The 141,912-nt window shown below is 37.3% G+C and overlaps 5 protein-coding genes across 10 annotated transcripts in view; 2 read left to right on the plus strand and 3 right to left on the minus strand.

Moving 5' to 3' along the window:
- Nucleotides 1-1,237: 1,237 nt before the first annotated feature.
- On the minus strand, nt 1,238-8,259 carry LOC125257074 (flocculation protein FLO11). Its single transcript, XM_048173506.1, has 10 exons — nt 8,064-8,259; nt 5,759-7,815; nt 5,282-5,403; nt 4,985-5,049; nt 4,688-4,890; nt 4,288-4,459; nt 2,951-3,109; nt 2,797-2,864; nt 2,589-2,685; nt 1,238-2,291 (listed from the first exon to the last, which is right to left on the minus strand). Coding segments are annotated over exons 2-10 (2,889 nt in total). The 5' UTR covers nt 7,761-7,815; nt 8,064-8,259; the 3' UTR covers nt 1,238-2,290.
- On the minus strand, nt 8,259-12,905 carry LOC125256416 (serine-rich adhesin for platelets). Its single transcript, XM_048172402.1, has one exon. The coding sequence runs from the start codon at nt 12,903-12,905 to the stop codon at nt 8,259-8,261; it is 4,647 nt and encodes a 1,548-aa protein (XP_048028359.1).
- Nucleotides 12,906-21,680: 8,775 nt separating this feature from the next.
- mrps16 (mitochondrial ribosomal protein S16) lies at nt 21,681-23,206 on the minus strand. The gene is made up of 4 exons (XM_048173515.1): nt 23,010-23,206; nt 22,803-22,821; nt 22,379-22,639; nt 21,681-22,267 (listed from the first exon to the last, which is right to left on the minus strand). The coding sequence occupies exons 2-4, from the start codon at nt 22,813-22,815 to the stop codon at nt 22,152-22,154; spliced, it is 390 nt and encodes a 129-aa protein (XP_048029472.1). The 5' UTR covers nt 22,816-22,821; nt 23,010-23,206; the 3' UTR covers nt 21,681-22,151.
- A 7,410-nt stretch (nt 23,207-30,616) lies between these two features.
- Nucleotides 30,617-95,627, plus strand: pax7a (paired box 7a). 6 transcript variants are annotated; one of them, XM_048172737.1, is made up of 13 exons: nt 30,618-31,040; nt 31,170-31,280; nt 32,878-32,946; nt 33,072-33,127; nt 33,526-34,186; nt 35,120-35,355; nt 35,486-35,630; nt 35,843-35,971; nt 59,375-59,574; nt 68,898-69,063; nt 70,386-70,582; nt 91,020-91,269; nt 94,507-95,627. In XM_048172737.1, exons 5-13 carry the CDS (start codon nt 34,102-34,104, stop codon nt 94,620-94,622), a joined length of 1,524 nt encoding a protein of 507 aa, XP_048028694.1. In that variant the 5' UTR covers nt 30,618-31,040; nt 31,170-31,280; nt 32,878-32,946; nt 33,072-33,127; nt 33,526-34,101; the 3' UTR covers nt 94,623-95,627. The 6 variants fall into 6 exon arrangements, with proteins under 6 accessions (XP_048028697.1, XP_048028694.1, XP_048028695.1 ...); XM_048172738.1 differs by having other exon boundaries at nt 33,081-33,127; XM_048172735.1 differs by having other exon boundaries at nt 32,228-33,127.
- A 42,055-nt stretch (nt 95,628-137,682) lies between these two features.
- Nucleotides 137,683-141,912, plus strand: part of park7 (parkinson protein 7) — a 5,271-nt gene continuing 1,041 nt past the window's right edge. Inside the window, exons 1-4 of the mRNA XM_048173397.1 lie at nt 137,683-137,850; nt 139,269-139,370; nt 139,744-139,803; nt 140,045-140,114. Coding sequence (XP_048029354.1) covers nt 137,761-137,850; nt 139,269-139,370; nt 139,744-139,803; nt 140,045-140,114 — 322 coding nt within the window. The 5' untranslated portion in view covers nt 137,683-137,760. The remainder of the gene's footprint in view (nt 137,851-139,268; nt 139,371-139,743; nt 139,804-140,044; nt 140,115-141,912) is intronic.

The raw sequence follows: 141,912 nt of genomic DNA on the forward strand, positions 1-141,912 counted from the left end.
TAACTATGCACCGATATATATGTTGCGGCCCCTTTAAATCTCGTACTCCCCGCCCCCGGAGCTCGCGCTTGCCTTAAACAGCAAACACAAAGTTCACACAGCTAATATAACCCTCAAAATGGATCTTCACAAGATGTTCATCATGCATGCTGCGTGCATGGATCGGATCATGTGAGTATAGTATTTATTTGGATGTATTACATTTGGTTCTGAATGAGTTTGAGGCTATGCTGCATGGCTAAAGCTTACATTACACACTGTTTGAGAGATTTATAAAGAATGAAGTTGTGTTTATGAATTATACAGACTGCAAGTGTTTAAAAATGAAAATAGCGACGGCTCTCTTGTCTCCGTGAATACAGTAATAAACGATGGTAACATTAACCACATTTAACAGTACATTAGCAACATGCTAACGCAACATTTAGAAAGACAATTCACAAATATCACTGAAAATATCATGTTATCATGGATCATGTCAGTTATTATTGCTCCATCTGCCATTTTTTGCTATTGTCCTTGCTTGCTTACCTAGTCTGATGATTCAGCTGTGCACATCCAGACATTCTGCCCTTGTGTAATGCCTCGATCATGGGCTGGCATATGCAAATATTGGGGGCGAACACCCCGACTGTTAAGTAACAGTCGGTGTTATGTTGAGATTCGCCTGTTCTTCAGAGGTCTTTTAAACAAATGAGATTTACATAAGAAGGAGGAAACAATGGTGTTTGAGACTCACTGTATGTCATTTCCATGTTCTGAACTCTTGTTATTCAACTATGCCAATATAAATTCAATATTTAATTCTAGGGCACCTTTAAAGTGATGATCAGTTACACCCATTTTAACAGCACACACCTTACAAATCTATAGCCAGTGACCCAAACGCTTGCACTCTTGAGATTATAATGTATATAAGTTTGTGTATGTTATTGAAATGATTGATTGGGAGAATCATCACAAAGTTAATGTTATAGGTTTTACAAGAATGATTAACTTCCTAGTCAGCGCTGAGGAAAATTCACTAAATGTGAATTCTTTTAATTTTTGTATTCTGAACATGTTGCCATATATAGTACATAGACTTTCATTCATGTCTTTGTTGTCTTCTGCTATCATGCAGGTGTGGCACGCTGACAATGAACTGCCCATTTGCCAAATGACAGGTGAGGACTGGCTGCCGTGTAATTTAGTCTGCAGCGCCTCCTAGTGACCTTAGAATGACATTACACCTGCATATGTTGCACATAGCTATTCTTTATTTGAAAAAAAATCAGTTGCAAACATATATTCAGCAGTTATTTTCTTTATAAATATTAATTTAAAAATATATTAATGTGCTTCTCAATGTAAACATAAGCAATTCCCTGCTGTCATATCAAAATGCATAAATATGTAAATGTACTGTCAACAACAACAAAAAATAATTTAAAAAACATCAACGTAACTGATTGTACTACAGCTGAGTAATGTGGTAGCATTGTAAATAGATTAGAAATTAGAAATAAAAAATATTATTAGGATCAGTGTACTAGCTACTGATTACATCTTCAACTAGTGTAACTGGATTACTGTACTAATTAAAAAGGCTATTGCATTACTTATTGCTAATTACTTTCTAAATCCCATACCAACCTCGACCAGTTGAACAATACAAATATAATTCTTTCAAATAAATAATATAAAATATAATATAACAACTGAATATAATTGTATTTATGTGGCGTTGAGCAGGAAGCCCCGCCCACATCACACCTGATTGGACCGATGTGCTGCTGATGTATATTAATTACCAAACATGGAGAGAGATTGCGTAAAGTTTACAAGAGGATATGACAAATCATAAACCATAAAAATCACGCCATCTAGTGAAGCGTCACAGAAGTCATAAACATACAAGGTATGTGTGTTTAGTTTTTACAGTGATACAGAGAGGATTGTTCTGATTGGCTGTGTTTTGTGATTGATTGTGTCGGTTTGGACAGACAATTTGCATGGTGATCAGTTGATGTAACGTAGAGGACAGTCCTCGTGTTACTGTTGGCATTTCAACTCCATTTTACAAACCACCACCAGTTTCATTTGTTGATTTATGTGTGTTCATGTGTATTAACAGTAAGACCATTTATAATAATTTGAAATAGGCCTACTCTAAATAACCTAAAACTAACCCAGTAAATGCATGTAATATTATGTTGGCTCCCTGAGATTATAGTGTCCAAATTCTTTTAAATAATATCTGTCATCTCTTTTCATCAGACATCCATCACTTCAGTTGCTTTAGTCTTTATCTGTTGCAGAGAGGGAAAAAAAAAATTAGAATATTGCGATTAAATAATCAAACAAACTAACAACCACAAATACAGCAAGACAAAAGTATATTATTTAGGGTAAGTAATAATTTTTTTTTTTTTATACTATATCCTAGTTTATTTTGACAGCTGATTTTAGGTTTTGCTACGTTTCTTATTTCCGTTTCTCATATATATATATATATATATATATATATATATATATATATATATATATATATATATATATATATATATATATATATATGAAATGATAGGCACTATTGCTCATCCTACCATGCAGATGTATATTCATCGGATGGTCTGTAAGACCCATATTCTGAAGCTTCTGTGAATGAAAGGTTTTGATGCCCATAGCTTCTCTCTGAGGATCCTGCAATAATATAGTTAATATTTTAAATTATCATATTGTCACATAATTTCTTGTACTTCTGCTGGTGTATATCTTCTAAAGCATGCATATAGCAACAAATTGACATCATACCTCCGCTTGATGAAAAATCAAAGAAGGCATCATCAAAAAACGATGACTTCCTCATTCCTGATGTTTTGCTGAAATTAGATAATTGAGTTTTTAATTTTTTAATTTTTTGTATGACGTTTTTGAATATTTAAGTCACAGAAATTGTTATACAGACCTCTTGGCCCTGTTGAGCACCACAATCATCACAACTGCCACAATGACAAGTAGAGCAAAAGCTGCTAAACTGCCGAAGAGAACTGCGTAGAAACCAGCCCCTCTGCTGTAAAGCTCACAGTGATCTCCATAGTAGTTCTCAAAGTAAGAACTGTCACAGCTAGACAATTTGCAAAATGAGTAGGAGAGGATTAGTCATTAATAAATGATTTCATAGGGTATGTTTACACAACAATAACGTACTAAGGGGCCATTTACATGACGCCACTTTCAACTAAAAACTGAAAACTTTTTTTGTGTTTTGGCTGTTCGTTTTTGGGAACCTGATAATGCAAATTTTGAAAACAAGACCATTATTATCTCTGTGTAAACTACAAAAATTTGTGAACATGGTGACATTGTGTGCATAATGCAAAGGCATGCTTGAGTACTTGGCAATCAAAACAACAATTGAGATCTGTTTGTGTTGCTCAAGATACTGAGTTTAATAACGCTTCTCCAGCAAAGTGTAGATTTACTGCATCACTACTATGACCAATGGAGACGCATTATTTACATTCGCCAAATTCTAACAACACCAACTAATTCTAATTCTGACCTTGTGAACTACTGGCCTGTGATGCATAATACAGCATTTTTAGTCGTTTTCTTGGATCCGTTTGAACGGGGATCGTTTTGACAACGTTGTCGACTGTATGCAAATCTTTTCAAAAACGTAAAGTTTTTACGCACCGTAAACGTACCCTAAAAGCTGAAACGTTTTTCCTTTGGCTTTTGAAAAGTTTGCGTACAGAAGACAACATTGTCAATGAGACCCCCGTTCACACGGATACACGAAAATGACTAAAAACACTGTATTCTGCTGCCAGACCAGTAGTTGGCGATGTCACTTTGTAAAGAAACACTACATGCCTATAGACTGAACATGTAATACGCATGCGCATGATGTCACTGTTTTCACAAATTCACTTTTTTGTAGTTTTTGTAGAGACGAAAATGGTATAATTTTCAAAGACCTGCAATTTGAAACTTTTTTTCAAAAGTTTGCGTTTTCAGGCTCCAAAACGCCGTTATTGTATCAGTGAATAGCCAAAACGCATAAAAAGTTAGTGTAAATACCCTCTAAATTCCTGAAGACATTGCCTTTTGTAGACATTTCATTTTTGCCAATCAAATTAAAATATGTGATATTTTTAAATTGCTTAATTAAATATGAGATAAATAAGTAATATGCTTTTTTTAATCTCAGGGCAACTACTTTGCTTAAAGGTACACTATGTAACTTTTTTTTTTACTCTAGCGGTTAATAAACAAAACTGCATGTGTTGAAGCACTTACTCGCACTTTGGTCCATTCATTTCATTTATGCATCGACCATGTTGATTGCAGAAGTTGAGATTTTTTTTGCATGGTCCCACACATACCCATGATCCATTTTCAATATCCTCCGTAAAGTTAGCAAAATTCACAAATGCAGTGCAGTTCACATATGGTTTTATATCTGTAATATCTACACATGACAAAGATAAAAAAGGTGAAATGCAATTTAAAAATCTCTATAAATTAATACAGCATACGTCTGGAGCCACATTATAGAAACATTAGAAATAACAGTAGAACAGAAGTCCATGTGTCCCTTAAATGAAGTCTACCCCCCCCCCCCCCCCCCCAAAAAAAACCCTAAATTTTGTTAAATGATTATATGTTATCTGTTTCCAAAATAAAAAAAGTAACTTACTATATATTTCAACTGTCTCCATGGTAATTTGGCCTCTTTCGATGGAAACATTACCGAGAGCTACGCTGAGATTTTTGAATGAATTTGAGTCATTAAAAATTTTTTCCAGGGTGGGTCCCAGATCATTATTTAGAAACATTATTTGTGAGTTGTTGTTTGGATAGTTATATTCTGCAACACTTTCAGCAATGACACTTCCTTCCCTAGATGGAAAAAGTACATGCCACATATCAATATGATTTTGCTTCGCAAATATTTGTTTTGTAAATGTATGAAATTCAAGTTAAATCAACTTACCTTAGCCTTAGAATGCGCACATCTTTAAAGTTTTGTCCATCTGCTCTTTTACAAAGGATTAAAAGCTGCCAAAAAAAAAAAAAAAATTCTGCATATAAATATTTATACAATATATTTTGCAAATATGCAAATAATACATATAAATGATTACAAAATCTTTATCTAATTTGATTTTAGACCTGTTCTTTTTTTTATATGCATATAACATTCATATTCATATAACATCACATATGAAACAATTGTGAATAATTTTTGTGAGCTTTAAAGTACTTTGTGAAAAGGAACTTGAAAATGTACCTCGCGTTTTAAGATGGAAATTAAATTTTTTGATTTCGGAGAGCTCAAGTCTTCATAGTCTTTATGATAGTCCATCATAATTCTAAGAGACATATTTGCTTTCCTTGTGGGTATTCTTTCAGCTGCAATTAAATAATAGATTTAGAAAGATTAGAAAGACTTCAGCATTTGAACATAAGGGACATAAGTGAGCTGCAAATTATGACAACTATTGTGTAAAGTCTTTTGTAATGAAAGAGCTTTCAAGTATGCATGTGGGTTCTGTGACATTTTAGCTTTAAAACATTTATGCAGGAACTAAGTTTACTGTCACATGAACAACTTATTCTCTACAAGTAGCTTGGGGGCTAATTTTCTATTGATTCAATACCCACAGTACAGTGAAATAATTATTTACAGTGAATGTGGAGAATTAGAAAGGAAATAGAGAACACCAAGTGCAATGATTATCATATAAGAATAGTATGATAAACTTACGCAAAATAACTGTGATAGAGTCATTTGCAAAATTGCAAAACTCTCCAAAAGTATTGGGATTGCAATCGCATTCACATTTGTCAGATATTACATTGAAGATGCATGGGGATCCATTACACTGACATTGCTCCAGACAGCTTTGAGTTGTTGAAACTGAACTAAAAGTTGTGGATAAAGGAGGTTCTGTTGAAGCTGATGTTGATGTTGAAGTTTTCTGGGTACTCGTTTGAGCAGAGGATAGCGTTTCAAGTGTGGGGCTTGACTGAGATGAAGTAGAAATGCTAAACGTTTGGGCTGTAACAGTTTGGGTTATTGTTTGATTTGAAGTAGGATTAGGGGAAGTTGCAGTGGGTGAATCAGGTGAGTCTGAAGAAACTGTTCTAATGGTTTCCATTGTTGAAAATGTTGAATCATTTGGCTTTGTTGAATGTACTTCTGTGCTTGAAGTTGAAATAGTGGTTTGTGTCTGCTGGCTAGTTTTTTCTGCAGGGCTTGAAGATGGAATTGATGGGGTTAATGCTGAAGCACTAAGACCTTCTGTGGTAGAATATGCAGAAGATAGAGAGGTAAATGTACTTGATATCATATTTGTCAATGTTGGGCCATTTTCAGTTGAGGATAATGTAGTTTCCAGTGTTGAACCACTTTTACTTGTAGATGACTCTAATGTGGTCGTGCTCATGAGAGGCACAGCTGTTGTAAATGTTGATTGAGCTGTTGTTGTAGATTCTGTGTCTGTGGTAAAAGTAAAAAGAGTATTTTGTGTCTGCTGACTTGTTTTTTCTATGCCAGCTGAAGTGATTTGTGTTGTAGATGAAAGGAATTGTGAAGTACTCTGTGCCTCTGTTGTGGAGAATAGTGAAGATGGAGAGGTACCAGTTTTGGATACTGTAGTCTCCAGTGTTGAAACACTGTCACTTGTAGATGATTCTAATGTGGTTGTGCTCATCAGGGACATAGCCGTTGTAAATGTTGATTGAGCTGTCATTGTAGATTCTGCTTCTGTGCTAGATGTAACTACAGTGGTTTGTGTTTGCTGGCTTGTTGATTGTTCTACAGTAGCTGAAGATATTTCTGTTCTAGGTGAAGTCAATTCAGATGTACTTTCTGTTGTAGAGGATGGTGAAGATGGAGAGGTACCAGTTGTGGGTAATGTAGTCTGCAGTGCTGAACCACTGTCAGTTGTAGATGATTCTAATGTGGTTGTGCTCATAGGGGACATAGCTGTTGTAAATGTTGATTGAAATGATGCTGTAGATTCTGATTCTGTGGTAGAAGTAAAAAGGGTGTTTTGTGTCTGCTGACTTGTTTGTTCTATGCCAGCTGAAGCAATTTTTGTTGTAGATGAAAGAAATTGTGATGTACTCTGTGCATCTGTTGTGGAGAATAGTGAAGATGGAGAGGTACCAGTTGTGGATACTGTAGTCTCCAGTGTTGAAGCACTGTCACTTGTAGATGATTCTAATGTGGTTGTGCTCATTGGGGACATAGCTGTTGTAAATGTTGATTGAGCTGTCATTATAGATTCTGCTTCTGTGCTAGAAGTAATTGGAGTGTTTTGTGTTTGCTGGCTTGTTGTTTGTTCTACACTAGTTGAAGATATTTCTGTTGTGGGTGAAGTCAATTCTGATGTACTTTCTGTTGTAGAGGATGGTGAAGATGGAGAGGTACCAGTTGTGGTTAGTGTAGTCTCCAGTGTTGAAGCACTGTCACTTGTAGATGATTCTAATGTGGTTGTGCTCATCGGGGACATAGCTGTTGTAAATGTTGATTGAGCTGCTTCTGTGCTAGAAGTAACTGGAGTGGTTTGTGTTTGCTGGCTTGTTGTTTGTTCTACACTGGCTGACGATATTTCTGTTGTGGGTGCAGTCAATTCTGATGTACTTTCTGTTGTAGAGGATGGTGAAGATGGAGAGGTACCAGTTGTGGGTAATGTAGTCTCCAGTGTTGAAGCACTGTCACTTGTAGATGATTCTAATGTGGTTGTGCTCATCGGGGACATAGCTGTTGTAAATGTTGATTGAGCTGTGATTGTAGATTCTGCTTCTGTGCTAGAAGTAACTGGAGTGGTTTGTGTTTGCTGGCTTGTTGTTTGTTCTACACTAGCTGAAGATATTTCTGTTGTGGGTGAAGTCAATTCTGATGTACTTTCTGTTGTAGAGGATGGTGAAGATGGAGAGGTACCAGTTGTGGGTAATGTAGTCTCCAGTGTTGAAGCACTGTCACTTGTAGATGATTCTAATGTGGTTGTGCTCATTGGGACATAGCTGTTGTAAATGTTGATTTTGCTGCTTCTGTGCTAGAAGTAACTGGAGTGGTTTGTGTTTGCTGGCTTGTTGTTTGTTCTACACTAGCTGAAGATATTTCTGTTGTGGGTGAAGTCAATTCTGATGTACTTTCTGTTGTAGAGGATGGTGAAGATGGAGAGGTACCAGTTGTGGGTAATGTAGTCTCCAGTGTTGAAGCACTGTCACTTGTAGATGATTCTAATGTGGTTGTGTCATCGGGACATAGCTGTTGTAAATGTTGATTGAGCTGTCATTGTAGATTCTGCTTCTGTGCTAGAAGTAACTGGAGTGGTTTGTGTTTGCTGGCTTGTTGTTTGTTCTACACTAGCTGAAGATATTTCTGTTGTGGGTGAAGTCAATTCTGATGTACTTTCTGTTGTAGAGGATGGTGAAGATGGAGAGGTACCAGTTGTGGGTAATGTAGTCTCCAGTGTTGAAGCACTGTCACTTGTAGATGATTCTAATGTGGTTGTGCTCATCGTGGACATAGCTGTTGTAAATGTTGATTGAGCTGCTTCTGTGCTAGAAGTAACTGGAGTGGTTTGTGTTTGCTGGCTTGTTGTTTGTTCTACACTGGCTGAAGATATTTCTGTTGTGGGTGCAGTCAATTCTGATGTACTTTCTGTTGTAGAGGATGGTGAAGATGGAGAGGTACCAGTTGTGGGTAATGTAGTCTCCAGTGTTGAAGCACTGTCACTTGTAGATGATTCTAATGTGGTTGTGCTCATCGGGGACATAGCTGTTGTAAATGTTGATTGAGCTGTGATTGTAGATTCTGCTTCTGTGCTAGAAGTAACTGGAGTGGTTTGTGTTTGCTGGCTTGTTGTTTGTTCTACACTAGCTGAAGATATTTCTGTTGTGGGTGAAGTCAATTCTGATGTACTTTCTGTTGTAGAGGATGGTGAAGATGGAGAGGTACCAGTTGAGGGTAATGTAGTCTCCAGTGTTGAAGCACTGTCACTTGTAGATGATTCTAATGTGGTTGTGCTCATCGGGGACATAGCTGTTGTAAATGTTGATTGAGCTGCTTCTGTGCTAGAAGTAACTGGAGTGGTTTGTGTTTGCTGGCTTGTTGTTTGTTCTACACTGGCTGAAGATATTTCTGTTGTGGGTGCAGTCAATTCTGATGTACTTTCTGTTGTAGAGGATGGTGAAGATGGAGAGGTACCAGTTGTGGTTAGTGTAGTCTCCAGTGTTGAAGCACTGTCACTTGTAGATGAGTCTAATGTGGTTGTGCTCAACGGGGAAATAGCTGTTGTAAATGTTGATTGAGCTGTCATTGTAGATTCTGCTTTTGTGCTATAAGTAACTGGAGTTTGCTGGCTTGTTGTTTGTTCTACACTAGCTGAAGATATTTCTGTTGTGGGTGAAGTCAATTCTGATGTACTTTCTGTTGTAGAGGATGGTGAAGATGGAGAGGTACCAGTTGTAGGTAATGTAGTCTCCAGTGTTGAAGCACTGTCACTTGTAGATGATTCTAATGTGGCTGTGCTCATTGGAGACATAGCTGTTGTAAATGTTGATTTAGCTGCTTCTGTGCTAGAAGTAATGGGAGTGGTTTGTGTTTGCTGGCTTGTTGTTTGTTCTACACTAGCTGAAGATATTTCTGTTGTGGGTGAAGTCAATTCTGATGTACTTTCTGTTGTAGAGGATGGTGAAGATGGAGAGGTAATAGTTGTGGGTAATGTAGTCTCCAGTGTTGAAGCACTGTCACTTGTAGATGATTCTAATGTGGTTGTGGTCATCGGGGACATAGCTGTTGTAAATGTTGATTGAGCTGTCATTGTAGATTCTGCTTCTGTGCTAGAAGTAACTGGAGTGGTTTGTGTTTGCTGGCTTGTTGTTTGTTCTACACTAGCTGAAGATATTTCTGTTGTGGGTGAAGTCAATTCTGATGTACTTTCTGTTGTAGAGGATGGTGAAGATGGAGAGGTACCAGTTGAGGGTAATGTAGTCTCCAGTGTTGAAGCACTGTCACTTGTAGATGATTCTAATGTGGTTGTGCTCATCGGGGACATAGCTGTTGTAAATGTTGATTGAGCTGCTTCTGTGCTAGAAGTAACTGGAGTGGTTTGTTTTTGCTGGCTTGTTGTTTGTTCTACACTGGCTGACGATATTTCTGTTGTGGGTGCAGTCAATTCTGATGTACTTTCTGTTGTAGAGGATGGTGAAGATGGAGAGGTACCAGTTGTGGTTAGTGTAGTCTCCAGTGTTGAAGCACTGTCACTTGTAGATGATTCTAATGTGGTTGTGCTCATCAGAGACATAGCTGTTGTAAATGTTGATTGAGCTGTGATTGTAGATTCTGCTTCTGTGCTAGATGTAACGGAAGTGGTTTGTGTTTGCTGGCTTGTTGTTTGTTCTACACTAGCTGAAGATATTTCTGTTGTGGGTGAAGTCAATTCTGATGTACTTTCTGTTGTAGAGGATGGTGAAGATGGAGAGGTACCAGTTGTGGGTAATGTAGTCTTCAGTGTTGAAGCACTGTCACTTGTAGATGATTCTAATGTGGTCGTGCTCATCGGGGACATAGCTGTTGTAAATGCTGATTGAGCTGTCATTGTAGATTCTGCTTCTGTGCTAGAAGTAACGGGAGTGGTTTGTGTTTGCTGGCTTGTTGTTTGGACCACACTAGCTGAAGATATTTCTGTTGTGGGTGAAGTCAATTCTGATGTACTTTCTGTTGTAGAGGATGGTGAAGATGGAGAGGTACCAGTTGTGGGTAATGTAGTCTCCAGTGTTGAAGCACTGTCACTTGTAGATGATTCTAATGTGGCTGTGCTCATCGGGGACATAGCTGTTGTAAATGTTGATTGAGCTGTGATTGTAGATTCTGCTTCTGTGCTAGATGTAACGGAAGTGGTTTGTGTTTGCTGGCTTGTTGTTTGTTCTACACTAGCTGAAGATATTTCTGTTGTGGGTGAAGTCAATTCTGATGTACTTTCTGTTGTAGAGGATGGTGAAGATGGAGAGGTACCAGTTGTGGGTAATGTAGTCTCCAGTGTTGAAGCACTGTCACTTGTAGATGATTCTAATGTGGTTGTGCTCATCTGGGACATAGCTGTTGTAAATGTTGATTGAGCTGTCATTGTAGATTCTGCTTCTGTGCTAGAAGTAACTGGAGTTTGCTGGCTTGTTGTTTGTTCTACACTAGCTGAAGATATTTCTGTTGTGGGTGAAGTCAATTCTGATGTACTTTCTGTTGTAGAGGATGGTGAAGATGGAGAGGTACCAGTTGTGGTTAGTGTAGTCTCCAGTGTTGAAGCACTGTCACTTGTAGATGATTCTAATGTGGCTGTGCTCATTGGAGACATAGCTGTTGTAAATGTTGATTGAGCTGCTTCTGTGCTAGAAGTAACTGGAGTGGTTTGTGTTTGCTGGCTTGTTGTTTGTTCTACACTAGCTGAAGATATTTCTGTTGTGGGTGAAGTCAATTCTGATGTACTTTCTGTTGTAGAGGATGGTGAAGTTTGAGAGGTACCAGTTGTGGGTAATGTAGTCTCCAGTGTTGAAGCACTGTCACTTGTAGATGATTCTAATGTGGTTGTGCTCATCGTGGACATAGCTGTTGTAAATGTTGATTGAGCTGCTTCTGTGCTAGAAGTAACTGGAGTGGTTTGTGTTTGCTGGCTTGTTGTTTGTTCTACACTGGCTGAAGATATTTCTGTTGTGGGTGCAGTCAATTCTGATGTACTTTCTGTTGTAGAGGATGGTGAAGATGGAGAGGTACCAGTTGTGCGTAATGTAGTCTCCAGTGTTGAAGCACTGTCACTTGTAGATGATTCTAATGTGGTTGTGCTCATCGGGGACATAGCTGTTGTAAATGTTGATTGAGCTTTGATTGTAGATTCTGCTTCTGTGCTAGATGTAAGAGGAGTGGTTTGTGTTTGCTGGCTTGTTGTTTGTTCTACAGTAGCTGAAGATATTTCTGTTGTGGGTGAAGTCAATTCTGATGTACTTTCTGTTGTAGAGGATGGTGAAGATGGAGAGGTACCAGTTGTGCGTAATGTAGTCTCCAGTGTTGAAGCACTGTCACTTGTAGATGATTCTAATGTGGTTGTGCTCATCGGGGACATAGCTGTTGTAAATGTTGATTGAGCTGTGATTGTAGATTCTGCTTCTGTGCTAGAAGTAACTGGAGTGGTTTGTGTTTGCTGGCTTGTTGTTTGTTCTACACTGGCTGACGATATTTCTGTTGTGGGTGCAGTCAATTCTGATGTACTTTCTGTTGTAGAGGATGGTGAAGATGGAGAGGTACCAGTTGTGGGTAATGTAGTCTCCAGTGTTGAAGCACTGTCACTTGTAGATGATTCTAATGTGGTTGTGCTCATCGTGGACATAGCTGTTGTAAATGTTGATTGAGCTGTGATTGTAGATTCTGCTTCTGTGCTAGAAGTAACTGGAGTGGTTTGTGTTTGCTGGCTTGTTGTTTGTTCTACACTAGCTGAAGATATTTCTGTTGTGGGTGAAGTCAATTCTGATGTTCTTTCTGTTGTAGAGGATGGTGAAGATGGAGAGGTACCAGTTGTGGTTAGTGTAGTCTCCAATGTTGAAGCACTGTCACTTGTAGATGATTCTAATGTGGTTGTGCTCATCGGGGACATAGCTGTTGTAAATGTTGATTGAGCTGTGATTGTAGATTCTGCTTCTGTGCTAGAAGTAACTGGAGTGGTTTGTGTTTGCTGGCTTGTTGTTTGTTCTACACTAGCTGAAGATATTTCTGTTGTGGGTGAAGTCAATTCTGATGTTCTTTCTGTTGTAGAGGATGGTGAAGATGGAGAGGTACCAGTTGTGGATTCGGTAGTCTCCAATGTTGAAGCTCTGTCACTTGTAGATGATTCTAATGTGGTTGTGCTCATCGGGGACATTGATGTTGTAAATGTTGTTTTAGCTGGAAAATGTGGAAAATGTATTTTTCTTTATTAGTTATTTTTCTTAGTTATACTTTTTTCACATCAAGAGAAGATAATTATTTGACATAATCCTTTCCTTTTTTTCTGGAAGATGTTTCAGTTTAGGATGTTCCTTTTGTCATTGAATTTATTAAACTGAACATGTTTTAGTTTAAAGTGGTTATATCAAAGTTGAATTCATGAAAAACTTATTCATACTTTAATTATTATCTTTATATTTGTATTATTAATACTAAAGTGAGAATCAGATAGAAAGTGAAATTCAACTTCTCTGTTAAAAAGGGTCTTTAATGTTTAAAGTGCCCCTGTAATGCTATTTTAAAGATTTTTAAGATTTTAAAGTTTTTATTTTTTTTAATTTTTTGAGGTCTCAAAGGTTTACCTACATCAAAGGTAAAAAAAAAAAAAAAATTACGTAACATATACATTGCATATCTTCATATTTCTCGAAGAACCGAATTTGACTCATCCTAAGATTCAGCCTCTCTAAATCCCGTCTTTCCGCAAGCCTGCTCTGCTCTTATTGGTAATACAGCCCATTCTGTTGAGATTGGTCTTCCGTTTACAGTGCGTGTGATGAAGGAAATGCCCATTACAATAACTAAACTTCAGCTCAGAAGGCTTTCTAAATCTTCAGCGATTGTACACTATCTAACAATGGCACTGATTTTACCTGTTTAAATCAAGCGCAATTCCGATGATGAAACATTGAAAAAAATAGATATTCAACCTGAACCTCAATCACAATGACAACTTGAGCAGGCCGTTTCTCATTGATAAGTTTTTACTTAATGTGTTGTAAATTATGAGATGTTGCAACTGTAATTCATCTACATCAGTATCAATAAGAATATGTTCATTAACAAGCAGATATGTACATTTCTAATTTATTGTGGTGCACATGTGGGAACTGTCAATAACTGTGTGCATAATGCTTTAATGGATAAGCGTTTTGTAAATCCCATTGAAACCTCACAGAGTTTTGAGAAGCAGTTATCAAAAGGTTATACTGCTGTTTTATCGCAGTGGTAATTTTAACCACTGTCTCTTCAAATACTTTAGAAGTGCTTACAAGTGTTTACAAAGAGAATTTGCTTTTGCAGCACAGAAAACAGCATCTTCTCAACATGAACGCGACATGAACCAGCTACACTATTTGAGGGCGGGTCAAATTAGACATTGTTCGCCGGCAGCCAATGAAAACCATAGGTCAGCATTATGCAAATTTGTTACAATGTTATGTATGAATGTTACGGAAGTAAGACTGGAGTTACTGATGACTCGTTTTGGCAGTTCAGTTCTTCTGGGAGACAATAACTTTATTTATTGTGCATTAGTTTACATTCACAAACAGCTATATTACACGCTGCATGAAAGGTATTATGTGAAAAAGCATAACGGGGCACTTTAAATTCGATATTTAAATATTATTTTCCATAACTTTTTGTCTTGCATGTAATTTTTTATTACATACAGTATTTGTCACTATTGTCTTTCATATTCTTAGTGTTTTAATATGTTTTTTGTATTGACTAACATTACTATATATATTATAGAGCTTTGTCAATAAGTAAATTCATTACATATCACTGTGTAAAATAGCATGGGTGTCATGAATATTCATTTACATCAACCTTTGCATCCAACTTGATTAAAATATAAATTTAACAAATGACTGCTAATTTGTGAAAGATGTTTGAGGTAAACCTTCCAAACCTTCTCCTGGAGGGCCACTTTCCTGCAGAGTTTAGCTCCAACCTTAATGAAACAAATCTACTCAAGGTCTTCAGACTCACTAAACTTCCAGGCAAGTGTATTGGAGTTGGTTGGAGCTAAACTGTCCCTCCAGGAGCAGGATTGGACACCCCTGATTTAGACTAAAAAAGTGTTGAATAAATCAGAATAATTTGTTATTTTATCACTACATTTCTGTCAAAGATACTTTTATTTCAGTGTAATTTGGAGACATGGGAGAATTTGTTGTGAACTACTACTCATACAACCTGTATTTGTGATAAATGGACTACATCATTCAAACAAATGACATATAATCAGAGCTGGGTAGTAACGGATTACATGCAATCTGGATTACGTAATCAGATTCCAAAAATCAAGTACTTGTAATTAGAGTAAACTACTTTTTAAAATACTCATAATCAGACTACAGTTACTTTTTTATGGATTACATGATTACATATTATTTACACAATGGCAGTAAGTTGTTCACAATTCATTGATTCTCTTAATTTTTCATTTTTTTAACGTTTATATTTTTTTCGTAATAAACCTGCCGCTTATATACGTTCGTGATTCTTAGAGTTTTTCCGGCGGTGAGGGGAAATATTGGCTAGATGAAATATAGATGAATATATATGAAATATATAAATGAAATCATAATGATAGAATAATAATAATAATAATATATGAAATATTTGATGTAGTAGTGATATTGCTGTGATTGCGTTTTCTAAATTTACTTAATTTTAGTTTTAAAATCATAAGATGTGATTTTGTTTTATTCGGTGTTACTATCAGCAAATGCTAACAGGTGCATTAGTGTTAGTGTTTTGAAGTATTAACTGTCCAAACATTGCACTTTAAAAAGAATCTGTTGAGGCTCTTGTTGGTGAATAGAATATACTTTTTGGAATATATTTTTTCTTTGTATCTGTCAAAATATTGCAAGATTATCCTACAATATATGTGACATCAAATAAGGGTTAGCACAAAAGTAATCTAAATGTAGTCAGATTACGTTACCAAAAATGTAGTCTAATGTAATCTAAGAGATTATATTAGTGATTACAAATTTTGAATACAAAATTTTGTCATGTAATTTGTAATAAGTAACTGATTACAATTCATAAGTAATCTACCCAGCTCTGTATATAATACAAATTCACGAAATAACTATACGTTCTTCAACTATGAAATGTGAAGATGTAGTCAGATGTTTTACTGCAATTACTTAGCTGTGTCTTTTTCTCTATTTTCCACCAGCTATTGACATTCTTTTTTTTCCCCCACCAAAATGACATTATGGTTTTTAATTAATCAATTTAGTTAAATAAATAAATAATGAGAGGTTTTTAAAACTTACCTGATGTTACCAGCAGGATTGAGGCAATAAATAAAGTATTTGTCCAGAAATTCATGTTGAGATTGTTTCTGTTAGATGGTTGTTTGTTTAAAATGAATAAATAGTTATAAAATGTCTGCTTTGATGTTTGCTATTTCCAGCAAAATTCATGTAACGACAGTCAGCCAAATGCACCTGCCATCAGTGTTTCTCCTCAGTTAAATTTCAACATCAGTCTTATGAAGATGATGTGCGCGTGTTCCCTGCAAGCAATAAATGTCATCAGGTATGGCCACTTTTGTGTTAAAAAAGTTAAGTTCACGCCTTCTGTAAACCACACTGGGTGGAAGTGCGTGTTCTTTTGAAATGCCCGAACAGTTACGTGACCTTCACCTGTTAAGCCTTTTCCAAGGAGTTCTCAGTATGACGTGCAGTACTGCAATAAACCCGGGAGAGAGAAACGAAACTTTCTTCTTTTCATCACATATTGTATTTTGCTCTCAGTTTTACTTGTTCCCCTTTATATGTACTTACAGACAAGAGAAACTGCAAAAAAAAAAAAAAAAAAAGAAAGAAAGAAACTGGTAAGATTGTACATTCAATGAATCATCATAGTTTCATGGTCATTAACTATCCCAGTTAATACATTGCACTTCAATTTAAAGCAACCTTTATTTGTACTTTTGTCTAACATTTTGTAGGTCATGATAAATCCTTTAAGGTTAATAATAAAGTTTATCTCTCAAAACAAAGCCAAAGATTACCTGAAAGTTTGGCATTGTTAGATCCAAATGAATTGTTTTCTAAAACTAAAAAGACAGGAGATTTAGTTGACTGCATTTTAAGTTGATGCTTTGCTTTACATTCAACAATTTTTTGTTATAGCCTAATAGACAACAATGTGTTAAATGACTGTTTCACACTATCATATTACACTCTTCAGAAACTCATCAGTTTAACCGTTAACTTGAGAAGTTGACAAGTTGATATGAGGTTGCTAGGTTTTGCATAAATACAGTATGGCTTGCGTCATTCCTTCATTGTATAGGTCTATGAGATTTTTCCACCAATTTTATTATCTGCTAGAAAAAAAAGTCATAAAAAAAGTCAGATCTCACCTCAACAAGCCACATGATTTGAGATATTCATGTCTATCACAAAAAAAAAAAAAAAAAAACGAGTTATGTGTGAAATGTGATACTTGAGGTTAGTAACACTGGTTCCTTCCTCCTCCTTGTGACACTCTATAAATAGTGACATTCACTTTGTGTTAATCAATTTCATATGGCAACCACAGGAAAACAATGACTACAAAAGGCGTAGAAAATGTTCTTGACCTATGGTCGTGTCTTCCACACCTATGTGCTATCTAAAAAGGTTTTCGAGTCATAGAGAATGTTAGTCAGATGGATTGCTTAAAACCAAAGGGCACTTCAATGGAAATGGGAAGCATACCATCTAAATTTGAGTGCTATAATTGATGTATTAAAGACACTGCATTGTTTATCCATCACAGAAGTTCAGCTCAAAGTGTTCTGTATTATCAGTAAATTTGACCAATAAGCATACCCTGGTTAAAAAAACCCTGCTTAAACCAGTCTATGGATTGCTGGTCTTAGCTGTTTTTTTCCCAGCCTGGCCAACAGACCAGTCTGAGAGACTAGCTAAGGCCAGCTTGGGCTAGTTTAAGATGTTTTTTTTTTTTTTTTTTTCAGCAGAGTATACACTAACTTTGCCATAACAAGTTTTGTTATTGAAACGTCTAATGTTACACCATACAGCATCCTGAATTGTTTGCCTTTAACTTGCTTGCTTGCAATAGTTGCAACAAAATGTTTTGAGAATGGGACCATTCTTTTCCAGCATGACAATGCACCTTTGCAGAAACAATTTAAGTCAAGTCACCTGTATTTATATAGCTCTTTATGCAATACAGGACTGCGTTTCTCAAAAGCATAGTGAGCTAATTTGATCGTAGAGACCATTACAGTGCTTTTGGGAAATGCATCCCAGATAGTTTCAAAGCAGCCTTACAGTGAAAATAATGATGCAAACAGAATTCAAATCTGGTGTAAAGCAGCTCTGTAAAGACAATAAAAGTAAACAGTCATTCAGTTGAAATCAGTTCTGTCATGACAACTCTCTGAGTGTTTGGCATTGTAATGGATATGACAACGTTGATATGTTTAGTTTTGGCGGAACAGATCTGATTAGATTGGAATGGACAGACGTCTTAAGCTAAGAGACAGGGCGGGGTTGACCTTGTTGCTATGGATGGGTTTTAAAATAAAAATGTTTCCATATTCAATTAAAAAGATTTTTTAATAAAAATGTTGCCATATTCAAATAAAGGTTTTAAAATTAATTAAACTATTATGTTCAGCTCATTGTCAGCCTCTTACATGTCTGTGTCTCGAGAGATTGCAAAATTCAAGCCACAAATTATGTTTTATAAACAAAGTTTTGGAGTAGCGTGTTCGAACGGTCTATCAGCTCGAGTGGAGGTATATCTACACCTTCACGGTTTTCTGCATCCCTTCGCCACCCCATTCCTCACTCTTGGCTGGGGATGCGGGGAGAGCTCTGGGTTTGGGCTAAATTCCAAGCTTGGAGTCCTCGATCCCCTTGGACAGCACGCCAAATACACTTATATATAATTACTCTATTCGATCATTTGTAAGTGTGACCTCATGAAAGCAACTGCCGCAGGTAATCAGACATTATTTATTTATTTATTAAACATTTATTTTTGGCGTCTTAACTTCAATTCAAATCTATAAATCAAAATATGTATTGCATTTGAAGAAAAGTTTCAGCTCCTAAGGCTCTATCGCTATTGCCTCAATAGTGTACCATGTCTTTAGGTGGATTAGGATTGTTTGTGATTTGGTTTTAGTGACTTAGGAGTCTTCTTGACTAACTAATTTTTCACAGATTTTCTAAAAAGAACATTCTGATTCATTTGTGTAATCTGATGTTATATAACACTATTCACATGTTGGCAAGCCAGAATGCACAGCCCATCTATAAAACGTTCACCACACCATTGGTAAATTGAAATAAGCTATACGTAACATTTAAACCCTCATAAAAGATAAGATTCTTATCTTTCAAACAGCAATCAGATTCACTACATTTACAATGTAACATTATAGTATTATATATACTTTTTTATTTAATTCGATCATATCGATCAAGTGTGAACTCATGAAAACAACTGCCACAGGTAATTGGACATTATTTATTTATTTATTAAAGATTTATTTTTGGCGTCTTATCTTCGATTCAAATCTATAAATCAAAATATGTATTGCATTTGAAGAAGGTTCAGCACCTAAGGCTATTGATGCTGTTGCCTCTTCAGTTGCCTCTTGTTTGTGATTTGGTTTTAGTGACTTGGGAGTCCTCTTGACTACTCCTAATGTTTCACAGACTTTAGGAGCTAGTTTTAGTGCTAAAATGCTTTGTGAAATACTCTTAGAGCAAAAATGTAGGAGTCCTACGATAAGGACTGACATTCATTATTTTTAAGAATTTCTCCTAAATCGGCAAGTTAGGGGCTACTTTTAGTCTTAAGATGTTTTGTGAATATGGCCCCAGATCTATACAGGTGGAGCTGGGGAAGATGGAGGGTTTCTGAAAAGCTAACTGCAACTGCTACAACAAATACTGACCAAGTAGTTGAGCAGCGAGCTCATTGGCTACTGTTACAGCAGGAACCAGTCAGCTGTACCATAGAGAACAATGTGATGGCAATATCGGCCTGCGTCGTCGAGAGTTTTATGACGGAACTTTGTATTTCAGTATTGATTCACTTTGGTTAAATAACTGTGTGAAGTTCATCAAATATGGAATATGATGTCATCATCCAGCTCAGTTCAGTTTTCATCAATAGTGGCAGTGCATTCAAGTCAATAATATTGCTGAATATTAATTGTCCCCAGCTAAGCAAGCCAAAAGGCGACAGTGGCAAGAAAAATGTGGTCTGGTATGGAAGAACTGGCCTGAGCAAAGCCCAGAGACTGATGTTCTTGTGTAAGTTTCAGTACTGTGCTTATTTTTGATTCTGAATTGTGGATTTCAATTTATAAGAGTTTGTAGAAATTGTATTGTCTCCCGAAAGGTAGCATATTGTGACAAAAATAGTTGGAAAAAGGTTTTCTAGACATTTGTCTACCTCCAGGTTATGATTGTAAACAATTTTTTTTATACACTAGTATTTATTGGTTTTAATTTCACATTTCATGTGAAGTCAAGCTTTGCTTATATCTTCCAATAATTCCCATACAAAACCATGTTTTTAAGGTCTTTTTTGAAGTTGTTTAATTTGTCGCTTGCATCTGTGTCGCAGATAAATTGAGAACTGTTATTACTTTCAATTGTATTTATGAGATATTTATATTTTAGACTGTAGCAATAAGTAACAAAACTGTATAAATATTGAGTAAGACTAGCTGACATCAATGGCTTTATAAAACGACTTGTTGACACAACTAAATCTGATTCATGTTTCCTCGTTCCATGTGGACATCTATGTGGTCTTTTTTGGGGTGTGGAATGACCTTAAATTAATGTTTCTTTTCTTTTTGTTGAAGACCAACTCTTAAGAGTATTTTGTATCGCTTTAAAAGGGGTTCTCATCACTTTGCATGCATGGCCAATATCAGTGATATTTTAGAATAATCTTTTATTTTTAAATTTTTATTTTAGTTAAAGTAATTGTATCTGCTTTTGTTATTTTTATTAGTTTTTAAAAAATATATATTTTTATCAGTTTTCTTTGTAGTAATTTTAGTACTTCAACTTTATTTGCATCTTTTTTAATTTTAAGATTTCCATCTAATATTTAATTTCAGCTTTATTTCAATAATAATAAAAAAAAAAAAATAGTTTTACTTAACAGCAACAATGCTCTAATAGCGAAGTCTGAGAAATCTTTTACTTGATAGATTTCATATATGAACCTCCTGCCCTATAGGCAACACTAATGTAAAAAATAAATTCATTAAAAAATGAATGCCTTCTTGTGATTTTCTAAAAGGAACATTCTGATTCATTTGTGTAATCTGATGTTACATAACACTATTCACATGTCGGCAAGCCAGAATACACAGCCCATCTATAAAACCTTCGACACACCATTGGTAAATTGAAATAAGCTTATACATAACATTTAAACCCTCATAAAAATCATTCTTGCATACTCAAACGGTATTGCATCTTATCTTTCAAACAGCAATCAAGTTCACTACACACTGTAAAAAAATCAAAAGTTGAGAAAACTTAAGCAGACTTTCGAGTTTTCTCAACTTCTTGTATTCAGTTTATACAACAAAAAGTTGAGAACTCAAATCTCCTATAAAAACTCAAATCTGCTGAAGTTTGTTGCCTTAAACTTTTAAGTTCTCAACTTTTTGATTTTTTTTTTTCAGTGCATTTACATTGTAACATTATAGTCTCAACAGTATGTACATACTTAAAAATATAGCAGCAATTACAGAGCCAAGCAAAATCAATAATTTTCACTAACAGTATGACAAAAGAATAAGCACTACTTCAGATGAAAACATATACAATGCATATAGCTCATATTTATTACTTTTGTATTTCATAAGCTGACCTCAGAAAGAATTTGGGCCCTCTGACAAATTATAAAAATGATTTAATATGAGAACATGGGTGTATACAGTTAGATACATCAGTACACTGTTTGCTGATATGGAGTTACACAATTGTATAAACATTAGGTTCAGATCAATTTGCCTGAAATTAAACAAGGAAGAATGTTCATTTCAACTCTCAGTGTAGGTTCCCCAGGCCAGATCATTCATTAATTTTTTTGTTAGCCGATCGTTGCTGCTCAATGTTGTTTAATGATTACAGAATTCACTTTCAGTGTCTAAGTCCCTCATTTATCTTTCAAACGGTTTCCATTTCCAGGGAATTTGAATCATGTCTGGAGTTTAAACCTGCACTGAAGCTTGTTGCCAAAACCCTTAAAATATGATAAATCATATCAGTGAAACGAAAGCTCAGTGCAAGGTTATTATCACTATTAAAATGCAATGTAATCATTAACACTTTATTTTACGTTTACAGCGCCTCTTTTGATTTTACTGCTCCACGTGGTCTTGACTTTCTGTTTTAACAACTTCTGTCGAAGCGGCTTTTCGTTTCCGCTCTGCTTCTGTTATTGTCATTGGATGCAGTGGGAAAAATCCAGCCAATCCTACTCGGAGAAAAAAAGGATTAGTGTCAGTGCCTTTTGCTGTAATCACTAAGCATTGTTTTTAAATAATAATAAAAAAAAAGAAAAGTAAGAATTCACAATCATTTTTACCTAGAAGTTTGGCCACTGGTTTTGTCGTATGGGCACCGCATCCAATCCAGTACTTGATCCTTTCATAATTGAAGGCGACAAGTTTTTCATTGTGAATGTTCGGGAGAGGGTCATATGATCCCACCTGCTCGATATATTTACCGTCTCTCGCCCGTTTATTATAAGCAGCCACAATGCGATAGAAAGGTCTGTTAGTGACACCTCCTAATGCCAGCCTGATGACCACATGCCCACCATGATATTTCTTGAGCAGGAAAGATGCTAAGACAAAAGACATAATGCATAATGTTTTATGCTTTAATTCTGAAATCTTAATAATGGTCCTGAAAACCACATTTTACAGGGAAACATCCAAAATGTGCATTACTTAGGAGTCTCCAGGACCAAAACAGAGTATTAGCATTGGGGCTTTAAGAGTACTTACATAAATGAACCATGATTCTCTGTTGAAAACAAACGATAATAGGTAAATATAACTGTGCAATACCATATTACCAACTTGCCATACAAATAAGATCTTACATTAAAATAAATGAGCATGCGTTAGCCTATATGAACCATATTTCGCATTAAAAAAACGAGCATGCGTTAGCCTATATGAACCATATTTCGCATTAAAAAAAACACATACCTTATAAATCCGATATCTGCATGCAGAAACGTCTGTAATATTATTAAATATAAGCTTAACGTGTTTGTGGTAGCGTTTGAACACACATACTACATAAAGACAGTTAACAACATGACATTCGCAAGGGCGCCGCCATGTTTTTCTCCCGGACCGGAAGAGTGTTTCTCGATCCTACTATGGTGAAGGCTTTGCTTATGAATATTAAGTACGTTACGTGTGTACGTTCTAGGAACCGCAGCGTAACGTCATTCATATTCATGCTTCTACACTGCGTAGATGGAATATGATAAGTTCGGCCACTAGGTGGCGGTTTTGTTCTACGAAGATCTGTTTTGTGTTTTGATTTTTGAAAACACGAATTAACAAATAGTTTATTTATTCAGACGTAGGCTATATTGTTTTCACGCTTTTCTGGTTGTCAAACAATTAAAGTAGCATCATGGAAAAGATCAGCTCTAATGGAGCACTGCCACCTTGTAAAGTTTATCATCATTAAACTTGCCTAGTAAAATTGAAGTATTTAAATGAATAAATAGTGAATGAACAGATACAGATGCAGGGCAAACCAAATGCATCTTTTATGGTGGATCAGCAGAGAAAGTTGAGCTGAAAACTCCCATTCTTTTCACTTTTGGCTGATACTCTTGTGAAGATCTCATGCTCCTGGACCACAAGACAAGCTTTTACGGCCATAATCATCCGTGACTGTCCTTTCCAGCTTGTTCGGATGACCAGATAACGCACCAGAAAAAAGAGAATTCCTCACTTAAGGACAAGGTCTGTTTAAAACAACAAGCAGGAAACAAGATTTTGATATTCCCTCTGTAGTATGTTTATACATGACAAGGATATAAGTGGTTGAGCCAGTGTCAAATCATTTGGATTTTTTGTAATTAGGGGTAAATGATTTATTTATGATGATAATCTTAAACATTTATTCACTAGTGAGATGCAAGCAGAGATGCAAACCATACATGCATCATAAATCTGCTGATATTGTATATAAATAAGCTGAACTACACCTTTAATCCACTGTTTCTGGACCAAATATCAATGTAATTATTTTTTAAGTGGAAAAATCCCCCAGAATGAATAGAAAATAACCAAATCCACCTAATGTATTATGCCTATCAGTCACTAATACAAACTAAACTGAAGATGAGTGACTTATTATATGCCACTATTTCACCATAATGGTTTTAATCTGCCTTTTTTTTAACTGGTTATGGACTATATTTCAGTAACTATAAGATTTTGACTCAAGCATCTAAATGCACAGATGTTTTTGTTGTTTTAGTAGTGGTTTTATATGTTTGGATTCAAACACCTAAGTCAAAAATTACAGTATCATCATGTTATAGTTAATGTTAGTTTAACAAAATAGCTGTAAAAAAAAAAACGAAAATACCGTTTTCCATTTAAACAGTAATTAAAAAACAATGTAATGTGGGTAATATTTGTCATTTTCGAGAATATAACCTCTAGGCTACTTTCTCGAAAATGACAAATAATCTTACCCAGAATGCATTATTTTTTACAGTATATTGCTGTTTCAATGGAAAACGGTATTTTACTGTGTAAATTTGTTTAATTTTTTACAGCTATTTTTTAGAGTGAATTGTTTTGTTCAATTGAATTGAACACAGTAAAACCATTTTGACATGCATTAAATCGATATATTGTATATAACAGTATATGCATATACAATATATAATAAGGATAGATATTAAACAAATGATTGAACTAGCAAGGTGTGGTTGGGGCAAGTTGTCACATGCATTTTTCTTGTAATTTTATACAATTGATTACTTACAAAATCTGTTGGATTAAACATTTTGTATGGAACGTTTTTGATTTTTGCTGTCTGCGTTTCATAATTGTGTTCTAATAATTTAATAGATCCTACTGTGGCAAGATACCAGGTACTGGGGCAAGTTGTCACTAACAGAACAACATGTTCAGTAGCTTGATTTTGAAGGAACTTTGCTTTGATGATTCAATCCTGGAACAAGAATATCCAGTTAAGAGAACTGATAAACATAACTGATAATATATACCTGCGTTCACTGCACTTACCTGTCTGTTTCACAGATTTGACTGTTTTAAGCGTGTGAGCATGTGATTTGTTATCTCATAGGGTGAAGAGTGTTTGGCTTCACGTGTCGTGGATCAAATGATCTGTTTCATCTGTCATGGGCTTGTGGACGGATTCACTGAAACTAATTCGGACTGCATGCAAAATGGATCCTGCCACTTTCATCATGGGTAAACAGAGAGTTTCCTTCATTCTGCTGATAAGAGGGATGTGTTAACTGATTGAGACATGTCGGTATGTTTATCACATGTCATTAAGGTTTGTAAGAGTCTCATGACTCTTTTATTGAAGAGCAAAACATAAGCTTATACATTAATGTTTGTAACCTTTTTAGTTTTACATGCATCACAAAGTATCTATCAGAGGGTGCAAACAGAAAACTATGTTACACTAGCATTGTCAAAACTCTTGATTAGGTAAGTCAATATTAAATATGCATTAATGACATGTAAACCAAGCATCAGCATCAACTAAACCAAAGTGCTCATGATTTTACATTTTATAGCACAGCAAGTTTATTTAACCTACCATTTTGATTAATCCATCAATAATGGCAACAATCTGAGAGTTGTAACATTGCAACTTTAAATTCATTTTGTTTCTTGATGTAATCTTACATTTATAAAGTTTAGTAAATGGCCTTCATTAAGCAATTTGCATGTGAATGTGACATCCGTAAATTTTACAAAACCACAAAAATCCAGAGACGCCACGATCAGATCACATTGAGTGGCTTTATATACGTAGATTTGTCCTGGAGGATGATGGAAACAAATCATTCCCATTGACTTTAAAGGGCTTTATGGATGTAAAAGCCTTTTATTTTTTGAGTTGGGCAGATTAGATGAGCTCTCCGCTCCTCCTCATAACGTGCCTTTAGCTGAGAGGGCGGTCAGGCCAGACAGTGGCAGCATAGGATAGTCACACTTCATTAAAGATAAGAGCTCTCACCCCTACGTTTAAGAAGGATACTTAACTCACTGTGACCTCCCTGCTGGGTCGTGACCTGATCACACTCTGGAGTGTCCAGACCCTGTTTGAGCGCGCAAGTTCAAGAGGTCAGACTTCAGTTCGCAGGACGCAAGAGGATATGGCCCTATAGCCTGTCTGTTCGTCTGAAGTTTCCATCAGATCACAAAGACATTTTTGTAGAAAACCAAGGTCGTATTCTTCAAAAACATACATAAATCTAGTGCAATACATCTGAGGCATTCTTCACATTTAAATGACAAATAAACTAAAAAGCTGAAAAGAGCATCTGTATGTATATGCATGAGTGTGCATTCAAAAATCTGCTTGTGAAATGTTCATATTTATCTTCTTTGTAATTTCACAAATAGAAATACTTTTCTAACTTGATTATTTCGTACTCATTTTATACTATAACATTTCTTATTTAAAAATCATAAAACTGTTTGTTTTGATTTTTAAATCAGAAACTGAATAGAATGGGTTCATTTTTAAGAAAATTGCAATTTTATCCCACCACAAGGATGTCAAAAGGGGTAATCAGGAACCCAGCAGGATCTTAATATGGGTCAATAGATCTTCATATCAGTTTAATTTCCATGGTGTTCTGGGCAGAGCAACGACTCCTCTACTGAGGATTTGCCTGCTATAGTATATTTTTATAACCCTAAAAACCAACATTAGGTCAACAATTTGCATATATATATATATATATATATATATATATATATATATATATATATATATATATATATATATATATATATGACCCTGGACCACAAAACCAGTCATAAGTCGCACGGGTATATTTGTAGCAATAGCCAACAATACATTGTATGGGTCAAAATTATCGATTTTTCCTTTATGCCAAAAATCATTAGGATATTAAGTAAAGATCATGTTCGATGAAGATATTTTGTAAATTTCCTACCATAAATAAACCAAAAAATGTATTTTTGTGAGTGGATATGCATTGCTAAAGACTTCATTTGGACAACTTTAAAACTTTTTGCACCCTCAGATTCCAGATTTTCAAATAGTTGTATCTCGACTAAATATTGTCATATCCTAACAAACCATACACCAATGGAAAGCTTATTTATTAAATCTTAATTTAAAAAAAATTGACCATCCATATTAGGGTCATTAGGGTAATGACCATCCATATTAATTTTTTAGTCTCTTTATTACGATACAAACAGAAAATACAGGAAATATGTACACAAAATGTAAAAAAAAATTCTGAACAAAATTGTTTCTTTAAGCAAAAATCAGTATTTAGTGTGACCTCATGTCACATGTCTCCTGGACTTCCATTTTCTCAAAGAAGAAACTCAGATTTCGAGTTTTCTTGGCCTTCCAGTACTTTTCCATTCCATTTCCAGGTTCCTATTGTAAATGTAAGGAGAGATCACTAAATACTTGCCACTTTAGCCTATAAAAGCTGTTTTTTTCCTTAATACAGCATACAAATATACTGTATTTTCCAGTTATGTTCTAATAAAGAGAATGAGAAATAATTATATATGGTCATTATATCATTGCTAATCTAATGGTGGCCTAAGACTTTTGCACAGTACTGAATACACACACACACACACATACATATATATATATATATATATATATATAACATGCAAACTCGAACTGGGGATCTCCTTCACTCTCAGAAAAAAAGGTACAAAAGCTGTCACTGGGGCAGTACTCTTTCACCTTTGTATATAAATAGTGCATATTGGTACCACCAAATGTGTACATATTACAACCTTGCATGTTCTCCCTGTGTCTGCATGCATTTCCTCAGACACAATCCAAAAACATGCAGTATAGGTGATGCTAAACTGTCCGTGTGTGTGTGTGTGAGTGTGAATCCCAAGCCATGTAAAGGGGAGGGTTGTGGAAAGACCTGGCGACCTACCGCGGGAATATCATCACCAAGAAAATTCATGGACAGTCTCTCACGTATGGTGCGAGATGGCCCATAGAATCACCAAGAGTAAGATTTGACTGAAATGGTTAAAGAATGAATGAAACTGAATTAAATGTTTCATGCATTTCATATTGTTAGTTTCTTTCTGCCACTGGAATGTGTGTTTGACAGAATTCATAATTGCCACTTCATTTGCAAGGTAAAATGTAATTAAAATATTCATGAGCATGTTGTAATGGAAACATGCACTTGGGTTGATCTCAGGTCATTTTAGTGTAAATATTATTTAAAAAAAAACCCTGATGAATGATATTACTAAAATAAGAAAGCTACCAGACAAAGCTAAATTGTTCTTCTGTTGGGCACTTCTGGTAATGGAAGTTGCTTCCGATAGAGTTTAATGTTGCTGTGGGCCAATAGGTCAATATCTGCGCTTCATGTCTCTGCACATTTTGAGGATTATTAGTGCAGGGCATTGCCTTCTTGACTTTTTAAAGCTATATTGGATTCTGCGGGTGAATTTCTACAATCACTTACGTGCTACACTTTTTCATTGCTCACTCTAATCATGGTCTAAAGAAGCGCCCTGACATTCCATTTAGATTTATACATATTAAAGCAAGATTCGTTTGTATTTAAATGACAAAGACAGGTGACACGTCTGCTTTTAGATGATAAGGCATTTTGGCAATGCAGAGGACTATCTTTTCAACTGCTGTTTACCAATAAGTGTCTAAGGCGTCTGCAGCTCGCCTTGATCGGCCCCCACATTCCTGTGTTCCTTAAGGAGTCCCCTCAAACACGAGGGGTTCTTCTCCTCTACTCCAATCCATCTCTGCAATCCAGCAGGCCTCCTACTGCGCCTCCTCTAAAGCCTGTCAGAGGGGGGAGTCTCCAGCTAGCTGCATGTGCTTCCAGGCATGTAAGTATATACTTGTGCCTTCCCTATAAACTCTGCTTGCTTAGGAATTGCAACATCTACTTTTTAAAACTGCACTTGGGAAAAAGTGAAACTTTAAAACGATGTGAACATGAGATGTGATGCTTTCTGCATGTTGCAACACAAATGGCTTCACTTTTGTTTTCACCTTTCACCAAGAAGTGAGCAAACTTGTGGTGGATGAAAACATGGGATTGAAGGAGGGACTTATCAAGAGACCATGGCTGCATCTGAAATACCACATATTTCCCTACTATATAGATGGCAATTTCAAAAGCGTAAGCAAAAGGCTCCCTGATGACCTATTACTTCTGCAAAGATTCTGGGATGCGTCCAAAATCGAAAAAATTTGAATAAGTAATTACTTTGCGACTGTTAAAAAAGTATGTCCTATATAGTATGAAAGTAATCCGGACGTCCTGCATCCGCCATGTTGTCATTATCATGTGACCTGCAGCATCAGTTGCGACGCTTCACTGCCATTCACAAATCCTCTCCCATGGTTTCATGGGATGTTAAAGTGTCTTCAGAATCTCACAGGAAGTAGTAAGTCATTCAGTTAATGTTTGCCTATGAGTACTGTGAATTCAGACATACTTCTTTTGTCGCATACTATTTTTCGCCTATTATGTAGTAGGGAAGTATGCGATTTCGATGCAGCACTGAAGTGCGCGTGCGATGGACACTTCACTATCCCATGAGGCCACTGGAGAGGATTTGTGAAAGGCAGTGAAGTGACGCTGGTAGGTCACATGACAATGATAAAATGGTGAGTGGCATTACGTTCATACTACACACACTCATACTATATAGATCGGCCATGAAGTAACTATTGGGTGAATTCTGGTTGATTGGGGCACTTTTTGCCATTGAGATGACTGGGAAAAAGTGTCCCAATCAACCAGAATTCACTCTACTTATTTCAAATAAGTACATACTCATGAGAGTATGCAATTTCAGCCAATATCTGCCATAAATTAGCATGGTTTTGCATGAACAACCACACTAATTTCGACAGAAAATTAAAATTGTATTTTGAAAAATCTATTAGTTTGTTTTTTTAGGTTATGCATTATCAACTAAAGCAAATGTTTAGTGTTTAAATTGTTGTTTAACATACATTTTTGGTCCACTCTCTCACTTTGCTTTTTAGTAAAAGTGGAGTTTTTTAAAGTCAACATTGGTATCACTCTAAAAAATGCTTGGATTTGTCAATTTTTGACCCAAATTTGTTTTTTTTTTAAAGTGTACTATCTGTAAATTTACAATATGGAATTCAAAGTATAATCAGTAGAAATAGCTGTTTTTGAAACATTGGAGTGGGGTGGCTATCAAAAGTTTATATATATATATATATATATATATATATATATATATAATGTCTGGCTTAAAATTAACCCAAAATAGGTTGGAGACTAAAAATCAGACACATAATTACTAGATCAACAATAATAATCAAAAGGTGAACATTTATTAATAAGCGATTAAATAAATGTTTATTGTTCAATTATTATTCATTAAACTTATTAATAAATGTTCATTTACAACATATTTTGAGTTCATTTTAAACAAGCAATACAGTAATTTTTAAACAATAGTTGAGTTAAATAAAACTACCCAGCAGGCTGGGTCAAGCATTTAACCCAATCGCTGGGTTTGTCCATTTTCAACCCAACTTGGGTTGTTTTTAACCCAGCATTTTTTAGAGTGTAGTTATCTGCTCCATCTTGCTTCTGTAAGATTTGAATATTTCCTCGTGTGTGATTTCTGTGCATGTCACGTGTCATTTCTCAACACGAGAGAAACTGTGAAGTTAAACAAGCAGCGACCCTGTTCACACACAACTCAACACACTTTCACTCTCTTCATCTGATAAAATAATTCTGCTTGGGAAGCAATAACACATTGTGATAATTCTCAGCAGATGTGAGCATGCCTTAGCAAGTTAACAAGAGTCCGTGGGGAGCGTGGACAGCGTGAAGGAGAGAGGAAGAGGCCTACTAGCCTGCGGTTTGTGTACAGGGTTCCCCAGTGTTTCTCAAACCTGGCAGCAAAGTCTGGAGCTCGTCCAGTGTCTATATACACACACCAGCACAGGTTACACAACTTTAACATAGATAGACCAAAGATTCCTGGAGATGAAAAAATGACCACAAAGCAGTTTACACACTTATAGTAATGCTAAAGAAGTACTTTGATAATAATTCTGCTCTGGTTTGATTTCAGGGCTCGAAGATGCAAGTGGAAGAAGAAATTAAATATCAGGAAATTTCCCCATTTCTTTTGCCTTTAAGAAAGGAGCTTCATGTTAAAGCCAAGTCTAATGCAAGTAACCAGGTGAACAAATAGTATCATGCTTCATGTGCTGTTCTTATAAAATGTTTCAATTGCAAGAATGATATAAAAACCGATTTGCACATCTTATGTGACATATATAGTTAACCTATATCGCCTGCTAGTGGACACACATTCATTTACACATGAGTGAATTCCTCTTCAGTCCAATAATGTTGTCAAGGGCTGTTGTGCAGGTGTTTTTCCTTTATTTCAGGTTTTGGATAATTAAATAATTAATGCACAATTCATCCATATTCTTTAAGCTGTATTTAGTGGCGATACTCTCCATTCAATTATATGTGCTGGATAAATGAATATATTTTATTTTTCATTCCCTATTGTTTTTTTTTCTTTAAATTAACATTCTTTGGACTTATTTGCAATGATGTTTCCACATTAATTGATTTTTAAACCCTAGATAACTCTGTTTTTTAAATCTTCAGATAGACAAAAATATTTTCTGTACACTTTTAACGAACAATTTCAGACAATATTCCAGGCTGGTAGTTAGACAAATATGTTTAAATAAAAAGCAGACATATATTCTCTATAAATAATCGACTCACAGGTTACCTGTAAATTATCCACGCTCAAGTCAACCGGATATTAACTTTAAAGTTTCATGTTTTCATAACATTATCCATGACATCACTTTTGAGTGTCTGTGGAAAGAAATCTGGGCATTTTTTTTACTGGCATATCGTTTCTTTTACTTATTCCAAAATTGAACAGTGTAAAATTACAATAATATTTTATGATCATTTTTCCTTATATGATCTCAAAACGGGACGTATGCACTTTGGAGAGTCAAATAACCTATAATATTTTAACAAAAAAATGGTGTAGTGAGAGAGAAAGGCTAGGGTGCAGTTGTTTAATTTTTGAAAAGTATATCTTTTTTTTTTTTGACTAAATCCTAAAGTTCTGTGTTTTATTGTAATTGATAGTTATCGATATGCTGCACCTATCACCGGTGCGTCTCTGACCCGCGCGCAGCACACCACACCCGGACACTGAGGGTCAGAGCTCCGCTGCCGGGCGCCAGGTCCTTCCCTACCGGAACATCTGCATGTGAAATCGCCATTTCACCCCGCCACACTCCCTAATTGTTGTAAAAATTATTTGTGAAATTGCTTTCCACCAGGAGTGTTCGCCACGGCAATTTCCACACAATCTCAGCGCGCGGCGGTCCCACAGAGCTGAGCACGCGCACAGCCATTCAACCTAAAGATTCTGGAGGGTTTTTATCATATGTGCATAAGTGACTCACAGATCTCGCGGAAAAACGGTAAAGCGACTTACACTCTTAAAATGAAGTTTCAGCAAGAGTCACAAGGGTTTTTCGACCATTTTCTAGTTGTTCAGAAAAAAGCATCCACTGTAAAACATGATTTTCATGATTTATCACAACATGTTTTCTTTTGTTAAATCAACTTAGATAATTAATGTGGTTCGGATAACATAATATTTTTAGTTTCTGGTGATCGCCTTCATTGTATCAAATTAAATTTTTAATTTTAATGTACTCAAAATTTTAAGGCAACCAGCTAACATACTATTTTAAGTTAAACCAACATTATTATTATTTTTTTCACAGTGTTTCAAAACTAAAACACTGAGCTGAAGAACCACAACTTTTCAATCTCTGAAGAACAACTCTATCCAGGTAAGATTCTTGTTAAGAAGAGGGTTTCAGAATTGAAAAAGCTTTATTTTTGTTGTATATCAGATGCATTATTATTAGTATCGTCAATGCTATATGAAGTATTCTATCTATATTGAATATGTCAGTTGTTTCAGGCCATTTCTTCATCAGTTCTTGTACATCATCATCACCTCAATCTCAAGTAAGTGTGCTGAAGTTTGTTTTCGATGCACTCTTGTTCCTTCTGTTCTTTATTTACATAAAAATAGCATTAGAATCAGATTTTTCATGATACAACACTGCAAATTTATGGATATTTTTCTTTTTTTTCTGTATACTCTAAATCACTTTTTCTTATTTAATAATGAAAATAAACGTAATTCCACCAAATGAACCTATTAATAAAATACAGTAAAAGTTATGTTATGTGCACAAATGTCAAGTACATAATGCATTATGGATCACACTTATTTTCCCACTACAATGGAACAAAAATGTGTTTGTTTTTTATTTCTAGAGTAGCTTTATATGATGATAATAATATATATATTTGTGTGTGTGTGTGTGTGTGTGTGTGTGTGTGTTTGTCTCCCTATACAGAGTCCAACGCATTAAACTGGCGTTTCAGTTCAAATGAGAGATGAATGAAAACTCATTGTAACATTTCCTGTGTTGATTTAGAGAGAGAGTGGGAGGGTATGTTGTGCGTGTGTGTTTTCTGCAAAGTTCCACCCGATTGGACGGCAGGTCTTGGGCATTACCCTTTCTCTCCATGCCGAATAAAAGAGTGCTGAAGAGCCTATCGCAGCGCGCGCTTCCTCCTCCCACTATGTGCACCAAAGTTGGCCACTTAAACTCCTCTCAGGCAGCAAACAGGAGCTGTAATCAAAACTAGCAGATCATCTCACTAATATTTGCTTCAGAGCACTTTTCATGCTTTACTCTGCTCTTGTTTTGGGGTATTCACTGTAAGAACAAATCTTGAGTTTTTCTTCTGCACACTGGGCATTGTCCACTGGTGTGTGTGTGTGAGAGAGAGAGTGTGTGTGTTTGGATTGCTCTTTAAATTCTTTGGATCCGTTACTGTTTCCACGGCGCAAACAACACTGGAGCTTTCTGTGTGATTGATTTCTTTAATTTATTAGTGAGAGTTTAAATTGTTTGGGAGTAGCTGGAATGGCTACTTTACCAGGAACAGTTCCTCGAATGATGCGGCCAGCGCCAGGCCAGAACTACCCCAGAACCGGATTCCCATTAGAAGGTAACTTCTTATTCTTATTCTTAAAAACATTATTTTTTAATCAAATATACTGACAGAATGTTTTATAATTAAAAACATATAGATAATCTTTTATTTTGAATGAGCTAAGTTTGTCTAACACTCTTTTACGCGCCAGTGATGGCTAAAAAAAGAACGAAATTATCGACTTAAATCGAATTTGATCATTTACATGACCGAACAAGAGTTTTAAAAAACGGCAAGCTCATACTTCAACCAAAGATTTATTAATTTTTGCAGCATTATAAGTAAAATGTTCCAGTCCTGACGTATTATTCGCGCATTAAATGGAACGTCTTTCCCAGATCGAGTGAATTCGTGCTTAAGAGCAGTTTGACTAAAGCCTTCCAACCCACGTCTCCTGCAATCTGTGGGATTTGCAGAAGTATCTCGCAGCAGTGAAGGGAAATAAAACACAAAGCTGAGAGCTGGCTCAAAGCATCACACTAATATTTGTGTTGCATGACTGGGAATAATCGAGGTTTAAAGTGCCTCTTGAATGGCAATTAGTGTCTTCAAGTGTTACATCCTCTCGTAACACATCAGATAGGCTGATAGTAGAGAGGGATTCTTCAGGAAAGAAAATGTGTGAGGAGGATGAGATTTTTTGGATTGAATCTGCAGGCTCTGATTAATCATTATTCGCATCTTCCGATAAACAGACATTAAGCACGAATAGCTTCTTGATATTAGCTGATTAATCAGAATGACAGCATGTGATAAATTCTGCCCCTCGAGACTCTGAGATCAAATGATCCACATGGAAAGAGTGCAACACTAAAACTAAAGCTGTTCAAAAAATGTACATGTAGGTAATTCATATCTGAAAGTAGGCTACTTATACAAACATGTCACTTTTTTATCTTACAGAGTATGATATTGTTTCCTTTTTTGGGCCTGAATGTTTTTCCGCAGTCTCAACGCCTCTGGGTCAAGGTCGCGTGAACCAGCTCGGTGGAGTTTTCATCAACGGAAGGCCACTGCCAAATCACATTCGACACAAAATAGTGGAAATGGCCCATCACGGCATTCGCCCCTGCGTGATCTCCAGACAACTGCGAGTCTCACACGGATGCGTGTCCAAAATCCTCTGTCGGTACCAGGAGACCGGTTCCATTCGTCCGGGAGCAATAGGTGGAAGTAAACCCAGGGTGAGTGACCGATTTCGTAACGGAGAGTTTAGTTCTTAAATCTGTGTGGAATTCGAATGGTTTATAGTAAACAGAACGCGCGTTTCTTTCTTTCCCCCCCTCGACATTTTGTTTTTGTTCTACACTAAAGCAAGTTGCAACACCCGACGTTGAAAAGAGAATTGAGGAATACAAACGCGAGAATCCAGGGATGTTCAGCTGGGAAATCCGGGATAAGTTGCTGAAGGACGGGGTGTGTGACAGAGGCACGGTTCCTTCAGGTGAGGCCTCTTCCGGTAAGCACCATTTCTTTCTTACTGACAATTTAGAGGACGAACATTCTAATTCTAATATTCGATTTGGAATTTGGAATTTTAGTGCGCTTTGACACCTATATAGCCTACTAAATGAAAATTGTGATCGCTATAAAATATTCTCAATCACATTATTAGTGTTGTGATTTTTCCAGCCTGCTGGGCGTTACAGTGGTTATCATCTCTCTTTATAGTTAGCTCCATTAGTCGGGTTTTGAGAGCTCGTTTTGGCAAGAAAGATGACGATGACGACTGTGATAAAAAAGATGAAGACGGAGAAAAGAAAACCAAGCACAGCATCGATGGGATTCTCGGGGACAAAGGTCAGAGGCCTTTACATTTCTCACTGTGTGCGAACAGATGCGAAAAAGTTGTGTATTAAAACTGTGGTGTGGATCGGTACTGACAGATCGTGATGGACTGGTGTTATAATTGGTGCTGTTGTTGCAATTGATATTTCATTAAGTAGGTATTTGAAAGGGACAGATGCTGCAGTCCTTCATTCTCGCCAGGGGGAATCTGTGCGCCCCCTTGGAAAAGAAATGGCACAAATAGCTCTCATTATTCATGCTGCTAGCTGTTCGGTACTTACTCAATTATTTATGTGAGCCCTGACGTCAGGTATTTAGCCTGGTAAATTAATTTGTGTGGCACATTCCATTTCCCTCGCGTTTTAACGACCCCCTAAACGACAACTGACAGTTTGACCCATTTGAGAATCGATGTCAGTTTAAGCAACTACATTACGCGAGACATGTGGACGCGGTGCGGTGACTTGTTTTGGCAACATTTTGCATTATTATATTATATTATATTATATTATATTATATTATATTATATTATATTATATTATATTATATTATATTATATTGTGAGCTGAAAATAATTTTATTTAGCAACCGCAAGGCTTCATATATTGGAGAAAATGTAATTTTATAAATTTTTAGGACATATATATAATTGAACATTCTATCTTACTATTTTATTTAGAAATATAATAATTCTAAAATGTCATATTTGTATTATTTTTATTATATATTTATTTATAACAGGTCACAATACGTTTTTGCCCTTTTTACTAAAAGTGGTTATGAACAATCTCGTTTTAAGCCTTTGTAACCTTTAGACTGAGATACAAAAAGAGAAAAAGCACTGGAGCCGGTCAGCAAAAAGAGTAACCGGACCGGTGACCCCCCATTCAAAGAGCCCAGAAAAGAGGGGAAAACTTTGTACAAAGGGTAGTAAGAAAAGAAAGGCAGATAAATTATTCAGTGCTCCCTGCTGCTAGATAGTTTTGTAATATGAAGGAGCGTTTAGAATTGTAAGCTCAACATTTCATGGTGCAAAACGGCGTCTTTTGTGCGCGTTTAGTTGTGCGTAACTGCGCAGTTGGTTTAAGACAACGTGAAACTTTTACGTTTACGCATAGCCTATCTGACGCATTGAGTTTCTTTAATTGCTATAAAATGATAGTGATAAATCAATTAATTTGTTAAATAAAAATATCTATTGTATTATTTCTATAGAAATATATTTAGTATTATTTATTGTATGACCTAAATTATGCCAAAGTTATACGCTCATTCATAAATAATTTTAGATGCATTTACACACGGGGCAAAGTGGATATTCGTTATTAAACAAATGCATGAAAAATAAGTCTCTGTTGCTCTCCTCTGGTTGTGGATGCTAATTTGTTGGGAATGTTTATGAGTGCGTCATCTCTGGGTTAATGATTCCATAAATCTGTCATTTTTAGTGTCTCATCTTCGGCACAACACTGAATTCTCTGTTAAATTCTTTGAAGGGATTCTTTAAGTTTACCATCCGGATAACATTTAATAATGTTAAGACTTATTAGAGCTGCCGTGTGTTGAATGGGCGTCTGTGTCGCTGAGGAGTGTAATAGCTCGGAGGCACCGGTGAGAAACACACTGATCCTCCAGCAGCTCCTCTCGCCGGGGTTTCGCGCGCAAACCTAATGTAGAAGAGCTTTTAAGCCCTGATTAAACTGAGCCCCTTTATTTCTTTTCACTTTCATCTCTAAACGGCTCACAGTGACTCGCCCAGGGCGTAAATTCATGAGATTTGCTGTTTATTTTATATGATCTGTTATTTATTTATTTATTTATGTATGTATTTATTTATTTATTTTTGTTTACATTGATGGATTCGTGTAAACTTTTTTGCATGTGCTTATAAGGTGTTTAAAAAAGTCAGACCTCACATTTTCCATTTTTGTTGACATTTTTGGCATACAAAATACATGCAAACATTTATTGAATTAATTATTTATTTATTACATTGTTTATTACATTGATAATTCTCGTAAACGTGTTGTTGTATACAAAATGCATTATTTATTTATTTATTGCATGTAAGGTATTAGATTAATTAATCAGTGGACAATCTAGTTAATAAAAAAAGCCATAAAACACATGCAAACATTTTATTTATTTATTTATTTATTTATTTATTTAATGCATGTGTTTATAAGGTTTAATTTGATTACACAGTAGACTAAATAAAAAAAAAGCAATCACAAAAACATGCAATCATTTATTTATTCATTCATTTATTTATTACATTGATAGAATTTCGTAAACGTGTTGGTATGCAAAATGCATTATTTGTTTATTTATTTATGTGTTTATTTAATGCATGTGTTTGTGAGGCTTTAATTGAATTGAACAGTGGACAATCTAGTTAATAAAAAGGTCAGACCTCACAATTTTTGTTGACTTTTTGGGGCATATAAAATACATGTAAACATTTTATTTATTCATTTAATGCATGTGTTTATAAGGTATTCATTTGTTCACAAAGTAGACTAAATAAAAAAGTCAGACCTCATATTTTCATTTTTGTTTAAATTTTTGGCATACAAAATACATGCAAACATTTATTTATTTATTTATTCTCGTAATCTCGTAAATGTGTTGGCATATTTAACATGCATTATTTATTAATTTACTTATTGCATGTGTTTGTAATGTCTTAAATTAATTACAAAGTGGACAATCTAGTTATTAAAAAAAAGTCAGACCTTACACTTCTTGACTTTTTGTGGCATATAAAATCCATGCTAACATTTGATTGATTTATTTAGTGGCATGTGTTTATTAGGCGTTACTCTGGTTAAAAATCTTGTAGATTTTTTTTTTTTTTGGCATACGACATACATTTTTTTTAAATAAAAACAAACGACATAAATGCTATATTGCCTCCACCCTGAGCAGATCTCCTAACCTTAATAGCCTTAACTATGACTTCCACATTTAGTTTAGTGGCCATTACAATAATAATAATCTTGTGCACCTGCCATCCTCGTTACGGAAATAAAAAAATATGATGAGCGACAGCAGAGTTAGCGCAAACCTGCCAAACTTAATTAGTCTTTAATGGGCTCCTGCAGCCCCGCGTCTGACAGCTCACCTGGTGCTCTTTTTGTCTGGAGGAGCATCAGTTAAACGCGACCACGCGTCCATCTGTGAGAGTGGCACTGGACACTTCAGCAAATCTATGGATTACCTGAGGTTTCCAGACTAATCAAACAGACTTCAGTCAGGGGTTTAGGAGTGTTGTTATGGGATAATGCTGATCAAAAACCTGTAGGCGAGATGGCTGTGAGCGTTGCGCAGTCTGATGCCTATTATTGTACGCACTGTTCACGAACTCAGCGATAAATAGAAATATATATTTTTAAAACGCAATATTTTCCTATGATATATCACGGCGAGAGTATTCTGGAAAAGTAGAGTTTCGGTTAGACGCGCACCAGCAGCGCATTTTCTCTCTCTCTGAAAATAAAGCAGATACTTTCGAGCCTAAAGCCGCACTGAAAGAGAAGCATAGGGAGACATTTTAAACAAATCCATCTGGAATAGAATATGTTACAGGGACACAGAGAGAGAGAGAGAGAGAGAGAGAGAGAGAGAGAGAGAGAGGAAGATTAAGTGAAAGTAAGGGAAGTTATTTAGCTATTAATATTTTTTCTCCTCAGGCGTCGAGAGTGACTCCATCTGCACTTTCTTGCAGCTATTTTGGCTGGGCTGAAATTGTAGGAGACCCAAATGTTGGGCAGAGATAACATAACCATCAGAGTGTGGACCATCACTGCATTAAACACGGATTAACCTCTTCTCTCCCGTCACCCTGTCTCAACACAGCGCTACGATTTGACTGGCGAGGGATTTTCTTTAGTGTATAGACTACAGGGTTTCATGCGTAAAGGAACACTATATATATATATATATATATATATATATATATATATATATATGTGTGTATGTGTGTGTGTGTGTGTGTATATATATATATATATATATATATATATATATATATATATATATATATATATATATATATATATATATATATTATACTCTAGTATTAACCATTTTTTGTTGACAGGCGTATTAAAAGAACAGATATAAGCTCATAATAATATTACACTGCAGCTGCTGATTATGACGCTTGCTTCCATTTCGCCATTACACTGCTGATTATACTTAAAATCCAGATAAAGGCAGTTCTAATTCCCAGAACCAATCAAATTTACCGAACCAGATGCAATTGGCCATGATTTGGATTCAAGCATTGTTGATGGTGACTTTTTTTTTTTCAAAGCCAGAACAACTTACAAGTTTTTTGTCCTAGGGTATTAGATGTTTAAATTTTTTTGCTACTATTTTTTTTAAATACTACTACTACTAATTTACATACTGTTAAATAACATGATTATTGTATATAGCCTATGTTTCTTTATATATATATATATATATATATATATATATATATATATATATATTAGTATAATAATGTTTCTATTTGTGTTTTGACGCTTTGATAGGACAGTATTTGGGAAGGTAACAGTTTACAAGCCCATGTAACAATTCACAACACTGACCTTATCACTCCTTTGCACGACTATAAATTTAATGATATGTGAGGAAATGAACAATATCAGTGCTTAATAATTCTTGCTAGTGATCCAGCCTATGATGAATGCAAAAATGTCAAACATGGCTGGTATTTTAATGTGTCTTGTATTGACTCCGCTGTAATCAGGGATTATAGTCCAGTTAACAATGTCGTTTTTAGTCTGCGGATGACCTGTGAACTCGAGGCAGGGCCTGAATGTGAGTTTTGATGTGTTGCAGAGATGTTTAAAAATAAACGGGTAGAGATGATGTGAATGAGGGCTCAGGCTCAGTTAAGGGAAATTGAGAAGCTTATGATCTTTGATCCGTGGATGTCTTTTGCTTATCAGAAACACTTGAGACTACTGCAGTACAAAGCGACTTCATATTAGCTTGACAAGTCTGCCTGACTGTTCATTAAATGCGGTTTGCCATCTGGGACGGTGCAAATCTCTGCACAGATGTTATGGGAGAATATCACTGTCTTATATCTGAGAGAATTCGTGTAATGGTGCGGTTTTCACAATTCTGGAGTGCGCAGAAGACTTTTTTACGCACATAAACGCTATTATCTGCTCCTGCTAATAACCAGAGAGGATTTCATTTTTCAACTTTTTAAGTGCTTTGAAGAACCCCGAATGTAATACATGAATCACACATAATACTGTATATCTGCTTGGATCTTTGTGCGTAATTCCCTCTCCGTTCGAGCAGTTCTAATGGATATTGTATTTGCTGCGTTCGTATCTGGTTAATGTTTGTAATGGGGGCTTAAATACACAATTGATTCTGACATGTAAATTGTCATTTCCGTTTTAGCCATTTGATTTGCGAGGGCGGGTCACACTTGACACACACAAGCTGCGATACGGATGAGCACAGGCATCATTAAAGTGTGTGTGTGTGTGTGTGTGTGTGTGTGTGTGAGGAAGGGGTCTGAAAAATGCATCCAAATACACATATATAGTGCGCAGTCGTGTTAATTTTACTGTCGTTTTAACACATTAAGATTCATACGTTTTATTTGCTAAAATATTTCACAGAGATATTTTATGTCTTTGCAGTTGTATTGTAGTCAATAGCACATGGATATTATATGGATTGTGCTTCAGAACACACAATAGTTTTGTGTTCCAGAATCAGAGCTCAACATTCTTATGTGCAGTGTAAAAATTCTTATTTATGTGATAAAAACGAGGTATTTATGCCAAATGGTGTGTCAGAAGACATGCCTGCTGAGCATATAAATTAAGAATATGCCCACATCGATGAAAGGCTGGTTAGTTTTAGGATTATCATCAAAACATTTGTTGTTGATGCTTTTTGAGAACAGTGCTATAATTGTTCAATAGTCTGGATCGTTGATATTGCAGAATTGTATTTGCTGTTCCGTTGTATTTTACGCATTTGTCTTAGCAATCATTTACGCACTCTTTTCCAGCGCGGGCGTGTGGATTTAACTAATTGAGCGTTTCAGTCCCGTTGGTCGGTGTTTTAGAGATCCGTTCAAGTGGCTTTTAGGAACAATAGAGGATCCCGGGATGCGGTAAATGGCAGTGACCGGTAACCTCTCTCACACTCGGGCAGGTCATCGCGCTTCAGTAGGCGCAGCTTATAGAGTCAGAATCACCTCTGAGAAAGTCATCTCAGCAACAAGTGATGCGCTGAAATTATAGAATTATATATAGCCTATCAAAAAGTGAAATCGCACTAATAAGAAATATGAATAAAACGAAAACAAAATAAAGAAACCAAAAAAATGATCTGTATTGCAATAAAATTATTTATTGATTAGGTAGCATGTTTTTTCCTTACATGTTCATTATTAATAATATATTGCTTCATTAGCTATTATTATTATAATATTTATGTTTTGAGTTCCGTGTTTGAGTCGGAACTCATACTTGACCAGGCTTTCAGAGACCGAAACGAACGCGTTGAACTTGTCAAATCTAATTAAACGCTTCTTTCACAAACAGACACGAACGATTATGTATTAAAGTATTTTCTTTTCTCTCCTGTATTATTAGTCATTGTTTATATATTTAAATATAATAATTACAATTGTTTATATGCATTTTATTAATCACATTTTTATTAATAATTATTATTATTTTTATTTTACTACCGGAGCACGGTCGGAAGGCGGAGTTTTGCGCCTTACATTTCATGGGTGTTCGCCCTGTTAATTTAGCAAGTTTGTGAATTTTTTGGAGTCGTTCCGGACCCCACAGGCGAAAAGGCGAGACGCAACTTGGACTCTGGCGATCCGTTCTAATTGGGGATGAAATTCATTAGAGAAGACACCCGTTTAAGACCTTTAAGTTTTCCACACATTTTAAAGGTATGAGAATGGATTAATGGCTTATAGCCAATACTGAAATTTATTGCCTCTTTGAAATTTGTCCTGCCTGTCTAACGGGTGTCACAGGAAGCACTTAGAAAAACGAACAAATAAATAGAGATTTAGAATGGTGATGGTTTATGCATCCTATTTTTTTTATAGGCTAATGATATTTGCAATGATCGTGTAGGTCGATTTGAAGTCTGCTCTTTGTGCATTGTCAACATATTTACTCTCACACTTTGTGTGCATTTGAATGTGTGTTTTTCTCCTTTGGAATAAGATATGAAGTGATGCTCGGATCATCCTCTCACTTTTGAATGGAGGAAAAAATCAATTGTCTCCTTCCCCTTTATGGAAAGCATTTTGTTCTTTTAATTGAATGCTGCCTTTTTTTCTTGTGTTGGGCCTAAGACTCCTCTGATGTCTAACAGCCTTCTCTCTCCATTGTCAGAGAAACTGCTCCTAAAAAGGAAAAAAAGAAAGAAAAGAGCAGAAGAAAAAAGATCTCTGTTATTTTCTGTCTTGAGATTCAGTGCACAGGCTATTCAAGCCAGTTGATGAACTCCTTCAAAAAGTTTATTAAGGGTATGAAAACAATGTGGACTAAAGCCTTTGGGCTCGCAGGCAGACAGTTTATAAACTAGCGGCCATTGTGCCTCCAAGGCAGATGCATGAATACTTTTGAATGGGGGCTTCAAACTGACACGATGGGGCTGGACAGCAGCCTGTTTGGTGAAGAGGGCTTGTGGAAGAGACGGGCTCAGTGTGTTGTCTGCATTAATGTACATCTGTAGGGACTGGGGGTGAATCCCCACTCCAGCACGCTGAGATGGAAGCGATGAAGAGCTGTTTTCCCTTCCAGTCCTTTGGGAATGTTTTGCTGCGATATACCTTTACGTTTATTTGAGAGTACCAAGTCAGTGTGAGTGAAGACAGCTGCCTTAAATGTCACAGACATTTGTTGTACTGATAAACTCTGGTTCATCACAATAGTAAATTTGAATGAACAGAAATAGATTTTAGTTTTATGACGCATAAACGTTTGTCATGATGACAATACAAAGACAGTTTTGCATGAGGTGGGGTCCGAAAGTCTGAGACTACTACACTATTTTCTTTTACAAGTTATACTTAGTGTTTTCTGCACTCTAAAAAGTAATTCATGGGACCACAACTTAAATAAATGCATGGTTGCAAGTTAAAAATTCAAATTTATTGTTTTAATTAAACATTTTAAGTTCTGTTGACATAATAATGTTTATCATTACATCAACTTAATATTGTTTGTAATTTAAACTCAAATTTCTGTGTTAATTGGCTTTTTAAAAAAAATCAAGTTGTAGTAACGTAATGAAATTGTTTCGATAGCTTCAGAAATTAGGCAGTGGATTTCTTGTTCCCAGCTTTGCATAGGACTGGATAAGGAGCTTGCACCAGCGCAAACCCTGTTTTGGCGTTAAAAAACTACTGTCGGGATTTACTAAAGACTGCAAAATTAGCGCTGAAAAGGCATGGACTGAGTTGTTTTTGCAGCTGACCTTATTGCATATGTATTTGTAGGAGTTTCCCTTTCAGACGCAAAATTTATGGGAGGAGAGTTTTTAAATGAATCACGCAACGCGATTTACTAATGTTTGCGCTAGTCAGTTTACTGGTATTTGCGACATTAAAAAAGCATGTCTTAACCCATTTTGCGACATGGCTGCAATTGTTGCTGCTAGGAGGAGACGCCACAGAGGACAGAGAGCACGTGGTAGAAGGGTGAAAATATTTTCCACTCATATTCATTTCTTTGGAATGCCAGAAGAAGACATTATCTGTATATTACATGTAACAAGTTGCGCCTGTGTCAACTCGCACCTGATGAGCATCAGCTCTACTTATTTGTGACCCAACGTTACTTTGTGCTGCTCTTGTTAGATTGCGTTGGTCATTATATAAATGATTTGACTGTGTCTGTGTTCTTTATTTTGCACGTGCAAAACTTACCACTCCCATCAGCGCATTTGTGGAATTGTACTCTCACGCGAATTTGCCCCGTTTAATCAATCTGTAAATGTTGAAATTAAGTGTTTTTTTATTGGAGCGACTTTTTTTTTTTTTTTTGAGTAATCAACTTAAAAATGTGTGTTTAAGCTACTTTTAAGTTATTAACTCAATGTAGCTTGTTGGTTGAATGTAAATTAACTCAAAGTTGTCATAAAATTGATGCAAACTGTTGCGTTAATTTTTTTTGTTGAGCCAACACATTATTTTTTAGTGTGTGGCTGCATTCACAACGTGAGAAAACCTGATGATCATGTTCTCCGGTATGATTTGAGATGTTTCAAAGAGCGTCTTGTGCTTTATAAGAAGCAAGAAAATTTGACCATACATACAGTCACATGTAACTAATTTGCTTATTTGATTAAAGACATATAAATAGCGCACAATGTTAAACATTCTTTATTTTATGTAATTTTTTCCCCCGTCTTTTGTACCCCATGCATATTGATGTCAGATAACTTTTTATTCACATTTAGTGATCTGTCCATCCAAACTCTTTCTGTCTCTTTCTTTCAACTTTTCTTGCCCTGTCTTCTTTCTCTGTCCGACTGTAGAATGAAGCATGTGGTTGATGATCATAAAGCACTCGTAATCTTGCTGAAGAGATCCCAGTTTAGAGATGATCTGCATCAGACTGCAGCGAAGCACAAACAACCCTCGCTCTGCTCCGCTCTGGCAGGTGTCAACATTAGCAACACAATTGGCTCTCGGAGCCTCACCGCAGCGAGGCGGCTAACTTTAACTGTGTGAGATGCCATGAAAAGAGGACCGTGAAGAGGTTATGGAGGGGAGGAGGGAGATTATGCTTTGAGACAGCTATTAGTGGGGATGAGGCTTTTCTAAACAAACAGAGGAGAGAAAGAAACCCAAGAAAAGATCAATAATGTGTTAGTTTTCTAGGCTAAGCCATGATGGATCTCAAGTACCCATTTTTTCTTTTTTTATTACTATTATTTTTTTTTTTCATTCTCCTTAGAGACAATGCTCTTGATATTATAGATATTGGCAATCCAATTTGGGCGCAAATCATAAGAGGCGTATTTGATATATTCAGCTGATTATTTGGATTCACATTTATGACACTTGTAGGGCGAATACATTTAAAGATTTATTTTGCAGAGTTTCATAGCTTAGAAACATTTTCAGCTAACTTTGTTTCCCTAAAATACACACGGAAGTCAATTGTTGATAAACAGTTGAGAGCCATAAAATAAATGTGAATAGAAACTCATATCATTTGTGACCCTGGACCACAAAACCAGTCATAACCGGTCAGTCTTTTGAAATTGAGATTTATACATCATCTGAAAGAATAAATAAGCTGGAATCTGAGGATGCAACAAAATCTAAATATTGAGAAAATCGCCTTTAAAGTTGTCCAAATGAAGTCATTAGCAATGCATATCCACTCACAAAAATACATTTTTGATATATTTACTGTAGGAAATTAACAATGAACATTGATCATGGAACATGATCTTTACTTAATATCCTAATGATTTTTGGCATAAAAGAAAAATCGATAATTTTGATCCATACAGTGTATTGTTGGCTATTGCTACAAATAAGTGTGACTACCAGGGTCACACTTATTCTTTAAAAACATGTGATGAGAAATGAGTTCATGATAAAACTTCCATTAGCTTTCCATGTAATCTCATTGCCATATTAAAGAGATCTCATATTTTACCTATTCCTGTTGTGTATTTGCCCTACTGCAATGACTTTTTCTACAGCACAGGACTTTTTGAAAACTTTAAGATTGGACAAATTCTGTAATCATAGGGCTAATCGGTCTTGGTCGGTGTCAAGAAAGTGTTCTTTCATTTTACAAAGGTTTTACTCAAAAGTGGAAGGAGATATTGGTAAAGCAATGAGTTGACATCAGGGTTGCATTCTCATGAAAGTGCTTGTGTTGACAAGAAAAACAAGGTTTCCAAAAGTCATTTATCTATCTTTCTATCTGTGCTCGTCTGGTCGATCTTGACCGTGCCATTGGAAAGGACAAGAGCGCTCAGTGCTCTATAGTAGTTCCCATGGGGTTTTGACTCAATGTTTTTCCTGGAGTGAAGGCAATTTTGCTTTAATTGGTTGTTTTAGACTCCTTTCTTGTCACACACTCAGGATAGCTCTCCGAAAACAAATAGAAAGGAAAAGTGTCTCTTGCTTTCTCCAGGGTTTTATGTGAAGCACATTGTGAGGATTTTGATTGAATTGTCTGGCTTAAAAATAACGCTTCTTGCTGGATATGATGATACTGAACGCAAAGCTTTAAATATTCATTACAACACAGATAAAACGGATGATCCTGATGGGCTTTGTTTTCGCAGGATTAGAAAAAGAGACATTTTCTCTTTCTTTGGTCATTTATTGGCATAGTCTGTTTGTCATTTGGTGTGATTTGAAAGCATGACACATGATTGACCTTCTGATTTAACTCATTGCATCATGTTTCAGTGCAGTAAAAGTCTTGAAATTTGCTGCATTCAAAACAGAGAAGCATCGGTGAAAGTTTGCTCCATTTTACTCATACTATAAAGCAGAATTAGGGCTGTAAATAAGTCTGTAAAAGTCGCTGTATAAAATATAAATGTATCAGTGTTATAAACATCCAAAGATCTTTTCACCCATCCTCCATCTGTCAACATCAGATCGTTTTTACCCTTATAAACAAAGCAGCGTATTTAAAAATGTGGCTTTGTTTTGATTGGATCTGGTGTCTCTTAAGATCTGTGTGGTCTATTATATTTGTGGTATATTTATATTCAACCACTGCTTAAGAAAACATTCGGCACGTTGTGATTTCTTGACTGATATATCAGAGGGGATTCGCTTGAAATGTGTGCCACGTTCAGTGACAGACATAACATTGGGGGAGAAATTGTTATTCTGTTTTCTTCACTGCCCATGTTAGAAGAAAACACAGGATCATAATAGAGCTAAATGTCTAAAAAAATGTCTAAATTCCCCCCCCCCCCGCGTTTCTCCCCGTCTGCCATAGATGTCAAAGTTTTTGACAGTTGGCACAGACACCGGCGGATTATTGTCATCCCCCGTTACAGCAAGGCGTGTTAGAAAGTACAGCAAGCATTCTCTCTAATTTTATTACAATGGAGAAAATGCCCCACATAATGTGCAACACTAATTAAGTTTGGAGCCGTGTGCCCAGTCGCAGAGCTGATGAATTAGAGCCATTCACACCATGCTCGACTGCTTTAAAATCACCATTAGCCCATGCTACTTACGGCCATATCATCGCCCATTTTATGCTTTTGACCTGCTTTGCAAATGGATTCTTCATTATTTTCATGTAACGTGTGGCCGCTCATTTTTAAGGCTGTGCAGAAAGACAATAAACACGTTCCTAGAGTGTTGCAAATCAGAAATGTGTTTCTTCTTTCCACCAAGTTAAAAAATACGCAAGCGTTGACCGGTGAGCTTAGAGACAGCGAGAGGCGAAGAGCGAGCAATCCCTGTAACTTCAAAGGAAAAAGCCAAGCCTTCCATTTTTAACTAATGGGTTTATTTAAGGCGTCTCCTGTCGGACCCTCCCTAGGGGAATGTACGCTCTCATTTTGAAATGCCCTTACGGTCTGAAGACACAATATAGAGCGCTGATCTCTGACTTTACCGTCAGCTGCTGCGAATGTTCGCTGATGTAAACTCCAAAAACAGGAAATATTAAAGACCTCCTTATGTCCTGAAGAATGTCTTGGGAATTTCATGTAGTATCCACTGAATCAAAAGCAGAAAAAGGAAAAAGTGGGACTTTGGGATTGATTTTGGGCTTCCATCACATGTCCTATTTCAGGTTACTGGAAGGAAAACATTCAAAATACACATTTCAGTGTTTATTTTGTATCACATTATCTATTTGCGTCTGTAGATTTCAATTACAACACTTTAAAGGCTGTCAGATATCTCCACTTCACTTTACAGTATATATATATCAGTTTTAGTTTATAGTTTTATTCCTTCATGCTAAAAAATGCTGGGTTAAAAACAACCCAAGTTGGGTTGAAAAAGGACAAACCCAGCGATTGGGTTAGTGGTTGGGTTAAATGTTTGCCCAACCTGCTGAGTAGTTTTATTAAACCCAACTATTGTTTAAAAATGACTATATATGGCTGGATTAAAATGAACCAAAATAGGTTAGAAATTAAAAATCAGACACATAATTAGTAGAGGCAACAGTAAAAATCAAAAGGTGAACATTTATTAAGAAGCAATTTAACTTATTGATAAATGTTCATTTATTAAACATATTAATACTTGTTAACTTCGGAGAAACTTTGTGTTCATTTTAAGCAAGCAATGCAGTAATTTTTAAACATTAGTTGAGTTAAATAAAACTACCCAGCACATTGGGCAAACATTTAACCCAACCACTAGGTTAAAACAACCCAATTGCTGGGTTTGTCTATTTTTAACCCAACTTGGGTTGTTTTTAACCCAGTGTATCTATATTCTGAAGGTTTTTTACAGACGGTTTATGTGTTGATTTATATATTATATATACATTTTTATATCTGGAAAATATGTTTAAAATTGACTTTTTTTCTGGAGATTTCTAAGAGAAATTTTAGCATACGTTGATGAAACGTAACAGAGTTCTCTTTAGCTTTGAAAAAGCAACCTATGGGTCATCCATGCAAGTTTTGTACCTTCCAGGAATAGCATCTTTTGATAGATTAACAATTGGTTTGGAAATGAGTTTTTCCCCCCCGTAATATCTTTTGGGAGGAAAAGTATGGCGATATCCTCCTCCAGAGTGAACTCACACTGAGTTTTGACTGTACTATATAACCACTTTATGATGAAAGAATTATATGCCTTGACTCCGAAGCTGTCCTTCAGGCACATATCTCAACCCTTGAGTGCATTCTGTCTCCTACCTAAACTCCATCCTTTTACATTCTGGATAAAATAAACATGCGCTTCTCAGAGCTCAGAGTTAGTATTTGATTTCCTGCATTGCTTTTTCCTTTCACAGCCCTCTGAAGGGGCTTCTGCACTGTTGGCACGGACCCCTTGGGTTCCCTTTTTTGCTTTGTGGTCCTTCTTAATTTCATTACTTTAGCTGTGACCTTAATTAGCAGGGACCTAACCCCAGGAAACAAAATCCCATTTTGGCAAAAAGGAAGGATGTAGAGAAAACTAAGCCTCGCTCCCTCGGAACAGAGGTAGGTAGGGTGACCCTCAAGAAAACGGCTCAGGGAAGCATCCTCCATTTCTCGCTCCCTGTGGTGACAGGAATTCAAAAGGATTCTGTTCAAAATATTCCTGCTCGGACTGTGCAAAAAAGGAATCGTCGTGAAAATTCTATGCAACTTTAAGATTTTTAAGTTCTCTCAACTAATGATTTAAAAATTGTAACACTACTTTTTGTCCGTTTGAATTTGTTCATCCGCTGAATGCAGAATGCCTCATTCAGCCAATAAATTCATCAAGGCAACTAGAGATTTCCTGTTCAGCAAATTTTCAACACTTTATTTTAGGGTCTTTTAACTAGTTGCTTATAGCTTGCATATTACTAGAATATTTCTAAAGCACATATCAATGCCTAAACTTAACAACTACCTTACTAACTATTAATAAGCAGTAAATTAGGAGTTTATTGAGGGAAAAGTCATACTTAATAATAAATGTGTTCTCCATACTAAAGTGTTACCAATTTTCATTTAGTAACGCCATAAATTGATTGTTCATTTTTGAAAAGTCAATAAAAAGCAAAACAATAATCATATATTTTTTTGTAATTCATAGATTTATTCATGCTGCAATGCATGCTGGGAACTCACAAACTCTTAACATTTGAGCAATATTGTTCAGTATACTTTTAAAGAGGCACTGAAATTTAAGATGTTAAAGAAAAAGTTGTTTTAAAGGAAATGTTCTGCACTACACTAAAAAAAATGGTGTAGGATGAACTTTGGAACAGTTTTCACTCAGAAATTGCTAGTAAATTTCACAAATAATTACCAAAAAAAAAAATCTGCAGTTGAATTAAATGTGAAAATTTAAGCTAGAAAGACTCAAAGAGGTCACTAATCGAATATTCAAAAGATGATGTGACTCCTCACTGAAATGGTTATGCTGATAATATGATGTTGCAGTGAAAAAAAAACTGTTTCTTTATCGGTCTCAGACTTTTGGACCCCACTGTATATTTGTGTCGATGTTTATGTATAAAATCCCGCCATTCAAGTCCTTCACGCTCATATTTCGGCACGCCTGTCCCCTGGCACTGGAGCATAGGGAGTCAATATGTCAGCATTTATCGATACCCCACTGAGCTACGCGGGGTTGCCAGGGCCCTATTCAGGCTCTAATGGCCCCCTGAGGTGCAGCGTCTATGCAGGCTGAAAGCGCGAAGGGGCCCAGGGCCCAGCCTGTTGTTGGACGTTAGGCGTGTGTTCCTATGGCCGCCCTGCGCCTTCACCCACATGACAAGAGCTATAAAAGACCAACGCCTTAGCTGCTTCTTCTGCGCCTCTCTTAAACCTCTTTTTTTTTTCAACGTCTCTGAAAGAAAAAAAGGTCTAATTGTTTGTTGTGGGAGCCAAAGATTATAGACCCTCCCCTCCTTTTGCTCTTTTTCCCTTTCGTCTATTTTCTTTGGGCTCGTCTTTCTCTCCGCCGCTCTCGTCATTTCTAAAGGATGTGATTTTTATCCCGAATGTTGTGAAAGGGGAAGCAAAAGAGGAACGTTCCTGTGAGACTGCTTTTGACAATGGCAATGAGACTCAAGAGACTGTTCAACTAAAGCTCAAAGTGGAATTGTTGACTTTTATAGGCTACCTTGCATCAATATTAACTTTTAACTCCAATAGCAGGTTTCGACTGCCTGAAAAAGTATAAATTCTCTTTAGCATTAGAAACAGGGCTGTATATGTAATTGAAAGTTGGATCGTTAACAAGAGAATTTGAGTTAAAATTTCCTGATAATTTACTCACCCCCATGTCATCCAAGATGATTATGTCTTTCTTCAGTCGAAAAGAAATTAAGGTTTTTGAGGAAAACATTTCAGGATTTTTCTCCATATAGTGGACTTCAGCGGGTTTCAATGCAGCTCCAAAGGGCTCTACATGATCCCAGCCGAGGAATAAGGGTCTTATCTAGAGAAATGATTGGCCATTATCTAAAAAAAAATAAAAATGTATATACTTTTTAACCACAAATGCTCATCTTCCACTGCTCTGCGATGCGCCACGCATTACGTAATCACGTTGGAAAGGTCATGCGTGACGTAGGCGGAAGTACCACGGTCTCCTCCAACTTCAAAAATGGCTGACATTGTTGTTTTACCTTTTTTTGTAAAGGCCGCTTTATAAACATTTGCTCGGTACCTCCACCTACATCACATGTGACCTTTCCAACATGATTACGTAATGCGTGGCGGATCGCAGAGCAGTGCAAGATGAGCATTTGTGGTTAAAAAGTATATAAATTGTACTTTTTTTTTTAGAAAATGACTGATCGTTCCGCTAGATAAGACCCTTATTCCTCGGGTGGGATCATGTAGAGACCTTTGAAGCTGCAATTTGGACCTTCAACCAGCTGAAGTCCACTATATGAAAAAAAATCCTGGGATTTTTTTTCCTTAAAAACCTTAATTTCATTTCGACTGAAGAAAGAAAGACATAAACATCTTGGACGACATGGGGGTGAGTAAATTATCAGCAAATTTTAATTCTGAAGTGAACTAATCCTTTAATGCAATAGAGCAACTCAGTATATTTACACGTTTTTGAGTAGTCAAATAGTTTCATTTGTATTTTAAAAGCAAGTGTATAATGTCAAAGTACATATATGAGGCAGATCGACATTATCTAGGTCCGTCAGTCTGACTTGCACTCTACTGTACATGACATTTTAAAATACTTTGTTTTATTCCAACTAAAATGCATGTAAACGCCCTTGATGACACTGGCATTGTTTCTTTCCAGTACTGTCTGTAAGAAAGCAAACTCATATATGTCTGTAGTATCAGAATTGTATTTTTCAGACAAAGATGAGATTCATTGGAGAGCAATTCTCCTGCTTCTCAAACAGTTCTCCTGAAAAAAAGTCTCATGTAATTGCCATTTCAGAAGAAATTTCAACAATGCTGTTAAGATTTTACAACATGCAAAAGCCTGCAATCAAGGTCAGAGATATCAATATAAACATTTCTCACTTTTCCAAGGCTAAATGCTCTATACACATAATGTATGTGAAAAATTCTCTCATTTGCAATGATTTTTTAAAGACATTTTGGGAGAAACTTGATTGATAACTGAACTAAGAATGAGCAACCTTCCTTTAGGGATTCTCTTGCATGCAGTATTGCATCATAGTGTATATATAAGGATATGTATTTGTTAATCCAAGTCTTTTCATGGACTTTTTTTTAAAAATGTTGCTGTTTGAACATTTCGTCATATTGCCATAACCCTGTGGGGGCAGGACCGGAAAAGTACGTTCCAGCTCCGTCTTCAACAATGCAAATTTTTCTGTCAGTTATTTGATCTCGCTGCGAACCCCCCAATTCTCCACCTCCCTCTCCCACCGTAGGCACACCAGTATCAAAGGTTCAATCCCTAAACAGACCTGAGGAAACACGCAGAGTTTTATATTCAGGCCGCGAGCCAGAGAGATTGCAAAGAGAGGCAGATGGATGTCAGAGATATCAAATCAGATCGCACGGGCGAAAACTCGGCTCATTACGGGCTGTGCGGCATTACGATTCCCCTCTCCTCCTCTCAGAGTGACAAAAAGTATAATTGCTCCAGTGACTCTTACAAAGGCATGTACAAAATAAACATGTAAACAAAAATTAAGCAGGGACGCTGTTATTTTTGTCCTGTGGGAATGTGGGGGGGTTTAGGAAGATGCCGAAGGAAAAAAAGGGGAAGATCTGTTGTCAGTTACACTCAACTGGTGTCATTTGCAGCTCCGAGGCTGGTCCTATTGAATGCCTGTAAAATAGCAAGCGTAAGACTTGATTGTAATTATGCTGGAACTAATATGCTTTTCAAAATGAGCCATTATGAGCTAATGCTGCACTGCAAAAAGCCCTGTCTGTTTTTGTCACTCTGTCTTGGGTAGTTTGCAAGGTACAGCTGATATTGAGGACATTGGTTACGGTATAAAAAAAAAAGGCTGCATAGAATTTTGCCGTAATGTTGAGCTAATACTGATTCAAAGGCAATCTTAGCAGATGAGGTTGGAGACGCCTCTACCTCCTTCTCACTGTGTCATGGAGGCTTTTTATTATCCGCCATCCCTGACTAATTCCTGGGATTCTGATGATGTCAAAAGCTGCACTTTGAATTCTGGCTCAATCGTGCTTTTCAATTGTCTTTTTTCCCCCCTATAAGGATCTTTGACATCCTTTTAGGATCTTAGGTTTGGTAATGATATATCGTACTCTATTTTCAGATGAGCTGCGCAAATCACTTTTGATGCTGTTGGGTGATATAATTAAAACGATATAGATAGATCATGCGGACAAAGAGACTGTTTTTAGCTTGGGATTTTAAGCAGTTAGTAATCCATGAATGCGTTTCGCTCACAAAAAGGTACTATATAGCATGGTACAGTGATGTATCAGACCATGCTACTAAATGAGTACACTCTGGGTTAAAAACAACCCAAGTTGGGTTGAAAATGGACAAACCCAGCGATTGGCTTAAATGTTTCCCTAACGTGCTGGGCAGTTTTATTTAACCCATCTATTGTTTAAAAATTACTGTATGTCTGGCTTAAAATGAACCCAAAATAGGCTGGAAATGAAAAATCAGACATATAATTACTAGAGGCAACAATAATAATCAATTTAATGAATGTTTATTGTTTAATTATTATTCATTAAACTTATTAATAAATGTTAATTTATTAAAGATATTAATAAATGTTAATTTACAACATATTTTGGATTCATTTTAAGCAAGCAATACAGTCATTTTTAAACAATAGTTGAGTTAAATAAAACTACCCAGTGGTTGGGCAAACATTTAACCCGACCGCTGGGTTAATGTCCATTTTCAACCCAACTTGGGTTGTTTTTAACCCAGTTTGTGTCATCTCTCTTTTTAGCAGACCAAATCATTTTGTTCATATTTTTTTTATTTAGCCAATTACCATATGAACTGTTTTCTCTTTGCAATCTCACTGTTGGTCAAGCCTCTTTGTGCAGTTGGAGTTTGTTGTATTAACTCACTGATTCCTTCTTTAAATGCCCTTAGAGAAGAGAAGGAATGTCTTATTTAACACTCAGGTTCTTAATTGGAATCAGAGGAGAGAAAGAACATTTTAACATTCATGGAATCTTTCCATTGGACAAAAGGTTCTTTGTAGTGGAAAATGGTTCCTTAGATTATTAAAATTGTTCTATTTAAGAGCTGTTCACTGTAAGATTCTTTGATGAACCCAAAATGGTTCTTCTATGGCATTGCTGCGAAAACGTCCTTTTGGTACTTTTATTTAAAAGTGTATGTAAGCTCCTTAAAAATGTGAAATATAAGCACAAAAAAATAATATACAAGATCATTTCATTCAGTAGTCTTTAATTCAACAGTTAAATCTGTTAACATTTCTGTTAAAGGGAAACCTGTCTGCATTTCTTTTTTCTATCAAACACAAATCTATCTATCTTTTCCCAATATAATGAAGGGTCCAGTGTTGTTTAAAATATCTTTTGTGTTCCTCAGAAGAAAGAGAAGCATACTGGTTTGGAACATGAGGGTGGTAAATGATGACAGTATTTTCATTTCTGGGAGAACTATCCCTTTAAGCCAATGTAAGCTAACGTAAACGATTGAGCTAAATGTGTATGTTGGCTTAACTGTTGCAGATAATGGGCCCTAAATGGATAAGATTTGGCTTTAGTGATTCATGCATCCAAGAAGCAGAGAACCTACCCGTAACGGTTTATCTGCCTCTAGCCCTCAGCTCCATAAGGGTTCGCTTTTTAAATGAAATATGATCTAAAATTCACCAGAGCAATCTGTACGCACCTGATTTTGTTGCAAATTAAATACTCGGCACAAAGTCAACATTTCGTTAAAGATCACGTTGGGCCCTGGAGGAAAAACATTCAGGCTGCAGCACAGAATGAATGGAACATAATTAGGCTTTAATTGGCTGATAAATGAGCAGAGGACTTTATCAATATCCCCAGAACCCTCAAATAGAATTACAGCTCGGTTATTGTTTGGCGGATTAGTCAGGATGTACCGTATTGTTTTAAAACAGGGAAGAGTTCTTGTGAATTGACCTCACATCTTCTTGGGCTTAAAGTGCAAATTAACTGCTGCTTTTTTTGTCCCCCCTTATTACAGTGATTAAATGTAGTGCATTTTAAATAAGGAATGAAAGCCATATATATATACATTCTGAAATAATGGCGATAATTTAGTTTATAATAGCTACACAAGAGTTACTTTCAGCCATCTAACTTTGCACGTAAACCGTCAGCCTTCACGCTCACATTAGCAGCTAGCAGAGACCGTATGCTACATTACATGACTGCCACAACCTATCTGAACCCATTTGGGGCTTCTGTTCCCTTGATAAAAGCTAGCATCCCAATCAGTGGATCTCTTCGGGACAGAGATGAGGCCTGTATCATGCCCCTCTCGCTGCTCTATCTCTGCCAGCATCTGTTTCATTACCATAATCCTTTGCTGTTGTCAGGGGGCCTGTTGACCTTCAGTCTTGGGCTCGCAAGACGGCTGAGCCAGAGCTTGTGAGACGGCGACAACAACCTGAGTTTTGTTTCTGAGTTTTGCCCATTGATTACATGTGTTTTGCAAAAATATTTCAATACAAAAGACGTGCGGTGGGATTCGATACGGTTACAGTACGTTTGTAAGTAAAAGCAAAAAGTCTTTGATGTGTCCAACGTGTGGACAGAAAGACAACAAAGAGACGCGAGGGCAGGGTACGCTGACAGAATCTTGCCTCATGAATCATGTGGCGAAACTGTGCAATGAAACAAAAATCACAGCGGCACGTCTCTCCCTCCCCCTCAGGATGCCGAGGTGACTTTGGAAAGTGATCCGTAGACCACTGCGCCAGTCTCAAGTGTTGTCATGGTGTGTTAGCAACAAATCGCTCTGGCGCATCCTCATGAAAACCAACAAAGGGATATCCAGGATATGTACATATTCAACTTTGTATATTCAAGATTTTTTTTCATGTGCTGGAGTGCCGGGCAGTGTTGTAAAAAAAAAAAAAAAAAAAATCAATCTTTATTAAATGGGGGAAGATGGAGGAATTGATTTAATGAATGCGGACTCATGTCCTGCGGTCGCATGTAATCCATTGAGAATCATTGAGCCAGAGCTTGGGGAGACAAAAAGACATTCTGTGAAGACTGCTCGAGTGGTCTGTAATGATAGTCTCCATATAATCCGCTAATTCCTTGTTTAATTAAACTCCAGAGCCGGTCTGGAGACTGCAGCAGTTTGGTTCGTCTTGAAGCGGATGCATTGCGGAAGGGTTTTTTTCTTCTATTGTTGATGTAGTTGCACCAAATACTTGCACATGCACCAAGAAGAACGCACGTGTAAATAAATACACAAAACCCTAGTTTGTTTTGTCTTTTATGTTTATAATTTCCATGTCCATCCACAAGTACCAGGAAGAAGGCATTTCTTGGTATGCACCTACAGAGTTTGGTTCTTTTTATTGATAATTTGCAATTTTGCTTCTTCTATGTGGTGCACCTACACTAACATGCACCAAGAAGAATGCATGCACGGGTATACAAGCATGCACAAAATTACTATGGTTGCATTGCTTTAGGGGGTTGTTTTTCCTCTATTGACAATTTCAAGTGCACCCAGTACTTGCGCATGCACCAAGAAGAATGCACGTGCACTAGTTTATTTTGTCTTTTATATTTATAATTTCCATGTACATCCACATGTACCAGGATGAATGTATTTCTTGATACTCAAGTATGCACTAACATTTCTTTTTAATGATGATTTGCAATTTGGCTGCTTCTGTTGTGCAAGTATTTGGTACACCTAAAATGACATGCACCAAGAAGAATGCATGCACAAAATTACTCGTACGCCTGCAGTATTATTGTTATTGCATTGCGTTAGGGGGTTGTTTTTCCTCTATTGTCAGCTTCAAGTGCACCCAGTACTTGCACATGCACCGAGAAGACTGCATTCAGCGATACGCACGGACATACTCGCACGCCCATGCACATACTAATATACACACACTCTCGCACTCCCACAGGCCTTTTTGTAACCTCTTTTCCTGGCAGCCTATCAGCCATAGAAGAGGCCTGGCAGATGGGAGTTTGAGAGAGATGATCAGGCTCTGGTCTGGCAGAAGGAAATGGAGATGCAGGAAAACTCGTGTGAAGTGGTCCAGGGTGCAGGAACCTGCTGATCAGCAGTGGGCAGAGAGCGCGCACGATGGCTCAAAGGAGATTTGTCTCCGCCGTGGCAGCTGTGGCGTTGCGGGGGAAGGAGCTCGGAGCCCTTCTTTCTATCTTTCCCCCGTGGATGATGCAAGACCAAAGGGCCTGGAGCAAGACTCACGCTACGCTGCTTGTTAGCACTCATGCGTTTTAAGAAAGCAAATGTAAAAGTGTGATTTTTGTGACAGGACCTTTCACGAGCTTTCTGCTGCCATGAATAGATATACAGAGGTGGCTCACAAATAAAGTATGATGCAATTTTAGAATCAATTATCATGGTAATGTATTTCAGTAATATATCTTAACACACTCCATATCTCTCCTTACAAACGCTTCTCTTGGCTCGGTCATAGTAGTGTTCGTCTTTGTGCCGGGGAAATACTCCTCTGGCTAAAATGCAAACTGCCAACTGCGATCTGCACTTGTCTTTGACTGCATGCCTGAAAAAAAAAAAAAAGTAATGTAAAATATGTTGTAATATATTTTGAACACTAGCTCGAAACACAAAGGGAGGGATTCAATGGCCCAGAAGTCTCATACATTCTTATTTCAAACACTTGCTCTTAGGAGCTAGCCCCGGGCCGCTACAGAGAGAATAAGGCGGACGTGCTAGAGCAAGGTGTCTGGTGTAGATTACCCTAACCCTCACAGTTACGTCCCCCAGGCCTCTCCAGGGCTCAGTGGCAGGATTATGTGTCTGAAGACTTCTCACATATGAATAAGACCCAATGAAACGGTATCTAGGGCTCCATTGACACGTCGAGATAACGGAAGCATTAATATCGTCGTGATAGCCGGTCTTTGGCTTTCAGGATCGTTTTCCGTTGACAAATATGTGGTATGCCGCTGTACTGGTGCTTAACGACGACAGCTGAGATTTTCCAATTGCTGTACAAAATAACTTGGTTTTTTAAAGCATCTGAGACTTGGTGCTGATGTTTGAAGCCACTCAAAAGACTTATTTCCAAACTGTGCATGCAGGTAACCGTACAGACGAAGGTTCAGATGTGGAGTCGGAGCCAGACCTGCCCTTGAAGAGGAAACAGAGACGCAGCCGTACCACCTTCACGGCGGAGCAGCTGGAGGAGCTCGAGAAGGCCTTCGAGAGGACACACTACCCCGACATCTACACCAGAGAGGAGCTCGCACAGAGGACCAAACTGACCGAGGCTCGTGTACAGGTGAGATACGCCCACTTGCACAGATTTCCATGGACGGTTTTGCAATTGATCTTGGATGTGTTACGTTTGAGTACTGATTTACCTCCTGTTGGTGTCAGTTCTTCTCTTGTCATCCAGATCCCTCTGTTTATTGGCGACGTTTGTTATATTTATTTACTCAGCAGAGACTAATTGTTTGACCTCCGGGAGTACATCACTCTTGGTCAGATGTCAGTTGGAGCCCTATTACTTTCACCCCGAGTCTTCGGGACGCTTCCTGACAGTTTGCGAACCCTGTAGTTTTATGTAACATCGCAAAGCAAATACAGTAGAATTATAGCAGCAGCTGCACTCCGGGCTAGTGGGAGACAAAAAGAGGGATGGGGGAAAAAGAGAAGGGAAGAAAGAAGAACAGACAAAATGCATTCCTGATGGATTTCTCATCTCTTCCCTTGGCCGGCGATCGCTTCCCAGCACTTGAAAGCTGGCCGCTACTTGTAAATCCCTCTACATATCAGAAAGGATCCCTCTAGTTCTCTCTGGGGACTCTGTTCCCTGACAACAACATTAATCAATCAAGCACTTGTAAAAGACTCGGCAAGATGGGGGTAGGGGGTCTAGGTTTCACCAAACTCTCATCCTCTTGTCGTCCTCCGTAGATCTCGACGACTTACACTTAGGTTCCTACACATAGGCAGGGTAACTGATTCAACATATGTCTTTGTCCGTCTCTTAGCATTCAAGGAAGAAGACATATGTGTCTAAATGGTTGCTTCCACACTCTTGGGAGAATGTTGAGAGATTTATGCTATGCCTGTTTTCTTGCAATATTTCACACATGATGTATTTAGGGGACCGATTTGCATTGATTGTAGGTTTATGTCTGCTAAGCTCTGGTGTATGCAAAAGCATTCATTATTACTTAAACAGCATTGCAAAAGATAGCGCCGTCTTGGGGATTTTGAAAGGGTGAAAGGGAAAGTCCCGAGTTAAAAAACTAGAACTCTTGGAGGATCCATATTAGCAATGCTGATAATGAGCGTAAGACCAAGAGTGTGAAAAAATACCTCTAATTGGTCAATGAAAAGCCACATGGTTGTCATAGACAGGCATCTTCTGTTCCAGCACGGTATGGCAAAGAATGAGCCATATTTGTAGGTCAATTGTGCATTTCTTGGCCCGCAAGAATCTCCAGGGGTGCTTGGTGTATTTATGGTAACTGATGCAAATGACAAGAGATAGGACCATAAGAAAACCTTGAACAAGGCCAAATAACGAAAAGGACACATCTCCTCCCTCTCACATAATAGGGCTAAAGGGATATCATGTGAAAAGCTGAGGTATTCGAGTCATGGATATAATTTGTTAATGCAATTTTTCTCATAATCTAATTCTGGAACACTTTGAAAACCTCCAAAGGTCAACTCAAACTGAATCTTCTGAAAAGGTCACCCTAAGAAAGTGACTCTGGTTAAGCACAGTAAATAATGGCCATAGGTCTTCAATGTTGTTCGGTGCTTGGTCTAGTGTTGAGGAGGGATTGTGCCATTTCTCTGTGGAGTCTATTGTGAAAGTTCTTCCCCTCCCCAAATCTGCCCCCCTCCAAATGGGGATTTCATGTGGTTTTGCCATTGATGTTTAACTGTTAAGGAGTCAGTCTGGTGGAGTACTCATGTAGATTTACCCATAAAAGTGCAGTTCATTGTAGCTCACACTTTGACCTCTCATTGGACTGACATTAAAGGGCGCTTGATGCGTTTAACCCACCCAAAACACGAATTCAGCGAGGTGTCCGAGTTTGGCACCAGACCCAACAAGACATTCCACAACTCGTACATGCCAATTTATGGCAGCTGCATTGGCAGAGACTTTTTCAAGTGTTCTAGTAAAATATGACGTGCTGTTTCATGGCAAGAATGCAGTCTTCTTCATGCAATTACCATTTGGGGTGTTTCGCAGAAGTTCCCACTGGTTTGGCTTCGGGTATGTCGGCAGGTTTCTGTATAGGGATTCCTCCCAGGCCAGAGCGAGATCAGACCTTTGGCCTGGCTGGTGACCTGCTCCGCCACAGCTGTGCAGACCCATCCGGCAGATGTCAGTGTAGTGGGGAGTGGAGAAGAGGGCACTGGGGTGAGACTGGGGCCAAAAGAGGGGCCTCTCCACCCCTGGATCATCAACTCCAGAGCGTGTTAGAAAACCCTCCTTTAGCAGTCTTGGGGCAACGACATGCATGGCAATGAAGAGCATGGTTGTGCACAATTCAGAATTAAACTAAGAATGCCTTTTACATTCCAAAATTTGAATTGACGTAGCAAACAGGATGCAAAATTCCATTTTAAATTTGAATGCAAGGAAGTAGATTTAACTAATACTAGAATTTTGAACTATTTGCTTGGCAAAGCCGTGATTGAAAGTTTTGAAAAAGGTTAAAATCCCTTGAAGTTTGAAGGATTTTAGATTAGATCAATAGATCTAAATTGTATTTAGATTGTATTTAGTTTGTATATTTCTTAAAGGGATAGTTCACCCAAAAATTAAATTTCTTTAATTAATTGCAAGACCTTCGTTTATCTTCGGAACACAAATTAAGATATTTTTAATGAAATCTGAGAGTTTTTTTTTTTAAATGACCACATTCAAGGTCCAGAGAAGTACTAAAGACAATAGTCAGTGTGACTACAGTGGCTCAACCTTAATGTTATGAAGCGACGAGAATACTTTTTGTGTGCAAAAACAAGACAAAAATAACCATTTTATTCACTTTATGCATGTGAGACTGACAGGGAAGAGGAAAAATTGTTGAATAAAGTCGTTATTTTTGTTTTGTTGACTATTTTACGATGTCTTGACTACTTCTCTGGACCTTGAATGTGGTAATTTCGTTGCTTTCTATGGGAGATAAAAAAAACTCGGATTTCATCAAAAATATCTTAATTTGTGTTCCGAAGATGAACGAAGGTCTTGCAGGTTTGGAACAACATAAGGGTGAGTACTTTATGAAAAAAAAAATCATTTTTGGGTGAACTATCCCTTTAATATTTAATAAAATAATTTTATATGAGGGTGGAAGAATGTGTCCTGTTTTGAATTTCTTTGAATTTCAATTGAATACATTCCTCTTCCTGTCATTCCATCTTCCTGTGGGATGTGCACAATTAAATTCAAATGCACAATCAAGAATTAAAAGGAAGCCAGTTATTCAATTCTGAATTTTGCTCACAGAACATTTTTGTTGTATTGATGAATGTTCTGAAGTTATTCCTTAATTGTTCTAAAAGGCCGACAACAGATAATCAGATGAGCAACAAATGAGATTTTCCTGTTATTTGAAGATCTCCATCCTGTCCATCTTCATCAAGACCTTAGCACATCCAGCTACCCCAACCTTCCTCAGTTTCTCTGTGGTTTTATCTGACAAATCAGGTAATCCAAACCATATCTCACCCGGATCGGTTTCAGTTTGCTGTGATTGTAGCTGGGATGTTAAAGGGTTGTGACAGGGTTATGTAGCCTAGCAGAGTCTTTCTCCCTGTGGTTTCATAGTCCTGCTGCTTTACTTCCATGAGGTGAATGAGCACCACATAAATGCCATGTGACATCTGAGGAAGCCAAGCCACTGCTCAGACCATTAGCAGAAGGAGAACATTTGTGTAAGCTAGGTGAAACAAAGGGAGAGTTTTCTACAAGCAATAAAAACAAAGTGAAGAGAGGCAGAAAAGCTGGTGATTGTTATAAATCATCTATGATTAAGTGAATTGCATTCTGTTCTAATTCAGTCTGAAGTTTTTAAGAGGCCACGGCAGGCTTCACTTCAGTTAGCAGTCATAAGAGAGCCGCGCCGCTGGCTCGCGTTCCTCCTTTCTGACATAGATCCCCTTTCACAAGCATTGCGTATTTAGCATGCAGCTATTATAGTTAGTAGAATCTAATAAGGTGTAAGCATTTCCTTTTATGAAGCGTAGAAATCAATTTGGCAGGAAGTTAGCCATTCTCTACCTGGGAGTTGTCGGTTTTAATGCTAAAATTGTAATGCTAACTGCTAGCAGACTATGAAGAGGAGGCTGTGCATTTTTATTTAGCAAAAATGACTATTGATGCACTTTGTAAAGGCATTATGTTTAGATGTTGTCTCTTTGTGGCTCCTCTACAGTTTTGATAATACATACTGCATGCAAACTTGTGGCAATATTCCATATATTATTCCAGCAATTCCTTGCACCCTGAGACCAGGAAAATGCGAGCAAGAAAATCCCATCCAGCCCAACAGGCAACTCTGTTCCTGAGAGTCTTAGCTTGTGCACCATAAAAGAATAAATAGGATTTATGAAGACTGTAGAGAGCAAAATTGTTGCAATGCATCAGTGAGAATGTTCTAACAGTTTCGCATTATTAGAATTTAAATGACTTTCTTTTAGTCGCTTTGTGTTCGTTGATTCTTATCTAAGTAATCCCAGTCTCCTTTTTGCAATTCGCGTTCCCAGTAATGTTAATTAGCATAGCGCCAGACAGAGAGAAAGAGAGCGAGAGAATTCAAGCAGGCCACAGAAGAAAGAGAAAAAAATGATTGTTTGATGTAGTCAACACTTTGCTTGTTAGACTGAATCGCATTTGTTGGTATAAAAACAGATGTCGCCCTTGTTTAATGTTTATTCCTTTGAAACACGAGGTGAACGGCCTGAAACCTTTTAAAAGCTTCCCTTAACAACATTTTCCTAAAGAAGAAACAGATTTCAGAGGAGACTGTTGTTGTATCCAAGTCTATCCTGGATTTACGGGCGACCGTTTGCGGTGACTTATTGAGCGCGCAGGTGTTTGTGTGTGTTTTGGTGTACACGGTGGACAAACAAGGGACTTGCGGTGCAGGAAACATCCTGTAAAAGACAGGAATAAGAAACATTGTGCGTGTGCACGCAGGTTTATCCCGTTTATCCGTGACAGGTGTGTGCCATAAACACAAATCTCCACAGACACCTGCATTGGACACAGGGACAGCGTTGAGCCCAGACGCTGCTCTCTTTTTGGGGTTTATAGACCGTAATGATTGAAACAAATGTACACATGATCAGCCAGACACATAAGACTTTAGCTTCGCACACACTTCATGATTTGAGGTGGATTGATTGATTTAGGGGTAGTGCACTCAAAAAGGAAGATTCTGTTATTATTTATGCGCCCACATTTAATTTTTAAACCTCTGTTACTTACTAAGCATTTTTAAAGAATATTGACTTTAAAAAACATTAATATTCAATAATATTATCAGTTTAACTGCATTTATGCCATCAGATGAGAACAAACTCTGACATTCAGTTATTGAACTGAACTGAATCAACATTGAACTGACTTGAGCTGAATACTGACGCCATTGCCTTCTGTAGAGCTACTTTACAGCTGAAATTGAATTTGTTCAATAATTTTTGGTGAATTTGACAGCATTAACACCATTATTTTCCTGTTTATTAATGTGAAGCTGCTCAAAATATCTTCTTTTGTGTGTCAGTAGAATTTTAGTTCACTTTTAACTATCCTTTTAAATCAGTGCAAATCAATGCCTAACCTAGCATAAACCAAACTTTTTTTCATTTATTTATCGCTATTTCAAACTGTTTATCCTGTATCAGCCCCAGTGTTTCACCAGTCTCCCTCTCGCCCGTCATCACATGCTAAGAATCGCTGTCAGTGGACGGCGCTGAAATTCTTCCTCATGTGGTTTTGGTGTGGGCTGGATGAAAACCGTCTCAGTGGAGGAATTAGGCTGGATTGCAGACAGAGAGAGGGGGAATCTGGGACTGTTCAAGGTGACTTTGTGATTGGGTTCCAAATCCAGCTCAGAGGGTACGACTGGAGCGACCCAGAAAACACTCTCGCACATAATCTCGGCCAGGCACCGTGGTGACGCATCTCCCCCTGCTATAAAACAGAACTGTATTTATTTAGGCATAATGTTTAACTTGATAAGAGTTAACTTGTGTACCTCTGTGACGCCACGTTGCTTTCAAAAGCAGCAAATTCACTTAGACAGATATGCTTCACAGGCTGCTGGTGTGATTAAAGCAGACGGGAGTCTTTGCCGAGCACATGGTAAAGCCACAAGATCTGCTGGCCACAGGGAGGCAAGCTTTCTCAGAACGATGCATCCGAAATCTCTTTATGAATTGTCAAAGCATTATGCATCTTACAGATTGTGTGGTCTTGCATGTGCAGAGATTAGTTTAAGTGTGAGGATGAATGTGGAGGAAAGAGATCGAAAAGAAACAGGCCAATATTTAAGGCGATAAAAGTTTGCTTTTACATATTCCTGTAGAAAACAAAACCTCTTAGACTTTGATGAGATTAAATGACAGGATTTTTAAGGAAAGGCACTACAGCCAAAACCATTGTTTTTTGAACACACTTTAGTTTAGGGTCCAATTCTCACTATTAACTAGTTACTTGCATATTACTAAGATATTGGCTGTTTATTAGTACTTGTGTAGCAGATATTAATGCCTTATTCTGCATGACCATTTTCTGCATCCCTGCATCAATCTGTAAAAAAGTGGAGATTTATGACTCATTTTAAGCCTTGAAAGATATGTAATGTAATTGAATAGATTGTGTTGTAAAATAAAGGCATAAAATGTTAATTTGGATCTTTTCGTTCCACTAATCTGAAAGAAGAATGGCTAAAAATCTCAAAATGGACCAGTGCATGAAAAAAAACAATGTTATGAACAATGTGATGTCACAGAAGAAAGTGTCTGCACTTTGCGGCTGAAGAAAGAAGGTAGATGCCGACAAAGGATGAAGGGCTAGAGCGTGGGGTTCAGAGGTCAAGGGTCAGTAGGCACAGCAGAACGGGACACATTTTGGTTTGTGGGGGAAGGACACAGCGTTCTTCATAAACAGTTCGTCCGATTCCCAGTAGGAGATCCGTTCGAATCCCAGCACATGCATTTCCAGAGTTTCTTCAGGACTGCTAGACCATCCTTTATCTGTCTGGAACACCAGGTTTAGGCTCAAGACAGACAGAGGGGGTGAAGCGTCTCCTCCTAAACCCTTTGAGAGGATGACAGTCGGGTGGGGGTTTAACTTTTCGAGACCGTAAAAAAGAAAGATTCGAATCCGACGCATGACAGATGGGTAAGAGTCATCTTTAGTCGCATCAAACGTTGGCGAGCCATTGAACTCATCTGAATGAGATGCTAGCTGTTAGTGGCCTGACAGTTTTGCACATGGACAATGTAAGCAACGCTTTGTAAGAAAAGGCCAGTGTGTTTTGTAGAGTGTGTCTACGGTGTCGTTGCATCAGAATAGAGTGTGTCCTTGTGTGCGTACCATGAAAGTGGAGCTCTTAAAGGCACGTTTAAAAAGGGACGCCCACTCTTTGTGGACACTTTTCAGCCTGGTGTATTGAGAGGCCTTTGTCCCCACCTTTCATCTGGATGCACAATGGGCCAGCCCGTTTTAAACACAACGGTAGATGAACTGCCCTGACAGTGTATTAAACGCGGATGAATTGCCAGTGCATGGCATAGATCAATGTCCTCCAACCTTTCACATACGCAGGGCCGCGGTCTTGTTCCTGTGAAATAGAGCGGGCTGCTTTCAGAGACGCTAATTATATTCATGTTTTGATGGAGGAGAAGCTGTTTAAAATGTGCAAATTGTACTCGTTTTAAGACAACTGTCTGAAGTCAGTCTGGTTTGAATGGAAGTTTATTTTGGTCTGACTTAAAGGTACAGTGTGTCATTTTTTAAATGTTAAAATATTTAAAATAAATAACGTGCAGACAGCTATTATGAGTAAACCATTTGAAGACTGACTTCCTGAATAATGTAAACACTGTGACTCTCTGGTGCATTGTTTGGATCTGTTGGTTGGGGACTTTTGACTTGAATTGGCAAATAACTAACTAGCAATAAACCAGAACACCCTAGAAACATCCTAGCAATGCATGGGCAAGAACCACTCAAATTTTCTTCTGAAAAAATGTATTTTATTTTTTATTTTTTGGCCATTTAAGTGCCTCTTGTAATAAAATAGTTCCTCCGTTTGTGATAGGGTGTGATTTGGGTGTGAGCAAAAACACGCCTTTTTTGTGTTTGTCCCTTTAAATGCAAATTAACTGCTGCTCCCCGCCCCCTTTCCAGTAGAGGGCGGAGCTTTAACACCTCACGCTTCGGTTGCTCAACAACAACAAAGCTGGAGAATCTCACGCAGCCAAAATGAGGATTGTCAGTAACGGTGTTCAGCCTTACATTGTTCAAACCGGAGTCGACACTGATGGAGAGACTCAGGAAGAAGTTACAACTTTTAGAATGAAACTGGACGTTTCTGAATGGTTAGTGGATAAATTTATGTAGTTGCTGTGGAGTTGATTCAACTCATCCACTAGCATGTGCCGTCATGATAATCTTTTGTGCAAATCCAGCATTGAATTGACCCTCGTTTGTGAAGCAGTCCGGCGTAAAATGACGGCATGACAACAACACTCTACTAAACAACTCTTCCTCTTCTCTAAAGCAGCCCAATTAGTTGTTAGTTGTGTGTTCTCGGGGGCGGGGTTTATGTAAATTTTAGGGTTTGTGATGTCACCAACCCAGGAAGGAGCTCACTGTAGTCCCTACCAGCCATTTGTTGTAGACCTTAAAAAGTGATTTCTGTAAGAGAAAATATCTCCCTTTGCATTGAACTTTAAGCGTCGTAACTTTGCAGACGTTGTTTATTCTCAAACGGCAACATTACACACTAACTAAAGTTAAAAAAGTGAAATCATAATCAAGGACCCCTTTAAATAAAACTTTTTGTTCATAAAGTGTTTTTTAGGATAGCTCAAAACCATTTGATTTTTATCAGTTGTTCATTTGACTTTATCTACATTTATTTAGTAAAGCCAAACAATTCATCCACACAAGTAGCTTACACAATAGCAGTACTGTTGGTTAAATGTGAAAGATGTGTGTGTACTTGTCCATGTCTGTTTCAGACAACACTGCTGCAGGAAAAGTCTTTAAAGTGTCCGACAGGTAGATAAACATACTCAAGATGTCTGTGGAGGAGATGTGTGGGCTACCTCTGACCTGTTTACGACCTCTCGTCTCTGATGGCAGCTCAAAGCGGCCTGTTTATACAGATCACAGCTTTAGCCACTTAACTAGAACAACAGGGACCTCACCATGAGCTAAGAGACAGTTTCCCATGAGGACGCGCTCTCTGCCACACACATGCCCATGAACCTGTCTGGAAGATCCCTTTCAACTACGTTATGTGGATGAAATCTTGTTTAAAAAATGAGTACATCTATGCACAATTGTCTGTCTTGTTTATTTTTCTAAATTGTATTTCCATGTTATTTTATTAGGTCTGGTTTAGCAACCGAAGAGCACGGTGGCGCAAACAAGCAGGAGCAAATCAGCTGGCAGCGTTCAACCACTTGTTGCCCGGAGGGTTTCCGCCTACCGGCATGCCAACCTTACCCACCTATCAGCTTCCAGAGTCAACGTATCCCAGCACCACTCTCTCGCAAGGTAATACACTGTATTCCATAACGCTCTATAGATGCACACTACTAGGGCTGGGACAATAAATCGTTGAATCGCGAATTGAGAAATGATTCTGGATCAATTCTGAGATTTTCCAAATCTGAGCCTAGTTTTTAACAGCAGATGGCACTGCATGCTTTAGAAACACCCGTACTCTCCTTGCTTCCAAATCCTTACACACTCTGCTTGAACCTGAAATAGTCATTCATAAAGTTCGATAAGGTTGAAGCGAATTACAAGGGTTTTTGTGGTGCGCTGTGTTTACATTAATCTCACATAATAAAAGCATTCTGAGGTGCAAGTACATAGCCGAATGCACGAGCTCTCTTCTTCATGAGCATTTAAGCGTGCAGTTAAAAACTAGCCTAGAGCGCCATCTGCTGTTAAAAATTAAGCTCAGAATCGATTCAAAAGAGAATCGCAATGTATTCGGAAAATCTCAGAATCTCAGATCCACGAATTGAGATGAATGGATTTATTGTCACAGCCCTACACACTACTGTTCAAAAGTTTGTGGTCAGTAAGATTTTTATTTACATTTACATTTACAATTTACATTTATTTACACACATACAGTATAGCTCACACATCACACAACAGAAACATTCAGTAGCGCAGAAATGTACATTGTCAAAAATGTTCTGTGATTTATCAATAAAATAGCTTAAAAACTGAAAAGTTGTAGCATATATATCTTAGTAGCTAAAACTCACAGCTTCACTATTAGTAGAGAGACGCTGCCAGGCAAAATTAATTCACACAGGCAATCTCTCTCTCTCACTAATGCATTCATATAAATGTAACCCATACTGTGCTACTTTATCTATATATCTGATTTATAACGAGCAGTAATCTGTGAGAAATATAATGACCCAAAGACAAAATAAGATGTTATGTAAGAACAATAGCCTAGTGGGTAGCACTATGTTATATGCCATAGCACAAGGCAACCCGTGTTCGACTCTCAGTTTGAGATTCAAGCTTACAGTATTTGTTCATTTTCAATGTGAACTTGACTTTAATCACATAAATGTCGACTTAAATCTGAAGTTGTTCAACCCCTAGTGAGTAAGCATAAGAGACTTCTTTCAAAATCATTAAAAAATGCTACCAACTCTTTTGCAACGGTGGTGATAACCCCGAAAAACAACATGCTTACAAAAAGGTAGCACTTAATGTTTACCATAGGCATTGCAATACCATGGTACATATCCAAAATAATATGGTTTTCCCATAGTGCCAGCTCCAAAAATATTCTATTCTTAATGTTAGATGATAATCTCATGGTCTCTCTGTTTGTGTCTCAGATGGCAGCAGTACGTTGCACCGGCCGCAGCCTCTGCCGCCTTCCTCCATGCATCAGGGTGGGCTCTCGGCTGACAGTAGCTCTGCATACGGCCTCTCGTCCAACCGCCACACCTTCTCCAGCTATTCAGAAACTTTTATGAGCCCGTCAGCTTCAAGCAACCACATGAATCCCGTGAGCAACGGCCTTTCGCCACAGGTTAGTGCAGAGGCCTCTTTCCAGTGTGAGAATGATGAAAGGCACGCTGAATGAACGGCAGCACGGTTCAGAGATCAAGAACGTTGTAGAATTAAGCTAGCATCAGCTTCTGGTGTGGAAACAGATCATTTCGAAGGCACAAACCCAGCTTAGTTTCTCTTTCAGGCACTTAAACTTAATTAAGTTTAAAGTCAGCTTTTAAATAGAGAGCACCTGCTTCATGCATGAAAACTATATAATAATCATTCCCATTTTTTATATCAGTCTTCAAAGTCAGCATGAAATGGCTTTCATTTTACTTTCGTTATGTGATGTACAGGAATATGGGACTTGATGGGAATCATCAAAAGTGTGCTAAAACAATGTCTAGCTATTGGACAAAATTATCCCTGTGCGGCCTATAAAAGAAAGTAAATACGGTCATGTCCATGTTGACTTTAAGATCAGATAGACTGTGTATACATTTAAATCAGTCATTAATGTCAACAGCTAAGTTGTAAAGCATTGGAGAATATGTATTTTTGTACATGAAATTGCTTTGTTTTGTGAATCTCTTGTTGTGTCATGTCTGGATTGTTGTGGTTCTGTTCTTGCTAGAATTTCCCAGTTATCCTCTTTGGTCTCCATTAATGAGTATTTAGGGTGAGTTTCTCCAGAAATGGCTCTATCTTAAACACCCAGCATTAAAAAATAATGCGTATTGATGCAAATCGCATGTAAGGAGTGAATTATACACAATTATCCATCAATACTGGGCAGTCTTGCCGACCCTCACCAACAAGATGTGGCTAACAAGCATAAAATAAGATTGAAATGGTGTGTAAAGAGTTGAAAATGAATTTCAATGCTGCATTTGTCCACAATTACCCTTTCGTTCACACATGTTTTATTGGGGGTTTCCTTTTCTCTTCCCTGCTCTCTCAAAGCAGATTGAGAAACATTCTCTGTATTACCCTCTTTTTTTTCCGGAGAAGAAAGAATTAAGGATTTGGTGACAAAAAAGAGCTTTTCCCCTCGTAACTACAACGTCGGAAGGATAACATGGGCGTCTTACAGTGAGAGAGATTGTTAATCGTGGCACAGGGGCTTTGAGCACTAATGCCTTCGCTCCAAACCTCCGTAAATACCAGCAGACATGGAGGTCTTTTTTCTATTAATGGGAGCATTTAACACAGGCGACGGAGACGCTTGCCTCTTGCTTCCTTCTCAGCTGCGCTTAAACACTTTCTCTCACTAAACAGTAAACGTTTCTCGCCTAATGCCGTGGATCAGGTCGGCAGGATTTAAATGGAGGAAAAATAGATTTCAATTTTCTATGTTTTGAAAATGTTATCACTATATTTCTGTATACAAACTCTGTATACAAACTCTAAAATGCTTGTTTTGATTGTTTGATAGTTTGGTAACACTTTACAATAAAGCTTCATTTGTTAATAATACATTAGTTAACATGAACTAACAATTAATTAGCATTTACTAATGCATTTTTAAGATCAAAAGTGGCATTTGTTAACATTAGTTGAACTAGGTGAACTAGCATGAACAAGAACATTTTATTATCAAACATTTGTCAAGTCACCGTTATTTATATAGCGCTTTTTACTATACAGATTGCTTCAAAGCAGCTTTACAGTGATAACAGGAAAATCATGCAACAAAGTTTGTTTTGGCTGTACAGCAGCTCTAGAAGAAAATGGTGTCATAATAACATGAATAAATGCTGTAAAAATATATTATTAATTGTTAGTTAATGCATTAACTAATGTTAACCATTTAGACCTTATTGTAGAGTGTTATCGATAGTTTTTATCAATTAATATAAATTGGACTTATATATGATTTTCATTTTGTTTTTCATTTGTACATACTTATCAAGTATCAGGGCAAATTGACAAAACAAAGTGTTTTTAATTATTTCAAATTTAATTATTCACTTTAAATTTCTTAATTTTTCTGATCTAGAACCCCTCTTTCTCTCTCTATGCGTCTCTCGTCCATATGGGAGAGTCATCAAGCTCTCATTGTGAGGAGATAAATGCAGTTTCTGACAGGAGAGACAGAGTTCAGGCACAATTCAAACTGTCTGCACAACCACAGCAGCTTTCACATGGAAAATCCTCATCTCTGTTTCACAAGGTGCGAGAGCATCTGCTGAGGTCATATCATCACTTAACCTGACCCTAACCTGTTCACAGTTCTGCTAATATGTTATATACTAGGTATTATATAGGTAGCACTTTACTATAAAGTCCTGTTAGTTAACATTCACTGTAAAAAAAGAATTGTTGGTTTAACTTAAAAAAGTAAGTTACCTGGTTGCCTTAACATTTTGAGTTCATTGAAATTAAAAATTTGGCGATTGATTTAATAAACAGTGACTCAAAATGATGATCTGAAGCACATTATCTAAGTCGATTTGACAAAAGAAAAAATGTTGTGATAAATCATGAAAATCATTTTTCACAGTGTAGTTAATGCAATAACTCACAATGAGCAATACATTTGTTATGTATGGTATGTAATGGTATGTAAAGTGAAACCATTACGATACCTAATAGTATAATACTCTCTTCTAGGTGTATATATACATATATATGTGTGTGTGTGTGTGTGTAAAAACACTAAGGCACTTGAGGTCGTATGTCAGTAGTAAAATAAAGCTGGTTGTTCAATAAAAAGAAAGTGGATCTGTTACTGCCGGTAACCTTTTCCCTTTCCAAAACATCAAATGTCACCTTGCCTCCTGTGACAATGGCAAAAAAGCTTATTTTTAAAATAAAATGAGTTTATTTTTTAGATGAAAGATAACTCCCTTATATTGGAAGTTTGCAGACAACACCTGTCTGGCGGAGATAGGCGCATGTGCTCAGACGAAAGACCTATTTCTCCTAACGTGTACTTTTGATGGGCTACTGGTTGACCAAAATGTGGCGATTGGCTGTAAATGGGTTGTGGTGGCCAAGTGGCGGGCGGTAATGGACCCCTGCTGATCTCAGCACAGGTCTCGGTGTAACCCATCCAGACAGCGCACATTTTCCCATTACCAGCCAGTAGAAAAGCCATCCACCAGTGGTTGTTGTTGTCGTAGTCCTTGATTAGAAGTTTAGGCTGCTCTGGGAGTGATGCAGTGTCAGGTGGGCTCTATTAGGCATTAGGTGGCTGGTCCACAGGTGTGCTTTTGGGTTAAGGTGAGCCATATCGCCCCATTTCATTTTGTCGCACAGCAGTTGATGGATAAGAACATGTACTCTGGGAGATGTCAGGGAAAACACTCTTTTTCCTTTCCTTCCTATTTGGTAGAGGTCATGCAGAAGTATGTGAAGATGCAAGTTTCCAATAGACAAAAAAAAAAAAAAATCTCCAGCTGTGTTTATTTTACAAACAAGTTATATAATTGTATATATTGTCCCGATGACCCTTCAAATATCCATACTGATATAGCTAATGTGCCCCAATGTCCCGTAACCAAGCAGAAAATCTCTAATTGATGTTATCTAGAAAAAATAAGGCAGAAGTTTCCTGTTTCTCTGCAGAGAACAGTAGCGGCAGAGACGAAGCTAGAGCTGCTCGACCACACTGAACGTGATGTCAGGTGCTCATGCTGGCTATTATGCCTCTATAAATGGGTTTTTAAGAGTGGTCCTGGGAAATGTGTTCCTTGGCAGAGCCGTTTGAGGTGGATTCCACTGCTCTGCCTGACAGGGACACCTGCTGGGAGAGAGAGGGAAACAGCATGGCTCTGCAGACTCTCAGACAGCTGGGAAGTAATTGTTTCCCTATGAAGATTACATTGAATTTCAACATGTATGTCGGTGGGGGATGCTTACAAAATAAAAAATTACCACTATGGCTAACTTGGAATTAATTTCACATATACATATTTACAGCCATAAAAATACCATGGCATTATCCTAATATGGTAACACTTTATAATAACTCAAGCATTAGTTAAGCACTAGTAAATAGTCAATTCATCATTTATAAAACATTAATAGACATTAGTAAGCATTTATAAATACAGCTATAAATGCTTTGTTCTTGATTTATAAGCATATCTATAATGAGTTTAATAATTGTATGTTCATACTTTATTAATGATCAAATTATCATTTCTAAATTAAGTATTACATTATAAACCAGTTATATAGGAGTTGTCTGTGGTTCATAAGATCATTTAGGAAGTGTAAGTAAATGATTAATAAAATATTTAAATGTACATTTATGCATCGTATTATTTAGACATATAGTATTAGTTACTTAGTGTGTTAGTAAATGCTTTATTAACACATATTCCTAGTGTCAAAACAACCTCAGTACTAACTTTAAAACTTTAGAGAACAGCAGTGCAGAAGATCACTGAACCTTTAAATCTTATTTATAAAAGCTTTACAAAGCATAAATAGTCACAAAAATAGTTAACTGACCACTTCTAAATGTTTTATAATTACCTGAATTGATCATGAATTGCAGTAGGAATATGTGTTAATTATAAATAATAAGATGTATAAATGAATGTTAATTAATCATTTACTTACACTTCCTAAATGATCTTATGAACCACTGACAACTCCTAAATAACTGGTTTGTGAATATACTTAATTTAGAAATTATAAATTGATTATTAATAAAGTATGAAAATACAATTATTAAACACATTAAACACACAAGAATAAAGCATTTATAGCTGTATTTATAAACTGCTTACTAATATCTATTAATGCTTTATAAGTGATGAATTAACTATTTACTAGTGCAGTTATTATAAAGTGTTACCCATAATACTAGTCCAAAAAAACATGGTATTACTTTTATCAGTAGTTTTTTAGATTCTGTATTCTATACAGAATTATAGTGTCATTGTTTCATATGTTACATGCATTTACTATAGTAATAACTATAAATTACGCATAATTTGTGACCCATCAACATTAGGAAGTAGAAGTGGCTGGTGTGTGTGTAGGTGTGTGTACCTGGTATTCTCTGTGTTATATGGGAACCAAATGACCTCAAAAGAATAGTAATATCAGTAATTTTTTACCTTGTGGGGACTTTTTTTTTTTTTTTAAATCAGCTTATAAATCATACAGAATGATGTTTTTTTTGAAAATGCACAAATGCAGAAAGTTTTCTCTGATGGGTAGGAATACCTAAAGTGCGCGCGCGCGTGCGTGCGTGTATGTGTAAATGAGAGCCGTGGGAGTGTGTTTGTGCCGTGGAATAAGTTTCTGCTGCACACGGACGGACGGATGGGTGAGTGAGTGAGTGCGCACGGCAGCGCACGAGCGGGGTTGAGTCTCGCCACCGGAGGGATCAGAGAGAAAAACGGCGCTCACCCGAGCCTCCCTTTGATCCCTGTCCCCGGGCCTGCTCGCCTGCACCGTACCGCACAGCATCGCGCGCTAACACCAGCCCTCGCCAACCGCTGCTCGCGACTGTCAGACAGAGATAAGCGCGGAGAAGCTTCAACCCTCTCCCTCTTCCATTAGTCCTTCTCGGAAAAAAGGGGATGAATTACGTTTAAGAACCCTGTGCTGGCGTTGACTAAAAAGGAAAGAAACCTACCTCAGAAATTTAAAGTGCTCGCTTCTCTTGCCGTCTGCCTCGCCTCGCAGTTTTGACAAGACATTAGGCACGTGAATATCAATGAGCCGCGGAGACGCATGTAGTCCCACACATTATTAAAAACTTGTGCATTAAGCCGCAGACTGGGCACCGTGTCAGCTGGCACGCTCTCCCGACGAACGAATCAAAGCGGATGAGCGCGCGGCATTCATCCGCACCCCGCGCGCTCTCGCTGCGAGAGGGGGGAATTGATACTTAATAATTAGAAGCCATATTAAAACAGATACTGTTTATATTTGGCAGTAATGGAAAAGACCTATAAGAGGCTTTCCAAAAAACAAGACCTGCTTGGCAGCTGCCAAGAACATCAGACAGCCAAAATCATCGCTACAGGCATAAAAAAAAACAACAACAAAAAACTGTAGTTTTGGTCCGGGTTCAGGCGCCTCTGAAGACATGAGCGTGTAAATATAGTCTTAGGCCTGATGACAATGGAAAGGGATTGTGCCAATGTCAAACCTACCTGATTGAAGGCTAATGTCTTTTCTAAACCTTTTTTTTTTTGTGGGGCACTAAGTTTGAGCCTATATGTTCATCACTTTCATTCACTATGCAGGTTCTTCAGGTCAGTCTGATGGTTTCTGGGTTCTTTAAAGCATCAGTATAGGAGTGAATTCAGGGTGATTGGGACACTTTCGCCATTGAGATGACTTGGAAAAAGTGTCCCAATCAATCTGAATTCACCCATATTGTTCTCTAAAGAACTAAAAAGTTCTTTGTGGAAGCTAAAAAGGTTCTAAAGTGGAGTGAAACTCTTTTAGGTTCCAAATGGAACTTTTAGCATTCTTTAAGAATAGAATCACTTAGTCTGTTTCTCAAACTTAGCACTGGGATTTGTTCAGATCATTCATTTTAAGTCTTAAACTCTACAATATACCATCCAAAAGTTTGGGGTCAGGTTATTTATTTATTTTAAAGAAATGAATAGGCCTACTTTGATTCAGCAAGGATGCATTCAACGGATCAAAAGTGACAGTAAAGACATTCATAATGCTACAAAAGATTTCTATTTCAAATAAATGCTGTTCTTTTGAACTTTGAACTAAGCAGCACAACTGTTTTCAACATTGATAATAATCAGAAATGTTTCTTGAGCAGCAAATCATCATATTAGAATGATTTCTGAAGGATCATGTGACACCGAAGACTGGAGTAATGATGCTGAAAATTCAGCTTTGATCACAGGAATAAATTACATTTTAAAATATATTCAAAAAGAAAGCTGTTAAATTGTAATAATATTTCGCAATAATACTGTTTTACTGTATTTTTGATCAAATAAATTTAAAAATCGTACTGACCTTAAACTTTTGAATATAAAAGATGCTCAAATCACTTGACTTGAATCACTTCACTTGATATTTGACTTTTGAGTTGGACCAGAAAGAAACCTCTCAGAGCCGCTCACCAAACTTTGTGACAGTAAGACGGTGACCTCTCACATTTACTGTATATAAAATGCAAAAAAAAGAGTATAAAGGTTTAGGTGTCAGATTCAATACTCTTTATATGATGCAACACACAGCAGCGACTGTCAGGTGTTTTCAGAGGTGGTCATTCTCATGAGTTCAGGTCATGGATGCTCCACGCCTGTCTGTGTTCTTTAACCTCCATCTTTGGCTTCCCAGCAGTCACCCGTCGAGTCCAATACTGACATACTCTCTCATCTCAAAGAAAAAGAGTTCTGCGCTTTATTTATTTATTTCGCTGCACTTTTTCCTCCCCGACCGCTTCCTTTAAGACTGCTCAAGACGACTCTGTGTTGGTCTCTCTTTTTCCCTCCCTCTCCTTCCCCTGGAGAGGAAGATGCTTTTCCCGCCGTTCAGATGAAAGGCTACGGCGGACAATAAAAATGCTATTTAAATGCAAGGCTGTTTGTATGCGGGTGAGAGATATTTTCCCCTGCCGAAAGTGAGCTGCCGCATCCTGATAAATAGCAAATATAAGGGAATGCGATTTACATTTATCTTGCAGAGGCAGCCAATATAAATTTCAGCAAATCCTAGGAGATAGGGATTTAAAGGAGGGAACGACTGAGACCAATTCATATGCCGTGTGTCCCACGCAACTGGAAATGCCCATAATATGGAGAATGGAAAGCGTATAGCCATATATACTCATACGCACACACACACACACACACACAAATGCACTGATTGTATCTACTATGTCAATTACTTAGAGACCACAACATGCTGAACGACTATTGTTATTGTTTTAGTGGAGGCCAAATCTGTTATATTTCATATAATTGATGTTTTCTATTAAAACAGATTTGTTAGTTGTGTTTTTTTTCATATAGTGAAATGAAGTCAGTGTAGTGTTGAAAATGAAGACTTTGTGTTTGTTTGTGGTTGGTGGATCATGTTGATAGCTAATGTGATGAACTACATCTGTGTGAACTTGAGAACTGACTTCACACATCCCCTAAAAATCACCAAAACACCAGCTGATTAAAAGACATTATACAAAAACGATGAAGAAAAAGGATGTTAGTGAAGAGAATGGATCCTGTAGCACATTTTGATATTTAATGCAATGACATTCAGCCATTTTTAAGGGTGACTTCAAGTTTTTAATGTTGTTTTTATGTCTGTGTGGTGTTTTTAATATGCTTTAAGACAAACCATATGCAAATTCATAAGTCTACACCATTGCTGAGTATTTTCTTTATAACTGCAGTGAACCAAAACGAGTGGATCTCTGAGCTTGTGCGAGTGAGTGGAGGCGGGGCTAATTTGCATATTCATAGAACTGCGTATACTAAATGAGGCAAGGGTGTAGAGTTACATTCAAGCTATTTTAAGGCATGAAGATTTTTTAAACATTTAAATATGTAATTTTGCTGATCAAAGATGAGTTTTAAGGGATAATATTATTGACTACAGGGGGACTTCAAAGGATAGTTCACCCAAAAATGAAAATTGTGTCATCATTTACTCACCCTCATGTGGTTCCAAACCCATACGAGTTTCTTCCTTCTGTTGAACACACACACAAAACAGATATTTTAAAGAATGTTGGTGACCAAACAGTTAACGGTAGCCATCCTTCATTGACTATGGAAGTCAGTGGCTACCGTCAACTGTTTGGTTACCAACATTCTTTAAAATATCTTCTTTTGTGTTCAACTGAACAAAGAAATTCATACAGGATTAGAACAACATGACAGAAATTTCATTTTTGGGTGAACTATCCCTTTAAGTGTCCAAAAACTTTTGTAGCTACGAGTAAAACGTTATTTACGACGCTTAGGCGTATCAAGTTCAGAGGCATGTTTGGTATCTTTTTGGTTGCTGCCTCTACAATTTATTGCCACTGTTGTAAAAGCGGATTTTAACACCTATTAGCAGGTGAAGGCGGTTTTTGCCAGGTAACCTTTGCTCGGAAAGGTCACCGTGGGGTTAAACAGACATCGATAAGCCTCCCTCGGTATCCCTTGGCTTTTTGGATGTCGTCCTTGTGAAATGTGGGTCTTGTTAGTTCCACATGCCGCTCTGACAGGTGCACTGATGTGATTAATACTCCAATGAGCAGCGCTGCTCTAACTTTACCCAACTCAAACCCCCATCCACCCCGCCATGCCAACCATATACCTCTACACCCAAACACCAGCAACCTGCTGTCTGATGTCTCGGGTGGCCTTCAGACTGACCCTCTCTGGCTGAGCCTGGGACAGCTGTCGTCTTTGTCTCATGTGCACCATTCATTCAATGCAAGTTGTTTTTCACCCATTTTATCATCTGCCAGATGAAAGTTGTGAGTGTGATCGTGAGAAGTGATTTGGAAAAAAAAGATTTGAACTGTAATCATCAGTTACGCACCAAAGTTTGAAATAATAGTGAGTTTTAAGTGTTCATCTTGAAATATTACTAACAATATAAAATTGTTTACTTTGTAAAAATCAGTAAAAAGCAAAAAGACGTGAATCACGAACTGAAGGGGGACGTCTTTGCAATTATACTAAAAAGGCCTTTTACTTGCTACAAATGTATGAACTATCAATCAGGCGACAGAAGGCATTGTGTGCAACAGGTTTTGCAGCAAAGTTTTGATCGTGTTGATAAATTAGAAATGTGTGTATCTAATATGATACAGTGGGCTTTATAGGATTAATATTTAGTATTTGGGGTTTGTTCAAATCACTAACTCTGAGTATGAGTAATAATAATCGTGATGCTTGTTTTTTGAGTTGAGTTTCTCTATTTTTCCTCTCTCGTTCGTTGACTCTCTGTAAAATGAGCCTGTGTAAGCGGTTGGAGTCTCAGCTGGCTATCTCACACAAGCAGTTCTTTCCTCTTAGACTCCAGCTGAGCACTATTTCGCTGTTTATTTACATGTAATTATTGCTGTGAGGTGCAGATATTAACACTGTCAAGAACAATTTGACCTGACATTTTTCACTGTGCTGATCCCCTGCTGATTTTAGCAAACAAACCTCCTCTCTCTCTCTCTCTCTCTCTCTCTCTCTCTCTCTCTCTCTCTCTCTCTCTCAGTTGAGGCACAGTGCAAAGTGAGGAGCTTTGGTGATTCCTGTGTGTGTGTGTGTGTGTGTGTGTGTGTGTGTGTGTGTGGTTTTGCTTGTTCCTGGTGGCTGAATCCATCCCATACTCACTCAAGCATATCAGTGAGGAGAATAGCCGATTGTGCCTCCACACGTTGCAGTGCAACCAAACAGAAAGCATATTAACCTTCAGTTAGCTGATAGACTGCGGCCATGATCTGTGAGGATATTTAAAAGGGTAAGGTAATTATTAATGCAACTGAATGTGAACTTCACCAGCAAACAGAGAGAATTCTATGATGTATTTCTGGCACAATCTGACATTCTAGCAATTATTATTATGATCAAAGCCTCCCTAATTTAAAAAAACACTGACTTTATGCTTTTTAAATTACAGATGCACTGGCGATAAATATAGTTTTTATATTATAAATATAAAAGTCTCTTATTCTGACATTTATCTGTTTATCTCTTACATATGAAAAAAATCTTAGAGACAGATCAGAGATGTAGAAATATTGAAATTCTGGGCTATACAATATGCAAAATTATTGTTATTATTATTTTTGGCCAATATTATACAAGTTTATATTTTCATAGTTACTGAAAGATCAGTTATTGGTTAGTTTTTATATTTATATGTACAGCAACAGTTCAAAGATGCAGAAATATATAAATTCTGGGAAATAAAATATGCAAAAATGTGTGTGTGTATATATGTGTGTGTGTGTGCATGTGTGCACAAGTTTATATTATTAGTTATTGATCAATTTGCTGCAATATTGATAATACACTCTAAAAAACAAACCAAGTTGGGTTGAAAATGGACAGACCCAGCGAATGGGTTGTTTTAATCCAGGAGTTGGGTTAAATGATTTAGTTTTATTTTAAGCCAAATATTGTTTAAAAATTACTATATGGCTGACTTAAAATGAACCCAAAATAGGTACATAATTAGTAGAGGCAATCATAATAATCAAAAGGTGAACATTTATTAATAAGCAATTTAATAAATGTTTATTGTTTAATTATTACTCATTACATTTATTAATAAATGTTAATTTCCAACATACTTTGGGTTCATTTTAAACAAGCAGTACAGTCATTTTTAAACAATAGTTGAGTTAGATAAAATTACCCAGCAGGTTAGGCAAACATTTAACCCAACCGCTGGGTTAAAACAACCCAATCACCCAACTTGGGTTGTTTTTAACCCAGCATTTTTTAGAGTTTAGATTATTATGCTACAATAACCAATAATGATGGCCAGTTTTATAAATGTATACTGTTTTGTCTATATATTGACACTGCTACATATTATAATGTACAGTAGAAAAAATATATTCATGCTTATAAGTTTAGATATAGTGTGCTGACTGAATTGAAATAAGTCCTGATTTTGTATATGCTTCCAATGTCGCCTAATCAAGTGATGATTTTAAAACACTAATCCTGGCCAATATGATCTCCAGTATATCAAGCATGCCTACATTAGATGCTTTTTTGAGCAGTGTTTGTCTGCGGCTGTCAGTGTGTTTGCTGACGTGAGGTGTGACTGACCAGAGGAGAGAGGTAGAGAGCATATGCACACTATTTAGTACAGTAAACATCCTCTGAGGAGTGACAGCTTGTTTCAGCGGCTGATAATGGCTTTCATCTGTGTCCTGTATGTCAGTGCCCAGATTCTGTCAGTGTCAATCAGAATCTAATTGAGCACGATTATCACACGCTCCCTTCTCCTCCAGAGGACCTGCCGCCCTGCTTCAAACTAGCTCTGTTCCAACCTAGTGAGCTGCCTACCTCGAATCATGAGCACGCTCTCTGCCAAAAGACTTCAGATTCATAGATCCCAGAATGCACTGTGGAAACAATAAAACAATAAAAATCATCATCCATTAACCATTTCATTCATGTCTGACTCTTGGTGATTTTAAGGGCCATCCATCGCCATACGGGAGAGACTGTATTCCAATTACATGGCTTGGGATTCACATACATGTCTAATTCATGTTTTTGGATTGTGGGGTAAAACGGAGCACCCAGAGGAAATCCATACAGACACAGGGAGAACATGCAAACTCCACACAGAAAGGCCGGGACTCGAACCGGCGACCTTCTTGCTATGAGGCGACAGTGCTACCCATTGAGCCACTTCATCTATCCATTCATTAGCTTAGAAAAATGCTTACATAAAAAACTCTAATGAGTGTTCCAAATCAGTCACTTATTATGTTCCATTTTGGTTATGCTGTCTTAGAAGGCTACTGACTATTTAGGCAGCTACACTAAGTTTTGGAACAGAGCTACTGTGAAACTGGAACGCTTGGTTTATTGTAACAGGTTGTGTCATATTGCATCTTTCCCCTGTATACTCGTCGTAAGAGGTTCGTCTGTATTCCACTCCTTCATTTTCTCACCTCTCTCTATCTGTCTTTCTCATTTCACTTTCACCCCCTCTCCCCAATTTCTGTCACCCCTTTCTCTTCCTCGTCTCTCCCTCTCTTTCTCTTCTCTATTCGGAAGCCTCTTTTCAGTTTTGATTAATGTGCTTTGGCCAATTACGGCTGTGACACAGCGAGCGGCCCCCGTCATCTGTTCTGTGTCAGCAGTCAGGCTGGCTCAGGGCTCCCAGGCTGGTTAATTGGCCCTCGCTCCTCTTCCACCGTGACCAAAAGCCTCTAATTGAATTTATGCAACCACTGTTATTTTTAAATAGTCATTTTGTCTCAGATGAGCACCACTATGGGAAGTGTAGGAGAGCAGTTAAGCCATAGTCTTGTTTAAAAAGCATCTGATTACCAGCCAATCCATGTGGATTTTATATATATATATATATATATATACAGTAAAAATTGCTTGGTTAAAAACAACCCATGTTGGGTTGAAAATGGACAAACCCAGCAATTGGGTTGTTTTAACCCAGCGGTTGGATTAAATGTTTGCCTAACGCGCTGGGCAGTTTTATTTAACTCAAATATTGTTTAAAAATGACTATATGTCTGGCTTAAAATGAACCCAAAATAGGTTGGAAATTAAAAATCAGACACATAATTACTAGAGGCAACAATAATAATCAAAAGGTGAACATTTATTGATATAATAAATGTTCATTTATTAAACATATTAATAAATGTTCATTTACAACCTATTTTGGGTTCATTTTAAGCAGCCATATTTAAACAATGTTTGAGTTAAATAAAACTACCCAGCAGGTTGGGCAAACATTTAACCCAACCGCTGGGTTAAAACAACCCAATCGCTGGGTTTGTCCATTTTCAACCCAAACTGGGTTGTTTTTAACCCAGCATTTTTAGTGTACATACTGGAATGTGTTTTCATAAAAAGCAGGGTCGCCAATAAAAATATTTCATATTTAATAATAAAAAGCATTTTAATATTTCATATTAACAATTTATCAATATTAACATTGTTAGCATTGATTTTTAAACAATGTTTATGTCTTTTATCTCAATAAAAGTATTATTTATTCCTCAGTATTTATTATTTTAAATACATGTTCCTAAATATTTATTTACAATAATAAAGTAATAAAAATTAAATAAAAATGCAATAATAATGTATTAAAAATGTACAATAATAAAGTATTAAATATTTTTAAAAAAATAATAAAAATATTAAAATTTTATAATTGAAAAAAAAAACATTTATTTAAAAATAACATTACTCAATATTAAAAATATTTTAAAACAAAATTTGTATTATCATTTGACATGGCTCTGAATTTTGCAACTGACATGAGAAAGAATGAACATTTCTGGTAACTGACCAAAATTGCCAAATATTGGTCAATTAATTGGATTAACCGTCTATCCTTAGTCAATATATTGATCTAAAATAATTGCTGTATTAAACTAAATATTGACATTGGAGTGCCTGAAATATTTTTTCATAATTGTACTAAATTGATTGCTGAATTATTTCCCAAGATTCTCTATTTTACATTACTCTGCAGTAATCCTGAATGGGTGTCAGTCGAAGGGGTTGATAAATTGCAGAAAGCGTTATTTGCCATAATCTTGGCCCCAGGACTGTCCTTTGAAACACAGACAAACAATCGACAGCAGGAGTGTGAAAAACCGCTCACAATTTCCAGTGCAGGCGACTATCAGTCACACAGATCTGTGAAGGGAAGAGATGATATTCTGTCAGTCTCAGATAACTTACACACACCGAGTGGGCTTATTCCCCTCCGTCTGCCCTCCTGACCTGCACTAAACTTGAAGGTACCACTGGAGGGCATTAGGGTAGGGGGGAGTTAGTGGTGAGAGGAACTCTCTAATCCACTCTGGGCTAGATTAAGAGTAGTGTGTGTGTGTGTGTGTGTGTTGGCCGAGAGCCTGGCGAGGGTGCAGAGGCCTGTGCTATCTGCTCTGTTGGCAGGCTGGCCCTAAGGCAAACTCAGTCCTACTGGAGTCTTTGTACTCTTAAAAACCCGCTGTCTCTCTCACTCTCTGCACCCGAACCCCCTCCTCAAATCCTCTCTATCTGTCTGACGTCCCTGCATTGCTCTCTTTGGATCTGCTGCTTCATTTATCTGTAGAATATTAAGTTCATTTAATTTTGAAATGTTGTATATCTATTTTTTAGCTCAGTGAAAGAAAAAGTGCATATTTGTAATAATGAATAACTTCAAACATAACACAGCTCAGAATAAGACACTAAAATATATTTGTCATACTTTAATTGTTTTATTTTAAATATGACATTCTTTGAGTTATTGTTGGATGTTGTGGAAGTTATTCTTTGGGTGTGTACACTCTTACACTGTAAAACTCATCCTCAAAACATTTGAGTAAACTAATTCATTTTTTAAGTTAGTAGAACTTCAATTTTTGAACACTAACTTATGTCTCCCTATGTTAATCATGTGCAAAAGCACACAAAATAACACTTAATTTCAACATTTATTTGTACAGTCTCATGCAAAGCATGCTAGGAATTAGAAATCTGCTCCAACTCAACTCAATCATATTAAGTTCAGCTTATTACAATGAAATTTTGAGTTCATGCAACTTTTTTCTATTATTTACAATGAACTTTTGTTATTATTTGAGTGAAACAAACTCATTTCTTTTAATGAGGTTCTATAGGTTCTATCTACTTCATGCCAAAAAGTTTCTATATAAGGACATATGAAGAACTATAAGGTTTTTAATACTTAATATGGAGAAAGTAAGAGTCCCATTTTCCAGTACTATTTCTTTTCTTCTGTCGAACACGTAAAATTGAGTGCATGTGCAGTTGTAGCGCGAGCTTAATGTTTGGCTTTTGGGAAAATTGCCTCTTGAAACATTGTCATCTGCACCAGACAGATTCCTTTTAGCTCCGCAGTTGTCGAGCTGTTTCTCCAGAGCTTGACTAAACACGAAAGGACTCGTCGTACATTTAAGCAGACAAAAAAAAGTATAATTTGACTGTTAAGGAAATTAGAGTGGTATGAAAGAATCCCTTTTAGTGTGTTGCACATGCACTATTTGTTTATCTGAAAGGATGCACATTGTATCAATTTACAATTCTGGGTTTGCGCCGCCTCGGGCTGGAGGGTCTCAGAAGTTGGAGAATTAATTAGTTTTTTATTATTATTTATGGAGTAATCTATTTGGAGAGAGGAAGGCATTGCCTCTGGGCTGTGTCCTTTAAACACTGGAGCCCTGACTTCCATTATCTACCGCGCACACAACGCACAACAAACGAGAAAAGCGCTGTGGAAGATATAGTCGAATAGAGAAACAAAGGAAAGAAATGTATAGTCTACTTGGGAGGGGGGGGGGGGGAATTCAAGTATGTGAAATGAAGGTTTATTTAGGTGGTGAACTACACTGAGCTGTATTATCAGCCAGCGTTTGCCGGAGGTGCTTGTTTTGCCATCGAGTCTGATATGTCACACACTCCCATATCAGATTAATAGTCTGAATGATATTGATTTTTGTTTATTTAGCTGCGTTAATGTTCTGGGTTGGGTAGATTTGTAATACAATCTCAGTTGAGCTTAATCTTTCCCCTGCAGCGAAGTTCAGCGGTTACGCCTCTTCTGGTCAAGGTGCGTCAAGGTCACAGTCACCCTGAACAATCTGGAACTATAACAGTTTTAAAGCTGTTGAACGACACAAACGAAATGCTATTAGTCAGTAAATGTGCCACTGGTCAGTTTTCACTTCTTGAAATTGATTGTATGAATCCTAGAGGTCAAGGTTTTGCATAGTCCCCTTGGTAGATACCATAACTAGACCTTTCTTCATTGATGTCCATTCAAAAGTAGCTGTCACTAAATATGACCTATAAACTGCAAATATTTCATTATGTTATACTAGATGTTTTGACAGTGACTTTTTGGAGGGCTCTTAATGCAATAAACACACAGCTTAGCTGTAAAGATAATGCCAAAAATATTACTTTTTTTTCCATTTAAAATAGCATAAACACAAAAGGATGACTGAATCGTTAGCCTTGTTCCAAATCCTACTGAGCTGCCTAGCTAGACAGCATTTTAAGTCATTAGTTGAGAAGACTATTCCAAAAGTTAAGTAGTGCTATGTTGCTTTCTAAGATCAGTTCAAACTATTGCACTGTTATCTTAGTCATATGCTAATGTTAAACTCCTTTGGAGAGCAGTTTTTCTAGTACTACTTTGTGTAGCGTGCCTGTTGCACAATGTTTCTGTGTTCTTGTTTTCCAAATCAGGCACTTATGAGATCGCTTGAAGATAAGTTCAGTGTATTTGAGTCATTCAACAATTTTAGACTGTATGTCTGCAAAAGTTCTGTCAACTATGTTACTAACCTTCACAATACTGTTGTTGTCTTTGAAATATGGCTAAAGTGTCATGTACTGATGAGCATTTATGGTAAATTACTGTAAAATATCACAAAGTGCATTTTTTAAAAGTGTACCTAAGTCATGAAAGTTTAAGTACACTTAATGGCCTTTTATTTCATTATTAATTTATTTAATTTATTTCATTAATATTATATTATCTTCATTTTTTTTTTTTAAATATACTTAAATATACTTAGATTCTAAGTACTATACACTGCAAGTGTGCGTTCAATATAACTAAGCACACTTCTTTATCACAATGGAAATTCAAAATGGTGAAATTGACGAGAATGTGCACTCTAAACAACCCAAGCCGGGTTGAAAATGGACAAACCCAGCAAATGAGTTGTTTTAATCCAGTATTTGGGTTAAATGTTTGCCCAACCTGCTGGGTTGTTTTATTTAACCCAACTATTTGTTTAAAAATTACTGTATTGCTTGCTTAAAATGAACCCAAAGTATGTTGGCAATGAACATTTATTAATATGTTTATTAAATGAACATTTATTAATACATTTAATGAATAATAATTAAACAATTGACATTAATTAAATTGATTATTAATAAATATTCACCTTTTCATTATCATTGTTGCCTCTAGTAATTATGTGTCTGATTTTTTTTGTTTCCAACCTATTCTGGGTTCATTTTAGGCCAGACATATAGTCATTTTTAAACAACAGTTGGGTTAAATAAAACTGCCCAGCACGTCGGGAAAACATATAACCCAACCGCTGGGTTAAAACAACCCAATCGCCGAGTTTGTCCATTTTCAACATAGCTTGGGTTGTTTTTAACCCAACATTTTTTAGAGTGCATGGCAGCAAATAGTTGACAAATTCACCATATGTTAACTGATGTTAAATGAAACCGATAGTAATTTTACTGAGAAAGCATACTTTTTTGTCAATGTGAAATGTACCCCCAATTATGCAGCATTATACCAGTATTTTATCATAAGGAAATGAGGAGTGTAACATTACAAAATGTGATAAAAAAAAAAATAACCGCTCTATCTTTCCAGCAAAGGTCCAGAGATTTCCCTTCATTCACTCTCCAAAGGAGGTCAATGCAGCTCTGTTGAGGAAGCGCTGCTGGAATTTTGTGCTTTATAATTAGAAGCGCTGATAGAGGAGTCAGTCCTGATTGTCTGCCGCTTTAATTTAATGTGCATATAAAGAAGGAAGCAGTGTAATCAAGCTTCAATTAACCGACGACTAAATCTCTCCCACCCCTGCAGCTGCCGTCACGGCCCCCTCGTGTGGCCACCAACAAGGGCTACTTGTGCTTTCCATTCACTAATCTGCTATAATCAGGAAACGTATGAATCTTCCAGCCATATGGCCACATCTCATGTGTCTCTTATAAAGACACGGCAATGAATCTCCCACTTATGTGGATGCATGTCACATGTGCGTGGAACGGGCTTCCATACTGATAGAATTAGCATGAGGAAACCACTAACCAGAGTTATGCGTCCGATGTGCCTCAAGTGTTCCATATTTCCTGTGAGACATTTAGGGAATATTTATCATAATGTGATTAATTTTGCCTGTCCGCTTGCGTGCGCCGCATTGCCACCGAGCACAAGGCGTAGTTTTGCAGGTTGATTTTTTTTTTTTTTTGATGTCACCATGTGAACTGTGTTTAAACTCACACGGGTATGAGTTTGTGTGTGTCACGTCTGTGTGTGTTTAACCAGCGCTGTGATGGTCTAATTGGTTTAGCAGCCAAAGGGAGTCAAAGGGCAGCGTAGCGTATCGAGAACGCAACGTGAACCTGATGCTGGGAAGGATGCTTTCTGTCGCCTGAGAGGGAAGACCATGTGTGAGGCTTCCTGGAAAACACTTCTCCAGCCCCAAACACTATTTCATCTTTCTCTCTTACATGATATGTTTTCTTGCATGACCTTTTCACCAGACCTTTAGCTCTATGTTGTAGAGTAACATAGCTAGAATCTAGTTGATGAAATTGACCGCTTTGCAATGCACACTGTTTATATTGTATGCAGCATATTTTTTTTTTTTTATATTTTGCTATTTTTATATTTAAATATTATATTACATTACATTTATTTATTTTTAATTCATTTTCTATGGTTATTATGTGATAATTATTCATAAAAACCTAAAAAACAAATGATTTATTTATTTATTGTTGGTGTTATGTGATAATTAGTCATGAAATTATTCCTGTTTAAGTTGTCATGTTGAATTTAATGCAGCAATTTATGTACCAATGGTTTTATGGACGATTAACACAAAATGCAGCATGTGTTTCATGCATGCTGTACATTGTGTAAAAATGGTATGCTTTATGCAACAGTAAATGTTTCAAATAGTAGTTGTTGTCACATTGCATGTTTAATTAATGCCATTTGGAAGTATAATAATGATTGCAGAAGGAAGTAAACATGTTAAAATCATGGTTGTTATCAATTCCGTTTCATTCCTCACACTAGGAATGGAGGGTCAAGTCAAGTGCATTGCATTGTGTGATACAATATATTCTGATTGTATACACATTTTAATGAATTTAGTAGGTCTTTTAGTGCATATACTAAAAAATTAGCAGATATACATTTGCACAGCATATGTCTTTAAGTTGTATTGTAGTATTCAAACGTAGTCATTGACTGAGATTGCCAATGAATAATAATAACTGTAAATGTAAATGTATTGTTTTTCAATTCACAAACAGATAAACAAGCAGATTGAGCTCACATTAATGTTAGTTTAAGAGCTGGGCCTGTGTGTTAGGGATGGGAGATCACGTACTTGGCTCTGTTCAGGCCACTGCTCATTATTATTCATGAGCGTGGGGGTGTTTCTGGAGCCTGGGGGCGGGATTATCTTCTCCCTCAGTGCTTGTTGTGCTGGAGGCCTCGGTACAGGGGTCTGTTTGGCACTGCCGCCGGGTTCTGATGGGTCTGGCCTCGCTTCCCCATCTCTTTCTTTTGCTGTATCACTCTCTCTGGCCACTGCTAATCACTCTGGGACGCTGGCTGAGCTCTGTGCCTGGCACAAGTTCATTCTCTGTCCCTTCCCTCTGTTTGCACTAAGAGAATGACCTGATATTATTCTTGAGCACAATTAAATATTCTTCTGTTTAATGGTTGCGTAAAAGGCTAACTGTTGTTTACTGGTCATTTTGCATGAGGGGCTTTCGCACCACTTTCATAGTTCCTATAACTATTGGTGGAAGTACCCGCTCTTTGGCACGTTCACACTGCAGGAACTGGAATGATTTTAGTTATAGGAACAACTTTTTGGGGGGACTAAATTAGCTCCTACTTCAGAGTAGGGTCTAACCCAGCACAACAGGAACTACTAGTGATGTAAGTGTATGTTGATTGGCCGAAACACCGGTACCCGCCACTTACTATCCCAAACTATAAAAAACCTTTTCTTGGGCAGAATTAGTGGACCAAACCTGCTGATCCATCTCTAAACACCTGTCTCTGTGTCTCTCCAGGTGATGAGTATTTTGAGTAACCCCAGTGCCGTCCCGTCCCAGCCTCAGCACGATTTCTCCATTTCTCCTCTCCACGGCAGTCTGGAGGCGTCTAACCCCATCTCAGCGAGCTGCAGCCAGCGTTCAGACCCCATCAAGAGTGTGGACAGTCTGGCCTCCTCTCAGTCCTACTGTCCCCCCACATACAGCGCCACCAGCTACAGCGTGGACCCCGTCACCGCTGGATACCAGTACAGCCAGTACGGCCAGAGTACGTACCGTCCCTCCATCATACACTCTGTATATATGTCTATATGTCTCTGTTGTTGTAAATGCCAGTAAGATTTATGATGTTTTTGAAAGTCACCAAGGCTGCATTTTTATTTGATCAGAAATAGTTAAAACTGTAATGTTGTGAAATATTATTGCAATATTATTCAGTTTCCGCTACTGAATAAAAAGTGAACAAAGGTAATTGCAACTTTTTAATCTCACAATTCTGACTTTTTTTCTTGGAATTCTGAGAAGTAAAGTCAGAATTGCGAGAAAAAAGTCATAGCTACAATTTGTATTTTTTATTCCATGGTGGAAACAAGCTTTCATAGTCTTCTATTCCGAATATATTTTAAAATATAATTTATTTCTGTGTTCATTACTTCAGTCTTCAGTGTCACAGTGTCAATGTATTGCATCCTTAATGAATAGATTAAAAAAAAAATCTTACTGACCCCAAACTTTTAAACAAAAGTATATCTCTGATAAGGCCTAACATATATAGTAATGAAATTATATGATAATGATAAAGTAGTGAAACCCATTAATTGGTCTACTTTATAGTGTAGTTTATAGCTTGTGTTTGGTGCAAAAGCCATGTAGAATATTTGAGAATTACCTCAACAATTCAAACTACTTGTTTTCCATAAACTGCTTGTGTAACTATTTTTGAAAAAAAAAAATGCTTTTATTCTGCACAGAATCATTAAATAGCTCAAACATGACCATTTATAATACGCAATATTTATAATATGCAAATCAGCATATTAGAATGATTTTTGAAGGATCATGTGACACTGAAGACTGGAGTAATGATGCTGAAAATTCAGCTTTGCATCACAGAAATAAATTACATTTTAAAATCTATTCAAATAGAAAACATTTATTTTAAATTGTAATATTTTTTCACAATTTTACTGTATTTTGTAACACAACACATGCCATTATTGTTTTATCACACTGATGCATAGCTGAATTATAGTCCATTTCCTCTCTGCCGCTGAGAGTGAGCGGTGCCCGTCGCTGACCATCTCAGGACACTCTGACCCCTCTGCCCATCAGAGCAGGGCAGACACATGCTCCTGATAAAGACCCCAGCATCGGCCCCGGGCTCCTCTGTTAGTCACAGTACTCTTCCCTTGACTGGGAAACGGGCACTTCAAAGCCCACTTTTACACCCCTAGGGTCCTAATGTCCTTTTAGTCACCTCACACACACACACACACACACACATGAGCTTCAGGACAGGAAAGAATTGATTGATTAAATTAACATAATCAGAGGCTGATGTTGTCACTGGCTTCTATCTACCGCTATTAGATGTGTGTTTGTGAATATGTCTAACATAAACTTGAGTAATTGTGTTCAAACTTTTGAATGGTAGTAAATCTAACAAAACTCTCTTTGAGGATGTCTTCAAAGGTAAAAATGGTTCAAAATGTTAGTTTTTATTATTTAAAAAAGCATAAAGCTTTCTTTTAACGTGTAGGCTGCTAGTCTGAGTTATTATAATGAGCTTTATATACAAAAATAGAGGTCTATGGTTTGTCTGCAGTGAGATAACTAGGTAAACGCGTGGGTGTGTGAAGTAGTGTCGGTCCATCAGAAGGTGCAGGAGGCTTGATTGAAGAGATCTGACGAGCGAATGTCAGGTTAATTATGAGTGAGATTGAGAGGACTGATCTGTTTAATGAGTCAGACGAGAGAGCTGCTGAAAATGAGGCGAGTATGAAGCATGAAATCTCAAACGCTTGGAGTAATAAAGACTGGCACATACACACACACACACACACATATACAGAGCTGAATGAATGACACCAGGCGTTCTCCATCTTTCTGGCCCTTGAATGACTAAATGCCCATTTTAGTGTATGCATTATCTTTCATTACTCTTTATTTGTCAGAAGTTTAAAGAAGTGACCGATGACTGTGTTAAACGTGTAATGTTGTACTACGCATGTGATGGATTGTGTCCGTGATGTGATGTTCGAATCACAAATGAATCATTCATATGAGTCGGTTCTATTTGAATGATTCAGTTGAACCAGTGTTGTTATTGTTAAACTAAAACTATTAAAAATTGCTTTCAGTAATTGAAATAAAGCTGAAATAAAATATAAGATGAAAAAATTAAACTTAAAAAACTTGTACTGACTAACTGAAATAAGTTGAATAAAATTACTAAAACTAAATAAAAATAAAGCTAAAAAGAAATCTAAAAAAAAATTAATAAAATTTAAATTAAAATATAAAAATAAAAACTAATTCAAAATTTTAATACTTACTATAATTAATAATACTAAAATAACACTGGGTTCGTGAAGCATTCACTGTAAAAAAATATTTTCATGATTTATCACAACATTTTTTCTTTTGTCAAATCAATTTAGATAATTAATTAATGTAGTTCAGATAACATAATATTTTGAGTTTCTGTTGATTAAACCAATCGCCTTCAGGGCTGCAACGATTAATCGCGATTAATCGTTTGCAAAATAAAAGTCTGTGTTTACGTAATATATATGTGTGTGTTCTGTGTATAATAATTATGTATATATAAATACACACACATACAGGTATAAAGTTTAGAAATATATGCATGTATTATAAATATATATATATATTATATTACATATAAACATAAATATTTTATATATAAATATAACATTTTTCTTAAATATATACATGAATGTGTGTGTATTTATATATACATAATTATTATACAGAGAACACATATATATTACGTAAACACAGACTTTTATTTTGCAAACGATTAATCGCGATTAATCGTTGCAGCCCTAGTATTAACTCAAAATTTCAAAGCAACCAAGTAACTTACTTTTTTAAGTTAAGCCAACAATTCTTTTTGCAGTGTTGAAATTAAAACATGTTAAAACCACAAATAACAACATTTTGCACGGTTTGTTTTTCATTTTGTGAGCATAATCAGGTCTTTTTACGGTAAAAACGAACAATATGTAACTAAAAATGAAAAGCATTGCAATTTTGCATATGTTTGTGTGATTTTGCCTCTGTCCATTGTATAAAACAACAGTCACAGTATTTAACAATGGACATTTGAATCAGTTTTTGAACCGATTCATTGAAACCAACCATTTGAACGAACCAAAATGAAGGCCTTCCGTGTGTTTCATTAATGCATAAATTGGTGTGAGATTGCTTTTATGTGGAACTTCCTGCTCATGCCAGTGTGTCTGTGTGTCGTTCCCTACAGCCGCTGTGGACTACCTGGCCAAGAATGTGAGTCTCTCGACTCAGAGGAGGATGAAGCTGGCCGATCATTCGGCGGTGCTGGGACTTCTGCAGGTGGAGACGGGACAGGCGTACTGAGTCAAACGCTCTCAGATGCACACACACCTCCTTCGACCAGGTGGAGCTGTTTACCGCATCGGCCGGCACAAGGTTTCTCTCTGATTTTCAAGACAAAACTCTTGCCATTCCATTCGACGTGACCTTCTCGTGGCGATTCTGGGCTTGTCACGAACCTCTGACTCGGACAAGAGGACCACGCAGCAGCCGCAAGCACGTCGACGGACAGCAAGAACGCATTCCGAGCCATTTCCAAAACATACTTTCACCTCGCTGTGCATAGTCGTGTATGAATCTCAGTGTCATTACAACAGATAATCTCGCTTGTTTTCTATCGGTATTGTTATTACGATTGCCCTTACAGTTGTTGTAATTATGATTATCGTAACTATTGTTTACGTTTCGTTGTTTCAAGATCCACACGTAGCATTTTTTACTAATTTGAACCCGAAGTTTTTTACGTGAAATGCTAGCAGTGGGCTAGTGTGTGTGTTGGAAGTGTGACTGCTGGTTTTCCACTTTCCAGGTTCCCCTCACCCCAAGAGCCGTAATGTTCCCGAGCGGTTTGACCTTCTCCGCCTTCATTTTTCACTTGACATTCCATGCGAACCTGGCCACTCTGTGGGAAGTCTGGCTTTAGGCATTCTGCTGGGAATTAGCAGTGCTTTTAGAGGATCGGTCATTTTTCTCTCGCCTCAAATGCCCGTTTTGTCCATAGTGATTATCTGGGGGGAAGAAAACAGCATTGTTTGGAAAACAATTGTGACTTTTTAAATTCGTTCATTTTCTAGAGAGAAGAAACACTTGCCCTCAAACTAAATCAAGTCAAGAGATGCTGTTTCAAACATGAATATTATGATTTTGAGTTAAGCAATGCAAACATTTTAGACCAAGGTTTTTAGACCAAGTACACTATCGTTCAAAAGTTTGGGCTCGGCGTGATATTTTTAAATGTTTTTAAAAAAAGTCTCTCATGCTCACCAAGGCTGCATTTATTTGATCAAAAATACTGTAAAAAAAGGTAAATATTATTACAATTTAAATAACAGTTTTCTGTTTGAATAACTTTTAAAAAGTAATTTATTCCTGCGATCAAAAGCTGAATTTTCAGCATCATTACTCCAGTCTTCAGCATCACATGATCCTTCAGAAATCATTCTAATATGCTGATTTCTTGTATCAATGTTGAAAATTTCTTCTGTTTTCAGGATAATAACTGCATTACATTTAAATGTCTTTACCGTCACTTTTGATCAATTTATTGCATCTTTGCTGATTAAAATTATTAGCGACTTTCAAAAAACATAACAAAACAATCTAACCGGCCCCAAAGTTTTGAACGGTATAGAGTATAATTTTGACAACATTCCTCAACCTCTTTCTTGCTTTCTCTTTTTCTTTCTGGTTTTTATTTTCTCTTTTACAAACTGATACAAAAACACACCCAAATCTCCTGTAATTAAGATCTCTTGCATTCACAAGTTTGTACAAAAAAAAAGTTGTGAACTTTCGACATTCGTGTAGCACTTGCAGGTGACATTTTGACACATAAATGGAATTGTACAGTAGATGAAGCAGATCGTTTATTGTTTGTTTATAAAGAATATGTTTTATACTAAAACAGAAAGGTGTTGTGTGGTAGATGAAGCAGGGGATATCTGTACGTCTTATATTGTAATTTTGTGTTTATATTTACTGCTTTGGTTTCTTTGCTTTCAATAGTTAATATGTATCATTTTTCTTAGGATTCAAAGTGTATGTGAGAAGCTCTCGATAAAAGACATTCACACTTAAAATGAAATGGAATTTGAATCGTATTTGCTCTGCTTAAGGAAGAGCACATCCGTGGATCCATATAGTGAGGATGAAACACCGTTCGGAGGCTGAAACCTTGCAATGGAAGTGACTGATGGCTTATTTAACAGACTGTGGGAAACACAGCAGTGTTTGGTGCTAAATGACTGCTTCAACTGACTCCCTTAACGAATCTTCGAGCGAACGAGAACTCGTAATGACCCAAACCCCGTCCCCTTAACTTTCAGCTGTCGATATCTTCATCAAATGAGCAATGAAAATGAAATGACTTCTAGTGTAGAGCATCCACGGCTAACACCTTTGTTAATCAACATTTGGATATTAAAAATATTATCCATCATGCCCCTCTGGGACGTCAAACTGGGGACCTGCTTTCGTTAGCATTTGTGTTTATGCTTTCCTCCCATTTCCTTTCAGCATGTGTGTACGTTACCATGGTATAATTTATTCTGCTGTATGAAGTAGTAGCTTTAGTGGGAACCTTGTATTTGGTATTTACTACCTTCAGCCTGTTGGTGTCTTTACTGTAACACTGGCGTAAATGTTATCGATTAAAGATCTAAAACTGACATAAGGATCAAACATTCCAGAGTTTGCCTTTTATTTCAAAGTACCATTTGTTGATTTTGTTTGACAACATTTTATGTTTAAAACATGATGTTTAAAAGGTTTGATTATGAAAGCTGTGCTAGATTATATGCATATTGCCATGTTTTTAAGTGGTACAGTATACACTGTAAACCCTAACGCTCAAAATACTTAATTCGTTTGAGTAGGACAAACTTAAATTAAACAAATTAGTTAAGTTAAATTAACTGAGTATTTAAAACTTTCTTTTACTTTTGAGTTCACAGCACTGACATATTTCAAGTAAACTAAACTGTTTTAGTTGCAGCAGATTTCTAATTCCCATCATGCTTCGCATCAGACTGTATAAATGTTGAAATTAAGTGTGTTTTTGCATAAGATTAACTTTAAATAAATAAGTTAGTTAACTTAAATGTTTCGAGGTAATAAGTTTCCTCAAATGTTTTGAGTATTCTGAACTTATTGAGTTTTACAGTGTAGTAATATGCTAAGGTTCTTCGTTAAGTTCAGGTGAAGAATATGAATGTAATACAGTGATACAGTTAACCGAGACTGGAAGTAATTTATAGTTTTTTTTTTCATTCACCAATTAATTTTTAGGTTTCAGGCTATTTTTAACCTCACTTTGTATAAAGATGATTCTCAACTATGTTATCAAAGATATAACAGAATGATTCGATATGCTGTTTTACTTTATATTATATTGCATGTGTGTAAACATGGACGTAAATGGGTAGTCCCATTCTATACAGCATGTCTTTACATTGTATCTAATTTGCATATTAATGTGTTCTTGAGGCGACATGTAATGAAAAAAGAAGTGCAAAAATTGTATTAATAACTTGGCATCATTTTTATAAGAATATCTCATATTTCCTAAGAACATTGGTATATAATTTATTTCCCATTTCACTTCTTGTGTCTCCCCAAAATGAAGTCCTTGTGTCTTTACAGAGGAAATCCACGTCCTGTTTCATAACAGAAAGGCATATTCTGATTTGAAACCCCATAACATTTTGCTGAGATGTTGATTTATGACAAACAATTTGTAATTCGTCCGATTTGAATGATGGTTATACAAAATCATATTTCCATAAGAGTGCTAAATTTGATCATTCAGTCAATGTCAGTCAAGGAGATTTGCACCACAGGAAAAAGGAACGATTTTAGTTCTAGGAACTCCTTTTGGGGGAACTAAATTGCCTGGGTCTGAGGAGATTATAATGGTTTGCTGAGGGAACATGCTTGTGTTTATATTCTGGGTTCATCTGCTTGTCTGCACATAGTCATCAATAAGGTGTAGCTATATTTAATTTGGTATTTTAACATCATTGTCTTTCTACATTAGTACTTAGTAGGGAATTAAGCCACATAAAGAGACCAATATGCTCAATGAAGACCAGGAGTCAAAGTACTAATGTAAGTATTTTGGTAGGTCAGTACAAACCTGGTAAAAATAACTGAGAAAAGCCTTATTTTGCCCTCCAGGTGGGCGTTGCTGGGTGTGACGTCACATGAAAACTATGAATTGATGAGGTTTGCACCCTCTGTTCTTTTTGAAGATTGCACCAATCCTTTCAGAAAATATCAGAGTATCAGGTTCCCCTAGATCTGTTCTTTAAAGGATTAGTTCACTTCAGAATGAAAACTTTCTGATAATTTACTCACCCCCATGTCATCCAAGATGTTTATGTGTTTCTTTCTTCAGTCGAAAAGAAATGAAGGTTTTTGAGAAAAACGTTTCCATATAGTGGACTTCACTGGGGTTCAACGGGTTGAAGGTCCAAATGTCAGTTTCAGTACAGCTTCAAAGAGCTCTACATGATCCCAGACGAGGAATAAGAGTCTTATCTAGCGAAATGATCTGTCATTTTCTAATAAATAATAAAAATGTATATAATTTTTACCCACAAATGCTCATCTTGCACTGCTCTGCGATGCGCCACGCATTATGTAATCATGTTGGAAAGGTCACGCGTGACATATGAGGTAGGGTGAAAGAACTCATTTTCTCCTCCAAATTCAAACATCCGACATCGTTGTTTTACCTTTTTTTGTAAAGGCCGTTTGACTTAGTCTTTGCACGTTCGCTTTGTAAACACTGGATCGCCTATGTCACGTGTGACCTTTCCAACATGATTATGTAAAGCGTGGCGCATTGCAGAACAGTGCAAGATGAGCACGTGGAATCCTGGAATGTTTTCCTCAAAAACCTTAATTTCTTTTCGACTGAAGAAAGAAAGACATAAACATCTTGGATGACATGGGGGTGAGTAAATTATCATGAAATTTTAATTCTGAAGTGAACTAATCCTTTAAATCATCATCTGGTGGATACCAATTAGTCTATATATTATTACTTAGAAATGGTAAAATGAAAGTATCCTATACCATTTGCTACAGCATGTGCATCAAGAACATATCTGTAATACCTTAAAATGATATCCTTTTTCTCAATAGGTTCTTTGTGCGCATGAATAGACTCTGGAACCCAAGTTAGTGCACAGCTGTGGGAAGTCACTCATTCTGCATTGTCCAGCTATGGCATTCCTCCTGAACGTCAGTCTGTCTGTAGTCTGGTTTGGCCTGGACTCGTGGCAGGTTCTGAAGAATGACTGCTGGACACGCTGTCACATAGGAACTGCTGGTATGCTGATGGCCGCATGATACCAAAAGCAGCTGCTGCTGTCCTAACACTGACCTACTGGATATTTTACACATACTGTAGGTGATTTCAATTGATCATGTTGATGATAACTCAATGCATCCATTGTTTCTTTCTGATAAACTTAAATATAATGCATTTTTGAATCTCTACCACACAGTCACAGTTTCACATAACAGACCTTAGTGAAAGTTACATGTGAAGGCCAAGTATGGTAACCCATACTCAGAATTTGTCCTCTGCATTTAACACATCCAAGATAGTGCACATACATTAGGAGTAGTGAGTAGTGAACACACACCCACCCTGAGCAGTGGGTAGCCATTTTTGTTGTGGCACCCAGGAGAGCGAAAGTTAAGGTTTAAGTTAAAAGGCATTATTTTTTGACAGGAATGAAAAAAAGGCTGTGAGGGATAGACTAACAGTGCAATTTTTTAGCTTTATGATTGCATCCAGTCAAAGGATATCAAACATGTTTGATATTTTGAGCTGATATTTAGAACACGTTGTTTTCATTTTTCATGTGTCTCCTAGTAACAAGGCACAATTTTATGGATGAGTTTGTTGTTTTCAGGGACTTGAAAAGTCTGTGTGATTCTCAGTTGTTTAGTGTGTGGGCATCAGAAAAAACTGGGCATCAGTTTTTCTCTATAACCATTTACAAAGTTGGCAAGTACACTGTAAAAAAATGATTTTTCGAAATTGCAAATAAAACAGATTATGGGAGTATTACAGAAAAATACTACTTCAGAGTGAAAATTGTTTCTAAATCAAACTCCTTTTTCAGTTTAGATATTATTATATAATACTTTGCTCTGACTCATGCATGTGTGCACAATGATCATTAAAAATGTCCTTAAAATAAAACATATTCAAGACATAATAATATTATAATGCATAGGCAAAACAACATAGAAAAATGATTAACGTGACATGAGGCTTGAGGCGAATTTGAATGGTTTCATGCTCTCAGCAGCCAATAAGTCATTGCACAAAATGTGTACTTTTTATCCTTGTTGTAAACCCATATCTATTTGTAGCTGAAATGATCTCCAAAGTACCTTCTAGAACACCATACCTCTGTGATTCATTTTTTCATTTTATGCATTTGGCAGACGCTTTTATCCAAAGCGTCGTACGTCGCATTCAAGGTATACATTTGATCAGTTCATGCATTCCCTGGGAATCGAACCCATGACCTTGACGTTGCTAGTGCCATTCATTTCAATGGCTTTGCAGAGCATAAATCTATAGGTTGAGCTAGTGTTTGAACCTCTTGACAGCCACATATGATTGCGTTATGGTCTTTCACAATGTGCTCTTTATCCTTTGTGTTTTCGTCGTTAACCTCCCTTGGATGCATGTGTGAGATGTTTCAAGTCTCTTTTTGGATTAAGCTAAAGCATGTGTTCTGGCTGTCCCGTCAGCTCTAACACCGATCCTCAGGCCTTTCCGTCACCGCTCTTTCTTCAATTCTCTTCCTCCACGAGGCACCGCCCAGTCGACCGTGTGTCCTCGTCTTTGTTACCCTCTCCTCTCTCCCCTTTTGATCCTGTAATTGATTGACTACAGGAGGAGGATTCAACGAGACCCACAAGAGCCAATTCCCCTCGCTTCTCTGGAGAGGTTCTGATAAAGTGCCGGGCTGTATATGTGGTCCCTACACCAGACGTATGGCCATTGAAGGTGGCTATGAGCCACGGTGGCTTAGCCACAAGCTTTCTCCAGGGGCCCGGGCTTGTGTCCTGCCGGTAATGGGCTTGTTTAGATCAGAGGGATGGAAATGAAACTCTTGAGCCGCGGAGAGGAGGATGCCGGTGGACTCCTATCTACCAGGACGCAGGCCCCACAGCGAGAGGCATCTGCATAGACTGAGCTGGCCGCTCAGCGAGAGGAGGGCTGATAGATTTGGATCTCATTTAAGGGAGCGAGGGCTCAGGAAAGTTAGTGGTGAGGAAGCAGGACTGGACAGGCATGGAGAATGAGGAGGTTGATGGACCTGGCCCAGCGAAAGCCAACAAACTGAGTGAAGGACAGTTTAATGAAGCCATTATTGCCCCACTTTCAGAGTTGTGGAGAAAAAAAAAGAGCTATCGAAATATACCAAACAACAGCAAAACATTTCTTATGTAGTTCACAGACTTTCGTTGAAGCAATTTTCTCTCAGATTAGTATAAAAACATTTAAGGCACGTTCAACTAACTATAAAGATCATGATGAAGATATAGTTCTAAAAATTGTTAGCCACACCACAGCTATAATTATAATGATATAGAGATACTATAATATTGGGATGACTTTCAGAATGATTTTTTTCCAGCTGTTGAACGATAAAACACTGACAGCCAATTAGAATCCATTCTAATTTAAGGGCTTGTGCATTTAAAATGGCAGACGTCATTGCGGAGAAGTTAATCACCGAGGTCCAGAAAAATCCACCACTGTTTGACAACCCCCTTTTCAAGGATACTTTAAAGAAAATGAATATATAAAAAACAATTGGCATTGGCCATACCCTCTGAAGAAATGGTGAGAACTATTAAAGTTCACTCTAAAAAATGCTGGGTTAAAAACAACCCAAGTTGGGTTGAAAATGGACAAACCCAGCGATTGGGTTGTTTTAACCCAGCGGTTGGGTTAAATGTTTGCCCAACCTGCTGGGTTGTTTTATTTAAACCAACTATTGTTTAAAAATTGCTATATGGCTAGCTTAAAATAAACCCAAAATAGTTGGGAAATTAAAAACCAGATGCAATTAGAGGCAACAATAATAGACAAAAGGTGAATGTTTATTAATACGCTTTAATATTTTATTAATATAAATTTAATAGTTTAATAGTTTATTAATATAAATTTATTAATAAGCAATTTAATAAATGTTTATAGTTTAATAATTATTCATTGAACATTAATAAATGTTAATTTCCAACATACTTTGGGTTAATTTTAATTAAGCAATACAGTAATTTTTAAACAATTGATGAGTTAAATAAAACTACCCAGCAGGTTGGGCAAACATTTAACCCTACCGCTGGGTTAAAACAACCCAATTGCTGGGTTTGTCCATTTTCAACCCAACTTGGGTTGTTTTTAACCCAGCATTTTTTAGAGTGTTGAGGCTTGCAAACAGTGTAACATAAAATTACCTCATTTACATGTTTAGTGAGAGTAACAGTCAAACGCTCTTATTTCTAACTGTTTAAGATGCTTTAAAGGTGCTAAAGAGGATGTTTTGTTTTATACATTTTTGCAATATTACTTGAAACTGTCTTTACTAACTGATAAAAGACTATTTATTAGGTGCACTGAAAGGAATAATATTAATATACATCATCTGTGCACGAGGTAGGGCCTTAAAAACATCAGCCAATCGTTTACGCGATCATCACGTAAACGATTGGCCCTCTGGCTTGTCTGCCATGACGTTCCTTGTGAGAGACGTGCACGGCTGCGCGCTCCAGTAACTTTCCACACTCTACAGGAGCCGCATGCAATGTTTTTGTCAGGAGACAGGAGTAACAACTGCAGATTATGAGTTACCTGCGGTGAGTCCGACATAATGAATCCACTAACACGACACAGTGAATGCCGGTGGTAAACACTCGTGTTCCAATACTCGTGCACGAGTTTTGGGAGGCGTTCCCTCGAAATTCTTGCGCATGCGCTCATTTCAAAAACTCAGTAACGGTCTTTGGTTTCTCAGTCGACGAAAAGATCCTCTTTAGCACCTTTAACAGGCTGTTCATTTGAGTTTAGTTTCTGCGACAGAGTATTTTTAGTGTGTTTAAATGGTAATTTGTGTTTGCTTTACTTAAAGATCCATGTCGAAAGCAGGTAAAGTCAAACTGGCCAAACACAAATTGATTACTTAAAAATTTGCCTCAATTTTTCAAGTAAATCAGGACAATGTGTTGTTTGTACAATGTCATTGTTGAGGATGGTATCTTGTCAAATCTGAGCACAGTTTGACTGCATTTACATTACATGGTTCAAGTGACCCAGTTCTGATATTTTCCTCCGATGCATGTGGCACAGATCAGATATGACCCACAAATGTGTAAGCAGGAAAAAAGAACATGGATTTCTATATTCTCAGATCAGTTTCAGGCCTCATTCATATGTGGAAATAAATCGGATCAGATATGTGCATTTGCGTCTGCAATGTAAGTGGACAGATCAGACATTCCCGTCAATGCAAGTCATACATCACTGAAAACACGATGGTGGCGAATGACATCAACTCAGGTGGACATCAACCACGATCACTTCAGTGCCCAGGCTGCAACAAGGGCTCTCCTCTTTTTTTCTCTGCCTTGAGAGACCAATGTTTTGCTGGCCTTTAAAGCAAAAGCTTGTATTATCATTTCGTCTGCATGCTTATTGCACCATTTTTACTTCCTTTTCGACCAAAGTTTTACTGGGTCAGTACATTTCTACCTTGGGTTATTCCGCCATGTATAGTGTAAATGCATATATCGGAAATGGGTCACTTTTAAAGATGTGAGCTGGTGGTCAAAAAAATCGGATACAGGCCTAGTCAACAAATCGGAAGTGCAGTGTAAATGTGGCCTTTGAGACCTTGTTGAGATCTTTTCTGGAACTCTCCATATGCTCTCCATTTAATCTAATTGCCACGTAGGCGAAACAATTAGGATACTAAAGAGATCTCATATGTGATTTTTTTAAACCTAGGCCTATGGATGCAAACAAAACAACAAATCAGCATGATTTCATTTGAACACTTCTTGGCCGTGAGCCTTTTTTATATCTACATATATATGTAAGAAAATGAGGGTTTAAAGAGCCACAGAGGACCTGATCCAGTCAGATTACACTGGAGGTGTTCTTCTCTGAGGCTTATGTGTCTTAAGAGAGCTGCGCTGTTTCCGACTGTCATGGCTGTCACAGTGAAAGCACTTACGGAGACCCGTAATTCTCTAAATCCCGTAATTATTCTGCGATACATAATGTACCTGCGCCGCGGCCTGTCTGACGTCCTACTTTGACTCCAGCTTTGCACAGACAGAGGCCTCTGTAAGCTGGGATTTCAGTCTCATCTTTGGCAGCGGGAGATCTCCGAAAGAACATCTTCCAATATTGCCTTTTTATGTAAGGCCTTAAATTTGCAAAAGCAAGTCGAATTAAGATATTTCAAGTCGATTCGTTTTGAATGTGTCATTGTCATCTCAGGGCGGATTGGGATAAGTCTTCAGGAGACCAGCCGCTGTCTTACTTTGTCCCCTCGTTGAAGTCGAGTGCATCCTCAACTTCTGAAGCAGAGCTTGAAGAAGTTCTCCACTTCTCGTGAGCACGTCTCAGCACAGAACGTATCGCGTACGCACGTCGGAATTGTTTATTTTTCCCATTCTGTTCTTCACACGGATCGCATCACACGAGCACATGCGCTCGCACACCTCTCCGCTCTGTAGATAAGCGGGTAGCACAAGAATAAAGGGCCACTGAAGTTGGGAATCTGAGAGATGGTTCGCCGAGATAACGCCGCTGTGAAGCCAGGTTCGATTTACATATAAAAATCTGTGTGAGCTTGGCTCGCAGACTAATTAATATTAATAACTAAAATGCAAATGAGCTCAGACAGAGGAGGCCCTTACGGAAGAACAAACCGGGGTTTTGTTCGGGATTCACACATAAGCCTCTTCTGAACGTAAGAGGGCTGCTAACAGCCGTAACGCCTGGGCATAGAGCACAATACACAGAGACAATTTTTCTAGATAATAGCCTATCACGCAGGATACAATTTAAATTAAAAAATGCAATTTTCACCTTGAAATGAACAAATGATTACAATTTCTATACAAATTAAGGCATCCAGGCTGTGGCTCAGTGCAGCGCCAGGGCCATGAAACTTGACATAATTGCCATGAAATACATTTTCAAATATTTGTATTTTGTCCATCGCTTTAAAACATGCCACTCTTGGCTTCTGTGGGTATGTGATCTTACCTTCTGGCGGAGAAAAAAAAACACATAAAAAAGGAGAGAAAATCATCAGAGATAAAAAGCTCTTCAACGGGGAAGATAAAATGTGTAGGAAGGCAAACACACACACACACACACACTGAATCAGTGTAGCTGGCTCTGCAACCCCTGTGGCTATCTCTAAAAGCCAAATTATGGTTTCTTATCAAGGCAATCATATCTAGCAGTTATCTGCCGCTATGATAGACACCCTCTCCTCCCGATATCTCATTCTCTCTCAACGTTTCTGTCTGAGCACTTATTTATTTGTGATTAGGGACAGCCTTTGGAAAATAAATAATTGTGGAGGCGAGCCAGACTTTTCCCTGGATTTTGAACTTTAGAGGTTCTTTCAGATGACGGCAGATAAGTTTCTGTACGCTCGAGGCAGATCTATAGAGTAACAGGGCCTAAATCGCAGGATCTCCAGTCTTTCTTTCTTGCTGCCTCGTTTTCTTTCTCTCATTTTCTTTTATTTGTTAGTGTGTGCTTCATGTTTATTCGTTATCTAACATCTTCGGTTCATTTTTTCAAACATGTTTTATGAAATTGTATAGAGAACCATACAGCAAGGCAGTCATCATCATCATCCTGGCTTAGGAATAGTTAATTGAAAACATTTTTGTCATCATTTATTAACCCTCATGTCATTTCAAACCAATATGAGTTTATTTTTCAGTGGAAAAAAAGATAGAATGAAATATAATGAAAGCATATTGTGACCAATAAACATAATAAAAGCATCTTAAAGGGCAGCAATTATGCCGCATTTCACGAGATGTAATATAAGTCTCTGGTGTCTTCAGAATGTGTCTGTGAAGTTTCAGCTCAAAATCCCCCACAGATAATTTATTATAGCTTGTCAAATTTGCTTCTATTTGGGTGTGAGCAAAAACACACAGTTTTTGTGTGTGTCCCTTTAAATGCAAATGAGCTTCTGCTCCCGGCCCCCTTTCCAGAAGAGGGCGGAGCTTTAACAGCTCAACAACAACAAAGCTGGAGAATCTCACGCAGCCAAAATGAGGATTGTCAGTAACGGTGTTCAGCCTTACATTGTTCAAACCGGAGTCGACACTGATGGAGAGACTCAGGAAGAAGTTACAACTTTTAGACGTTTCTAAATGGTTAGTGGATAAATTTATGTAGTTGCTGTGGAGTTGATTCAACTCATCCACTAGCATGTGCCGTCATGTTAATCTTTTGTGCAAATCCAGCGTTGAATTGACCCTAGTTTGTAAAGCAGTTCGGTGTAAAATGACGGCATGACAACAACACTCTACTACAACAACTCTTCCTCTTCTCTAAAGCAGCCCAACATGGCCCCGCCCCCTTTGTTGTGTGTTCTCGGGGGCGGGGTTTATGTTAATTTTAGTGTTAGTGAAGTCACCAACCCAGGAAGAAGCTCGTTGTAGTTCCTACCAGCCATTTGTTGTAGCAATTTCGTTAAAAGAAAAAATCTCCCTTTGCATTGAACTTTGAGCGTCGTCACTTTGCAGATGTTGTTTATGCTCAAACAGCAACATTACACACTAACTAAAGTTAAAAAAGTGAAATCAAAATCAAGGACCCCTTTAAAACATTTTGCACTATATTACAATCCATGCTATGTGAGAAAGAGACTTAAATTTAAGTTCACTCTTAAAAATAAATGTTACAAAAGGGGCTTTTCACAGTCATGCCATTAACAAACACCACTTTATGGTTCCCTAAAGAACCTTTCACTGAAAAGGTCTTAAAAGAACCGTTTTTCTTAGTGTAAAGATCATTGTAATAATCTAAAGAATCCTTTTTCCACAATAGACCTTATGTAGCCCCGCCCCTTTTCAGCGTTGCGCTCGTTGTCTTTTGACTTCCGGTTTGTATTTCCACAGCGATATTACATTTATGAATGAACTGCTCATTTTTAAAATCTTCCCGATCTACTGACATTTGTTAAGACATATGCTTTAAACATAACAATGCTCATGATAACTTTCATTAACTCTACAACAAGTAAATCCACTTAACCAACTAATTATTCTTTGCCAGCGATGCCATAGAAATGTACAGAGCTACCGCAAAACGGAAGTTCAAAGACAACTTTATAAAGATGGCGGCGCGCTTGTTTCTCTGGTAAATAAGGTCTATAAAGAACCTTTTGTGCAATTAATTGAAAGATTCTATTAATGATAAAGGTTCTTCATGGAACCTTCAATGCCAATAAAGAACAGATATTTTTGAATGGCCATCAATGGAAAAAATATGCTTTTTGCAGCCAGATGATGTAGTTACAAGAATCTACCAGCAGGGGCTAACAAGCCAAACCTTGAGCATTGAGTTCTTATGATCTGTAACTAAAGTTTAACAAAGCAGAAATGAGATTTATTAGCTGTGGCATTACACCTTCTGCCTAATATCTCCTTTTGTGTTCCTCTAGTATGATTACATAGTGCTTTTGTATTTACTGAGTGTATTTTTATTTTTTATATTTTTTAAAAATGAAAACAAGCAGTAGTAAACCACTGAAGTAGATCGCTTCTCCAGTCATTGCTGAGATGAATCTCCAGAAGCTGTTTCTGTCTCTTCTCCCCCTCTTCCTTATCACATGCTTGGACAAAATGGACTAACGCTCTGACAGTGATGTGGACAGTGGGCCCATTAAATCCTGCTCTGCTCCTTTTCTCCTCGTGAAGGAGATTCTGTCGTCCAGAGGTGCACATCAGATTTCAATAGCTGACCTCTTAATGCCCGGGGTCAGCGCCGCACCGGCAACAATTTCACACTGAAGATGAAAGGGAAATGAACAGGCAGGACGCCGGGGTGACGGAGAGGCCCTGACCGGGCGGAAAAGTGCAGTCCGAGCCGCTCCAGTGCACTCATAGCTGAGGATGGAGGGGCGAGGGGTGCTGACCTCCATGCTAACATCAGGACAGGAGAGAGCATCTGAGAGGCCTTTGAGAGCCACAGCAGGGTAACAAACATCAGTATGACGAGAAAGAGCTTGACTGCTGAAATGAAACTAGTGTTGCAGAGTAAGAAATGTATGAAATGTATTTTAAGTCCAGGTCATATGTGCTTTAATAGATTGTGTATATGTATATATAACTGTTTGGTTACCAATATTCTTCAAAATATCTTCTTTTGTGTTCAGCTGAAGAAAGAAATTTATACAGGTTTGGAACAACTTTAGTGTGAGTAAATGATGACAGAATGTTCATTTTTGGGTGAACTATCCCTGTGTGTGTGTGTGTGTGTGTGTGTGTGTGTGTGTCTGCTGCTGGCAGACACACTCTCATGTAACGGCTGTGATATGCCTGATTCTCCAGAGATGCTGAGGCAGGGGATCTATTCACACGTTTAAACCCACACAGAGGGGGTCATCAGCCCTCCTGAGTGCTGTCAGGGGGCATTTAGCCAATGATCTGCCCACAACAATGAGGTCAGTTGATTGCTTGTGGCCGGGTTGTTTTGGGGTATTTTTACTGGATCTGAAGCTTGTGAAATTGCTGCAGTGGTTGTTACCAGTGTTGGGGAGCTAGTTCAAAATTATAGCTTACCGAGGAACTCTTAAGTCCACATCAAAACAACAATCAGATATCAAAAATGACCCCACACTCTTAAAGATAAAGTGGTATAATCTTTTGTGCAATGTAAAGGTTCCATGTTCTTCATGGAACCATCGACGCCAACAAAGAACCTGTATTTTTAAGAGTGCATCTATGGTTCTATGAAGAACATCCATGAAATTTTCCATTACACTAAAGATTCTTTATAGTGCATAAAGGTTCTTTAGATTATTAGAATGTTCTTCACAAAAAGAAAAATAATGGTTCTTTTAAGAACTTTTGACTGAAAGGTTCTTTTTGAGGCTCAGAGTGGTTCTTCTATTGCATTGCTATGAAAACCCTCTTTTGGAACCTTTATATTTAAGAGTGTAAATTTAAGGTTGTTGATTTGATTTTGACAAATCCTTAACCTTACACTGACAATTTTCAGGCAGAAATTTTTTTTTCAGTGCAAGTATTAAAGTGCCCCAATTATGGTATTTTAAAGGCTCCTAATTTTGTTTTGAAGTCTCAGTAGGTTAACATGCATTCAACACACTTTAAAGGTGCCGTAGAACACGTTTTTAAAAGATGTAATATAAGTCTAAGGTGTCTCCTGAATGTGTCTGTGAAGTTTCAGCTCAAAATACCCTATAGATTTTTTTGTATTAATTTTTTTAACTGCCTATTTTGGGGCATCATTAAATATGTGCCGATTCAGCACGCGGCCCCTTTAAATCTCGTGCTCTCTGCCCCCCGAGCTCACGACTGCCTTAAACAGCATAAACAAAGTTCACACAGCTAATATAACCCTTAAAATGGATCTTTACAAACATGTTCGTCATGCAACATGTCTAATCGCGTAAGTATGGTATTTATTTGGATGTTTACATTTGATTCTGAATGAGTTTGATAGTGCTCCGTGGCTAAACGAAACATTTAGAAAGACAATTTACAAATATCACTAAAAATATCATGATATCATGGATCATGTCAGTTATTATTGCTCCATCTGCCATTTTTCACTATTGTCCTTGCTTGCTTACAGCTGATTCAGCTGTGCACAGATCCAGACGTTAATACTGGCTGCCCTTGTCTAATGCCTTGAATATGAGCTGGCATATGCAAATATTGGGGGCGTACATATTAATGATCCTGACTGTTACGTAACATGTTATGTTGAGATTCGCCTGTTCTTCTGAGGTCTTTTAAACAAATGAGATTTATATAAGTAGGAGGAAACAATTTGAAAAAACGAGTTTGAGACTCACTGTATGTCATTTCCATGTACTGAACTCTTGTTATTTAACTATGCCAAGGTAAATTCGATTTTCAATTCTATGGCACCTTTAATCTTCTCATAATATACATTGCACATCACCTCATCATTTCTCACAATGTCTGAAACAGTTCATTCGAAGATTCATTCTCTCTAAACCCCTCCTTTCCGAGTCTACTTTTCTCTGATTGGTCAGATGGCCCAGTCTGTTGTGATTGGTCTTCTCTCTGCTCTGATTGGTCAGATGTGTGTCACAGCATGTGTCAAGAACGAAACGCCTATTTCCATATCTGAATTTCAGCTCCAGATCTTCCTCAGCACTTGATACACAGTGATTTGAATGGTAACAATGGCGCCATTTTTTTCCATATCAGTTTTTCTGATTCCCCATCCTTTGGAAGTACATGCAATATGGATTCACAGCACAGAAAAAAAGCAGCGTCTTCTCGACTTGTCATTAGCGGGCAGCAAATGAAGACCAATATGCAAATTTGTTACATTGATACATGGGGATTTAACAGGAAACAAGACTGGAATTAAAGATGACTCATTTCAACAGTTCAGAATTGATTCTTTCTTTGTCATGCACTTTGATCTTTAAAACTTTGCCGACCTTATGCATTCAAAAACAGCTGCATGAAAGGTATTATTCGAAAAAGCATAATAGAGGCACTTTAAAGTTTGGTGTGTAACTCATCATGCAGTGTTTGTGCTAAATGCATGAAGGCCAAGATGTGTGTGATGGCATGTAGTGTATATTATTTTTGTGTTTTAGCAGCTCTTCAGCTGTTCCCAAATGGCTCACTATAAGCAGTCATTCAAAAGGCCATGAGTGCTGTCTGTCTCTCTCTCTCTCTCTCTCTCTCTCTCTGGGGGGCCGCGGCAGAGAGACTCCTTATGCATTCATGAGGAGAGTGGAGGATAAATAAAAAGGTTCATTACCACGCTAAAGTGTTACTAATGATATGTACCTGCCACCCAGCACCTCCGAAAATCTAATGTGACACACTAGAATGGAAAATCTATTCCGCCGCGGTGGGCCACCAGTGGTGCCACAGTGCGCTGTATGGAAATTTCCCACAGCCTGCCCCTCCATTTGTGTCTGTCTCTAACCAATATTTACAATTCCGCCACTATAATGTCCTACCAGGCCCTTTATGCCGCTGTCACGACCTCCATATTAGCCGAAAATTGGTCTTTTCAAACTTAGCAGGGGAGCGCCTCTCACCGCTGTAGATGCAATGCTTGGGTGCACAGCATGGGGGCATCATGGGAAGGTTCCTCGACCCCCTGCTCTGTAGAGGTGGCTGTTTCTGATATAGAAGGTATAGAAATGTTTTCAGCATTGAAAATAATCAGAAATGTTTCTTGAGCAGCAAATCATCATATTAAAATGAGATCATGTGACACTGAAGACTGGAGTAATGATGCTGAAAATTCAGCTTTGATCACAGAAATAAAATACATTTTACTATATATTCAAATAGAAAAAGTTATTTGAAATTGTAATAATATTTACAGTTTTTAGAGTATTTTTGATCAAATAAATGCAGTCCTGGTGAGCAGAAGAGACAAAAAAACATTAGAAAATGATTCCAAACGTTTGACCAGTAGTGCATGTCTATTGGATATTTATTTGCTGTTTTAAAACACCTTCTAACATGCTTCATCCAATCAGAGTTTAGAACTGGAACTCTTCGTTGAATAATTCCAAAAAAAGCAACATTTAAATGAACATTCTAAAGGGCAAATTTCCCATTTAGATGCTTAACACTCCTTTATCAGAGCTGCATTAAATGCATCAGCTATTCAATATTCAAGACTCTCGTCTTCACTCAGGTTGAGCGCTTTACAAAGGCACAAACTAACTGAGGCATTGACTTCTCAGTTTGTCGTAATTAACTTATGTAAATAGGCATCGTTATCCAGTGTTTCTAAACAGCAGTCGGGATGTATGCTCGTGTAATTATCTCATTAATACAGTAGACACGGATGGTGAAGCAACAGCCTGTTAAAAGCCTGTGTGAGGTTGCCATGGAAACCAGGCTTAAGTGGCTTATTGGTCGCTCAAGTGAGCTTGGAGCATCAAATGAAGGTAATTCACTGTGTGTGTGTGTTTGTGAGCACATAAGTGTGTGCGACAGCAAAAGGCCCTCGAAATGCGAGAATCATCACATTAATTATTATTATTTAAATTTGCCCGTGTTCAATTATAGATGGCAAAAGTGTGTTTGTACACTGGATCTGCAAGAATGGCATTGTCAATAGATGGTGTGTACACAAGATTTACCACATCAAACGTTTAGTCCGTTATTACGTCATTACGTATTGTGAATATATTCTCAACTTAAAGGGATAGTTCACCCAAAAATGAAAATTCTGTCATCATATACTGTTCAAAACCTGTATGAGTTTCCTTCTTTGGTAATCAAGCAGTTGACGGTAGCCAGTGACTTCCATAGTAGGAAAAAAAAATACTATGGAAGTCAATGGGTGCCATCAACTGTCTGGTTCTTTAAAATATCATCTTTTGTGTTCAACAGAAGGAAGAAATTCATACGGGTTTGGAACAACTTGAGGGTGAGTAAATGATGACAAAAAGTCTCATTTTTGGGTGAACTGTCCCTTTAAGGGCTGAAATCAATTCCATATTATTAAGGACTGTAATTTATAACTATAATTTCTTCTTTTTGGTTAATATTGATCTCAGATGTTTAGAAATTAGATACGGTCAGGTAAAATTATTTCAAAATGACACCAGTGATGTTTAGAATCATAATTGAGCCCAATGCTGAATGAAACAGGCATAATTAATGTAAATGAGCTGAATAATGAACTTGCCCTTTGGACTGAGAGGAGCTAATATTTAAACCAAGATCACTTTTCCTCATTTATTGATTTATGTTGGGTAACGAAATATATTACTTGCATTTACATCAGGGTCAGGAGGAGTTTCCCAAGGGATCTCTTCAGATCATTCAGAATCTTTTGTTAAAATTACATGGTGTTATTTTAATATTATTTATATTAGCTTTTTTTGTTTGTTTGTTTTGCATTTTTAGTAATTTTCTTATATGTGCTTTTGTAATTTTTATTTGTTTTGTTGTTTTAAAATATTACTTATTACTTAGGTTTAGTATTACTTATTTAGGTTTAATTTGTTTTTATATTTCAGTTTTTAAGTCATTTTAGTGCTTTAACTTAAACTTAATGCATTTAGTTACCAATGCAACATTTCTAATTTTCGTTTAATTTTTCATCTAAATTTGGGTCAAAAATGGACAAACCCAACCAAATTTGAGTTGAAACAACTCAGCAATTTTTAGAGTGTACAAATGTTTCACTAGGTTTAGTTAATGATTATAAACCTGGTTAGTCAAGATGGGAAAGAAACATTTTTTTCTGTTTTGCAGGAGAAGAGAGTCATACAGGTTTGGAACGACACAAAGGTGAGTAGCCTAAATGATGACAGAATTTACATCTTGAGATCTCTTTAAATGCGTGAGGTCATCACCAAACCCTAATAATCACCAAACAAGATTCAAATACAGATTGCATTTACCTTCATGCATATGTGTGTGTGTGTGTGGTCAAGCAGATGCAGCTGTTGTGTGTGTCAGTAATTAGGTAATTAGTGCGGTGCTGAGTGGGGTCTGAACCCTTCCAGTCGATCTGCCTGTCAGCCTGTATTGAACTCTTTCAAACACCTCACTGTTGCCCCCCTCCGACGGGCTGGTTAAGAGCTCCCTAATTTAATCACAGGCCTCATCAGTCCCCAGGAATGAATCAAACGTCTGTAAGCCCAACATGTCCACCGCTGTTTGACTGATTAATTCATATGACGCCAAACGGAATGTTCTGGCTTGTTTGTCATATTATTGCTGCCCAGAGCTCTGGCTCCCTCTGTTAATTGAACACTTTGTGGGCCTCCGGTTGGTTCCAGCCGACACCCTGCGAGCGCATGACTTCAAAAGCCTCTTTTCATGATGCTGGCAGCGTGAGTTTCTAATTATGACTGTAATAAAAGGTAACTGTGCTCTGGCTGGAAGCTGCTGCCAACTAGCCAAATCTGGCTATGGATGTCTCTCTCTCTCTCTCTCTCCAGCTTATGGCATCAGTGCCCCTCCTTGGCCAAGCGACACACAATAGGAAGATAATTAGGAGAAAGGGAAATCCGCCTTGTGCTGGTTTAGTGTATTTTTATAATTGTAAGATCATACAACTCATGACTTCCACAATAGCTGGCACAAGAGGGCTCCCAAAGGCCCCGTAAAACCTATTAGCCACTGTATAACAGTGTCTGCATGCTGCAAACACAGCGGCAGAGATGTCCTGTGATCCGTAATTGTGTCCTTTAGGGAAGGGCTGGAGTACAGACGACACTGGAACAACAAACGTGACGCCGTGCTAATAACCTCAAACTTGGCCTGATGCTCCTCACACTGATTACACTCTTAAAAATAAAAGTTTCTTTATTGGCATTGATGGTTCCATGTAGAATCTGGAATTTCTCCGTTCCACAAAAGGTTCTTTATAGTGGGAAAGGGTTCTTTAGATGATTAAAGTGTTGTTCACACTAAGAAAACATAGTTCTTTTTAGAACTGTTGACTGAAAGGTTCTTTGGGGAACCCAAAATGGTTGTAAAACCATCGCTGCAAAACCCTCCTTTTGGAACCTTTATTTTAAAGGGTGAGACTTAAGCCATGTTTCCACCACAGGAACTTTCCCTAGGGAATAGGGACATTGGGGTGGTACTCTGTGTGTTTCGACCACAGGAACCAGGGTCTAAATGAAGTTCTGAAGTTTAAGAATTTCCCCCTCAGAAAGTCCCTGCTCATGATGTAGTACTTTTCAAAAGTTATCATGATGTCTTGACTAATTATAACCTATTTCACTATTGTATGATGTTTATTACATTAAGCGCACAACATGCTTGAAATATAAAGTAGGACAAATTGTTCCAAGTAATTTCAGAAAAAAATGGCTTTAAACAAACTATTGAATAACATGATATTGCTGGTTACCAGGTATTTTAGAAGCTTTCATTCTGGTTTTCGTATCATGGTTTCATGGTTTCAGCACAACTATTTTCAAAATTGATTATGGTAAGAAATGTTTCTTGAGCAGCAAATTAGCATATTAGAATGATTTCTAAAGGATCATGTGACACTGAAGACTGGAGTAATGATGCTGAAAATTCAGCTTTGATCACAGGAATAAATTACATTTTAAAATATATTCACATAGAAAACAGTTATTTGAAATTGTAATATTATTTCACAATATTACTGATTTTACTGTATGTTTGATCGAATAAATGCAGCCTTAATGAGTATAAGAGACTTCAAGAAGTTTAAAAAAATCTTACTGACCCCAAACTTTTGAGTGGATCCATAAGAAATAGTTCATCCAAACATGAAAATTCTGTTAATTTCATCATAATGTCCAAATCTGGCCGAATTATCCATTATTTGCCAGTATTGATGTAAGACCTGGTGCAATGCATCTTGGCAATGGCAACAGTATTGGAAATGTACATGTAGGCCTATTTGTAAACCGACTTAAACTTTAAACTATTTCCTTATGCAAAGCTATTATTTGACAATTGAAGATTTGGAATATAGCAAGTCAAATGCAATGCTGTTATGATCATTTATTGTGCTTTGTTGTTCTTTTAGGAGCTTGCATCACCTTATTCGTGGTATGCAAAAAACTAAAGAGCAACAAAAACATTGTGTTCCAATGAAGAAGTGTCATTTTAAACACCATGAGGAGAGAATTTTCATTAGTAGGTGAACTATAGCTTCAAGTTGGTCATGTGAAGAGGAGAATTGGCATGTGCTTGTTAACAGTATTTTCTTGTCTTCAGCCTCGCTAGGCAAAGGTCATCTGGATACTTTGTTCTCAAACAAAACAGATAGGAAGTCGAGCACTCACAGTCGGGTCAGAGCGACAATCCCTTCTCCTCCACAAATAAAGCCGGAGAGCTTAAACCTGTTACTGTCAGCTTTTCACCTGGATCACAATCTCTCCGGCACTCCGTGTGCAAACCAATCGCCTTTATGTTCTTTTTTCCCACCGTCCCTCAGCTTACTGAGAGCTCCCTGTTAAAGTGGATGGCAAATGTAACCTATAGAGTTACCGGCGGCTAAGCCGGGCTGACGATCGGCACAATAGCGGCAGGTAATAACGGCAGCAGCTCTAACCCCTGTCCTCTGGCTTCATTTCCGAACAGCGGCTGCCATTTCACAGCTGTTAAGTGCTGCCTCTCTCTTTGTTGTGATTAGGGGTAAATTAATAGATGCCTCCCGGTAATCAGCTTCCATTAGGGCTGTCACATCCTTGCTGTCAGGACGCCGGCTGCAGTGGACAGGGAACGTTCACCCTGTCACCGAGAGGCACATTAGCTGCGTCTTTAGTGCTGGAAAGAGGAAAAGTGGCAGTTGGTGTTGCAGCACGATGGCGGTCATTGTGGGAAATGCATATAGAGTGGTCTTCACTGGTGGGCTTTAAATGACCCGATCATGTTTAGAGTGCGCTGTGAAATGTACAGGGGGTCGAATAGCCTAATCGATTTTCCCTCTCAAAGCAGAATCCGGCACCGGGCTGTTTAGTGAGTGGAGGACGATCACTGAGATAACACACACCTGAGACCACTGAGGTGATGGACTGACACGGCGCAATAAACACATTCACTCACTCACACACACATTCACTCTCACACACACACACACACACACACACAGACACACTCACGCACAAGCACACACACATTCACTCACACACACTCACTCACACACACACTCATGCACGCACACATGCACTCACTCACACACTCAGTTGCATGCACACACTCTCTCTCACACACACACACACTCACTAACACACACACACTCACACTGTCACACACACACACACACACACACACACACTCATGCATGCACAAACTCACGCACTCACACACTCACTTGCACATGCACGCAATCTCTCACACACAAACTCACTAACACACACATAGCCACAGACACACAAACTCTCCCACACACTCTCTCTCACACACACACACACACACAGTCACACACACACACACACACACACACACACACTCACACACTCTCTCACACACTCTCTCTCACACACACACACACACACACACACACACACTCACACACACACACACACACACACACACTCACAGACACACACACTGTCACACACACTCACACATACTCACACACACACTCATGCATGCACAAACTCACGCACTCACACACTCACTCGCACATGCACGCAATCTCTCACACACAAACTCACTAACACACACACAGTCACACACACACACACACACACACACTAACACACACACTCTCTCACACACTCTCTCTCACGCACACACACACACTCACACACACACACACACACACACACTCCACACGCACACACGCATTCTCACACACACACACACACACACACACTCCGCACGCACGCACACACGCACACACGCATTCTCACACACACACACACACACACACACTCCGCACGCACGCACACACGCATTCTCACACACACACACACACACACTCCGCACGCACGCACACACGCATTCTCACACACACACACACACTCCGCACGCACGCACACACGCATTCACACACACATGCACTCACTCACACATTCAGTTGCATGCACACACTCTCTCTCACACACACACACTCACTAACACACACACAGTCACACACACACACACACACACACACACACACACACTAACACACACACTGTCACACACACTGTCACACACACTCTCACACACACACTCATGCATGCACAAACTCACGCACTCACACACTCACTCGCACATGCACGCAATCTCTCACACACAAACTCACTAACACACACATAGCCACAGACGCACAAACTCTCACACACACTCTCTCTCACACACACACACACATGCACACACACTCGCACACGCACACACTTGCACACAGGTTTGTTTTTGTGAATTGTGGGGATATTCCATAGCCGTAATGGTTTTTATACTGTACAAACAATATTTTCCATCGTCCTACACCAGCACTACCCCTCACAGGAAACTGTGCACATTTTTACTTTCTCACAAAAACTCATTCTGTATGATTTATAAGCCTTTTGAAAAATGGGGACATGAGGTAATGTCCTCATAAGTCACCTCTTCTTGTGATACCTATGTCATACCCATGTCATTATACAAATTTGTGTCCTGATATGTCACAAAAACGCGCGCGCACACACACACACACACACACACACACACACACACACACACACACACACTATATTACTGAATTATAAGCAGTAGAGAGTTTCATTGTATAATGCTACCTGATGTGAGTGATTTTTTATTTCAGTGTTTTATGATTGATAAAGTGTGTTTGTTGACTCTAAACATTTGCTATAGTGTTATGGAAGAATGAGATGATTTGAGACATGAAGTGTTTTGGTAGTTTTAGTGCATTTTGAATGAAAAGTTGGAAAGATGAAAGATGGTTAAGAGAACTGTGTGAAGAGTTTTGACCTTGAGAAATGTGTCCTATCGATTTTAAAAACTAGTAAAACACTAAATACTGAAGAGCAGATCTATAGAAACAAAAGACAGCAGTCGTGTTTTAGAGCGTTTGACCACTTCCACCTGCTGAACACACAGGAAATGAGAACATGAATGAGTGGGAAGGGCTTTTCATGCGAAGTCTCTGTTCCTGGAGTTTAAACCTGTAGAGATGCTAAAGTGTGGGTTGGCCGGCGTAATCTAATTTAGGTGTCCGGAGCAGCCAAAAAAATGACACAGTTGTTCACAGCTGACAGAATACACATGAAACAAGCCATTTCTGGGGAGCGCGCAGCAGACCTCACAGATAATCCATTTCTTTTCCCATTCAAAGACCACCATTAACTATTTGAAATGTTGAGAAAATCATTATTGACTATATCTTGAGATTTACACTTAGAATTTTGAGATGAAACAAATAATTTGCGCATGTTTATTCGTTTACTTTCTACACTGTTTGGATTCACTACTTTTTTCTTTTCTTTTCAGAACAACACAGCACACCTCTGAGAAGCATGTAATGAACTGCATTAAATCCATGCGTCAATATTTATGGAAATACAGACGACGTTATTCAAAAAAATATGGGGCTGACACAGTGCGTCTGTTTGCATTATGGGTAATTACAGAAGGATTGGATGTTCTGCTGAGGCCGAGCTTTAGCAGGTATGCCGATATAAGGGATTGACTTTGCCGTTCCTCATTACGGCCACATATGGGAAACCCAGCTGGGATCTGAATTGGTGAGAGGGAGAGAGAGAATCGATTTCATTTGCAGGATTATTGAAGCCACTGAGATGCGGCGTGTATGAAACATAAAGTCTCATTTTCGAGTCCTCCGCAGAGGCAGGAGAATGAAAACGTATGGCTGTTAGGGAGTTATTTTCATGCCGTGGAACAATAAGGAAATTGTGAAGTTTACTAACTTCGGGTGAAGTGGCCGACTTGTCTGTCTTGGATGGTAATTGTGTTCTATCAAGAAGCAACTGGTTTATCTGAGCTGCATAACACGCCTGAGATGAGAATGTGTTATAGATGGGTCTCGAATTAAACTGACTTAAATTTGAAAGAGAAATATTTGTTTTGAGACTTTAGATGAGGATTCCCTTACTGAAACTTTATCCCAACTAAAAAGGTCTCACTTTATATCAGAAACTTCAAGGGTTAACATGGTTCAGTTATGGGGTGTGAAATTACTTTTATTCACCAAGGATGCAATCAATTAAACAAAAGTGACAGTAAAAACATGTTTAATGTTGCAAAAGATTTCTGTTTCAAATAAATGCTCTTCTTTTGAACCTAAAGAATCCTAAAAAAAACAATTTCCACAAAAACATGAAGCAGCACAACTGTTTTCAACATTGATAATCATGTTAGCAGCAAATCATCATATCAGAATGATTTCTGAAGGATCATGTGACACTGAAGACTGGAGTAATGATGCTGAAAATTCAGCTTTGATCACAGGAATAAAATACTGTAATTTTTGATCAAATAAATGAAGCCTTGGTGAGCGTAAGAGGCTTTCAAAAACAAAAATCTTACCAATACTTTGAGCAGTAGAGTATATATATATATAATAAATTTTAGATGCATATAAATCACAAAAAAATATAATATTTTTGTAGATTATTTACCAATGCCCTATTTGGAGTATGAAATGAACTATTGACATCACAGCTCATGATAGTCACACATATGCTAAAGAAACAGGAACTGATGATATAAATCTGAAATTTATTTTTGTTTGGAATCTGTAAAATTACATTGACGTGAGAAACAGAGAGAACAAGCATTTTCCCATGATGTTTTGAATCTAACAGCTGGATCTTTCGGGTTTTCTACTTTCTTCATCTGTGGCTCCAGTGCCAACATGTTGTGTTTTCCCATGTCCGCCGTCTCTGCCATAAAAGCCTGATCCAAAGCTATAAGTGAGAGGGGAAGTTTTGCTGTAGGTTTATGTCACCATACAGACCCAGCTGGGGCAGGAAATGATGTCACAGAGGGGCAGCTGAGAGCATTAGTGAGTGTGATGAGAATGGCACGGTGATGTAAGAAGTGGGCGGCCACATGGATCTTTCTGGAACGCTGCCCGTTCCCAATGAGCTCCCGTGGCCCGAATCATAGGCATGTTATTGCACATTCTTTTGTAAGTGTGTGTGTGTGTGTGTGTGTGTGTGTGTGTGTGTCTGGTCAGCTTACTGTGTGTGTGTGTGTGTGTGTGTGTGTGTGTGTGTGTGTGTGTGTGTGTGTGTGTGTGTGTGTGTGTGTGTGTGTGTAGAGTACTAATTATTAGTGCTAAATCAAGCATCACTGTTATTATTTCCAAAAATTAGCATGTTACTTGTTGCATCATGTATTATTAATTAATAATACATGATGTAACAAGCAACTTGCTTGAGAAATAATATGCACAACTGTTCAGTTTGGGATGCATTCAATTGATCAAAAGTGGCAGTAAAGACATTTAAAATTCAAAGTTACAAAATACAAAAGTTTTCTATTTCAAATAAATGTTGTTCTTGAACTTTCAATTCATCAAAGAATCCTGAAAAAGGAATGTATCACAGTTTCCACAAAAATTTAAAGCAGCACAACTGTTTTTAACATTGATAATAATCGTGTTTCTTGAGCATCAAATCATCATATTAGAATGATTTCTGAAGGATCATGTGACACTGAAGCCTGCAGTAATGATGCTGAAAATTCAGCTTTGATCAAAGGAATAAATTACATTTGAAAATGTATCAACATAGAAAACAGTTACTTAAAACAGTAATAATATTTCACAATTTTACTCTATATTTGATTCAATAAATGCAGCCTTAGTGAGCAGAAGAGACTTCTTTCAAAAACATTAAACAATCTTACCAACCCTAAACTTTTGAACAGTAGACTAAATGATAACAAGAGAGGTTTTTTGTCTCCTAAATATGACAAAAGCGAAATATATATATATATTTATATATATAGAGAGAGCTAATATGCATCTATAAACCACCCAGAACACCCTTGCATAGGCAAACACTTCCGCATTTAATTCAGACAATAAAGATCTATTGGTTTAGCAATTATAAAAATGGCTAAATGCACTTAATAATAAAGCAAATGACTGAATTCCAAGATATTGGATTCCTATTGTGGGATAAAGACAGAGAGAGACAGAGAGCTCTTGCTGTAGGATTCAAAGGGGCCAGTGTTTTGATATGGGCTCGTCGAGGGTCTGTACTGCAGGGGAAGGGGGCCTCTGTCTGGGAGAATCACTACGGCACCGTTATGGAGCTTAAGTCTCGATCCATTCTAATAAAAAAGACTCAAACCAAACAGGCCCTAAATTGGCGTGGTCCTGGGAGCTACCTGCAGGCCTTCAGCGGTGCTTATTTAATAAGAGACACTGCTGAAGGCTCTACCCTGAAGAACAGCACTGGTGGATTGACATATGAATGATTCATCTCATTAGGTCAAAAATATATGTACGGTATATGGTGGCCCAAAAGGTATTTTGGTATTTAAGTCAAACTTAAAACTGATCTCCATTGTATTAGATAAAAAAATATAAAATCAAATGCCTTTTTATGGAATATTTCAGTATTTATCATAAATGATTTATCTTTTTTTTTTTTTCACATGCACTCATAATCTTTAATCAGAATAACTTCCCCTCCATCTTGCAGCATCTCTTCTTTGATGACGTGTTTACTGGCGTGAGGGCGGGGCAACCTGTCACTCACATGAGATCGACCAATAACAAACCACAACCATCCAATCAATTCCCCATGGACAAAATCAAGTCCCGCCCTACATTTGTTCTCATTCGAGAAGCTGTTTTACTCAGATATACATCATCACAATAGGGAAGAAAAGACAATTACAACTTCCATTTCATGCCGACTTAAAAAAAAAAAAAAAAGTTTGAAATGATTAAAAAAGACAAAGAGATAACACTTTGTTTGATATTTTGCTAATGCAATAACATGATTTTTAGGAGCAGCTTAAATTAGTGTTATTTTAGCATTATTTATATACTATTAAAGTTTTTATGAATTTTTTTAATTAGCTTTCCTTTTTTTAAATATTATTTTTTTTGTTTAAATTATTTATATTTCAGTTTTAATTATAGGGTACATTTGCACAAAACGATACTAAAATGGAAAAGTTCTTTTTGTGTGTTTTTCGCATACAGACGACAATGTTGTGAACACGGATCTGCGAACTAAAAACGCTGTATTCTGCTGCCAGGCCAGTAGTTGGCAGTGTCACTTTGTAAAGAAACCCATGTAATACGCATGTGCATGTTGTCACGGTTTTCACAAATGCGCGTTTTTGTAGTTTACATGGAGATGATAACGGTATCGTTTTCAACACTTAATATGCATGCGCATGACATCACGGTTTTCACAAATTTGTAAAAGAACGTACAAAATGCAAAAAAAGTTTTACATTTTTGGTTGAGAAGAAAAAGGCTTTCCTTTGCGTTTTTCAGGTACAGACGACAACATTGTCAAAACAATACCTGTTCACACGGATCCATGAATACAACTACACTCTAAAAAATAAAACATTGGTTCAACAAAAAAAAAAATATGTTAACGTTTTCCACTAAAATTTTTAACTTAAGCCAATTGGGAGAATTACATTAATTCAAAGCAATATTTTGAGTTGATCCAACATAATTTTTTAAGTAAGGTGAAGACGTTTTTTTGCCACAATAAAACGCATTTCTAAGTAACATGAACTTACCAAGCTTGTCACCATGATGGTAAATCTCCAAAAACCCACATTAACAGAAACTCTTCTAAATTAGCATAACAAAACACTAATTACTGCTAAATCTCCCTTACCAATTAATCTTGTGCAAAAAAACATTATATAACACTTAATTTTAGCATTTACTCTCCCTTTTAAGTGCCATGGGCAAAGCATGATGGAAATATAAATCCCAGCCCAGTTTCACTTAACTTAAATTCGTCTAAATTAAAAGTGTTCATACAACTCAAAACAATGAAACACGTTTACACGTCATCAGATTGTATTTTACATTAACAGAACTTAAAATTAAATACATTTTTGATTAACTGAAAATGTTAAACTATGACAAGTCATGATAGTATATCGAATCAATAGGCATAATTTGTGTCATCTAAGCTCAATAAAATAACAATTACAAGTAAAAAGTCTAACAGCATTTCAGAACTTGATTTTTTATTTCACAACAATATGTATATTTAAGTAATGACTAAAGGTCCCCTGAATTAGTTTTGTAAATTAGAGTGTAAAAACGTTGTTTTCTGCTGCCAGGCCAGTAGTTGGCGATGTCACTTTGTAAAGAAACACACGTAATATGCATGCACATGTCACGCTATTCACAATTTCGCCTTTTTGTAGTTTACATGGAGACGATAACAATATCGTTTTCAAAACGTAATATGCATGCACATGACGTCATGGTTTTCACAAACTTGTAAAAGAATGGGCAAAACGCAAAAAAAAGTTTTTAGTTGAAGGAAAAGTTTTTCTTTCGCGTTTTTCACATACAGACGAAAATGTTGTCAGAACGATCCCCGATCACACGGTCCCGAGAAAATGACTAAAAAAGTATTATGTATGTATTCTGCTGCCAGGCCAGTAGATGGCGATGTCACTTTGTAAAGAAACACTACACACCTATAGACTGAACATGTAATAAACGTGCATGACGTCAATTTGTGTTTTTGTAGTTTACATGGAGATGGTATCATTTTCAAAAACTTGTTTTCAAAAGTTTGCGTTTTCAGGCCCCCGAAACGCTATTGTCGTGAAAATGAACGGCCAAAATGCATAGCCTAAAAAGTTTTCTGTTTTTAGTTAAAAATGGTATCGGCCCTATAAACTTATTTATGAGGCAACATTTTTAATTTCGTTTAGTTTGATTTTCATCTAATACTCATATTTTATTGTATTTTAACTTTATTTTAATTAACAACAATTTTATAAATAGTTTTATATAGCCAATATATAGTTTAGTTCAAACACATTTTGGGGCCACTATATTCAGAAGCAGCTCAGTTTGTCTATGTTTACCAGGTTTAATCTCCTCTGTTCATTCACTTCTCTGTCAACAGATAGACACACGGAAAGAAAGAGAGGGGCAACTTAAAAGACTTGTGTTTTCCCACTATGTAAAACAGAATGAAAAGTAACATTTGTTTTGCCGCCTGTTCGATTCCCCCCGTAATGCGCACAATCAAGGCCACAGAGGAGGCTAAATGCATTATATATCACCGAGTGGCACCACGCACTTGGCCGTGATCCTGCCGCTGTTGTCACTTTAGGTTATTTGAAGAGGAAAGTGCTTTAGCCAAAGACTGTAGCGCTTTTCTCTCTCCTTTGCATATGAAGTGGAGGCAGGCTAGAGAGAAGCCAAGCTTAAACTGCTACCCTACTGAGAGAGAGAGAGATGCTCTGAGCTCTTCTAGAACTTTGCTTTCACACACCAGGGTGTCAGTAGACTTACAACACGCAGCAGAATGCTGGCGAGATCATTGTGCAATACGTGTGACAAGCGTGTCTAACTGAGAAGTTTCATTATAGCGAAATAGAGCACCTCTGAGGTGCTGCAATGGGCTTTGTCAATAATTCTTCCAATATTATCAAATAAATACTGATATTGATTTATTTCGAATGTTGATTTATTTATGTTTTTACAGTAGGGTTTTTCAAATGGTTATGCTATCAATAAAAAGTTTAGTCTAATTAAAATGGACTATATTTGTGGGTGCCGTGTACTTTTATGTTACAGTATCACATTAGCGTCATGTTAAAATCAAATCGTATTTTTAATTGTTGTCTTGAAGTGATAGCCAAGTTTAGTGATATCACAAATATTATCTAAAAAAAGTCTTACCCATTTAATTCTCTCTTAGCTATGTGAGAAGTTTTAAATTTGACATTTTGTTATAGTGCCACCTGCAGGTCAATCAATGAATCTCACCCTAATTTTATTGGATTTTGGTTAATGGTTTTGATTTGAGACTCTTTAAATGAATATATTTTAAAATTGTCTTAAAAGTGTTGAAAATTCACTGTGTAGTCCCTTAATATCTGTTGTTTTGCATTCTTCACTGTATTCCTTTAGCAAAGCTATAGTTCTTTGACATCAAGAGTTGTTAAACTTCAGAAATGTTAAATCAATACAGAGATCCACACAAGTTTGTAGTAAAAAAAAGCAAGTTCAACCCTTCTTTAGCACATTCTGTTTTCTTCAAGGCGAAAAATGTGAGTTTTATTCCATTTCTGAGCCAGTGAGTCCCACACAAACAATCTCTGACATGGATGTACCATTGATTTCACATTCACCCGTCCAAACTTAAAGAGACGACGGGATTGTGTGTGAATCCTCAAACCTGTGTGCAACCCAGACTCTGTCAAGCTGACACCAGCTCCTCTCTCTGTAAACTGCCGAGATTATTCACTCAACAGGATCTTTCCCCTTTCATCCGCTGAACCGCAGGCCAATCCGTGTGCTGACAGCCCTGCGATAGTATACAGATGGAAATAAGGAGAAAGAGTGGCTCTGTTTGTTAAACATGCCGCTGATAGATGGCTGGTCTTCATCGCTCCCTGACATAATTCACCTGACCAGCAGGTCAACCGTATAAAAATCCAAACATATGACATGTAAGAAAGCATTTAGAAAGCACAGTTTAACTTTAGTTAGTGTGTAATGTTGCTGTTTGAGCATAAACAACATCTGCAAAGTTGCGACGCTCAAAGTTTAATGCAAAGGGAGATATTTTCAGAATTTAAAGAATTCACTGTTTAAGGACTACAACAAACGGCTGGTAGGGACTAAAACAAGCTTCTTCCCGGGTTAGTGACATCACAAACCCCAAAATTAACATAAACCCCGCCCCCGAGAACATGCAACAAAGGGGACGAGGCCATGTTGGGCTGCTTTAGAGAAGAGGAAGAGTTGTTGTAGTAGAGTTTTGTGTCATTTTACGCCAGACTGCTTCACAAACGAGGGTCAATTCAACACTGGATTTGCACAAAAGATGAACATGACGGCACATGCTAGTGGATGAGTTGAATCAACTCCACAGCAACTACATAAATTTATCCACTAACCATTCAGAAACGTCTAAAAGTTGTAACTTCTTCCTGAGTCTCTCCATCAGTGTCGACTCCGGTTTGAACAATGTAAGGCTGAACACCGTTACTGACAATCCTCATTTTGGCTGCGTGAGATTCTCCAGCTTTGTTGTTGTTGAGCTGTTAAAGCTCCGCCCTCTTCTGGAAAGGGGGCGGGGAGCAACAGCTCATTTGCATTTAAAGGGACACACACAAAAACGTTGTGTTTTTGCTCACACCCAAATAGGGGTAATTTTGACAAGCTATAATAAATGATCTGTGGGGGATTTTGAGCTGAAACTTCACAGATACATTCTGGGGACACCAGAGACTTATATTACATCTTGTGAAAGTGTCATTATATGTCCCCTTGAAGGATCTGATAACACTTTATTTTGATGGTCCACTAACTATAAGTAACTTCGCAACTGCATGTCAACTAACTCTCATTAGAGTAGACTAGCAGACAGATAAATGCAACCTTTTTAAAGTTAGTGTTTGTCAGTGATACATATTTTTTTTTTTTTTTATGTAAATGAAGGTAAATAAAGAGTTTTGATATCTGTCCATTCTTTACCATATAAGTTCCCTGCTTTCTGCCTTATCAGACCTTTTCTTTTTTCAGAGTAAATGATGTCCTCCTCTTAAAAAGGAGGGTGGAGAAGAGGGCTGGTCTGGCCTGATTCATGTCGTACACACTAGCAGGCTATTAAGCATGGAAAATTGATTGCTGAAGCGCCAAGGCCGGTGTTGGATCTTGATGGCGCCGCTGAAATGTCACCTTACTGATGTTACAGTGCGGGAGATATTAAAGAGAGCGAGATTCAAAGGCTTCCATTTGTTTCTGATCCACTCCCACTGTGTGCTTCAGGAGGACACTGATCATCTGAGTTTATTTTTTTTAGTTCTGATGGTTGGGCTCTTATCTGCTCGAGACAGTGAGCCAGCTTCTGTCACCGCATTGAAAATTTCCAATCGGGGATGTGTATCGTCCATGTCTTTAAAGTGGAAATCCAAATATAGAGTACTTTTCTTTCTTCTTTTCTACTTTTTGAAGACGTAATTAAGATATCAGCAATATTGTGTGTGCATATGTATGTGATCGAGGGAATATTTATTACCCCAGGCCTAAAGTTAACTTTTACCCCTGAAGCATTAATTAAAGGCCTACATACATTATAACTGAGTTAAAAGCATTTGGATTAGAATTAGAGGATTTTAGAAAAGATACTGTTTAATTAAATGTTTATTGTGGTGATAATATGCTGCAATATATATATATAAGATATATATATATATAGTGCATCATAGTGCATTGAATTTAAATTAACATTTTTACCTAACAAAAAAAGTACTTTGGTGTACCATGGTACAGTAATCGTATCACATGGTGAGTACCATATTTATACCATGACTTATACATACATGGTAATAATAATATAATAATAATAATATTTATATAACTCATTTCTATATATAACTCAATTCTAATTTTTTTTTTTAATTCAATATTAAAAATATTCATTAAAATGCTGTTTTTATTTAAGAACATACAGCTCTGGAATATAACTTCTAATCACAAAATGAAATGTAGTTAATTAATGAAATTAATTAACCATGTTAATTAATTTGGTATATCAACAAAAAATCATCTTTGTCATAATTACAGCAGAAATACTGGAAATATCTTAGCGTATAGGGGCCTTTGAGTCAATAAAGGAGGAGAACCGCTGATCTAGTGGTTGTGTTACCGAAGTAAAGGTTTAGTCGGCCTATTTTTGCATGTTCAGGTAATTTGTACTTAAACCACAGCAGTGGTTAAATTTTAATATAAGCAAGTACGTAAGTAAGTATAAACTACGATCTCTCCGCCATATAATCAGCTGTGAATGAACATGTAAATGTAGCCAAGTAATAACAGAATGATTTCTGTCCATCCTCTCTCTCACCCCATCAGATCAACACTAGCGTGACTGAAAGAAAACGCCAACAGATTTTAGTCCGAAAGAAATGCCATGTTGAGGGCGGGCGCTGATACACACCATATGTGTTTAAGTTGGGAGTTTTACAGCAAATTATATTAGTCTTAGCACAACATAAAGCAAGAGGAGCCAGCGTGTTACATGGCTGAAGACAGCTACCGTGTGATGGGCGTCTGTGTGTGGGAGGGTGATGTCATGATCTGTCATGCACTTCGTTTCAGGACAATGGGGGCGGCAGCTGCTCGCCTCACCTGCCACATCCCGTACACAGCTGTCTCCAACAGCCATCCAGAAGCACATCAAAGTCAGCCGTCTTTATTTTTGACCTTATACCACTTTTATTGTTTAGAAAGTGGATTGGTGGCAGGCAATTCTGGATCGGAAAGCAATGCGCACCAGACTCGAACCTGCATCACCCACATGAGCACCACAGCACAACATGACAGAACCTAAACGGCGCAGGCCTTTTGATATAACTGTATAATTGTATTGCTTTCAATCTCAATCATCACTGAATTGCATTGCATTTTTGCATTGCAACTTTTACATCTCTGAAAAAACATGCTAATTGTATTTATTAGAAGAATTCATAAACATGCATAACATTTCAAAATGCCTGTACACATTTTTACCCAATCGGTGATGTCTGGGGGCATTTTAACCATGCAAAACATTGCATTGCATTGCACAAAAACATTGCTGAAATTTACACATAACAGGAGATTTAAAGGCACAATATGTAATTTTTCACCACTAGAGGTCGCCTATTCAAATCAAAGGCTTGATGATGCTGAGATTGAGCGCGGAATCATGGGAGATGTCGTCTTCACGTCTACAGCTGGTGGAAAAGAATCGTGACGGGACTCGGGCAGAAATCATGTTCATGGATGAGATTATTAAAGTGTTATTATTAGCATGTGCGAGCAGAACGAGGCCGCTGGAGCGTTTGCTAATGAAAGAAGAGCGCAAAACGCCTCGAAAGCAGCGGGACTTTTATTATGCCTCAGGCGCTGCTTCCGGTCAAGCGCATGTGGGGTAACTCAGCGCTGTTTATCATATTAGATACATTTAAGTGTGTTGACAATGATGTTATAATGTTACTCTGTGCATTCGCTTGTCAGCTGCTATGAGACACTTGTTGCACACTGCAGTAAGATAGATTGATATTAGAATATCATATTAATAAATGCTGGATGGCTTGTTAAATGACATGCAATTGATTTCAAAACATATTGTATGAGGGAGAGAATGCTGTATTACTGTTAATAAAAATTAAGCTGCATCTGATTAGCCACTTGACACCTGAGGCATGATAAATACATGGTACTTGCAGAAAATCAACAAAACGAGATTCAAACAATAAGACAAAACGTGTTTATTTGAGATAAAATTCTATATTAATAAATTGCACTTATAAAAATTGTGTTATGTTTGTGATTTTCATTTGTCGTGTAGCCTAGAACCGCTTCTGATCATGAAGTCGAAACAGACGCATGATTTTAAGACATTACTTTTATTTATTCAGATGCAGAAGTTCTTTATTATATTTGACCTTTCTTTTTTTCAGCGTTGACAACTCCAACAGTCTTCCTTAATTTAAAAGACACCCTGCTTTATTCATTTGTTGTTTCAAGACAGTATTATCCTCATTCCTTGTGATGTTGAACTATGATCAACTTAGAAACGGTGCTTTAACGGGAGCAACACACAAATGCGTGGACGCTTCATGTTTAGGCTAATTCTGTCATGTGACGCAGCATTTAGATTTTATGCGCTAAAAATAAACTGACATTGGAGAGATTTTGTTGACAAATGGCATTTCCATCAGCTGTATCGATAAACATTTTAAAGCGCTAAACCTTTAAATCCTTGGATGGAAACTTGGCTAATGATTATTTTCTGTCTATAAATATATCCAAACAGTTGTTCACTTGTCTAATAAAACACATAATATATTAAAGCATCTTTGGTGTTTCCATGGTTTCGACAAAATAAAACAAGGGTAACGCGGGTATGATGTCATTGATATGTGAAGCATGGACATGGCCCGTTTCCTGGTTAAAATTGCTTATTTCTCTGGATTTAAACATTCTTGGATAAACACCTGGGATAATGTAAGTACACAACTCAACAAAATATATAAAATTTTTCTAGTGGCTTTTGGATATTTTAATCCATATTGTGCCTTTAAATATCATCTTACTAAGACATATTATTGGGAGATATAGAGTGACGACTGATATTTATATGCATTTTATGTAAGTAGTCTGTTATACTGTTATAAGGATCTCACTGATTTACATAAGCGATCAGAATTTCATCTTATTTTTTGGCCATATAAATATCAGCAGATGCACCAAAATGCATATTTTTGCTCAGATTGGGCCTCTGAATAAAATGAAGGTGTTTCCCTCCATATTCTCACTATATCAGAGCCATAAAAGCCTGATGTATCAAATATGGTACTCAACAATGCTCTAGAATTAAGTCTGCATGTTTTAGCAAACACAACTAATTGATGTGGATAGAAAAGCTCAGTCTTTGAGGAATTTGCTGAGAAATGTTTGAGTTTGTATTATGATCTCATATATCTGAACACTTCTTTAGACTCCAGAGGTGACATGTGAGGTTTATAAGGTGTTCTTTCTCAAGAGAAAAACCTGAGAAGCAGGAAACTGAAGCCAAATTCTCAGTTTTTACTCTTTTATTTAATTTCACGATTAAGATATTAAAGAGATCTCATTTGCATTTCCCTCTTCTGTGAATTTTTCAATAAAACTTTACTACGGATTCTATTTATAAAGTGACAAATCACAGAAATATTCCTGGCGACTTGTAGATATGTACTCTTGTGCAATTAGTGGCATGTTCTCCCTGTAGCTGTGGATTATCCCACTCTCTGTTGCCCCTAAAAATCTATAGAAAATCATTAAACAGTTAAATAGGTGCTCAAGCAAAAGCCCTGGCATATTCTACACCTCAAGCTGGCTGAACCGGAGGGGCCACGTTTCTGAAGATAAGCCGAGAGGATCGGCCCAGCTGGTGGGCACCAGCGTCAGCCGCACTACACTCTAATAATCCCCCCGTATTTGTTACACCCACCTCGGAGCGCTGGCCCCCATAGGGCCCTGCTTCAGGTCTGCATGTCATCAGCATGCTGTGTTTGAAGATAGGCCCTGTGTGTTATTATGATCTAATGAAAGCAAAAGGAGAGTGGAACCTTCAAATCCCACCGGGAGTATTACAGGCCGCGCACGTATCTCCGTGCACCCGAATGGCCTGGAAGCAGCACATGCATTTGAAATCATGTCATGTGTGTGTGTTAGAATGGCATATTAACATATGCACAGGATGGACGGACAAGTGTGATATTAATGCAATGCACTTTATCTGAGCTGATTTTGACTGCTTTAAAGGAAAATGGACTCAAAGCCCTTAACAGTAAATGGCAATGAATGACACAATGCCACAAATTATTTTGAGCAGGTGCTTTTAGACTGACAAACAGTGTTTGTAAGTCAATCATCAGTAATAATAATAAAAAAAATCTATTAAATATCCTCAAGAATTATGTAATATTTGTGCTTTAAAAAAAAAGCTACATGATTATGTTACAAAATCACATTTTATTGTCGGGTGTCTGAACAGACCTCAACATCCTTAAATGAAAAGCCTTATTGGGTTAAATATGGACAAACCCATCGACTGGGTTGTTTTGACCCAGCAGTTGGGTTACATGTTTGACCCAACCTGCTGGGTAGTTTTTATAAACTCAGCTATTGATTAAAAATGCCTATATTGCTGACATAAAATAAAATAAAAAATCAGACACATAATTACTAGAGGCAACAGTAATCAAAAGGTGAACATTTATTAATAAGCAATTTAATAAATGTATATTTTGTAATCATTATTTATTAAACGTATTAATAAATGTTCATTTATAAAAAATATTAATAAATGTTCATTTTCAACATATTTGGGTTAATTTTAAGCAAGCAATATAGTCATTTTTAAACAATAATTGGGTTAAATCAAACTACCCAGCACTGTGGGCAAACATTTAACCCAACCGCTGGGTTTGTCCATTTTCAGCCCAGCTTGGGTTATTTTTAACCCAGCATTTTTAGAGTGTATAGGATTAATATTGTTTAATATTCTAAGTATTAAACTTTGGTGTGTATATCCTAAAGCATTTATGTTATGAATATGAATGATTCCTCAAATAAACCCTGAGAGTGGGTTAATTTGACCTGGGCTACTAAGTAACCACCCTAGCAACCATTTGTGCATTGAAATGCCCTGCTACATGCAATCATTATGGTTGCAATATAATGTAAATTTGTACTTATGATTGGGCTATTTTGACCTGGGCCACTAAGTAACCACCTAGCAACCATCCAGCAACAATTTAGGATGTGCATAGAAATGCCTTGGTATACAGTAAAAAACATTGTTTTTTTTTGTTGTTGTTTTTTTAATCCAACCGTTGGGTCACACATATTGGGTCCCTGTGTTGGGTTATTTTACCAAAAATGTTGGGTCATTTTTAACCCAATGCATTGGGTTAAAATAACCCACAGTTGGGAAGGTGCCGTACTATAGTTGGGTTATTTTTAACAAAACGTTTTTAAGTGAGTTTTGCAATCAGAAAATGTAAATATGCACATATGAGTGGGCTATTTTGACCTGGGCAAATAAGTAACTCCCTAGCAACCATCCAGAACACCCTAGCAACCATTTTTAATATGCATAGAAATGCCCTGTAACTACCCAGAATACCCAAGCATTATGGCGGCAATGAGAAAATATGTTAAGAAAATCTAGTGCGCTATTTTGATGTGCATGGAAATGCCCAAGCATTATGTTTGCAATGAGTAGAAATGTCATATGAGTGAGCTATTTTGACCTGTAAATGTGAAAATGTAAACATGTACTTATGATGTGCATTTGAAAAGTTATGAACACTTGTGCACTTTAGCAGCCTCAGAATCTGAATCTGTTCTCGTAAAGCAAACATTGTAGAGATTTCTCCGCTATCTGATGCGGATGTCACAACAGGTCTGTCTCCCAAAGAAGCATGGCCTTCTTGTGCATGCTCACCCCTCTGGAAAAAAAAAAAGCAAAAAAGCAAAAAAGAAAGTGTTTATTTTCATGTTTACACCGTTTCATATTCACAGGGCTGGTAACAGGATTACTCAGTGACAAACAAGAATTTGTGGAATTCCCTGACTTCTTGCATCTGTTGGTTGCCTTCTTTAAAGGAAGAAAAAATCCTCAGTATTAAAGAATCCCCAGTGGTAACATTCCAGAAGCCCCTCAGGTTTGAGAGGAAACCTCTGTGCAGCGTTAGATAAAGCTGCAGTCTGCAGAGGGTCTGGCAGCGGCGCAGCTGCATGCGGTGGAGGGCGGCAGATAATAAAGCATGTTACTTTAATTGCACTAAGAGCCCTTGTGCTCCTGTATTAGTCAGACGATCACATGACAGATGAATATGAACATATCAGATCGCTAAATCAGAAAGAAATAAGAAATGTCAGAAGGAAAGAACGGCGTTTGCTGCCAAACCCAGATGAAAGGCCCAGTACACTTGTTCTCATCCCTTGTTATTCATTTGTTCTGCAGTAAATCTGCTTTGCATTACTCCTCTTAAGCTCTGTGTTTGTGGGACATGACTCTGGGAGGCCTCCGAGAGTGCCAGCGACGCACCGTTTTGAGCTTCCTTCACTTCTTCCTGAAGTCCACACGCGGTTAACTGGAAACAGACTGTACGTGGAAGTTTCAATCTGCTCACGTTTCCTTTTTCGCTCCATGACTGAAGCTCAGTTGAAAAGTTGTGTCTTTGCAGTCTGATGACATGCTTGTTGAGCTGTAAATCAGAGAAGAGAAAAGCAGAGCTGTTTAAACAGATTACCGCTGTTAAACTAAGAGTCAACTTGAAACTGACTCTGTTTACTTCCTTAATGCATGTTCTTGGAGTTACTGTGCATGATTCATGTGTGCATGTTATGCCAAAGAAAAACTTTTAAGTCTGAAGCGACTTTCCTTTTCTGCTGACATTTCCAAGGCCTCTTTTTTTCCGTCTCTGTCCTGGGCAATTTTATATTTCGTTCTCTCTTTTTCACTTTCTGACCAACACAGCATGCTTTTAGCATTAGTGCCACCAAATGAAGAACAACGTATGCAGATTAGGTGTTTAATTTATACTATATGTATTTTATCATTCTGCTGCTGCTACAGAGATGATGGGAAATGTAGTTTTGTTGCACAAGGCTGCACTTTAAAAAATGCTGGGTTAAAAACAACCCAAAATGGGTTGAATGGGTTCATGTATTAAACATATTAATAAATGTTAATATCCAACATATTTTGGGTTCATTTTAAACAACCAATACAGTCATTTTTAAACAATATTTAAATTAAATAAAACTACCCAGCTGGTTGTGCAAACATTTAACCCAGTCGCTGGGTTTGTACATTTTCAACCCAACTTGGGTTGTTTTTAACCCAGCATTTTTAGAGTATACGCTTGGGTTTGTCCATATTTGACCCAAATTTGGGTTGAAACAACCCAGCATTCCCAGTGTACATTATCGTTCAAAAGATTGAGGTCAGTAAGATTTTTTAATGTATTTGAAGCAAATCTCACCAAGGTTGCATTTGATCAAAAACACAGTAAAAACAGTAATATTGTGAAATATTAAAACTATTTCCTATTTAAAACAGTTTTCTATTTTAATCCAGTCTTCAGTGTCACATGATCCTTCAGAAATCATTCTAATATGATGATTTGCTGCTCAAGAAATATATTTTATCATTATCAGTGTTGAAAACAGTTGCTGCTTTATGTTTTGTGGTCATTTTTTGATGAATAGAAAGCATTTATTTGAAATAGAATCTTTTGTAACATTATAAATGTGTTTACTGTCACTTTTGATCAATTTAATGCATGGATGATTTAATGCTGGATGATAAACTCCACCAGTCATAACAGATGTCATTTATATATCCAAAGTCTAAACTGTAAAATCAAAGAGAATGAAAATCATCATGAACTCTAAATTATGACTGTTTTGGTGCAATAAATCTTATTTTCAGGGAGAACAAAATAAACTCCAGAGAACAAACCCAGCATGTAAGCGCACATAACTCTGGTAGGCCTGTTTTACAAGGCAAAAGCAAAATCTGTGGTGAGTCCAAACTCAAGGATGTTCTCTTTTGTCTTGAGAATGTGTCAGTGCATCTTAACCAGCGCGAGCGGCTGCCAGCGGCGAGTATGTTGAGGATTGTGCACAGATGGTTCGGCGGGCGACTCCACATCACCAGTGTTTCAAAGCCTAATCCCTCAGTCTTACCAGGGTCACCTGTTTTACAAACAACTTTAATTGCCATTTTGTATTTACAGCACAGTCACACTATAAGCTTCTTGGGTAAAGAGTTGGGGAAATAATTAAATAAAGAGGTTTGCATAGGGAACATAAGCTAGTGCTACTATGTAGGGTGAGCTGAGTTGATCCCAGCTGCATATGCTGGTAATCACCGCTGCCTGCTGGATTTGCACACAGGCACGCAACAAACAGGCCTCTGCCAGCATCCTGCGCTGTGTGTGTCGTCCGCTGCTGCGTTGAGTTCTGGACTGATGCATTAGGCTATATATCAGGGTCTTAGCACACAGAGCCGTGCAAACCTGGGAGAAGTGTCCAAATATGGAAACTCCAGATGCTTTTTTTGGCTTTTTAGGGTGCAGGATTTCTCATTAAAATCAACACATGCATGATGCAGTTGTTTTTTTTGGGAATTGTTGGACATTTGCATCCGGTGTCAAATTGTCTGTTGCTCATAGGTGACGTGACACTGAATGCTGGTTTAGGCCCATCAACAAGCCATTTACAAATACTTTGCCTGAAACTGCAATTCAATGGTCTATAGCGTCCTCTAGTGGCTGAAAATACCTGCACTGGCTTTATACAACGATGTACCATTTTAAAAGCAAATAGCATTTACTTATATTGTTTTAAATAAATAAATATAAATTAATCCAAGTTAAACTCTTCAAATTTAACTTTACTTAATAATTGTGGATATAGTCCCCTGTTGTATAAAAGCTAAGAATATCAACCTCTATATTTTTTTCAGGAGATCCAAACAGATAAATCATATTTTTCAAAAATAATGAGATATATGGAAACCTTTTATTTGGGTATTATTGATCTATTGTCATTGTTATAGTTGCACTTTCATAACTGAAAATAAATCAGTATGTCTTTAAGTGTATAATGGGCCTACATTTTCATTAATCTCTACAGTGACTTTTTTTTGTAATATAATTCATTTTCACACCTCAGATATTGATACAGTCTGTAGCAGCCTATTTTGCTAATTCTTTAATTGTAAAATAAAATAAACAAAGCCTTTGTGATTTAACATGCATTATCCAATTTCGACAATAATACAAAGTACAGGATTACACAGGAATATAATAAATGAATGCACCGCCATTAAAAAGAAGACTTTTATTTTGCCTGATAGTTCCCCACAAGTAACTAGACCCGGAAACACCTTTTAAAATAAAAGTGTCATACGTGAGTGGGGTTATATTGCATTGCAGACAGACACAGGCCCTCACAGTCATGGCCGGTAAAAGAGCTCTAGTGATCCTGGCGAAGGGTGCGGAGGAGATGGAGACGGTGATCCCGGTGGATGTCATGCGCAGAGCGGGGGTCTGTACAACACTAACATGTTATATTGAGCTGGCGCACAAATGCAGTGCCAGTGTATGCATGCTTGTTGGCGACTAGTTATATATTATGCATGCTCTTAATTTCTACAGTGTTCTTTGTAAAGTGAATGCAGTGATCAGTTTCTTTTGCATGAATGTTGCTGCTCATGTGCGACTGTATATGGTCACATACTGCTGCCAGATTCTGAGCTGCCAGTGTGTAAATGCCAAAGTTTGCTGCTCCACAGCAGAGAGTCAGCTGGACTGTGACATTATTACATAATCAGATTTTATAAGTAATCTTTTGGGAGAATGTGATACTTTTATCCAGCAAGGATGCATTGCATTGATCAAAAGTGACAGTAAAGACGTTTATAATGTTAGAAAATATTTCTATTTTCAACTAAATGTTGTTCTTTTGAACTTTCAATTCATCAAAGAATGAAGAAAAAAAAATTGCACAAAAATATTAAGCAGTACAGCTGTTTTCAACATTGATAATAATAAGAAATGTTTCTTGAGCAACAAATCAGCATATCAGAATGATTTCTGAAGGATCATGTGACACTGAAGACTGGAGTAATGATGCTGGAAATTCAGCTTTGATCACAGGAATAAATTATATTTCAAATGTTATTACATAATATATGCGTCAAAGACTAAAAAGGGTTTTCAAACATCAAAAAAATAAGTGCAATACAGCTTTTAATTGTTGATTTTCAATACATCAGAATAGGTCCTGTGTACTAAAATGTCATTCGGTGTAACAGTCTTGTCAGGGATATTCACAACAAAAAATGTATTTATGCCATATTAAAGACTAATTAATTTTGTAATTTTGTAAAAAATCTTGTAATTTTACATTTTTACATTTAACTTTGCCACTATCCTATGTTTTGCCCATTTGTCAGCAAGAATTTTATACTTATTTAAAATGCAATAAAATTTAGTATGCTCACTTATTCTTTTATATATTTTAATACATACAGGTCAGAATGGTGGAACATTATTTCACCCACATTTTGACTTTTTATTCTCTCAAAACTTATTTGAAACCTTAAAAGTAGATGTTTTAATTGCATTTGCTGTGCTTTCTATGTATATAAAATCACTTTTGTAAATTTCTATTGATGCAGACCTCTAAATGTCTTTGACCCATATGTGTGTGTGTGTTTGTGTAATTAAAATAATAATATATATTGTAAAAGTAAGTCCTGTAAGAACTTGCATGCTAAACTTTTCTATAACATCTTAGTTTCAAATGTAAAAATATACTGATTGAGAGAATGGAAACATCATAAAATCTCTCATTAATTCTTAAAAGAATGTCAGAATTAGGTTTGGCTTTAGATGGATGATTTTGTCAAATGACAACTATTAAACAGATATGCACCTTTCATCTTTCTCTCTCTCTCATAGATTGCTGTTACTGTGGCGGGTCTGGCGGGTAAAGAGCCAGTGCAATGCAGTCGTGATGTCATGATCTGCCCAGACTCAAGTCTGGAGGACGCCCGCAAACAGGTTCGGCTTTTACTTGGTCCCCATAAGTTCAAAGTTGACTAGAGATCGTCATAAGTATTATAAATATTCATAAATATTCAATATCAGTCTGAATCCAAATTCATCTGTGAACTGATTTGGGCTGAATGATGTTGCAGATGAAGGTGAATGGAGTGTTGTCTCCATCTACTGGCTACACAATGCATTGCCAATAAAACCATACCATTGGTTACCATTGAAATACATTTAAAATTGTTATAACTCAATTTAAACTAGACTTTCTCAGAATATGTTCAGTTTACCTTTGATATGTACATATGCACATCAGCTATGGTAAAGAAACCATCTTGCCTGATTTTCCACTTAATGCAGATGCATGTCATTTTTCTGACAGGGTCCATATGATGTCGTACTTCTGCCTGGAGGTTTGCTTGGAGCTCAGAACCTTTCTGAGGTACAAATATGTAATAATTATGTGTATTAACAGGATTCCATAGGAGAGCTTTCACGCCATGCACATCTTGCATAACATTATGCCTTGTCCCTCAAATAAATAGAAAACATCTTTGAGTCATCTGCTGAGGTTGTGTTGTGAAATGCAAACATTGCATAATTATGTAAATTTAAGAGGTGTTGTGCCAGTGATTTCAGTAATGCATGTTATATATATGTGTGTGTGTGTGTGTGTGTTGTAGTCTCCCGCTGTGAAAGAGGTGTTGAAGGACCAGGAGGGCAGGAAGGGTCTGATCGCTGCAATCTGTGCAGGTAATCTTCATATCGTGACCTCTGTGCACACATTAACCTTTCCCTGAATAAACATAATTTATTTCAACTGTTTCAGTGCTGTTCCATTATGCAAAATGTCAGGAAGAGAAGTCGTATATTACCTTTTTCCTCCAGTATGAATTTCCCAGAGGGCCTTTGGTAATATTTTCCCATGGGGCCTTTGCCCCCGTTGTACACCTGAACCATCTAGATAATTTCTGGAAGATTTCTGTGCCACATATCTATGTCAATACGATGCTCACAGCTCAGTGGATTATAATTATGACTGCCGATCTGTAAAACTAAAAATCGCAAATACAAATTATGAGGATAATGAGTTGTAATAATTGGCAGTATTAAGCACGTCCATCTTCATTTGGAAGCGTATTGAACACAGAGATGTGTGCTATCGGCTTTGCTGTTCAAGGGCTTGTGAAGGACGTGGTGAATGAGGACAGTGAGCCCATGTGGCCGCAGAGAGCAGAGGAGAGTGGAAGGCGTCCCAGAAAACGGCAGATGTCCCTATAGGGATCTGTACTGAACAGGAGACGGCTTCTTTTAGTGCCGTGGAATACCTTTAAAACAGAGTCTGTATCCGTAAATTCAGAGTGCGTGATTACAGCCAAGAATAAATTAGCAGACACAATTTCTTTGGTAATTACACTGTCCTATTTGAAATCTGCATCCAAGTTTTTTTTGCTTCAGTCCATGTCTGTTAACTTTATATGCTTATATATATGTGGCCAATGGTTTGGTTTTATATTTATATATAAAAAAAATAATATAAAAAAAAAAAAAAAAAATTTTTTCCATGAAATAAAAAACAAAAAAGGAAATTGCGACTTTTTATCTCACTGACTTTTTTTTCCTCGCAATTGCGAGTTTATATTTCTATTATTTAATTCTGCATTTTTTTTTCTCAGAATTAATTCTCAGTTATAAAGTCAGAATTGTGAGATATAAACTCACAATTGCTTGTTATAATGTCCAATTTAAGGGAAAAAAGACTGACATTTTTCTTCCCAGAATTTATTATATAGAGTTTATATCTCACAATTCTGACTTTTTAACTCGCAATTAAATGTTATAAATTCAGAATTGCGATATACAAATTCAATTCTGAAAAATAAAGTCAGAACTTTAAAATGCAAACTCTCAATTGCGAGAAATTGTGAGATAAAAAGTTGTTACCTTTTAATGAACCATTACCTTGTAAAAAAAAAAAAAAATGTGGCGGAAACAAGCTTTCATATATTAGAGTCTTTAGTTTTTTATTTTTAGTTTATTAATTTTTAGGTATGTTATCGTACTCCTATGACACCTAGCTGAATTAAAATAAGTTCAAGCTTTTTATTTTCCTTTATTTTCATTAATAGTTTTTTTATTTCAAGTAATGAAAAGGATTTTTATGATTTTAGTTTTAGTGAACGATAATAACCCTGAATGTGCCCGGTCATGATATTGTGCAAGCAAGCTTGACTATTCAAAGGATGTTACATGTAGTGAGGCTTTGATACCCTTTGAGACTGTGATTGGGACATAAAGGTCTATTATACCTGCCTGTCTTTTATTTCCTTTTGTGGACTGAGCTTCTCACACTGACCCGTAACTGTAGATGCAAGGATCAGATTGGTCAGCAGACGTCCTGCCAGAGAAAGTGTAATCACTAGACCGCACTGGGCGTCTGCCAAAGTGCACAATCAATAGTTAAGAGCTCTCTTTTCATTAATGTTCAGATGAGCTTAGTGCACTGCCAGGGCACTGCCAATGATAATGCAGCAAAATTATTTTTAGACCC

This window comes from Megalobrama amblycephala, linkage group LG21 (assembly GCF_018812025.1).
Source record: "Megalobrama amblycephala isolate DHTTF-2021 linkage group LG21, ASM1881202v1, whole genome shotgun sequence".
In the NCBI taxonomy this organism is placed as follows: domain Eukaryota; kingdom Metazoa; phylum Chordata; class Actinopteri; order Cypriniformes; family Xenocyprididae; genus Megalobrama; species Megalobrama amblycephala.

What these genes read in the sequence shown, in the direction of transcription:
- LOC125257074 (XM_048173506.1), bottom strand. Translation starts at nt 7,760, where the DNA reads ATGTCCCCGATGAGCACAACCACATTAGAATCATCTACAAGTGACAGT. An exon ending in CTCTATCACAGTTATTTTGC is followed by an intron (nt 5,404 to 5,758) that starts GTAAGTTTATCA and finishes ATTTAATTGCAG; the next exon opens with CTGAAAGAATACCCACAAGG. An exon ending in GTGCGCATTCTAAGGCTAAG is followed by an intron (nt 4,891 to 4,984) that starts GTAAGTTGATTT and finishes TTTTCCATCTAG; the next exon opens with GGAAGGAAGTGTCATTGCTG.
- LOC125256416 (XM_048172402.1), bottom strand. Translation starts at nt 12,905, where the DNA reads ATGAGCACAACCACATTAGAATCATCTACAAGTGACAGAGCTTCAACA.
- pax7a (XM_048172735.1), top strand. Translation starts at nt 34,102, where the DNA reads ATGGCTACTTTACCAGGAACAGTTCCTCGAATGATGCGGCCAGCGCCA. An exon ending in TTCAGGTGAGGCCTCTTCCG is followed by an intron (nt 35,631 to 35,842) that starts GTAAGCACCATT and finishes CTCTCTTTATAG; the next exon opens with TTAGCTCCATTAGTCGGGTT. An exon ending in GCAACGGCCTTTCGCCACAG is followed by an intron (nt 70,583 to 91,019) that starts GTTAGTGCAGAG and finishes GTGTCTCTCCAG; the next exon opens with GTGATGAGTATTTTGAGTAA.
- mrps16 (XM_048173515.1), bottom strand. An exon ending in ACCAGTGGCCAAACTTCTAG is followed by an intron (nt 22,268 to 22,378) that starts GTAAAAATGATT and finishes TTCTCCGAGTAG; the next exon opens with GATTGGCTGGATTTTTCCCA.